Source organism: Chiroxiphia lanceolata, chromosome 5 (genome assembly GCF_009829145.1).
Source record: "Chiroxiphia lanceolata isolate bChiLan1 chromosome 5, bChiLan1.pri, whole genome shotgun sequence".
Lineage (NCBI taxonomy): Eukaryota > Metazoa > Chordata > Aves > Passeriformes > Pipridae > Chiroxiphia > Chiroxiphia lanceolata.
Window position 1 is genome coordinate 62965451 of NC_045641.1, and position 127522 is coordinate 63092972.

The 127522-nt window shown below is 46.6% G+C and overlaps 2 protein-coding genes across 3 annotated transcripts; one reads left to right on the plus strand and one right to left on the minus strand.

Annotated features, from left to right (window-relative positions):
- Nucleotides 1–208: 208 nt before the first annotated feature.
- Nucleotides 209–102603, plus strand: LOC116787410 (cat eye syndrome critical region protein 2). 2 transcript variants are annotated; one of them, XM_032688979.1, is made up of 19 exons: nt 209–399; nt 50221–50315; nt 70825–71008; nt 71765–71904; nt 72403–72507; nt 73119–73168; nt 75502–75671; nt 76403–76480; nt 81277–81433; nt 84816–84945; nt 85224–85261; nt 85360–85451; nt 85737–85863; nt 87267–87700; nt 88832–88960; nt 89058–89880; nt 91872–93279; nt 94122–94227; nt 94483–102603. In XM_032688979.1, the coding sequence occupies exons 1-19, from the start codon at nt 211–213 to the stop codon at nt 94486–94488; spliced, it is 4461 nt and encodes a 1486-aa protein (XP_032544870.1). In that variant the 5' UTR covers nt 209–210; the 3' UTR covers nt 94489–102603. The 2 variants fall into 2 exon arrangements, with proteins under 2 accessions (XP_032544870.1, XP_032544871.1); XM_032688980.1 differs by lacking the exons at nt 209–399; nt 50221–50315; nt 76403–76480 and having other exon boundaries at nt 70852–71008.
- Nucleotides 102604–115451: 12848 nt separating this feature from the next.
- ATP6V1E1 (ATPase H+ transporting V1 subunit E1) lies at nt 115452–127226 on the minus strand. The gene is made up of 9 exons (XM_032688794.1): nt 127100–127226; nt 123492–123557; nt 121908–122017; nt 121359–121425; nt 119455–119544; nt 118088–118156; nt 117599–117693; nt 116699–116786; nt 115452–116080 (listed from the first exon to the last, which is right to left on the minus strand). The coding sequence occupies exons 1-9, from the start codon at nt 127130–127132 to the stop codon at nt 116018–116020; spliced, it is 681 nt and encodes a 226-aa protein (XP_032544685.1). The 5' UTR covers nt 127133–127226; the 3' UTR covers nt 115452–116017.
- Nucleotides 127227–127522: the final 296 nt, after the last annotated feature.

A 127522-nucleotide genomic window follows, 5' to 3' on the forward strand; every position in this document is an offset into this window, starting at 1 on the left:
CAGCAGCAGCGCCCCCGCCGGCCCTGAGCCGCCCCGTGCGCGGGCGGCAGCGAGGGGGCAGCGCGGGGCCGCCGGGGGGCGGCCGCTGAGCGGCGTGTGGCGCCGGGGGGCGGGCGGAGCCGCAGCGCCGAGCGGCGGCACCGCCACACGCAGCCGCCCGCGGAGTGAGGGGAGGCAGCGACCGAGCGGGCTGGACGGCGGCCGCGGGAGATGTGCCCGGAGGAGGACGGCGGCTGCGGCGGCGGCGGCGGCGGCGGCGGCAGCGTAGCCGGCACCGGCGGCCCCGAGGCGGCGGCGGTGGCGCTGGACGAGCTCCGCTCCTGGTGGGAAGTCCCGGCCATCGCGCACTTTTGCTCGCTCTTCCGCACCGCCTTCCGCCTGCCCGACTTCGAGATCGAGGTGAGAATCCCCCGCGGGCGCCGCTCCCCGTCCCGCCGTGTCCGCGCCCCCGCCGCCCGGCGGGTCCCGCACGCCGCTCCCCGGTCCCGCCCGTGGGGCGGGGGGCGCTCCCGTGTCCCCGGCGAGCCGCTGGGTCCCGGCGCGGTGCAGCGCGGGGGTCTCCGCTCCGCTCCCGGCGGACCCGGCAACTTCCCCGTCGCTCCCGGGAGCGCCCGCAAACTTTCGGCGCGGCCGTCCCGGGGCAGGAGCCCTCCGGGTCCGGGGGCTGCGGGGCGCACGGCGGGGGCGGCCGCGGGCGGAGCGGGGCCGGGCCGCATTGTTCGGCCGGGCCGGTGTCCGCACACAAAGGTGGCGGGGGGACGGAGCCGGCCACGGGTCCCCCGTGCCCAAAATGGTGGCGGCGAGGGGCGGGTCCGGCCCGGTGACCCCCCACCTCTCCCGGGGGTACCGGCGGCTGTTGTTGGGGGATTCCCCGGCGCCGCTCCGCCCGTGCACGAGTCGGCCCCTTTTGTTGGGGGGAAGGGGGGGGTGTCGGTCCCCACCTGGCCGGTGCCGGCGCGGGGTGGGGGGCGCGGAGGGTCGCGCCGAGCTTTTCTCCCGCATCCCGGCGAGGCCGGAGGGCTCCGCGGGGCTCCGCTCATTGTGCGGCTCCGCGGAGCCTCCGGGGAAGCGGCGGTGCCTTCACCACCGCCCCTGTCCCCCACGGAGGGAACGGAACGCGCTCGGCTTTCGTGCCCTTCTCACCCGTTTTCCTCTGTAACTTTCCTGTGTGGGTCGGGGGTTTTTTTATTATTATTTGTTTATTTTATTTTGATTCTTATTTTCGTATGCGCGCAGTTAGCGTCCCGTAAATATTTTGTGCGCTGGCCACAAATGTTACAAGCAAAGTGTGTCCTGGTAGGAAATCTTTTGTGCTTGCTGTGAAAAGCTATTCTTGCCAGCGCGTTGGCAATAAACCGGGTGAATAACGTGGTGGCGTGTGTTTTTTAAAGACAGTAATTGCCCCGTGAATGCAAATTCCAAAGATGCTTAAAAGTTCTATGGGATGCGCGAAGCCCTAAAGAGCAAAACTCCTCGAGCAGGATGTGAATTTCTGAAGAGGGGGAATCCCTTATGCGGTACGAAATCTTGAAAGGGGATAAGGTCTCTCAATGATGCAACTTCTTGCGAAAGGGAACTCCCCTCCCCCTCCTATTGATGCCAAACCATTAAAGGGGGAGGCTCTCCGGGCCCAGCAGCGCAAAGTCTTGAAGGAACCTGAATTTACAATGATAAAAGGGCCAAGGCACTAGCCTTTCACCTTTGGAGGCAATTAGCATCTGGCTTGCTTCACAAATGAAGTAAATGTGGGCTCCCCTTTGGTTCCCGGAGCACGCTTAGGCTGGGGGAGTTAACATCATCACTCGGAACAAATTAACTTGCTTTTTTTGGGGGGATGCCCGGGAGGAGGAGGAGGAGGAGTGCGAGCGGGTTGGTGCCGGGGGTGTTGCAGAGCAGAAGCAGCACACCGAAAACGTCGCCAAAAAACTCCGTGCGCGTGGATGGCCTGCAGCGCTTGGCAGAAAGGGGTTTTAAAGAATGGCGTTTGTCCGAGGGACGGTGGAAATTGCGGTTAAAATCGGGATGCTGCGAGAGGACGGATGCGGCTGTCAGAACTCTGCATCTTCAGGCACGTGGAGTAAATCTCCTTCCCCGGCACAGTGTGAGCAGCCAGCACAAGCAGTTTTAAAAGTTGCTGTTCCTTGAAGCTCACCATCTTGTTACGTCTTGCCTGGTGTAGTTGTTCCAGTCTCATCACTGGTTTCAGGGCTATCTGAGAATGGATTTGCACAAAGAGCTTGCTCAGACTGTTCACAGTGTGAAGCCAGTGGCCAGCGATGGAACTTACACTTTTTTTTAAGAGTGCTGCTCTGATATTTTTTTTTTATTTGGCTGCATAAAGAAGGCTTCTCCCACGGTTTTGGACTTAATAATGCCAGTGCCCCTTCTGGCTGTCTCACTGCTACATCTGAGGTGTGCTTTGAGTTTCAGGGGTGTCTGAATAAAATGGAGGTGGCTGTTTTTCTAGGGGCTTGGGGAGACTCGAGGCACATATTCAGGGGAAATAAAACACTAGCCAACCATCAAAAATTGAAACTATGCTCATCTGCAAATGATATTTTCTTGCTATAGCTTTGGTTATTGTGGGGAGGTGTGCTTGTGGCTGAACACCAGCAGTCTGAGAAGTGAGTGCCTCTTCCCTCAAAAGTTACTGCCCCTCATGGGTAACCCGGGGGTGACTGCCCCAGTCCATTTGGATGCAGAATAAAACAGGTGCTCTGAGTGAATCTGTGTACGTGAAAGGAGAAATGGAGATCTTGGGCTCAGAGGGTTTCAGCTGGAGGATGGTCACGCTCGAAGTCCTCAAGCTTCAGAGCTGAAGTTTGTCCAACTCTGCCCAGTATCTCTGAGGGATGGCCTCACTCTGGATGCAGCTGGCTCTTCTTGGAGGACATTCTCTTCTTCCTAGGAGGTCTGAGTTCCTCTGAACTTAAATCCTGGTTGGTGGCTTTTTTTTCCATTTTTCTGCATCTCCAGTGGGGAGTTCGGTGCTAAACTCTTACAACATCATTATAAAAAGCAAAAGTTTTAGACAAGCCTTAATTCTGATTAAAACAAATATCCCTCTGATTTCAGCAGGCTGGTGAGGTTAAGGTTACCCTGCTACAGTCTCTGCAGTCCCCAAACCGGAAAGAAACTGATCTTCCGATGTGTTTGTGTTCTAATACGGCGTTCTGTTGGTTTGGGTTTGTTTGTTTGTTTTTTTAAAGGTGTAACTATTTTTTTTCTCCTTTCCCCACCCCCTTCTTTTTTTTCTTCTGGTGGGTCTGTCCATAGCTAGCTGAAAGGCTCTGTAACGATAGGCCATCTGGACCCATCCCTCCCATGCTGAGCAGATTTGCTGATGGTATTTGAGAAGTTTGGGGTCTTTGGTAGTACAGGGAGGCAGCGTGGAGCTCTTTTTCTTTTTTTCCCCCTCCCTTTCCAAATTCAAACCCTTCACCCTCTACTTATTGGCGCAGAAGAAAGTGAAGCTTCCAGATGCAGGGCTGCCGTCTGCAGCTGGATGGCAGAAACCTGGGAAGCAGATGTTTTGTTTTTTCTTTTTGCTGGACCATTGCATAGCCACGGACTACAGGGAAGGGGTGTCCAAAAAGAAAGCAGCGCATCCATCAGGCCGGACCCTGGGCATTGTTCGGGAGGGGGTGGGCACAGCTGGCCCTCATGCTGGCTCTGGCAGATGCAGGCGCCTGACGAGGCGCAGGGCTCCTCTTTTCAAATTTCTGCTGCAGCATCACCCAGCGATGGGCTCAGGAGGGGTTCAGCTACCGCCAGCAGGTCAAAAGTTCAGTGGGACAGGAGCGGGTGCTTCGGGACGTGTTCGGCTTCATGCCGTGTTTTTACATGGATCTGAGGATGCCAGAGAGCACTTCTGCCTTCTGGGGTGAGATTTTTTTTTTTTTTTTCCCCTCCTCCCCTTTTAAATGGCTGCCTTGTCAGCCATCTGCTGTACAGAACTTTCATGCCACTTCAGAAGTGGGGTTTTAGTTGTGTTGGCTTGGTTGCTGCGGTGCCTTTCTTGGTGGTTTGTAAAATCACATAATAACAAAATGGGTAAGGTTGCAAGGGACCACAGCAGGTCGTCTGATCCAACCTCCATGCATCAAAAAAATTCTGTATCAAATGTGTTTGTCCTTATCTGCTCTAGCAGCACTCAAGTGGGAGAAGGTGAGGCTGTGTGGATTATGTCATTTTTTTTCGGTAGCCATTGCCTTGATGGACAGAAGGGATGTTTTCCACAGTCAAGTTAGTGCAGGCGATGATAGGGAATGATTTGTTTCCCTCTTCAAGACTGGACTCTAATATGGGACACCTCTCATGACAAAGTGTCTCCTGGCCATGTGCCCTCCCCTCTGCAACTGAAATATCCTCCCGACAGCTGTAGGGATTGTTTGTATCAAAAATATTAGGAGAATATTTAACGTTTTCAACTGTATTTCAGCACAACTTGAAAACACTGGACAGGAGCCAGTGTGGCGTGGCCACCCAGCTCTTTGGCATGTGCTCTCAGGAGCTGTGGACTCAAACATTTAGGAACTTCTGTCTGGGTAGGTCGAGGGGAGGTGACTTTCCAGAATGTGCTTGAAAATAGTCAAAACATTGTTGTTAACTTAGTTTATTTGGAAAAGGGGGAAAAGCCACATTACACAGGGAAAACATAAATCTTTTCCTGTGGTTTTTAAAAGCGCCTTTGGGCAAATTGCCTCTGCTGTTAACTTCACTATGGCTTTAAGATGCTTTTCCTTGCCTCTTGCCCCTTCCTGGCACTTCGAGCTCTGGCTCTGCCTTTAGGTACATTCCTCCCACCCACAGGCAGGGCACTGCTGCTCTTGCCCACCTTTTTCCTCCTGTAGTGCGGTATCTGCCATGTCGGTTCTTGAACAGGCTCTTTCTGTCAGGAATATTATGTGGCTGTTAGAAACTGCTCCCTCGGGTCCCCCAGGAGGAGGAAGAGTGTGGGGAGAGAGAGAGAGAGAGAGAGAGGTGGAGAAGGAGAGAGCAAAGAACAGGCTTTCTTCTATCTGTGCAAACCAGATACAGCTTTAAAAGAAAAAAAAATCGATGTGTTAAACAGAGTGTTAGAATTTTAATACTTTGAAAAAATGTTTCCTAGTGAGGACAGGATGGCCAAATATGCTTTGACCTCCACTCTCCTGTCATGTTAGGTCCTGCCGAAAATTCTTAGTGGAGCCCCTTGCTCTGCCCTTCGGGTGTGTCCCATGTGATCTGTGACACCAAAATGGCACAACCTTCCTGTTCTGTCAGTGGTTTGTATGGGGTTAATTGCACAGACAGTGTGGTACAGTACCCATGTGTAATGTCTATTGGTGCCTCATCCTGTTCTGTGATAGTCGAGATGGTCAGGTAGTTTCTGATCAGAGGAATTTAGAATCTAATTAAGATCCATGCGACAAGTAGGTGGTGCAAGCTGATGAAAATGTTGGTGAATTCATGTAGGTCGGCTCTGCTCCTGTGGGGTAATTCTGAGTTGTTTAAATGCTTTTTCAGTAGAATAGTTCAGGCATTGGGATGTCCAGCCCTCTTGCCATTTTCCTGTTTGATGGTAGTCAACATTAAAATGGAAGGGAGTGGATAGTGACTGTCTTGAAACAACAGTGAACAATAGATCTGCTCGCTAAAACTTCACTCTCGTGTGATGCACCTTGCTCTAGGAAAAACAAATTGAGAAAAGGTACAGTAATTGGCAGTGCAGGGAGAGGTGCTTTGCAGAGAGTAGACAGGGTTGGAAAAAATTATTGGAATTCAAACATACTGAAAAAAAAGTGTTGGTCCCGTGGTGTGGAGAGACCTGTTTATGGACCGCTCTGTGAATTTGGCTTTTATACCAAATGCAATCACTCTGCAATGGCTCTGCTTCCCCTGGGCAGCATCAGCTTCATCAGAGTAGAGGCTGTGAGCTGGGTGTTTGTTGTCTGAAAATCAAGCTTAAAAACAAAGAAATCAGGGGAGTTAACACTGTTTTTATTGTTCTTTCTACCTGTCTCATCCACTGTTTGTTTTAGTTGCTTCGGTGCCCCATCCAGCTCTCCATGTCTGTTCCAGCACCAGTTCTTACTTGCCTGGTCTTCACTTTTGCTGCCTTAGTTATTCTGTTCATAATAGAATCATTAACACTCTACATGTCAGTGTTGGGCTCTAGAGTTCATTGAGATTAATGGAGGGGTGAGGCAGAGAGATACTTCTCAGAGCTGTTGTTTCAAGTGGTCTGCAAATTGGGAAGCATTGTATCAGTTTCCATTTCAAATGCAAGTCACATCTTTCCCAACTGTAGATCTTAAACTTTTAAACAAGTGTTTACATTTTACATAATGATACTCTAGTGTAATTGGATGCAAAGGGGGAAAAAAAAAAAGGAATAGGTAGTTCAGGAGGCTGATATATGAGTTAAAACGTTATCTTAAGCCTATGAAAAGAAACAAGAAGTGACTGCACGAAGCCGAGGGGTGTCTGAACAATGGATAAGGAAGGTTATTTTGACAGCAACATTTTGAATGGATCTGAGTTAGGTGACAGGGGAGTTGGGGTAAGACTGTAGCAGTCGAAGGCAGAAGAGAAAGAGGAATACGATAAGAATTTCAGGGATTTGGATGGAGCACATGGAGGTTGATGTTACAGATTTTGTGATGTTAGTATAAGCAATTCTTCTGCTAGCACAGCTGACACTGAAATTCATGCCTGGTGTTAACTGAAATGTTTGTGCACCCACAAGTTTAACCGTTTAATCTGAATGTATTTAGAAACAGATTTAAGATAATCATGTGCAAGTCTTTCCCCACTAGGAAAAAAATAATGTTTTGTGTAGGAGCTTAAATATGACTTCGCAGTTTGCTTTGTTTAAGAAGACCCGAGTACCACAAACCTGTGCCAATTCAATCAGACGATTTAAACTTCTGCATAGCGCATCTTAATTAGGACTCAGAAGTTTGTTACTTCAGGAATTTGCTGTAACCGAACTAGCTAGAAGTAACACCTTTTAAAGTGTTGCAGCTTTATGTGTAGACCTGCTTAACTGCGGTCTTTCTCTCCCGCGCATAATGCCGGCAGAGCTGTGCCATTCTGCCCCTGGCATCTGTTAAGTGCCTGCATGAAGGGTGAAGAATTAACTTTTGTAATGGCAATCGATGCTTTCATAGACTTCTTTCAGGCAAAAATCTCCTCAAGAAAAGGGCTATAGGTAGAAATGACAACAGCCAAAGAGTTAAAATTCCCGAATTAAAAGTTTATCATGTAAACCTTATCGTAGGTAGGTATGATTTTTTTTTTATTATTATTTTTTTCCCCCCCTCCTCGTTACCAGAAGCAACAGCATCTGCTGTGGTGGTGGGAACAATGCAGCCTAGTGATTCCTCCTTCCTTACAGTAGAGAATCCTGTTAAACACACAAGGCTGTGCCTCAGAGTGTATCCTTTCAGCAGGCTTGTTCCTTTTAATGGGTGCCCATTCCTGGGGTCTCCATTGTTTCACCAACAATAGCACTAGGGGCAGCTGATTTGGTTGACAGAAAATGCGTTAATTTAACAGATCTATTCCCTTTAGCCGGTCTCCTTCCTATTGTGCCCCAGTTCTCCCCCAGTTCCTGGGGAGGAGGGCCTCGAGAGCAGGGTCTGTTAGGTGGAAGGCTCCTGCAATTAGGAGGGGTTTGCAGCCTTTTGTGTGAGGAACAGAAAACAGCTGATGGGGAAAAGTGGTGCTAGTGCAGTTCGCTTACTGCCAGAACACTCATTTTTCTGCTTTTTGGGGGGGCTTTATAGACTGCCTTTACAAGAGGTGGGGGAATAACTCGACCCTGTGCTGATGGCAGTCAAGGTCTTTGCTCAGAGGTGGTCTTGCAGCCCAGTGTGGCAACTCCTTTCAGAGCTGGCTCAACTTCCTGACCAACTCTTTATATCCTGTAAATGCTTAGCTAAAACACGAGCTTTCCATTAAAAAAGTAAAGCTGCTGGTCTTATCCAGGGTAGGACTGCTGAGGGCTGGCTGGAGAAGGCAGTATATAAAGTTAATACCAAATTATTTGAAACACGAGGGGCATAATGGTCCTTAGGGACCCCTGCCCCGGGCCAGGCCACCAGTTTTGGGACTGGTCTTATTTAAAACATTGCAAGCTCTTCACCCTAGATGCACTTACACTGGTTCAGCTCCTCCCTATATTAATGTACCTTGATTCAGCAGTGGAGGGGGGTGTCTTTGTTGGTTTTTACATCAGTGTGGTCAAGCTGGCATGTTCAGCCTGGTGGGAAGGAGGGCACATGCGCTGCTGAGGGGGCAGTGAAACCCAAAGCTTTGCTCTTGGGGGCTGCCGGCTACCAGAAGCATCTTGGCTGCCAGAAAGAATATCTCGCTCCCTTTCAAGCCCTCGCCTCAGCCACGCTTCTGACTCTGTGGTTTGCCCCTTCCCTGGCACCATCCCAGCTGCTCCCTGGGTCCTGGCCGGGCTTTTGGAGCGGTTGTAGTTCCGTGGTGGGAGCGGGACCTCCTGCTCTTGATGGCTGCAAAGCTGCCAGGTCAATCCGCTTGTGGCTCTTGAAACTCTAGCCTTAGTTTAGTTCTGGTTGCTGGGGCTGGTGATGTAAAAGGAGCTCTGGAGGGTCTTTTTCCTCCTCGTTGGTAAAGCCATTAATTCTTTGGCTCTTTCTTTCCAGCTAAGCCTGCTGTAAAGGGGCTGGAGCTTTGTACGGCCGAAGGGTTGGAAGGCAGAGCTGGTATTCTCCTTTCTGGTGAGCCCTGTATGGTAGGGAGTTGTGTGGCAGCAAAAATACTTATATATCCATTACACAAGGCAAAGAGGGTTGTGGTTGGAGGCTTTTTTTTTTTCTTTGCTTGGGTTTTTTTGTTTGTTTTAGGAGGTAAAGGGTGAGAGTTCACTTAAAGAGCTTGACTCTTAATAGAGCTTGTCATTGTTGCTAATATAAAACAAATGATGAGCATGGGAGAGGAGTCAAAGGCTCCCTCTTCTGGTGTGCTGGGAAGGTTTAAATGCTGAAAAATAAGCGAGGAAAAAGACCCCTTCCGTGCTTTCCTGTGTTATTTTGAGACCTCACTTAGGCCTAACCCTTATTGGCCCACCACATAAGTTTCTTCATGTCCCCTGAATAAGTAGCATTAAGGAGTCTCTGTAACAGTGAAATGCATTTTCAAATGCAAACTACAAATGTACTTGCAGGTAGAAGTGGTTTCAGAAGGTTCCCCAACCTGAACATGGAAGATAGCAGCCCTGCCCATCCTTGCATCTGGCATTTCTCAGTGCTTCTCTTTGCTTCTCCTCTTTTCTGCATCCTCCCCTTGCAAAGATCATGTGGTGTCCATGCAGCTTCCAGGCCACATGTGTGCACTGGCATGTAAACATGTTTGGGATGATTGCAGGGGCCAAGTATGCTGAGCACTCTCTCTAAGAAAGCGTGTCCAAGGCTCCAGCACTCCTGTTGCTTTAGGTTGAGTCAGTCCAGAATTCAAAACTTATTGATGGTTGGTTGATGGAGAAATGCAAACAAGGGTTTTGTTGGGATTTTTAGATGGATTTTCCAAAAATCATTTTATAAAGTGCTGTACCTCTGAAATCGATAGGATTTCTGGGCACTAGAGAGGGGGCTTTTTTTTTTTTTCTTTCATATTATCTTATTTTTTCACTGGAGAGCTGGACATCACGTGGCCGTTTTCCCTGTGCTGTTAGTGTGGACTCATGAGCAGAGTCTGGTGGAAACCGAGGACATCAATTCTCGAGCCTCCTTCCAGTGGCAGCTCCTGCCACCGTCACGGATGGCAGTAAAACTGCTCACCCGGATTAAAAACCGCAACACTTTTTTTTCTTCAAAGTGAGCTATGTCTAACCAGAAGCAGTTCCCCCAGCCAGCTCCCTCCACAACCCCACAAAAGGGTTGTGCCGGCATGACTGAAGCAATGGCACAGGAATGGAAACAGGCAGTGGGGAGGGGAAGGGCTTTTTATAGCTGACACTTCTGGTGAAAGAAGCGCTTATCGCAGTGCAGCCCTGGGTAGCAGGTGGAGTGAGCCTGCACAGGTAACAAGAGGTCATGCAGCCATGAGGGCACCTGGGGAAGAACCCTTATCAGCCTCTCTAAAAGAGTTTTGGGCTGTATCAAGCCTTGCTATATTTTTTTTTTCCTTTTTTTTTTTTTTTAAAGTTAACATTCTGGTTAGAAAAAGTTTAAACCGAAGTTGGATGGTGAGCCTGTAAATTGTTCCTTTCAAAGTCAGTCCTGAACATGCAGTTGAAATCATGTTGAAACTTCACTGTAGCCGAAAGTCCTGCACAAAAGCAAAATAGCACAAAACCCTTCCTTAGAAATTCAGGCTTTTCTTTAAAAGCAAAACAAACCAAAAAGCGTCTCCTCCAGAAAGGTTTCCCTGAGGCTCTGGTCACCCAGCAATGCAGATATCTATCCATCAGGATTTGTTTGCCTGTGCTGAAGAGGCTGGAGCAGCTTGCCTTGTCGGACAGGGCAGCCATGTAGAATAAACAGGGAATAGCAGTCTCGGTTTCCTTTCTTTCAGCCCAATACAAGGTGCCGAGGCACTGAAGACTATTTTGCCCTTAAGATAATTGTGTGTTGGAGAGGATCAAAGGGCTTGAGGGGGTTTTTTTGGTTGAAAAGGGATTTTCTCCATGGACAGCTGCAGTAGTGCATTAGTAGTGCAATGGATTATCTTTCCATGATCTGTAGGATCTCAACCAGCTATCGAGGGGCCCCGCTGAAGGCTGCTGCTTGGGGGAGGCAGAGTGAAAGTCTCCTGTAACAGGGAGACCTGTAATGCCTGGGAGCTCGGACCACTTGACTCCCCCTGCCCCAGCAGGGCGGGTGGTGCTGGATATTCTTAGACTGCAGATAGTACTGGGAGCATGGGGAAAGGGAGCCCAGCTCTCAGTTATGACTAACTGCAGCTGATGCCCTGCATCCACCCTGCTCTCCGATGGAAGTGCTTATTAAGGAATGTGAGAAGCGAGCTGATTCCAGCTGCTGTGGCATCCCGTAAAGGGCAGTGTGTAATTTGGGAGGGTGTTGCGAGTCCCTTCGTGGAACAAACTACTCTCTGTAGTAAACATCTGACCTGCCCAATGCCCGGACTTTCTCATTTTGGGAAGTTTTGGATGATGGCTGATCTGCAAATAGCCATGGGATTGAGAGGATGTCCCTTCTCATGCCTGGATGTGTATCAGTATCCTTGCTCTGTGCTTTTCGGTGGGGGAAGGCGATGCATCTGGCCTGGCTGTAACAAGGGTGGCAAGAGGGGATGGGACAGGGCTTGGTGCTATCAAAGGTGGAGATCAGGTCACGCTGTGCCCCCCTGACACAGTTTCAGGGCCGGGGGATGAGGGGGCTGGAATGTGCAGGGCGGCAGAGCTGTCAAGGAATGCAGGTCCCCAGGTGGCCACTTCAGTCACTTGTGCTTAAGTTGGGCTCAAATTGCATCTGCGTGCTGGTTAATGAGTGTTGGGGCAGCTCTGCCCTGGCAGGTTCTCCTGTGTGCACATCCTTAGGTAGCAGGATGCCAGAAAGAGAGGGGTGACAATAGTATCTTGGGAGGCAATAAACTCAGCTCCTCAGCGTTTTTAGAATTTTCTGCTGACTTTAATCATGGAAGTTTTGTCACTTTTTGGCTGTTTTTATTTTCGTGACTAGTGAAGCACAAGCTGGGATGAACCCAGCTTTGAATTTCAGGGCTGAGTTTTTTTCGGGACAGGCAGTTGGAAAGAGTTGTCTTTTTTTGTAAGCAGGACTGGTTTCAGAATTAAAGGATGAACACGGACCGCCATATGATGTTGTGTTGTTTTTCCTTGGAGTACCAACTCCAGTTTATAATCATTGCCTAGTCCATAGCCAGTTGGCAGGAAGGCTGCTGTGAAGGGATTGATTATTAGTGGATGCTTCATTGTGCTCTCCAATCCTTTCTTGATCTAACCAGTTTCCTTCATTTGGAATGGCTGTAGTCAGCAGAGAGAAGAGAGAGAGATGTGTCTTCTCTCTCAGCAGCGCTGTTTCATGTTCATGGGATATACTCAGGAAAAAAAGGGTCAACAGAAAGTGTCAGCACTTGAGTGTTCTCATAGAAAGCCAGCTGGCTGGCTGGAGACTGCTCGCAATTTTTCTGTTTCCTCTTGTGATTCTCTCAGTATTTGTTTTCAGAGTGGTGACTTAAAACTTGTGCTGTTTGGTGTTGAGCATCCTGGAGGCTCTGCTCTCTTCCTGGGAAATGCACCAGCAGAGTGGAAACATCATCAGGAAGGAGAGCTAGCACTCAGAAATGTGAAGACACACTGGCAGCTGTGGCAACTGGAGCTGAGTTAGCATTTAAACTGGCAGTGAGGACACACAGAAGTACAGATGCAGCAGCACAGGCTGGAGCTTGGACAGCAACATCTGCCAGGCTCCTCGGATAGATGCTGGGATGGTTTGGTTGTGCTAAACCACATCCTGCTGCAGTTCCTCTGATAAACCTGGGCTAGCTAATTAAAAGTTAGCATGTGTGCAGCTATGCAAAATGCAACCGTGGTGCAGAGGAGTAGCTGGTGCTGCTGTGGGAGAAAGGGAGTTTGAGCTGGGTCTGAGCAGGAGCAGTTGTACAAGTAAGGGGCCAATGTAGGAGGTGGTGTGTCAGGCTTGGGCTGGGCTGCACATCCTGCCTTCCCTGCCTTGCTGGGCTGAGGCTGAACAGTAGCAGTTGGAAGGGGACAGCTGAGCTAAGACTTAAAAGGCAGAGGGGTAGGAGACTCCATGCCAGGTCTTGGAAGCATGATCTTAACCCTCTGCTTGTCTCCTCCTTTCCTCCCCCACTCCCAAAGCCCCTCTTGGGCTGTGTGGAAGTGTCCCAGTTCTTGCAGCTGTGTTAATTGTAATGGGTCATTTAGTCCTGAAATCCCTGTTTAAAAGGGGCAAGTCCTTGCCTCGTGTGACAGCTGCCGCCTTGCACTTTTCCCCAGGCTGGAAATAACTGCATATGACACAGGAGCAGAGCGTGGCATGGGGGAGGGAGGAGGGTTTCTGGCTTCCTCTTAGTGCTGTAATGGCTTTGCTGTGTGACTCTTCTCCCATGTGGACCATAGCAGAGCCATGCCTCACATATTTAGCAGATCTCTCAGTTGGCAGTGCCTGGGCGATGGGCTAATGGCCTGGTGCTCTCCAGACTCAGGTCGACTGGAGTCTTGCTGTGCATCTGAGAGGGACCAGAGAAGGGACAAGGGATGGTGGTGATGCAGGATGCTTATCTGAAGCATCAGGGAGCCTCTCTGGAACCAATGTGCCTGCCCATTTGGAAGGGGGAGCCTCTCTGTTATGTGCAGAGGCAGAGAGAAGGAGAGGGAAGGTGGGAAGATTTCTGCTCCCTGCTCCCATCCCCTCTTCAAAATCCAAAGCTCTGAGCCCATGGAAACCTGGCCAGCTTTTCCTTCTAGCTGAAGAGCTGTCTCCTGATTGGAATGACAGCTTTGAACTGGAAGACATTATTTCATTAGCGTGCTAATCAGATACAGAGATTACCTGATTGGCTACTTAATAATTAAATGAAGTTGCCTGTAATTCTTTGAGCACACACAGAACTAATTAAATTAACCCTTCACTGCCCTGCATGCCTGGGATGCACTTGTGTGAAATGGAGAGGGCAACTTCCCCAATGTGGGGACTGGGAGCAGAAGGGTGTGGTGGTCATGAAATATCTAGTGCTGAACTGCCAGAGTGCTCTAATCAAGAGCCTTACCAAGAGAGGAGAAGATGACATCCTGTTGTACCCTTCCAGTTTAGTTGGCATTTGGCACACCTGGTGTGTGTTCAGTGTGTCTGGCAATGCTCTATCAACAAATCTCCAAAAGGCCTAGAGAATGCACTGGGCTTATGGAAGTTGCTGCCAAGGCATGTGCTGTAAACCAGCCCGTGGTTTAGTATCACCTGGTGAAACGCTGAGTTTTAGTGAAGAGATACACTTGGCAGTTCCTGAGGAGAAACAGTCAAGCGGAGACCAGAAGATGTTCTCCTGTCTTTTTGAAGTATTATTCTTCCCCATCCCCACAGGCACACAGCCCCAGACAAGCCAGGTTGTTTCCATGCATTTGGCAGGATTCCACTACTTAAAACTTCTTGTTGACCACCTATTTCTCTCTTGTGCTGCAGTGTCTGCTCGAGGAACTGCATGTTGCACATGCTTACAGGGGTGTATTTCCTGTAGTTTGAGGAGGACACAGAAGTCATATCAGTGCCATAACTTTTATTATAGATTGGAAAAAAATGTAAAAAGAGTAATGAAGTTTCCTTGTGTTTTCCAGCCCCAGTGTTCTGCCCAAGCTTTCAGCTTCTGTAATGCTAGAGCTGTGGCAGTTTGAAATTTATAGTGAAAGGCTAATTTTTATACTGTGTGAGAATATTGTTTCCATGTTGAAGACACTCCGTGTTTGATCATTTCATTGCTAGGGTGAAGAGTCAGCATCTGTAATTTTTTTGTATCCATTTTTAGTACTAAGCACTGGGTTGAGGCAAAGGAAAGCTACCTTATAATAATCCAACTCTCTTCCCTTGCTGCTGCCACTGTCTCCTTCTAGACTTTGCCCATACATGTTAAAATGAAACTGTCAAATTAAGCACATTTCACTGTCATCCAAAGCTAAACTTGGCAGAGAAGAGCCCTTGGACCTTCTGGCCTAAGTTAACCACGGTTGGCTTCAGCTACCCCAGTAAGGAATTGCTGCGTTGTGCAGAACAGCTTTCCCCTTACCCCTGGCCCGTGTTACTGAATCTGTCCTCTTTTCCCCTGAAGATTGGTTGTAGCAGCAGTGCCCTTGGAGTCAGCAGAGGGATAAATATCTTGAGCCACTGCTTTGTCTTTAAAATCTGGCTTCCACATGACAGGCAGCCCGAAATGCCTTCAAAAACAGGTCAGGAGACTGAAGAAAACAGGGAGGATGGGAAACAAAAGGGCAGCTCTCAGGGTAATTAGATGGTTTCAGTGCTCCCTCTGGCAGGGAGCATTCGCTGGTGAGACACGACCCCCTGTGCTGACTCTCTACGGATGTGGGTATGCTGACAGGGTTTGAAGGAAGAGCAGAGGGCAGAGCCAGCGAGCCTTGGGATCGTGTGTCCCTATTGATCCCTCCAAGATTTAGCATCTCCACTTCCAAGGGAAGCCATCACACCTGCTCTCCCCACAAACTGACCTTTGTTGTCCTTCCTACACACCCCCAAGCCATCCTGCAGCAGAGCCATCCAGAGGGAGGTCTCTGGGAAGGTGCTTGCTCCTATTTTGTGAGCCAGTGGGCAGGCACAGGTCTTAAAAGTGTGGGCTTGGGGAAGGCAGGGAAAGTGTGTACAGCACACACAAGATCAAGCTGGAGCCCAGCTGCAGAGGGCAGTTAGGTATTAGTATTATTAATATTTGATGGTGTCCTGTTGTAAAAGGACAATAAGTGAAGCTAGCAGGTCTGTGTCAGGCCTGTTGCTGCAGTAAAAATTCGGAGATTTCTGAAACAAAGGATGTTCCAGCGTGTAGTGGAAGTGGCCATTTGAATGCATCTGACCGTAAAGATGCTGCCTGCCAGCAATTTTGATATCTGAGCTTGTGGGACTCACTCCTATGGGTAAAATCAGGCTCTGTCAGACAGAACCTGAATGCTGGAGTTTGGGTTTGGGGATGGAGTTGGGGGAGGCTTTTTACCTCTTCTGTCTTCCTCTTTGTTTTTGTTTATGGGTTTACAAAGTCAGATTAGCATTTCAGTGTTGGAGGCGAAAGCCCTTGGGCTGTGGTGGAAGGTGGCCTGATTTAGCCAGTTTGGGTTTACTGCTCCTTTCCCAGCAGCAATTCCCTTCCCTTCCCTTCCCTTCCCTTCCCTTCCCTTCCCTTCCCTTCCCTTCCCTTCCCTTCCCTTCCCTTCCCTTCCCTTCCCTTCCCTTCCCTTCCCTTCCCTTCCCTTCCCTTCCCTTCCCTTCCCTTCCCTTCCCTTCCCTTCCCTTCCCTTCCCTTCCCTTCCCTTCCCTTCCCTTCCCTTCCCTTCCCTTCCCTTCCCTTCCCTTCCCTTCCCTTCCCTTCCCTTCCCTTCCCCTCCCCAAACCTTCCCAAACCTTCCCTTCCCAAACCTTCCCAGCTCTAGTGAGGAGCAAAGCCTTGGGCTTTTCCCTGTTGGGAATGCGCCCAAGCTGCAGCTACCCCTTCAGTGAGTCTGAAGGTAGATGGGCAGTGTCACAGAGAAGGGTAATTAGCCTTCTTTTCAGGTAAGGATACCTTTTTTATTGTTTTCAATGGTAGCACAAATTCTGGGGCAATAAAAATAAAACAGCCTCAAACACCTCTCAGTCCAGAACCTGTCCACTTTTTCTGGTTGTAGCTGCTGGCCTAATAGGTGTTGCCTGTCAACAGGCTTGGCTTTTCTTTAGTTGTGGGAATCTCACATCCACGGTTCTGTTACTTTTTAGAAGGCAGTGTACTGAAGAAAAGAGAAGCCCATGCCCCTTTCCTCACCCTGTCAGGCTGTATTCAGTCACAGCAGTGTAATTTTAGGGCAAGTCCAGTGGGTTGAAGTCAGTGTACTGCAGACTTACGCTGCAATTGCACTAAGCAGTGTCTCATCCGAAACCAAAGTTTTCTCTTTGGGCTGTTCTGTGTTTGTTCACCAGACCTGACTGCTGCTCCATGCAGTATCCAATCCATATTCTGAATAGGGAATGTTATAGGAACAGGCTTATGTGCTCCTATAAGGCAAGACTCTTGTATGCGGTTCAGCACGCAAACTTACATTCACACAAGAAGCTTAAAGAGGAGGTAACTTAAACATAAGAACTTATTTGTGTTTATTGCTCCTTTATTCTGAAGAAAAGGTTAAGTTTTTCTTATAGATATTCCCCCAGTTTGTTTAAATTGTTAAAAATTGGCTTTTCACCCCCTGTTCGAAGAGGGCACTGTATTCTTTGTTGGAAGACTCTAAAAAATCTTCTCAGCTTGTAGCTGTTAACAAAAACTGGTTTGAGTCTGAGTAAAAACATATTTCTGTAGATTAGTTTCATCTTCTCGGCTGTCTCAAGTCAAATTCTGATTTTTTTTTTTTTATTCTGATATAGTATTTTATAACTGGTAGTACTTTGTGCTACCGCTCTCATTGCTAGGACACTGTGTGCACACCTTCATTCCTCCCTCCCCTTCACATTACTGTTTGCCTGCTGTCTGGGAGAGGAGTCGTTCAGGGTGCCAATATGTTAAGCTGTTGAGAGAATGGGGAGAGATGAGATGAAGGTATTGTTATGCTGGAAGGTGTTAATTGGTGCTATCAACCACTTGTTTGATTTCTAGACAATTACAGCAGTCCTTGAAGTTGTGTCTGAGCCAAACAAATGGCAGGAGCTCTGCAAGTTCCCCATCTTCTCTTTTTTTTGAGTGCTTATTTCCCCATTGCCGCTCGCAAAAATTGGCAGGGCTATCTATACACACGTGAGCCCAGAGGATGTGCCTGGATCTTGAGGAGTTAGGTGGGTGTACTGCAAAACAAAAGTTATCACATTGCATGTGAGCCCTGGCCCAGCCTGGTTTGGCAGAGGCAGGGTATGGGTAGGAGATGCTAAACTGTGTGGTTCTGAGTTCCTTAGAAGCAGAGGAACTAATGTACTTGGGTGACGTTTTCTTCTGTGATGTTTCCTGTTTAAGAGGCAGATGCTTGATATTATCTAGGGCAGTCCTCTTGTAGGACAATACCCAGATGCCAAATTGATCCCCTTATTTGTAGTCTGGGATTTCTGCCCAGAGAGAGGCCAAGTGAGAGTCTCCATTCCTCCCCCTGTAGGAGGGACAAGTTTCTGACCTGTGGCACCAGAAGAGTGGCTTGCTCCTCTGCAACCAAAGAGGAGGAATCCTCTCCACTACTGCCCTTTCTTCTATAGCTTGGAAGTAAGGAACCATCCTCATTTCCCTGATTTATTCTACTTTTTTTTCTGGATGCAATAAGAATTGGGATGGGGAGTAGCAGCTGCTGCAGCTTGGATTCATGATGGGTGGAGTATTGCCACATTGCTGTCCTACCCGGTGTCATGGGTTTGCTTGCTTCTTTTCCTGAATGTTCATGCTGTGCACCTGGTTTTGTGCTATGGCTTATGTGGAAAACAGAGTGAGAGAAGGCACCTGAACAGAGAGAAGTGTTGCTAAATGGTGGCTGAGACCTTGAGGGTGTTAATGACCTGTGGAGACCATTATGAGAGGAAAGTCAGTCAAGATTGATTTCAGAAAAGACTGATAAGGAAAGCCCAATACAGAATTACAAAAATATGTAGTCAGAATGAACCTCTGTTAAGTCTCTAGTCCAACCTCTTGGTTGGATTCAGGCTGTTACCAACAGTAGGTCAGGTTAACCATGGTCTGAAGAATGCATAATGCTTTTCTCTATTCTTTTCCGTTTTCAAATCCCCCCCCCCAAATAGAGCAGAATTGTCAGAAGAGTTGTTTTAGGAGAATGTTTAGCAAGGCATGGTCTAGAACTGTTACCTGAAGTTAAGCTTGGGCAAAAGGGGAACAGTTAGTTCTGAGGCAGGGATACACCTTTTGCTGGTGTTTTTTTGAAACTCCCTTCAAACTGTGACTTGGAGCCTTTTTTTCATTCTGTAAGGGAATAGCTTGAGGGATGATTGTTGCTTGTGCACTCATACCATCCTTCAGGAGTCATTATGCAGGCACTCCAAATGGGACCTGTGTGTAAGCACCATACAAAATAGCAGCTGTTGCCTTGAGAGAAATGCCTTAGGCCAGACAGGAAGATTATTATTTGTTTTATTATTGAGAACAGGTAGCCAAGAGTTCTGGCCTTTAGTCTTTTAATACATTGCTTGTTTGATCCACTCCTACATGCCCAAAATCTGTGTGACTATCTGGTCTCTGCATCCCTATCAGCACATTCTCAGGTGTGTCAGTGCATCTCTTTCTGGTGCTAAACTGAAGCAGGTCAGGCAGCTGATCTGGACAGTGGATTAAAAAAAATACAAAACACCTCAACTCCCATTCCCAGTTATTTTTTGCCTGGATTAGTTTTATGGGCTGGCTCACAGGGTGGCCTGGCAAGTACTTGTGCCAACCATACCGTGGTATTGAGTTGGAATAAGTGGTGAGAATGAGCAAAGGGGCAAGAATAATCTAGTGTTCAAAGTGGACTGTCATGTCAGACTGATCATGCAGGGGTTTATCACTGTCAGTGGAAAGAAATTGAACTTTGAGAGATGAGAGGAGTCTATTTTAGAATGACATGAATCACTCTGAAGGTGTTTCCCTCTTTTCTCCATGGATGATGAAGAGGAACTGAGTGCACGAGCTCAGACAAGATATCAGACTTAAACCTCACTTTGTGACTCTTATATTTTAATAATGAAAATATTGGCATGCCTGATTATTGTTCATAGTGCTTCACCTTCAGTGCTGTTATAAATATAGAAAATGTCACCAGCTAGAAGCAGAATCCCAAACCTCCTAACAGGGCAGCTGTGAGCAATAGCAATACCATGAAAATCCAGCTTCTCACAATCATGTAACTGGTTGAAGAGATAACTATTAGCTATGTGAGGGGAAAAAAAAGCACTTTTAACTGCTGCCCATTACCTTACCTTTGGGTAAGGCTGCCCACAAAATGGGGATGATCCTGCACACTTCTCAGAGTTTCTGCCTGCAGTGATGGCTTCAAAGACCAATATTGTCTGCTTGCCTGCTAATGGAATTTGTACTTCAGCTCAAGTGGTAGCAATGGTAGAGGAGGTGGCTGCTTCAAACCACTGCTGTGTCATGATAGTGAGGAGTTTATTGTACATTATTATTGGGGGGGGTTGTGTTGAAACTGATGCTAAATGATTACAAATTCGGTTACTTGACAGGAAACTATAGACTTACAGTCGTCTCTGCAACATTTAATTCAGCACCTTGTACCTGTAGATTGGTTTTAATTACAGGGTCATATTCTTTTTCCATGGTCTTGTTCTCTAGAACAGATGGTGTTGAGGGCATAAACCAAGGCTGTGCACTGAATGAAGCTGTTGGCTGTGTGGTTCTCACCTCATTTGCTAGAAAAGTTTGAAGGTGGGCAGGATATGAGAGGTGAAGACTGTCATAGGAAAAGAAAGGATGTCTGTTGGTTATGTGAGGGTGTAGTGCTGTATCTATCTAGCCAGTGGCAAGGTCCGTGGCTCTCCCCTCTTCTGCCCTAAGAGATCACAGCTCCTTTTCATCCACCAGTTCAACTTTGTGGGGCTGTGCTTATGAAGGGAAGAGGTGGAATGATCCAGGTTTGAGAAGCTAAATGTTAGAGGGTTTGTGTTTGTTTGTTTTTTTTATCTAAAATTGTTTTGTTTGGTTGGTTTACAATAGAGCCCTAAAATGAGTGGAAGAGGACTAGGAATAGAGAAATAACAATGGGTTTTGCCAACAAAAACATGCTGATGTCAAGTTGCGTGTTCAGTCTCAGCACTCACCTTTGTTGCAGAGACTCATGGCTTCCAGGTGAGTTGCTTATGCCTCATTTCTCACAAGAAACCTTCGTTTACCTGGCTGGGTGGCAGTGCTCTCTTCCAGAGCAGCTCAGGACATGTGCCTCTCCTCAACTGTGGCAACACAATGATTTACAAACTATGGGGAGCTGGAAAAGAGCATAATTAAGCCAAGGGAGACTGGCATGAGGTCCTAGATGACATCACAGACAGGCCCCACAAATTACTGCATTGGCTGAAGCACAGAAGGCAAAGGCTCCTTCACCCATTATTTGTGCTCCAGAGGTCTGGCTTGGGCCCTGGCTCTTTCCATGTGTCTTCATTCCCAGCAGCTGGACATCCAGATGATCCAGATAAGGGTGTGTTTTTCATTTGCTGTATTGGCCAGCTGAGGAACAGCCATGGGTGCTGGCCAGTACAGAGCCAAAATAGGGTGATGTGTTAAAAATGTCAGGGCTGAGTTTATGCTCAGTCCTGCTTCGTGGCATTTCTGGTTCAGACTGAAGCTGTCTTAACTGTATTGCTGAACTTCAGCCTTAGAAAGTGATGAAATGGAAATTGGTAATGGTGCTGCAGGGAAGAGCCAGCCTCTGCCACAAATGCCCTCGATGGCTTTGGTCAAGGCACCTTGCTCTCCGTTGCTTTCCCTGCCTCTGGGGTGTGTTGCTACCTACTCACCTTCTTGCAGACCTGGGAAAAATAGCAATTAAATCTCTGTTGTGTTTTAAATGCTGCCATAAAAACGCCAAGGACGAGGCTTGTGGGATCGTTTTTGGAAGTGGGGGGAATAATCTCAAATAGAGGTGCAGCAACCAGATGCTTAAATGGAGTGGCAAGTTTTGCTAGTGTTGGTCAATTTTTTCCCCCACCAATTTCTCATTTGTCAAGTCAGATTTAAAATCATTAATTTGTAAATAGATTGAGAAAAGAGTTAATGCTTATTGGATTGAGATCCTACGTGGAGGCCACCATAGAAAAAAGTCTGTGAAGCGATTAATAGCTTATTTGGTGGCCAGACTTGGAAGCAAAGTAGCAAATTAGACACAGGGATTCATAAAAAATAAGAAGGATAAAAATCAATATTGAACAGCTGTCTTTACTTCCTAGTCTCACACTCTCTTGTACTGAATGAAGTGTAATGGAGATGTATGTGATTACTCATTTTATAACTGTTATAAAGGGTTTGAATAATGGGACAGATCTCGGGTTGGTTTTACAATCCTAAATGTGACATTTCTCTCTTCACATGCTGTCACCTGAACCGTCATGGAGAGTCAACTGTCTGCATGGATTATGTGAAAGAAATAGTTACAAGTGAGGCTGTACAGCAGTGTAAAATCTGAAATACACCAGTTAACAACGAGCGAAGAGGGAAGTAAGGGTTTGGGTGTCCTCTTTTGGGTGAGGACAGGAGGGAACAGGGGGGAAAATGAGCTTTAAGGCTACTGGAATTGAAGGAAATGAGAATGGAGGGAATTGCCTGGATCAGCAATATGCAGAGTGCCATACTGGTTGTTGGTTTGAAGTGTTCTGGTATCAGATGGCTTTCTGACTGTGTGATTACTAGCAGACTCAAAATTGTAGGATATGCAGCTCTGACTCAGAAGACAGATGATTTTTCTGATAGAAATCTGTAAGACCTAACTTTTTCTTTTTAATAACGTAACTATTGTAGTCCCAACAGATCCGTGGTTGCAAAAATGCAAATTTCTGTATGTCTGATGAGGTTGCCTGTATGGAGTGGATGTTGTCAACAAGCTGGCTGGTGCTGCTGCTGCTCCAGTCTCTTCGGGGATAATAGAATCTGGGAACAATTAAGAGGCAGTGTAATCAGTTCCTGGGGGCAGGAGCGTACCCTCTTGCTTTTCAGCATTCCCTTGGCTGACTCATGAACTCTGTTGATTGACTTGGGAAGCAAATGAATCCAGCTCTCCTCTGCAAGGAAGAGTTATGGAGGCAAGGTGGTGAGAGGAATACATCAGATCTCAGGCAGCTCCTGCCCTCTGTGCTGTGAAATGTGTGGAATTTACAATGGCTACTTAGCTGCTAAGCAAGTAGGATTTTTTTTTTCCTTTAAGCTCTGTCTATCCTTTAAACTAAGAAATACAACCAGCTATAGCTAGGAAATGCTCATGTATAAGCACAGAGGACAGTCTTGGCAGCTTGCTGGAAAACAAACTGTAACTAACTGTAGTTGTCTAAAAATGTATCCAGCCTTGCAAGCACTTTGTATGGGCTTTGGTGATCAAAGGAAGTGGTGTGTTTGGACTCACATCTCCTTGGGCTATCCTCTGTTATTCGGCTATTCCCAAGCAGGTAACTAAGAACTTTGCTTTGGGGTGCAGGTAGACATCTTTGCTTTGGGGTACAGGTAGACATCCCTGCTTTAATGCACTCTGTATTTCCATGTTTCCTTCCACCCATGAATCCTAAGGGTGCTAGTGGCTGGTTAATGAGTGCAGGCAGGCAGGATCCCCAGAGCCAGGCAGCGTCCTGGTCTCACAGGTGAGGCACAGTGTGCTGCAGAGGGGTGAGGTGACGTGCCACAAGCTTGCTGCACGAGTGTGGGCAGTCTGCAATACAGACCGGATCATCTGTCCTCCAGTCCTACATGTGGGAAACACAAGAGCCCTTAAAGCATGAGAGTGTTCAAGACATTTCTTTTTTCTTTAGCGTTACTTAGTTCTTTTGCCAAACAGTCTCTTCTTTTTTTTTTCCTTTTATTTTAAATACTCTGTTTTGATGGCAGCGTGCTCTAGGTAGTTGCTCATCTCCCAGGCACGTGGAGCAGGGATAAAAGCTTGCAGTACACCAAAGTGCTTCCAAGGAAGAGATGGGCTGCACGAGCAGGACTTGCCCCTAACCAGATTTGGTTTCTGGTATCTTACATTCAAGAATGAGAAAAAGGCCAGTGGTAAAAAAAAAAAAAAAACCAAAACAAAACAAACCAGCTCCCAGAGGCAGAGTGTGCTGGTGACAGGAGAAGCTGCTGAGGGAAGGGAGAAGAGACCAGCACATGGAAAATAAGCTCCTGCTCCCTCAAAAACATGCATGCAGAATGATAGCGGGGTGGGTGTGGGGGCGTGTAAGCAAGTAACATCCCAGAAGCTGGAAGAATAAAATGAAAAGGCAGCAGGATCAGCCCGCAGATGAAAGGCAGCCCCTTTAACATTTGCTCCCGGACTCCGGCAACTCTCAGCAGTTGGCTGGAGACTAAGCTGGACGGTCCTGTGGAGCTCCAACAAAGGGACGAAACAAACCCCCGTCCCCCGGGGCCCCCCTCCCCGACAACGCGTGAAACAACTTGATAAATGATTGCTCTGTCAGGGGACGAGGGGATGGAGACGTCTGGGAGCACAGGGGGAATGTATCTAATTCAGGCGTGAGGGGAGCTCGGGGTGGGAGAGGGGAGCAGGCTGAGGGGCGGTGGGATGGGGCAGCAAAATTAGTAAGTGTGGGGAAGTGGGAAGGGGTGAGTGGCTCTCTGGAGAGGTTTCTGGGGAGCAGGCTGTCAGGGCTTGGGGGGCTCGGGTGAGCTCCCCCTACCCCCGGCTGTACTCTGCCTCCAGCCCCCATGCTCCCATTACCTCATTTACAGGGGATGGCAGGAAATACAAACCTCCCCCCGCCACTCCCAGCCCAGTCCAGTCCGGGCTGCTGATAGCATTGAGAGCTGCAGAAACAGGAGCCCATGCCCTGGCTCTATACAAGGGAACATTAATTACCCTAAAACAAAAACAAGAGGAGTTCACAGCTGGGGCCCAACACTTCAGATTCCCCCTCCCTTCATCCCTCCCTCCCTCTTTTCCCTGCTGCTCCTCCAGAGTATGTGCAGGCCAGCTATTTATACAGTCTGCCTTCCTAAATGGCTGATGCTGGGCCCAGAGCACCCTCAGTGCCCAACGCTCTGCCAGCGGGGTTTGCAGGGACAGCGCAGGCATCTTGCAGGCGGAGACGATCCAAGGGCTGGATCCATGCTGCGAGAGAAGCAGCATGCCACCACCAACAAACCAAAAAAAGACTGTGGAGTTTGTGAAAAGCCCTGGCAGCTGGAATAACGAGCGGTCCTGCACAGTCTGGAGGGCTGCTGACAGAAACTCGGACTTGGGCGGCTTATCTTGGCAAGGATGGGAGGGAGCATTGGGGAAACTATAGTGAGTTCTGCTGGAAGAAAATAGGAATTTGATGGCGGCGTCTTTTTCTTCCTCCCCCTCTGTGGGAATGGAGCAGAGAACTTAATTTAGAGCCCTCTCGAGCTGCTGGTTAATAGACGCTTGATTCAGGAGGCAGCTGCTGCCACTACTTACAAGGTGACCCAGAGCCCTGATCCAGCGTGTCCCAGGCCACTCTGTCATGAGCACCAGTTGCCAGGAATAGAGAGTGCGGCAACACGTATAAATAAATAAAATGGGTGCACTTCTATGTTCGGCTGATGAAGAGGAAGGGCCTGGCTCCAGGAGAACTAAATGCTGAGTTTTGTTGTATTGGTTGCTGTCACCCGTCCAAAAAGAAGTCGGCCCCAAGCCTCGCTCTTGGGGCACATCGGCAATAAATACTAACAAAAACAGGTAAAACGTGAGGAGGAGTGTTCTGAAACATGTGGAGGGCCAGCTGTCAGCTTTAAGTGTGTCTTCACAGGAGAATTTGATCTCCCCTGGATATTGCCCTTCCCCTTCTCCTCTGTACCCCTGCCCCAAGGCCTGTGATGAACTTAGCAAGTGCTTTGTCACAGGTAAGGTGCCTGCTGTGGTTGCATTCGTTTGGGCTGCTAACCCTCTGTGCATGACAGAGTAGAACACCTGAGTGCTCAAAGCCCTCTGGGACCTCCCTGAATTCATCTTTTGTCTTCAGAAAATTAACAAATCACCCCGCGGTTTGTCAGAAAGTAATTTTGCAACAGCTACAGTTATGGTGAGAGCTGTGAGAGGTACCTCCCTGGTAGTGCTGGTGTGAGCAGTCCCTGCAAGACCACTTGCACTCATTTTGGGTTAAGTGAAATGATGTTCAGCTCCGTTAAGCAGACCTATTTATAATGTAGAGTGGCCTGGTTCAAGCACTGCTGGAGATTAGGAGGACAGGAGATAGGGAATTAGTCAACCCTGTTAATGCTTTACCTAGCAGTGAGGAGGAACTGCGGACGGCTGTGCCTGCTCTTCTCTTGGTCATGCAGAGGCCCTCAGTGTTTTGGTTTGTTACAGGGATAGCTGTCAGCCCTGGTAACCCCTTGGACTTCACTTTTGGAAAGCAGCAGGCACGTTTTGCCAAAGTTGTCCTCTGTTAGAAAAACCCAACATATAGAAAGACTTTTTGGGCTATTTGGATTATGAAGAAAGGAGGTGAGACTAGAAAGAGGTTTCGTAGAATATTATCTCTACGCTCTTTCTGTACTTCAGTCTATTTCCTGTGAACCTGAAACAGTGGGAATAAATAGCCACTAAACACACAAAAAGTGATAGTATAAGCAAGGCAAAGAATGTGTGATCATTTGCACCGAGTTGCAGCACTTGAAGTTATTAAAGTGTAACACAGGATACTTTTTAGAATGCAAGACCCTTTCTTGCAGTCTAGCAGGGAACAAATCCTGTCTTGTAACAGTGGATTTTTGCAAGTGCATGTAGACAACCCATTTGTTGTGAGCTTACTGCAAGTTCCCAACTCATTTAGGACCATCATCCACCATCATCATGTAGCACTCCACCTTTTTCACCATCAGCCTTGTCTAGTACTTCTGCAGAAGGCCAGGGAGGGCAAATGAATACACTGGTTTCTTTTAAAGCTCCTGCAAAACATTGCCAGAGCTTGTAGTCTTACATAGTGATAGCTGGTTGGTGGTTTTGGGGGAGTTTTTTGGTCTTTTCGGTTTTTTAGGAAAGTAATTTCCTTCACAAAAGGGAAGTATTTTTTCATGCAAGACATAATTAAACTGGAATTCATTGCCACAGGATGTTGTGGATGCCAGAAGTCGAGATAGGTTCAAAAAGCAATTAAACAAATTCATGGAAGCGAAGTTCATCCAGGGCAATTAAGCACAAAGATACAATCTCTGGCACAGGAAGTCTTAAGCCACAGCTTGCTGGAAGCTGGTAGGGGGGAGCCTTATGCTGTGCTTGCGCCATTCTTACGCACACCCCAAGGATTTGCCTCTAGTCTTTGCTGCTGGTCTCTGTCTGGGGCAGGATATTGGGCTCCATGGGCCTTGGGCCCGACCCGGTCTGGCGGATATATCCATCTGCTGTGCTTTAGCCAAGATGTGAGGCATCCCAGTTTTGCTAAGGAAATGCTAACAGCATGTAGAGGTGTGTGTGATCCTTTGGAGTCCCTTTTCTGTGTCTCCTTTTTTTTTTTTTTTTTTTTCCTCCTTTTTGCAGGCAGAAAGCAGAATCAAGACCAGGTCTTCTGGTGGCACAGAGAGCTGGGCTCACAAGAGAGGGAGGGGGCAGTGGGCAAGGAAATGAAACCAGGCTGCTCAACCACTGTCCTGCTGGCACATGACATGGTCTGCAGAGCTCACGGTGTGGTGTTTGTGGATGAGCTCCAGACACTTCATGTGCTTCCAGAAAATTTGTCTGTGTGAGTCCTGTCTTCCAGTAACCTGCCCTCATCAGCCAACTGCTTTCTCTGGTATGCCCAAAACACAGTGCCTTTGAAAATGGACATAAAATGAGACTGCATGCTGATTAATAGCATGTAGATACACAGAGAAATTCTTCAGATGGAAGATAACTTGACTTTTAGCCTTTTCTTTAATTTTATGCTTCCTGAAGTTTCCTTTGTTTTAGAAATTTAAGTGAAGCACTGTTAATATGATGTTGTATTAAGTGCTGTCATTCAAGGGTGGTAACACATGATTGTAAGTTAGTTATTAGAAAACACCTGATTTATCTCAGTTGTGCCTCTTAATTTGTACTGAGAACTGTAAAAGCAATAATCAAAACCGCTCAGGTCCTCCCCCCCTACCCTGGGCAAGCCTGTAACTAAACTGCTCTGTAAGAGGATATGTATCAGGGTGCCACAGGAAACAGAAATAATTTCTGTCTCAAATTCACTGACAATTTGGAGAAAGAAATAGGCACTATATTAATTCATTGATGTAAAAAATACTAGTGAAGTACTACTCAAAAGTACAAGAGCCTAGAGAGCGATTAAAAGTGTGAATAAAGGAATTCACTTTGGAAGGTTTACACTGTCATGTCTGGACATAAATAATCTAAACCAGAGCTAGTTGGTGGGAACATGCTGGATGTGAGAACAAGTGTGCCATGTCTTGTCACTTTTAGCCAAAATCAGTATTTCTTATTTTACTTGAACCTTCAGTTCTTGAAGATACTTTTGAGAACATGATCCAAGTATATTCCCAGTTCAGGGAACCAAATTGCACCAAATTTATTATCCTTTTAAAAGCACTGTGAATCCAGTGGGTCATGTTTATTGTGGGCTGGACACCATGTTCTGTTGTTTTAGAGAGTAAGGCGGACCATTAGATCAAGAGAGGTTGCAAGAGTGTGATGTTTTCTTCTTAAATGTGATGTTTTCTTCTTAAATGTTGCCCCTGCCCTTTTGTGTAATCTTGTTTCTGAAGGGCTTAATAGGAGAAAGATTTTAAAAATTGTAGTGAGGTAACAGAGTATCAACCAGAATAACAGCGTGAGAACAATCCTACTGTAAAGAAAGATTGAAAGGCCCAAATATATTGGATGCTTACCTGTATCTATAGGACAGAGACAGCACGAGAGCAAGGAAATTGGATGATTGAAATAATAGAAGAAAGGAGAAGAAAATTGATTTAAGCACCAAGAGGGGTTCCTAGGCAGGAATAGGAAGCTCTGCTTTTGAAACACTTGCACTAGACAAATACGTTGTGTCTGGCAGGGAATATCCTCCCAATAGTTGAGGGTTGGGAATAGAGTTTCGTATGCCTTTTGTGTATCTGAATTTTATCCTCAATAAAGTGGATTGAAAAGCAGGGGATGATTAGTATCATGAATCAGTAGTGGGTTCATCTCAGTGACCAATATTGGGATTATGTGACAAATTAGGAGAGTGGGGACACTTCAGATGTGTATTCTTTTGGCACATTTGGGCTAAGTATTGAATAAGTGACTCAGGATTTACTGGAAAGTATAAAAAGTAATTAGATGGCAAATATACAGTGATTTTGCTGTGCGAATCAGTGGCTCTGGAGATTAGCCAGCTGCGGTCCTTGGGCAGCTTTTGATGGAGATGTTTTCCCTCACCAATGGGGAGAAAAGGTTGACATCTCATTAAACGCTGTTGTTTTTCTCCAGTGGTGGATGGCCATCAGGTTGGTAATCTCACACACACCTTTCTCTTTGCCTGCAGTGTCATGATGTGGGCCGTGTTATGTGACCTCCAGGGCAGATGTGCAGCCCTTCTCCCCTTCGGCATCACAACAACACCCACTCCGGGTTTTGTCTGTGCACTTTACGGTTCAGCAATGGCTATTCCACTTTTAAATCCTCACTCTAATCTGAACGGATAGGGAGGAAGGTGTTGGCAAGACTTGCAAATAAAAGCCTAATTGGTTTAGATGGAAGAGTTGGTGATAGTAACTGTAGAGCTGACATTGCCTCCCGCTACTCTGCAGAGAAAACGGAATGTTGTAAAGTTGAAAAGCTCTGTTTCTCAGCATTTTTTTCTGCTATTCCTGTAGTGACTTAAAGCATCTTTTCCTTGAATGCAACTCACACAATGAGGTTAAAATCATGTCTTCCCTGTTTCCTTCCTCTTTCATTTTGAGCTACTTTAACGTACAAACCATCCATCTTTTCACACTTAACCCTCTGAACAGGTTCTGGATGAGGCCACTGGCCCAGCTTCTTCTCGTTTCTTGTCTAAAGTTGTGCCTAATATTAGATGCCTTGGAAGAAAGAGTAAAATCCTGCAAAGACGAGTGGGAAGACTGCAGAATTCTCTTGACTCCAACTGCTGACACTGTTGATGTTTTGTGGTTTTTAATCTTATTAGGACTATTACTTCAATAAATACCTTGCAGAGAAGAGTTCTGTGGGTTGGTTTTGTCAGTATGGGTGCAGCAGTATTTTCTTTCATCACTTCTAAATCTATTGTCTTTTATTTAGTTGGACAACTCCTTGCTCCTGCCTTATTGTGAGAAAAAGAGGGTGGGAATGGAGAATAAGTGCATCCAGATGGCTTTCTCTGCCTGTTTTATGTTATGATATGCTTGGATTGTTTCACCTCTTACTTATTACCCCTTGAACGTAGCCCAGAAATTTGAAAATCATTAGAGTTCCTATTCAGCAAACTTTTTAATGGACTGTAGGCCATTCAAAGTCATGCTAACAAGGGTTCAATGAGTCTGAGTTTTGTAATGTGTGCATTTTGTAACTGAGTTCTTAGATGGGCATCTTTCTGGAGCTGTAAATTTACGTTAGTTCTTTCTGGACTTTTAAGTGTCTGATGTTTTGTTTTGTTACAAAGGCAAACGGATTGAACACAATGTTCGAGACAGAAATCGTGTTTTCCATGTTATTCTTTATCTCTCTCTAACACAAAGCTCCACATCTGGTTTGTGGTTTTGACTATGACTGGAAACTAAGCAGATGTTTTCCGTGCGCTGTCCAGGAGGGCACTTAGATCTTTCTCTGAATGGTTACAATTAATATGGAACCCATCCATGTCTACAATTAGTTCAAACTCTCCTTGCCAATTTGCATATCCTTGCACTTGTGTGCACTCACATTTATTTGCTATAACTTGAGTGGGTCCTTCAGATTTAGTTCTTGCTGGTTTTAACTAACTTATAGAGCAATATCATCAACAATTTTTTTTCCCCTGTTTCACATTGTGTATACCCCTTTCCAGATCATTTAATATATTAAATGTTGATCATAGTATCCACCCCTGGGACTTCCCCCATTAACCTTCCTGAAAACTGGCCATTTATCCATGCTGTTCGTTTTTTCTAAATTAGCTTTAATCTATTGACAGATGTTTACCTCTCACCCCATGACTAGTTTCCCTAATAGGCTGCGGTGATTAATATTACCAAAGGCTGTTTGGAAATTCAAATTAATTACAACTACCAATTTTTCCTTAACCACTGTCTTGACGCTCCTTATAGAAAATATGGAGGTGCCCGTTTTTCTTATGGAAATACCATGCTAATCTGTGCCTGCTGCCTGGCATTAATCTAAATTTCATAACTACCCAGTTGAGCCATTTTAGCAGGCACTAAACTAAGGTTTACAAGTGTCTGTAATTCCCAAGTTCACCGTTGCTTTTTATACACGAACCCGCGGTATCACCTGCCCTGCAGCTTTGCCACTTCCTATTTAATTTTAATGATCAAGCTGCCAGCAGAACGTGGAATACGCTGCTCAGCTCTTAACATTGTTTGAAACCCGGGCGAGTGCTACCTGGGCCAGTTTGTTTCCAATTTAAATTAATTTTATGTGACTCCAGGCATCAGTGGCAGGCTGCCCTGGGTTTTTACAGCGCCTGCTCTTGAACTGCTCGTTACCGGCGCCCGTCAAGGGCCCCCGCAGGGTTCTGCTCTCTGCAGCTCCCATGCCCTCCTGTACTCCTGTTTGGTGTAGCCAGCACAGCCTCTCCTTCTGGAGACAGGCTTTGAAAAGGTCCTCCAGCTATCTTGACAACCCCTTACCCTCAAACTTCTGGGACGCTTAACCATGTTCGTTAAAACTGGAATTTTTAGCTTTTCAATTTCAAACAAGGAATAGGACATCATTTAAATATGGTTTTAATGCTTTTTGCCTTTCGTGTTAGTTAAAGTTGGATTATCTCTGGATCTTGCTATGATCTGGAGATTTACAGCCAGCCGAACTCAGTCTTTACATTCAAGTAATTCTTTTCTTCTGTACATGTTTGAGCAATTTATGGCTTTAACGTACATCTGCATGAATTTGTTTTAATGTTTTAAGTTACAAAATCATAATTGTTTCTTCCTGTTTACAGACTAAACTGTTTGCTTATGACCTGTGTTAAAATGCTTTTGGTTAAAACACTGAATTAAAAAAAGCACTAAAACTTTTTAATTAGTTTGATGATGAAGTTTAGTGTTGAATTGTGTTAAATGAGGTGCTTTGCACCTAAAGCTGGAGTTAGCCAATTGTTCCAGGTGGTTTCTGATCTCTGGGTCCTCTGTGGCTCTATGAAGCCAACATTTCAGCATCTCACATAAAGGTTTTTATTCAGAAACTGGCAAAAGAAAGTAAGTTTTTGGCTTGCAGCTCAGTGCTCCCCTGAGCACTAAGGTTTGTGCCCAGGTTGTAGGTAGATGCTTGACAGCGGATGTGTCCTCCCATGTGCTGCATTGCCACAGGGGACTGCGAGATGGACAGAGAAAGGCTGATCCACCTGCAAAATAACCAGGCAAAGGAAACTCAGCTGGATGACCAGTTTAAGGATTAGAATGCCTAAAACCTCCCCGTAAGCCTGTCAGTGGTCATGCCTGGGGTTCTAAGAGAGCGGAAGGGGGGATACGGGTAGATGAGATGGGCACCAGCCTGGCAGTGTTGCTATAAAGTTACCCGTGAAATTTCATCCAGGATGAAGGGAATAAACAGAAACGAAGCGCGTACTCTTCGTCGCTTGCAGATGGGCTCCACACATGTCAAGGCTCAATTTATCCTATCAGTAAGGTCTATTCTGGGCTCCTCTGTGTTTTCTGCCAGTTCAGTCTGGGAGTCGTTTTACACCTCTTGGCAAATATTTGGTTTGGGTGTTTTTAAATATAATTTAAGTGATTGATTAAAAGTCAGAGGAAGTTTCAGCACTCTTTTTGGTTAGAGTAATTTCAGATTTACCATTAGATAAGTTTTAAAGGTATTTGTGTATCTTAAGTATTTAAGAGTATAGCTTCAGTGGATCCGAACAGCCTGTACCGCTGTTCATCTAGACCTTGTGCTGGTATTCCAAGTCAGAGCCTGTTTGTATCTCCTTTAGTGATACAGTTAATATTCAAATGATTTAAGATTTCTGTTCCTGATAGTAGAGGGGGAAAAAAATCAGGAGAAAGCATTGAAAATGTTAGGCTAAACGTTGTTTCTTTACTTCTGAGTACTCAAGTGCATCTTGGATGTAGACTGAGTTATTGCAGGACTTGGTACATTAGAGCAAATCATCCTGTTCATCTCCCTGCCTCGTAGTGTCATGCTGATTCCTTCCTATAGTTTGCAGCATTGTTCTTCAGAGGCATTGCAAACTTTTCAGCTCCTTAAGGCGCACTTCCTGCGCCTTATATTTTGACTGCCTTTGAAACCTCTTCCCTTCACACCTTACTGGGTTTAATTTCCCTGAGCTGACCTCCTGCCATGGAATTCTTTCCCCTGTCCCTGCCCCATCCCATCCCACGCTGCGTCTGGTCCCAGCAGCCCGTGAAACGTGGTCCTCGGCGTGCGAGCGCTTGGCGTTTGCTATCCTAACTGTGCTGCTTCAGACACCACGCTGCATCTCAGATGTTTCAGGAATTCAGCCTCACAGCTTTCCTGTGCATTAAGAAAATATTTTCTCAGTGTTACGGACCGACAAAGTGAAGTGCCCAACATCATGAAGGAAGTCTGTGGCACAGCTGGGAAATGAACTCTGATCTCCCCGTGTCTGTCCAGTACCTTAATTACGAGATCATCTCCACTGCCTCATCTCACATTCATCTCTTGAAGTTGAACCGAGCGTGTCAAACTGCATTTTTCATCTCTTTTCTCTTAACTCTGTTTATAGCTTGAGGCATTGGAGTGGAGTTTTTACATGTTGAGAGTTTTCTTCAATACTGTTCTTTTATCCCCTCTCTTTTTGCCTCCCTTCTTACATCCCAAGTCGTGTGAAATCAAGTCTCTATTCCCTTCTACATCTGAAGTGCAGTTTTCTGTATTCATGCACATACTTGCCATCAAAACTTTCATCTCTCTCCTCCGTTTAAATGCTGTAACAAGATTTTATTATTTTTTTTAGGACCCTCTCACACTTTCGCTCCCCTATGACATTCAGCTCTTGGCTACCAATGTGTTCTGCATTTGCCATCTAAATCACGTTCTTCCCTGTTCGAATTTTACTATCCCCAGCCTGATTCAGTGTGGAATACAAACCCTTTTCTGCCTTGTACACAAAAATGGATATACAGGGTTAGATCAAAGGTCCACTTAGCCCAGCATCCTGTCTCTTGTTGTAGAGTGGATACCCAGGGAAGAGCATCAGTTCGGGGCAGTCAAGCAATGATACTTCCCTAGTCTGTGCTGCCAGCCTCTGGCTCATTTGCAGCTCAGAAACTTCATTTTGTATTTAACAGCTATTGATAATTTTTTTTTTCTTCCCCCTTCTGTTAATTTGCCTTTCTTCTGTGAACCCATGTACTCTTGCCACATTCATAATATTCCAAGAGATATGGCTAAGAGACAGAATTATTTCTTCAGCAAGGAAGTGTCTCCTTTGTGGTTTTTTTATTCTGATAATTTCATTTGATGTCTGTCCATTCTTTTTTTCAGAAGGGGCTACAGACACTCCTTCGTTCTCCGTGCCTTTTCTGGTTTTGTAGTCTCTTATTGCTTTGCATGATTGTTTTTCCTGCAGAAGCTGTTTCATGCATTTTATCACTGTTGTCCTACTCCAGCTTTTCAGTTCTTCTGTGTCTTCTTTTTCTCCAAATGTGGGGTCCAGAACAGCATGTAGTGTTCAAGGTGTAGGTTCAGCCTACATTTGTGCAGAGGTTTAACGATGTTTTATGTTCCTTTCCTCAGCATGCCTACTAATATTATTCATTTTTGACAGCTTCCACTGTATTGCTCCTACTTTCAGGGTTCTGCACACTGCTGCCCAAGCTGCATCTCTGCTGAACATTTCCCTTGCACTTTTGCTTATAATCTGGACCCTGACAGTTCTCTTGCTTCACCCAAATTTTCTTTTTCCTCTTTCTTCTCTCTTTTTATGCTTCCACTATGTCTGTAAGGGCTTTCCTCCCCCAGTGCTCCTACCCACCTTGATCTCTAAATTTCTGCTGAAGAGTCATACTACAAAGCCCTTCAAAAGCATCTAATCTTTTTTTCCTCTTATCTAGTGTACCAGCACTGTCAGGCAACTTTCTATTATGCTGGAAATAAAAAATGCCTCTAAGATGTATGCCAAGCTCACAGAATGTAAATCCACATATGTATATCCAATCCACTCTTCTTTTTTTCTTCTTTTTTCTTCCTTCCTCTTCACCATCTGTCTTCTAATCTGGTTTCTGTGGGCATTAAGGTATAATTTTACACCAGTCTGGTTAATTCCAAGTTTAGTTCTAGTTTGTACTGTTCAAAACTGTCTCATGCTAATAGAGCTTAATCTGCTTGCACAGCATCGCAAGGAAAGCAGCTCTGATTTTAAGAAACAGTCCAGGAAAGTCTGAGGCCTCCTCTGTTCCTGTCTGGGAGCTTTTGGATAGAAATCACTCAGATTATCTGTGTAACTTCTGCCTAATAAGCCTGATGTTCCTTCTCTGTGTTGGACCACTGATGTGCAGATGTGCAGCCTGTTTGTCTTCCAGACACGTTGGATTGTACACAGACGGGCTCTGTGATCAGGGAACGCGCACGTGTGAGGTTGGAGACATACCAAGAGCATCGTGTTTGTTGCTTATGATGTACACTGGGTCAGCACGTAAGCATTTGTCCAGAGTTGTCCTGGGTTAGTGGTTCTGGCTGAATCTGCAAGAGAGGGATCTGCCATCAGGTGCCTTCCTGTGCAATTCCCAGCATTGCTGTGAGCTTTAACCACCACCAAGGTCTTATGGGGCTACTCTGTTTTTACAGCAGTATAACCCCTATTTGGTATATCACCATTACAGATTATTTAATTACCCTGACTCCCTCTCTCTCCCATTACAGTGTAGAGCCTCTTGCAGAAAGGGGTTGTTATGAGCTCTGAGCAGTTGAAAAGTTGGACATTGTGTTCAGTTGCTCCCATATGGACTTTGGACCGTGATCTGAGATGTGCATATACATCATTCTGCAGATGCAGTGATGAAGGATCAGTGTCCTCCTTCCCCTGTCCTCCACAACCACACAGTTAAGCTGCAAAGTGGTGTTGAAGGTCAGCAGCATTTCAGATCCCCCAGTTGTGGAGATGCTGAGGATGACTCTGTCCTTAAGGTTGCATCACTACGTTTACATGCAGAGATGTGATTCACAGAAAAGCCCAAATCTCTCTTCCTCTCATGTATCACTCCACATCATGTAGCAGTGGGTTGACATAAATCTGTTAGCTGAGCATTAAGTTCAATTAAACTAAATTAGAAATGGATTAATGCTGCAGTGGTCAGAGGTCTAGCCTGAGAGTTGTTGTGCTCGGTATTAGTTCCCTGCACTTGGTTTCCTGTGTGATCTTGGGCAGTCACTGAGCTTATCTGTGAGAAGCCCACATACATGGCTGTTGTGAGGTTAAATGCCATAAAGATGCATCAAGTCCTCTTGTGCATATGTTACTGGGCTTGTACAGGGCTTGAAGATAAAGTTAGCAAAGCCAGTCCCTCTTTGTCCACCCTTTCTGTGTCCCAAATGATCCCTATGGTGGAAAAAGCCCGCACTTAAAAGTTACAAATTTTACAAATATACTTGCACAGGCTGTACCTGAATAAATGTTGTCACACTTAAATGATTAGCTGCCGAATCTACTGTTGATGATGATATTGGCAGTGTGATCTGCTTCTGTAGTGAGTGTGGCTCAGAGCCATTCTGATGTTAAGAAAGGCACAGAAACAATCAGTAACCCCCGCTGCCAGGCAAAGGAAGGATGAGGGCTGGGGCAGACAAAAGCTTAATCTTTCTCTTTCTCTCTGTTTTTCTAAGAGTTTGAGCTAATCGCTGATAACCAACACTAAAACATCTGAATCATAAATCTGTTCAGCTGCTGTGTGACTCACAACAAACAGAGTATGAACTGTTTGTGCCTTAGCTATTCCCTTCCCTGCTGAGCTGTGCCTTGAGTTATCTCACATGTAACCCCCTCTCATAAGTCTTTGCAAGTTTAAAGCAAAATTCCCATAACACTTTTTACATTTAAGTCATTGGAGCACTCTTTCCGTGGTAGATCCCTTTCAGGATAACTTTAGGCAGAAGATGAAATCATGGCAAGCAAGGAAGTCAAAGACCAGGGATGCAGCCTACGCACTCATCCTTCTCCCTTCTCCCCCACTCACCGCCCCAGGAGCTGGGACTCCTGCTTCCCACTATTGTGAGAATTAATCCTCTAGTGCTCCTTGCTGCTTTACCTTCCACATAGCCAATAAGCACAGAGAGACTGAAAGATTGGATCTGTGTCCGAAGGAATGAGTAGCAATGGATCAAATTGCTCTCGCTCTTTTGCAAGCGCCATTAGGAAAATATAATCATTTGCTTTTAATTTGAAAAATAGTTAAGATATCTCAGTTTATATGAAAGTGGGTCTCAGGATTTTTGGATTTTTTTTCTTCGTTTTCAGATCAGTGGTCAGATAGGGAGGAGGGGGAAAGGAAATTCCTAGCTTTGGACCCCGGCTGGAAATCTATACAGAGGTAGTCCTGAATGCTGTTCCCTGATTGCTGGCTGTGGATGTGCTCCTGTGTTGACTGAGGCTGCCCACAGTAAAGGCATAGGTGGACTTTTTCAACACCAGCATTTATTTTGGAGGAAAAGGAAGTGTGACATTCCTTTGTTGTGGTTGGATAACTGTCTTCTGTGCAAGAAAGCCTGGAATGACCAAATTTTGTAGGCTGCTCAGAGAAGGATGTTATTTTTTTTATTTGCTTTTTCTTCTTCTGTTTTGACTGGGTAGAAATGATGTGGAGGTTATTGAGTTCAAACAACTTCCTGAGATTTCTGCGTGCTGGAAGGGAAGTTGGGAAACAGCCTTTGGAGTTCCTCTTGCTGAAGCTTTATTAGCAAGGCTGAGTTGCAGGAAATGTGCCAGCCAGCACCACGGTGGGACTGAGTTCTCTGGGAGTGACCGGGTCAAAGTCATCCGTGCTCATGGGCAAGTAGGTTTTTTGAACAGTAGCAGCATGTGAAGGCATCTATTAATTTGCAGGGGTGTGAAGAAAAGAGCTGTGCTCAACCTTGAAAGCTGTGAGTCTTTGAAATGTTGCAGTGCATAGCACAAGTAAGGCTCTCCATGCTCTCTTTTAAGGAGGTTTGGAAATCATGGGGTTGTTCTATGCTCAAAAATTTGGTACTCATTTTATTTAAAAATTTGAAGGACATTGCTATACAGAAACAAACATATGAAGGGTATGTAACTATGACAGTTTGGGAGGAATGGCAGGTACCTTTTGAGAGGAGACTGTAAGCCAGTATTGGTTTTCACAGTGGAGATGCTTGGGATGAATTTGTTCTTGGAAGGAAAGTAGTGATCCTTGTTCCCAGCGCTGAATTTTTTGTGTCATCTCACACTTCGGTACTTTTCTGTATTTTACATTTGAAATACTTGATTTTTCTTTTAATTGTTGTTGTTTTGTTGTCTTGAGGTTGTTTTTAACCTTCGTGCAGTGAAATCAGATCCTGCAGAGGAAAGCTGTTCATTGAGAGGTGCCTAGCCAGCAGTGTGACTTTTCCTAAACTTGAATTTTAATTCATTCCTCAGTTTTGCTCCTTTTGGGCTCCTCCTCTGGACAGAAATGCCAGACAGGATGAGACATTTCCTTCACTGCTGAAAAAAATGTAGTTGGTAATGTTGTAATTCAGGATTCTTGCCTGTATGAAGTGCCCGGTGCAGGTGTCCTTGCCTGGTATCTGTGGCACCTTCTGTTTGGAGAGCTTGAGCAAGCCTGCATATGGAATAGCCAGACATCATCTTCTGCTTGGAGGGGTCTGTGAAGAGTTAAGCTGGTTTTCGGTGTCTTACAAATATTAAGCCTCATGGGAGATTTAGGTATTTGTCTCTATGTTGTGCATATTGAGAAAGAACAGAGAATAGTCAAGTGGGTTGCCTGAAGTCAACCAGCCTGTCAGAGCTGGGAATAGGTTTCCTGGCTCCCAGTACTGTACTTTAAACCACAAGATTAGTCTTTTTTGAAAAGGATAATCTCTATGTTCAAAGAAGGCTTTATAAAGCTCCCATTAACCCCGGTGCCATACCTAGTGAGGAATCTAATTTATGTTCTGGCAAATGAAAGCAGTTTCGAAGACCTTAGTGCTGCAGGTCACTGTCAGACCTTCAAGGTTCGTTGCCACCAGTTTAATTTTTCTCCTGCTTGGATTTGACTCTGTTGTTTCTGAGAAAGGAGGAGCAAAATTGTGCTCCTGATGAAAGATTTTCAGAGACATCCAGTTGTGGATAACTGAGAACAAGGTCCATGCAAGGTTTTTTTTTGCTGTGCTTAGTTAATACACAGAATGTCTAATGTTCCCATTCCTTCCTTGAAAGAAAGAGATACCTTCTGGCAAAGCTCCTTTTTTTTTTTTTTTTTTTTGTTGCATTTTATCACTTAGTCAAGATCTGAAGATCTGAATTCCAGTAGCCAGTGACTGGAAATGTCCTTTCAAACTAAAATGTTGAACTTTAGAGTTTACCCCTGAGTCCTTGAGCTACCTTATCTGAACAGCAAAGGAAATTTTTTTCCAGTTTTCTTCTGTTATCAAGGTGGAACACAGCATCTGAAAGTTAGAGAAATAGCAGTACATTAACCTCAGCCTTGCTTTTACTCAAAGATTGCAAGTGTTTTACAGGGTTGGCTAAAAATTATCTAACTTTTGGGTGGGGGAGGAGGGAGAGACGGACAGAGATTTAGCTCTCATCACTGAATGCATGAAGTGAGAATAAAAGCCTGGGCTTTCCTGATCCCATGCTCTACTAATAACACTTTTACAAGCTGGTTATATAATTATCTGTTACCGTGAGCTTTTTTTCCCCCACTTCAGGCAGATCAGCTTTTTCATCCAACCAAAGCGTTTTGTGCGGATCTTTGGATAATCCAGTGTCATCAGTTCTGCACTGAATTGCAGAAACAAAACTGACTATTACAGTTTACAGGATGTAACAGACTTTGTTTTGTTGTTTTGGTTTTTTTGTTTGGTTTTGGTTTTGTTTTGTTGTTGTTGTTTTTAAATATAATGAAACAAGTCTGTGGGAGTTTTTTTCCTTCTTTTTCTTATTCTGGATGGCAGGAAAGAATTTAGGAGAAAAAGGTACTCCAACTATGTCTGTGGAATAAGTGTTACAGCAGTAGACCTGGTTTCCTCTGTGTCTGGGCAATAGTTTACTGCCCTTCTCTCAAATTACGATACTCTTTATGATATGTGTTTTAAGAGTGCAGTTAGCATTAACAGTTATGAACATCATAATAATAATTTGCCATTTCTGGCAGATATAACTATTATTGTGTAAATAGCCAGGTGTTTGTAGCAATCTGCAAATTTATTGGCTATAAAGACTACATTAAATTAAGCTAGAGAAAGAATTTCTGTATGGCGTGTGTTTTGAAGAAGATTTTCATCCCGTGCTCTGGAAGGAGAGCCACAAGCGCTCCGGCACCTTTTTTATGGAGCAGCCTTGCCAGATGTGGAGTAAAACGCGGAGTGTCTGTCTCCTAAGCACGCAAAGGGCTCCGTGTCGTTTCCCTTGGCAAACACACATGTGAGCCAAGCTCCTTCCAGATGGGAGTGGAGGTGGTGGTTCATGGCCACCTTGGGCTGGGGGGTGAAAGTCAAATTACTTGTAGTGTGTCACGAGAGGCAGCTCCTGAGATTTTATGCTTTACTCAGCCTCAGAACCCTGGGACTGCCAGCTTTTGGCTTTGTTATTTTGAGCAGATCCTTCTCCCCTCTGCCTTTCCCCAGCTGCGGGGAAGGGACTGGGAATTCCCATGGGGCTCCTGGCTGCTCCCAAGCTCAAGAGCAGTTGCCTGGGTCACCAGGCAACCCTGTTGGTTCCTGTTTGGGTTTTCACTAGGGCAGGTCCACATGTTCCACAGGACATCCGAACAAGTGCCGGATGGGAAGGTTGGTTCGGCAGCAGTCGCTGGAGTAGAGGCTCTGAGCCCCAATCAGGCGTTACAAGCTGAGGTGGGGAGGGCCTTTCCCACATCCAGTGAAGTACAGATTTTTTTGGAGTACAGATAGAGTGTGAGTAGCAAGAGATAACTTCTTGTATTTATTTTGACATAGGATCCCGCAGTGACGTGCATTAGGAAGCCAGGTCTGTGTAAGGAGCTCTGACTCGCATTACAACATTGGATTGGCTTGAAACACCACTTCCTATTTCAAGCCTGTCCCTTAGTGCATGTATATCTCATTAAGGTGGTAGCATCTGTGTTTCTTAATAATAAAAAAAATGTATAAAAGCCATTAATTTTTCTGTCAAAGTCTGTCTGGACTGTATAAGCTTGGAATAAGTTCAGAAAGTCTGATAAACAAGGGGATGCTTTTGGCTCTCCAGAGTAGTGCAGACACTTATCCAAAAGTACAAAAAGACCTTTTAGCTGTAGTTCTACAAACTCTTACGTTGTGGAATAGACGTGTGTTTTTAAAACTTATTCTTAGATTTGAGATTAAGCCTGTTGCAAACAGGCAGCTCATGCATCCAAGTGGCTGGCTGGCTGCTTCATCAGGGTTGAAACCAGTAGGCAGCTATTTCATACTTCTTCAAATCTTTCTCTGCTAAATCAGTAGAAGAAAGATGCTGGAACTTGGATTTCACCGTGGCCCTGCGGTGGAACTCACTCACCATCCATATTGGCCATGCACAGTGGTAGAAACACGAGGGGTACCTGTGTGTGGCTGCAGGCTCCCTCGGTGGCTTTTCTTTTGTCTGACCCGGAGTGAGGAGGAAGAGTTTTCAGTGCTGACAGCACTTTAAGGCCGATCTCCCCGCTGAGCCACCAGCCAGGGCTTGTTTGTGGTGGGTATGCTGTGGGCTGCGCTCCACATTCTGTGCAGCATCCAAGGGGAGGCAGAAGAATAGCTGGCTGTGGAGATCAGATTAAAGGGAAAAAGCAAGGCTTTGCAGCCTTTTTCTGTCTTGATGTATTTTACTGTTTCATCCTGCTTTTTAGGGGCAGGGGTGAGCAGGGACCTTTCTTCCCCCGTTCAGAAGCCAGGTTGTTTCTTTTTTTGTTTGAGGGGCAGAAGGGATGTGAGGGAATCACCTGACTCCTTAAGGGGTGATCTGGACTTTCCGTTTATTTTGAGGTTCATGAAAATAAGTTATTTCATGATTTGCTTATCAAGTGGCAGCTAATATCATCCTGGAGAGGGCGGGGGGCTGACAATGTAAATGCCGGAGGAGCACCACTCATTTCTGTTACAGGAGAAGTTTTGTGGGGAGAGTGCAAACCAGCTGCATAGCTTGGCTGACATGGTGCCTGAGGAGTGCGTGATGGCAGGGAGTAAATCCTCCGTGAGTTTTGGCCGATACATGAACCAGAAAAGTGGAGGTTGGCTTGGACAGACCTGTCGACTGTATCAAAAGCAGTAAAAAATCCCTTTAAAAAATTATTTCCCCAGTAAGTTTTGAAATGTTTGCAGAAACTTTAGCCAAGCAATCCATTCCAGATTTTGGCACTCATCCTTTCCCTTCCCCGTGCTCATGCTGAGCAGATGAGCGCAATGGGCAGACCTAAAATGAAGAGCATCTACAGTCTGATCTCATCCTCCCTCGCTGCCTTTGGCTGGAGAGGAGGAGGAGCTTTGAAATCGGATTATTACTTCGAGCCTCTTGGCTTTGGAGCTACAGACTGTTCCCCACGTTGCCAATGGGCTTAAAAGCTTAGCAGAACTCCCACTAGGTACCCAGGAAGCCTCTTACTGCAGGAGATGGTGACACGGCAGGATCAGCTGTTCTTTATTTATCGTGCAGCTGAATTGTCTGGGGAGGGACCATCGCAAACCCGCTGGTGTTGTTTCCAGAAACAACATCAAAAACAGGTAGAGCTGAGCTGATGCTGTTCCCCACCAACATGACTGTGTTCACCCAAGGTGTTATGTAAAACAGTTGAAAAAAAACCTGCTGGTAGTACTTAGCCATAAACAGGAATGCTAAATCCAGCATATGTGGAGAGAGAGAGTTTGGGGTTGTTTTGGTTTGGTTTTACAAGCAAGGTACTGCTGGTGTGAGACTGTGAGAGCTTAATCATATATAATCTCTACGATGCTGTGGGTTAGATTCAGAGTGGTGCCGACCTCTCTGCTCACCCCTTTCCTCACCCTGTCTTCCCAGAAAAAAAAACCCAAAAGCCTAAAACAGCACAATCTACAGGTAGTTTAACGATCTGAATCCGTCTGATACTCCATACAAGTGCAACTACTGGGAGAGGTCCTTTCTAGGAGATAATAAATGATACCTTTCTCAGGGTGAGGCAAACAGGATGCAATTCAAACAGACTGTGTTTCCTCTCACACTGTTGTGTTTGAAGGTTATTTTCAGCTAGAGGAGTTGAACTTGTGGCTTGGGCAGTAGTGGTCAGCCACTTGGTGTGAGGGGGGTGGGATTGGTTGGGGATTTTTTTAAGGGCACGACCCCAGTACTTTTCCAGTAAAGGCACAGACCACTGATTAGAAATTTAAGCACGCTGGTGTTAGGCTTGCTTTTCTTAATTGCCCTTCACAGGCCTCTTGGAAGTCTTCCATGGGATCTGGAAGAGGTCTGCAAACCACAGGCTGGAGACCATCAGTTCTGCTGAGCCTGAAATTTCATGTAAAGCCATGTCAGTGCCCAGTGCGACGCTTGCCCCTCCGCCAGCGTAACTGGCTTACAGTAAATGGTGTAGATTATCTGCTCTGAAGGAAGAGGGGATTATATTGAAAGGGAGAAATGATCCTTTGGAGGGAAATAGCACGATCTCCAAATGCTTTGGCTGCTAATAAAACTGCTGAAAAAGAAAGATGATTGCAGTGGCATCAAGTGTCAAGCCTTATGGCTTCTCTCTCAGCCTCACCACTGAGTGAAGCGTGCCCCTGGTGAGGATGCTCTGTTAGTTTCTCCATTTGTAAAATTGCTCTGCATGTGGGTGTGTGCCTCCCTTCCTTCACAGGTGCTACAGGGCTTTACTGAATGTTCTTTAAATGCTTTGATGCTCTGGGATGAAAGCTGCTCTAGGGGCGTAACGAACTAATATCTAACTATTAAACAGTAACTAATCACTTATTACTTCAGAGCTTCAGACACACCCAGTCCATCTGACCCTGTCCCCCATATTTTGCAGGGGGAAGAAGTGGAATGAGTAGCAGTTTTACATCTTTAAAATGCTGACAATGCATAAAAATCATAACAAATGTAGTTCTTGTCATAAACCGCTTGCACTGCAGGCAAGATGAGCTGGGAGGAGAGGAAAGCATTATTAGCACTGGTACATGGCTATGGGGCATGAGGGAATGGGTTGATCGGTCTGAAATCTCTTTTCAGTACAGTTTAGCCGCCCAGCGTGAGCTACTCGTATTTGTTTGTATTACACAGCAGTGAAAAATTCCAGTTGGAGGGCAAGCAGCTGTGTGCTGTGCAAATAGGAGAGGGTCCCTGTCCCAAGGGAGAGATCAGGCAGCAGGTTAACGTGGGTGGAAAACAAGAAGCCACAACTGTTCTGGCGAGTAGATAGAGAGCACAGTGGTCTCAGAGTTTTAAGCATCCTGACAGAGGCTAAAGGAGGACAAAATATGAGTATGCCTGTAAACCAAGCCTGGAAAATTCTATCCTGACCAAAATGTCCATTGGCATTGCAAAGAGTTTGCATTTTCGAACCTACTTAGACTGAACCAATGTTTGTTGCATCCCCTTTTGTAGCTGAAGGGAGCTGCTGGAGGAGAGGATGGCTGACGTTACCCGTTGCATTGCTGGCACCAGCAGAGAGCACGTGGGATTTGTTCTTTACAAACAGCCATAATGTGGAGGCAATACGACAAATTCTCCCTGGCTTTCTGTTTATGACCCATCTCCTTCATACAAAGCTGCCATCTCACACCTCTGCTCAGCCCTGGGGTAACATTGTGCTCCTGTTTACAGCATGCTTGAAGTAGCCTTCAAAGTCTGCTCTCAGAAAGTTCAGGGAGGTAGAGATCTCAGAAGGCAATGACAGACTTTAAGGGGGAACCTGAAGAAATGGAAAAAGAGAATACCTTTGCTGCTCCTGCTTTATCCCCCTACGCAAATGATAGTCCCCTTCTGACAGGATAGCTTTTCTCCCTCCTCATGTGTTTGCTCTTCATCCCTTGCCCTCACACACACACCAGACTGGAGGCTCAGAGAACAGCTGGGACCACTGCAGTGACGAGTGTTACCAAATCTCTTTGCCTCACACCCCAAAGCTATTGTAGAAGGCCAGCCTGGCTCCCTCTGAGTTCTTGGTCCCCAGAGGGTGAGGTGAAGATGATGATGTTTCTTTAAAGACAGCTGCTGACTTGCTCCCCACTGCCAGGAGCACGTTCAGCACTCACTTTCCTTGCAGTGGAAAGGCAGAGTGAAGAAGTTGGAAGTCCTTTTAGCTCAGGAAGCCATAAAGCCCTGGAGCATCACAGGGAGAGAGGGCAGTGTGCAGGCTCCTGCAGGACTGTGGGGAAGATGAGAGAGGTCTATCCAGCTGCAGACTTGGATAACAGGTAGTGTTTCCATCTAACTGCTTAAAATTAAGATAACATGGCTGGAAGACTCCATCAGGACCAGGAGTCATAACTTCTTTCTGGCTTTATGGCAGCCAGCTAAACCCACTGCTGTTCGTGCTCATAGAGACAGCCCTAGGAACAGCCCTAATGCCCTCCTGACTTGTCATGCAGAGCACAGCACTCTCAGTAGGTTTCATATTTTGAAAACTATTTGTATATGATGGCAGGAATCCCAAGCTGGAAGAATGTGGCACTGGGCTGCAGGCAGCATGCTGGCTGCTGGGTGGGGGCTTGTGTTTCTCAGGCATGCTAAGTAGGGGCTGAGCACACTAACAGACCAACAAACTGAGTTGTGGGGATTGGCAGAGGAACTGGCTCATGGTGTAGCTGGGTCCCATCCCTTCAGCTCCAAGTTCATGTCCAGTGGGACATTGCTTTTCATTGCAACGGCCTTCTGATGCTGCTTTGGGTGAATCGGTGGCTGGGTGTGTTCTGTGGCCAAAAGGAGGTTGCTATGCTTTGCTCTCTGGGATGTGTTGGGAGGAGCAGTGGCCCCTCCCCAAGTCTCTGCGTCCCCCTGAGACAGCTGGCTCCTTGGTGGGGAGGGCAGCAGGAGCTCCTCGCCAGGGACGGGGAGCACGCACGTTGACTTCACACTGACAGGGATAAATAGTGCTTTTTGGAAGCATTTCAGACCTGCAGTTGACTTCCCATCTTCCTGCCCGATCCTGGTACTCTTTGGCGTGGGTTTGCCAAACTTTTACCCAGGTACTTGTTGTCACTAATTATCTGTGAGGGGAAAAGAACGTTCTGACTCAACTCAGTCAGAAATTTCAGCGCATGGGCTGGGGTTGGCTCAGCACATCCGGGTGGTGGCTCTCCGTGATCTCCTAAAGCCTCTGCAAAAGCCCATTGAGTCACTAGGGAGCATTGCAATGGAAAGCTGATAACGGCAGCGGTATGGAAATAGAGCTGAAGGGATTGGGGTTTTTAAACTGATGGCTAACTTGGACAAGGCTTAGCAGTGCTTAAACTGGTTATGTCCATCAGATTCGGTTATAGATGATTCAGCTCCAGCACAGAGGAAGCCTTTAAATTGTAGTCCTGTACCTCAGCACATAGCCTGCTCACACTGGGGAGAAGCCTGTCTTCTGAAATGAAGGCCCCAAACTTCATGAGGCTGCCCCCTGAGCAGACAGCTTGCCAGGAGCTGGAAGCTGGATGACTGCTTTCCATAGTTCAAAAAGCCAGTGTGTGCAGCAGCCCCCCACCCCCATCACCTCTGCACTGGGTTAGTGACAGTAGTGTCACTGCTGTGGACTCATTTGTGAACTTTTATCCAGAAAGTTGGCTGTCTTTCCTCTCAAAAATCAGGGCAGATACCAAAAAGGCATATACTTTGGGGGGTGTGGGGATTGAGTCACCACATGTCCTGAAGCCACAGCACTTCTGTGCTGTCAAGGGCATGACTGAAGTAGTGATTGCCACAAAATGCAGGTGATGTTGGAGTTGAATCCATGCTCACAGCAGCTCTGGGGGAGCTGCATTTGTTTCAGACCCAGCCGGTGGGGTTAACCATACCTACCAGGGTGCCTGGTGTGGGGCAGGCAGCAGGCACGGGGCAGCGGGCCCTTCTGTTCCAGCCCACCCCTACCAGCTATTTTCCCAGGGAGTGGGGAGGGATAGGTTGGTGCCCTCTCACCCGCCCCAGCTAACCCTACACTGGGCCAGTGCTCCTCCTGGGAGAGGTGGTCACCCTTGCTCCCAGCCTTGCTCTGGCGGCTGCTTCTTCCCGACAGTCCTTGCCTGACTCAGGGGGGATTTAGTACCGGGCTGGGGGGAGGGAAAGACGTTAAACAGGCTTTTCCCTAATGAGGTGTGACGCCAGCTGGAGAGGGGGAGAATCCTGCTTTTCTCCTGTCTGTTGCTCTCTCCAGCTAGAGGAGGAGGAGATGTGTGTCCCCCCCTTCCTCTGCTGATTTGCTGCCTCTTCTGTTTCCTTTCTGTGCTGTCCCCAAAGCGTTTTGGCAAGGTTCAGATTTCTGTGCTCACAGCTCAGTGCTCAAAGAGAAAAGGGGAAAAACAAAAGGATTGGAGGCGTGGGGAGGATGGTGGTGGGGAGGAAGCCCAGCCGCTCGCCCTGGCCAGGCTGGAGGAGTGTGGAGATGGGTGACTGGGGCAGGGTTTGCCCTCAGGACCAGGGGTGGAGGTTTGGTGGCTGCTTTCTCCTGAGGGTACCTGGCATCACTTTGGCCTGCTCAGATGTGCCACTCAAGGACCGTGCTGCTTTGCTGGCTGTCCCTTGTTGGAGGGGAGGGCTGGAAAAACAAAGTTTATTCCTCCCCTTGCAAAACGCGGGCCAAAACATTAGGTGAAAACCTGAGAGGATGCTAACTCTTTGTTTGCGGTCCTGAGATTTTAAAATTTGCATCACATCTTCCTGGTGTCCCTGTCATTCCCACAGCACCCTAAATGTGTGGAGGAAGCCCAGGATTAGGTGTTTGGGGACAGGAAGCTGGAGAATCCAGTGGGATAGAAAATTGTGACATTCAGTTAAACAGGGCCAATGAACCCAGCCTGGAGAAATTGAAGTTCCTCTCACTGCTTTTAACCTGTCTCAAGCAGCGATAGAAAAAATGTAGGCAGAAACAGTACAGGACAACGTCAGTATCTTTTTTCCAAGACCAGTAATCATGGTTATACTTGGACTCTACCTTTACCATAAGCTGCTGGCAGTGGGTGTTCCTGTTGGTAGGGACCAGAGGACCAGGATGGGCTCCAGGCAGCACCCATGGCATTGGGGAGCGCAGTGGGGAGTCTTTCCACAGGGGTGCTGTGGATGCTTTCCTCACGCCTGCTAAGGATGGACCCTCATTACCCCCCATGCTATGCATGTGCTGATTAATCCTGGCTTGTGCCAGAGCCCTGTAACCCAGCGTGGCACCAGGACTGCACCCAGGCCCGTGTTGGTCTGTGTGCCCAGTGCCCCTGTCAGCCAGCAGCTGTGAGATCTCTCAGCAGCTGTGTCAGGTCCCCAAAATGGTGCTGCACCCGCTATGAAGACGAGGACAAAGAGCACCCATCTAGGAGAAAGGAAGCAGCAAGAGAGGGGGGAAACTACCCAGCCAGGTGTTTTAGTCCCTGCTCAGGAGACTGCACCTTGCCCAGTGCCCCAGGAATGTCCCCTGGCTCCTGGGATGACCCGCCAACTCAAAAAATGTAAAGGTCACTCCCGGGCCTGGAAAACAATGGCTGCAGATAGGGGCTATCTGAGCCAGTTGTGGCCACTGCTTAAGGAGTGTTAGTCAAACAGCAGGCTGAAAAGGCTCACGGGAAGCAGTTTAAATATTCCTTCATACAAAAGGCTGTCACATCCTAGCAGAGGCAGACTGCTGACTGACAGCTTTAATGCACAAGTGTAATGTGGATGAGGGAGAGGCTGAACCGAGCAGGGAGAACATCCTGGAGACTTACTTTCCCCTGCCCTTTATTCTGGGTTCTAATATGTCGTTTTTCACAAGTTGCAAGTTTACTGTGGTACTGTGGTAACACACCTGGGATATTTTAGCATATCACATACTTTAGGTCCTCCATTCTCCCCCCTCTCCTATGTATATTTATAGAAGGCAGATGTCCACTAAAGTATTTTACAAGTAAAGTAAGTCAACACCTCTAAAATACTAACCACTTACCAAGTGGTAAGTAGAGCCAGGGCCGGGAGCTGGACTCAATCCTTGCATGTCCCTTCCAGCTTGGGATATTCTATGATTCTAAGTGAATTTGCTCTGTAATTACTATTTATATAGTGTGATTACTATTTATGCAACAGTAACATCACTCTCTCCAAGGGATGGCAAGCAGCAACTGCAGTTTTTGTATTAACTTGTCATTAAGCATCTAGAGGCCAGAAGAGACATTCCTGGGACTTTCCCTGGCCCTGCGGCAGGGATGCTGCATCAGGCTTTGCCTGCCCACTGCCCTTTCCTTGCCTCCAGTTTCCACACATAATAGCTGTGTTTAGTACATTCTTCACGGGGCAGGTGTCAGGCTTCCGCTCCTGAAGCACTTCAGGTCTTGCACAAGAGGTAAATAAGGGCAGTGTTGATAATGAAAATATGCCATTAATACATTTCCAATAAAAAACTGCAAGCGGCGTTTAATCTGCAATCTGTTATCAATAATTTTATTACTGCAGTTACTGCGGTCTAATAAAAAAGCACTTTCTCTTCTTTATTGGGTAAGTGCCAAAACGTTTATCCTTTATTCTCTGGCCATTAACCTTTATTCCGTAGCCATTAGCTTAGCCATTTGTGTAACAGTCTGTTGAGTAACATTCAAGTAGAAATTTGTATTCAATCCATTATTTACTCTGAAACCCAAAAAGAATAGCTTCTTATGCCTATGTTGTTTATCCATATTAAATCTTGTTAAGTGCTGTATGCTACTGATGATAAGTCTTATAGAAAGTGGATTTTACTTACTGTGAATGACTTTCTGGCATACAAATAAAACTGTAATTAATCAGTTTCTGCATTGCATCTTGATTTGAACTCCATTGTTCTGAAATAAGCCACGATACTCTTCATCAAGAGTTGAGGCTTTGGGTCATGAGGTCTGACATCCCTCCATCCTTTCTTTCTCTCTTACTATGAAAAAAAGTAACCCTAAGAGAATTAAGTTAAAGAATCAAAATGCTTGCTTTTCTTTGAGCCATTTGCTTGCTAGCTTTCAGCCATTCCTGGCAATCCATCTGTAACTGCTGCTTCTCTGTGTAAGTGGCTTTTAGGGCCACGCTTTCTGAGCACACTTTTTAAATGAACTCACCAGTGTCAGTGAGTGGAAGCAAACCAGGAGAATGAAACTGTTGATTCCTGCCCATCAGCTGAACATGGGAGAAATCACGGCTTCCTTATTAGGCTGTAGTATCTGAAGCCCACTGAGCCCCATTTTTCTGCATCCAGACAAAAGCATTAGTCTTCTGGCTGGAGACTGACATTCAGTAAAAGCCTTTCAAGGTCTTCCCATAAACTCTTGCAATGAAGAGAGGTAGTAGAAGCAGTATTTTTAATGATGGGGAAGGTCAGCTTCCTTAGTGTGTACTCTACTGCTGTACACATATGTGAGGCTGCTCGGGTCTATCTGGTTCTGACGAGCTCGCAGTAAATTTTAAGGAATTAGTTTGATGATTGGTTGGTTTTTTTTTTCTCTCTCTCCTTTCTGCTCAATAGGAACTGGAAGCTGCTCTTCACAGGGATGATGTGGAGTTTATCAGTGACCTGATCGCCTGCCTTCTTCAAGGTTGTTACCAGCGCAGAGACATCACGTGAGTAACCCACTCTATGGCTTAAGCACTTTGCAAGGGGAGCTAATTAACACGGTCTCAGGGATGTTTCACAGCTTTAGAGTGATGACATGGCAGTGATCAGCAGCCACCAGCAATCAGGCCAGATGCTTCACCGAGTGGAAGGGAATTCCAGCTCTCTTGGGTTGAGTTGTAGGCTTTTAATTGTGCAGACCCGTTGAGCAAACTTCTTTGTTCAGATGCCATGCAACTGTGTTTGATGCTCAGTGCCTACAGTGAACACCCACAACTGCTGTTATACTCTGCACTATGCTTGGTCAAATTAGTGATATCACACTAAGTTTTTAAAATCATCACATATATTTTCGACATTTATATGTATTGCGTAGCATAAAACTCCTACTCTGCAGCCACCTCACTTGCATGGAAGATCCCATTGCTTTACATAGGGACAATTATGATTATTTTCTTAGAAATAAGAGAAATAGTGGAATGACTTCAGTTGCGGGGTGTTGGAAGATGATTTGGCATATTCTGTTGGAGTTTTGACATCCAGAGACACTTTGTTAGCGTCCACTAAAGTAGCCTCCCAAACTGAGACATCTGTAGAACATCGTTCTTTAGGGAATCGCCACTCACACAGCAAAATGCGCTCCCAGTGATAGGGAAGGTTTGTTGCAGTGTGTTTTATTTGTTCTTCTGTGAATCATGTAATAGCAAGGCATAATTGTGGAGATGAAGACAGTTTGGCAACACATGCAGTTGCTTTGAAGCAATCCTGCTCCCCAAGATCCCCCTGTTGTGGAGAGGCTTAGGGTGGTGCATAGGCACAACCATAGATGCTTGCATTGAAAGCTCTATTTCTAATTAACTGATAATGTTCAACAAAGATTATATAGTTAGGTAGGTGGCAAGTGTATATATATAAAAACAAAATTCTCTTGCATTTCCATGTTGACATTCAGCATCAGTGAATACCAGGACCTGAACCAGGCGTCTGTACTGCATTTATTGTCTCTGAATTAAACTGATGTGATGAGAAGATTGATTGTAAAGAGACTGCAGTCATGTATATCTTCTTCATCAAAATAGCCAGAGCAAAATAATCTGGCCTAGAAACATTCAACAAGTTTATTTCTTCTTACCAAAACCATCAGAAAGTAGTGGCTTAAGTGTTTCTACCCACCGTAACCAGCTCACCCTTGTGAGCAGTGGAAGATTTGTCCTTTATGAAATTCCTGAATTCCACATTGTGAGATTCTCTAAAACTCTCCAGATCTAAGACTGTCCACTTAGCAATTGCACTGTGTAATTGCCTCCCCTTTCACAAGTGTTTTAACTCACAGAATTCAGGAATGAGTCATGGGTGAGTCGCTGGGCAGTTGTCTGTCTGTCTGGGGAAGGTTACACGTGTACGTGATGGCTAAACAATGTTTAGTCAGCATTTTATGTAGGTCCCAGATTGTGCCTGTTTAGGTCCAGCTTTAATTTACTCTGAGATGCAAAATCTGCAAGGAGGCAATGCCATCTCAGAAGGAAGAGCTGTGGCTTTGTGCAGCCTGGTCAGGGTGCACAAGCAGCATGGGCAGGTACCTGTGTGGGTGTTGTTGTGTGTCTGTCCATGTACCAGAGGTGCCCAAGGAAACCGAGGAGTGTGAAGCCACATAGTGAAGTTGTGAGAACTTACACCTCCCCCAGACAGCTGTGCTAAGAAAAGCGTGAGGTGCCCAGAGGAGAAACCAGCTGCACCCTTTCTGCAGCACCTCCTGTAGAAGGGAACTACCTCGTGGGCAGGGGTATAATGAGAAAAGAGCACGACAGGAGTAGTGTGGTGGAAATGGCTGAAGGAGTAGATCAGGAAAATTGCCTGAAGCCACTGGGATGTTAGAGAGGTGAGCTCTGAAGGACTGCAGAGGAAGCAATGGGGGAGACTACCTGGAAACAGAGGGAAAGGTGCTGTATGCAGAGGCAAGTCATGAAGGAAGAAGCATTAAGATGTAGTCTAAATATTAAATCTGTAGATAAATGAGAATAAAAATGATGGCTTGGATACACTTCTCAAAAACAAACTTGACACACTGTTTCACACCTACAAACCAACTGCAGGATATTTATCCAAAAGCCTGAAATTCTCCTTCTTCCTTTTCACATTTATTTCCAACACCTTTAACCCCAGTTCAAGAGGCACTGGCCTTGTCTGATGCACAGCTTCCCTACTGTACCCTGTTTGTCCCCAGTTAGTGGTAAGGAGTTTAGCCTCTAATTGATTTTTGAGTACTCAGGGGACAATGCTGAGTACTGACAATACTCAGCAGAATTTGTGTGGGGTTTAAAGTTGGCTCTTCACGGTGGGCCAGGACTCCATACTTTTCTGTTGCAGGCAGGAGGCATCTGTGTTGTGTGGGAAAAATCAGCAGTTTCACAGATCATCACGGTGGCGTTATTGCAGCATCTCTCCAGTCATTTGTGCTCTGCATCCTCCTGCTGAGGCTGTGAGCTGTTAATATCCAGGCTGTAAAATTCACTCCCTGTTGCACCTCAGAGAGAAAGGCAGGAGCTTGTTCTCATCCTTGTTCTTGGGCTGGAGCACTGGGGCTCAAGCACAGGATGCTTCATATAACCTCATATAAAACATGGTTTGCCTACCTCTCCAAGGGGTTTTGAGGTTTAATTAGTTTTGTATTGTGTCTTACATCTTTGATGGCCAAAATGTTATCTGCCTATGCTTTCTCACAGTCTGTCTGGGAGCAGCTTGTAGTTCTTGTCACATCTGTTTTGATGGCGTGCAGAACTTGTGGCAGAGCTGGGCTGCCTGGCTTTAATCATGCATCATAGAGGGGTATAAAACTGTCACATACCTTTGCTAATTATAATGTGTTCTCAAGTAATTTTGGAAGTGACTGAGAGCCCTTCTAATGCACAGTTTAACATGCTCTAGTTTGATTTGCTTTTCATTCTTTGAAAAAAAAAAAGGTTAATACTTTTGTAGGGTTCTGTGTTCCTTGGTTTTGAAGTAGAGCAGCTTTGCCTTGGTTTTGATATTCTTTATGACAGCCTTTTTAAAAGAAAAAAAGAGGAATCACATACGAGAGAGAGACTGTTTTTTACCTTGCTTGATGGCTAAGGAGTGTTGAATGTCTGGTAACATAAGACTTTCTTTGAGTTATGGATATCTGTGTTTAACTACAGAGACTACTTAATGGGATGCTATGTGATCTTCTCCAAACTCTTATTTATCATAACCTATCATAGCTGTTAGGAACACTCCATTGACCTGGTTCTTGCCCTGTTAAGTCCTGTAGAAATACAGAACAAAAAAAACCAGTTGCCTGTATTTCTGACTTCTGGAATCTTTAGCAGTGACTCTCTAGCTGTCCTTGCCTGGCACTGGGTGCTTGGAGCACTTGGCCAGGACAGTTTCCCCATTGCTCTCCTCTTTTCACTCTGAGCCAAAATACTTCTGTGTCATGATCTGCAGCTTTTGTTGTTTTATAAATGCCCTTCATAGTTTCCACATACCATCTGTACCATCTAACTACTAGCATGCTATAGGCATGGTTTGGTTTGATGCCTCTGAGATTGCCCTTACCTTTTTCCTGCTTCTAGCTTTTTTGCACAGGTCTTAAAATCTCTCTGTTTACTTTTAATTGTTTCAAAATGCAAATACCTGGAAAGAAGAGAGGGAGAAAACTCTTATCAGATTTTGGGGGTTATAAAAAAAATAAATAAAAATTAAGCAGTTTGAAAAAGTCCTGGTGCTTGCTTCAGATTCTCTCTGATATAAATTGGGTAGCTGCATACTCCCCAGGGGCTGCTACTTTAATTCCAGCAGGAAATGCGATTTGATGACTTGTATGAAGACAGGAAGATCAGAGCTTCAGCTAACGGCAGCAGCCGCAGCAGGAGCCTTCTGCAGCTGTTTTTAAGTAAGAAGTGATGGTGTGACATGGATGTGTACACTCAACTAAAATATTCTAGAAAAGCTCCCGCTGTTCAGCATTTCTTTGGGTGAAGCTCATTCTTCACTGCTCTGTTATTGCACTTTTGCCATTTTTCTGATGTGGTGGCATAAAAAGTTTCAACGACTTTATCATATTTCTCATTGGGATGCATTTTGTATGTTGCTATTGTGCCTCAAAAAACATTTTAGTTGTTTTTGCCTATAACATTTTTTTATTTTTTCAACATAGACAAAGGCCAGAAAATGAGGAGGAAGAAAAATAATATCTCTGGATTTTTTTTTTCTATGCCCCTTGAGATTCTTTTCTTTTTTTTACACTCAGGAGGTTGGTCCATCACTGTAGCTGAAAACTCTGTAATTGACTTCTGTGGTAGAACAGACAGCATTTGCTTCCTTAGGAACCTCAATTATTGCTTTTCTTGTTATTTCTTTCCTAATGCATTGGAATTTTTTTCTTCCCAAGTGGATCATCAGTTTTACACCCCACCTTAAGCTCTTTCGGGATCTGTAAACTAGCCCTGGAGTCTTTGGCTTGTAGTTTGCACCTGGTTTATTCTAATATAGATAATAAGATGATATTCCTTAACTCCTCATCCCTTCCCTACAATTGTCTTAATTATTTCTTTCATATTCTTAGCGGTGGCATTGAGAAATACTCTCAGTATAGCATCTAAAGAGCTATATTTCCTACTTGTTGAATTGCCAATCAAGAGTACTGCCACTATTCTGCATATTTTCCAATGCTTGTTCTGTAATCACTTATTTGAGCTTTCATCAGAAAGAAATAGAAGTGATCTGAAATCATCTAACCCATTGAGGCACAATGCCCTTTTCTGAGGACCATGTTTAATAGCTTTGGGTATTTTGCTTCTTCCCTCTGCTTTGTCACTTTTTCCCTTCCTTGTCCTTTATTCTGAGTGGATTCTGCCTTTACAGGGTACTTTGGGGGTTACCCCAGCTCTCATGTTTTGGTAAGAGGGACCTCAATAAAACACTTAACACGTTGAAATCACCCTCTGCATGTGACTACATGAGCTGTGTCCTTCAAGAACTGCTGTATGTTGGTCTGGGCTAGGGGATAAAGTGGCGGGTCAACAGGAACAGCTGGCAAACCAGTGCCAGGTTTTCAGGCTCATGGATACCGTGGTGAACTGAGCTGTGGGAATAGCTAAGCCAAGGTACTAAGACAATCTGAATGAATTCAACACTTCAGTCCATGCCATAAGATGTGGGGCAGGCAGCCTGAACTCGGTCACAGCAGACCTGGTGCCCATCACATTTGGAAGGAGCTTTAACAGCCAGCTCTCGCAGTTGTGCCAGTGACCTTGATTATAACAACTGCTCCAATGGCCCAGCCACAAAGCACCTCACTAACTCAGAATCATATTCATGAATGCCAAGTGAATATCAACAAGATCAGCATTATTTACAGTCTGACTTTTAACAGGTGCTGCCTTGCATACATCACATATATTGGTGGATGGCCTCTGGAATCAACTCAGTATCATTGGCACAGCAGACACCATTAGGGGGCAAGGGAGATGAAGTGCCTACATTCCTCATCTTAAATCTAATTTTAATATTTATTATAATAATAGCCAAGCCATGCAAGGTGAGCCTTTTAAAGGGTAAAAAGTGAAAATGAGGCAGCTGGCAGGTGTTGGGAAAGGAAGGATGAGATTACAGCAGTAAAATAACACGGTCATTCAGAGATTAATGAGAAGCACAGTGGAATAAAATTACAGAGCTCAAGTATAACTAAAGCTAAGTAAATGTCTTTGATTCTCAGATGGATAAAATGAATCTTTAAAGAAGAGTTTGAAGAAAAGTTGGTAGCGTGTTCTGGAAGTGTTATTCCATAGATGTGGTGGAGAATAAGGGCTGAAAATGGTGGAAGAAAAAGAGGAAAAGCTGTTATTGTCAGGGCAGATGGATGAGAGACAAACAGATTGTATTGCTGGGGAGAGGGAGTTATGCAAAACATTGACAGGGAGGAATAGGTGGCTAAACTTCAAAGAGCAGTCAGTGAAGGGTCTTGGAGAGACTGCAGTGATGTCATCGTGCCAATGTCAGAGCATGAAATATGAAAGGGACAGCTGTATTTATGAGTTCTTGATGTTGCAAAGCAAGTACTCTGGAGAGGAGGAAGAAAGCAATTATGAAAAAAGAAACTGAGAAGGCAAGTGAAAATATCTTCTACTTTCAAGGGAGAAGACAAAGGATTATGGAGGGAGGGGAATGGGATGTGGAAATTCTCCTGATATGAAACCTTTGCCCTCACTTCTGAGACTTGCATTTCGAGACAGTGATGCTCCAAAACACTGGTGAAGATTTTTGCTCCAGCACAGCTAGTTTTGCACACCACTTCCCAGCACCCAGCCAAGTTCAGAAACCAATCTTTAGTCCAAGGGTTAATATTGGAGAAGTTCTGAAGTTTGGGGTTTTTGGAGCCTTTTAGCCTCAGTGGGCTCAGTGAACAGCTGGGATGGCTCCTGGCCAGCTGCTAGGCCACTGTAATAATTTGATGTGTCATTTCAGCCTCTGTTCTGAGTCACCTATGCTTTTACTTTTTCTCCCATTTCACCATCCATCTTCCTCAGTTTCTTTCTGGCTCAAACAGTGTAGTGGTTTAAACTTTAGAGAAAAGAAGATGAAAGACCTGTTTTGAAACAAATCCCAAAAGGGACTTCTTTAGGACCTATTTATCTGTAAAAACTTTGCTTTATCCAAGGTCTCCAGAAACTTGTAATGTGTGGGGCTGGTGCTAAGTAATGAATTTGCTAAGCTTATTTGCTTCAAGGCAACCCCACACTAGATATTTTGTGCCTCACAAGAGACTCTTTCCTCTGACATTAAGTGTATTTTTCTATGAGCAGCAAGGCACATAAGGGCTTGTTTCATATGGATTTGTACTATAATACACCATGTGTCCTATTTCCCCATCATCATCAAGACAATAACTCTAGCTTCTTCCCCACAGTGCTCATCATCACTGTAATACCCTAAGGTCCTCTCTACAGCCCCTGAACAATCAGAAGTGCTTATGCCACAGCAATACTGTTGTCTTTCCTTGTGGCTATGAATTGGGAGCATGCTTTCTGTTGATGGGCACTAGGAATGAACAATGCAGCATTAAGCTGGCTTCACTTGTTCTTCAAGGATCCAGGAATGAATAGTAAGTAATGATCCTCTTCCAGTCTGAATGCTGAGCACGGTAAGCCCCATTCCTATTTGCTCTTTCAGAATATGGGAGATGTATTTGGGTCTTTTGTAAGTTAATCAGCTGCAACTCCCAAGGGTTGATCTGCTTCTCTTCAGAAGGAGAGTCACCGTCAAATAACAGCAGTAGAAAAGAAAGAAGCATGTGGATTAAAATTGGCAAGCACATATCAAAGCCTGTTTAGATGCAGGTGAAGGTAATTGATGGATGAAATGAAACGAAATGCCATCACAGAGAAACCAAAGCCTTTGCTGTCCAATCACAAGGTGAAAGTTGGGCTCTAGATACATTCCTTTATTCATCCAGAAGACTGTGTTCGTCCCTCCTGAGGTAGAGACTGCTATGGCTTGATCTTCATTTCATCATGTCCAGAGTGGCTTCTTGTTGGGCATACACTGTGTGGTTGGTTGTCAAGCTCACACAGAATAGGACACTAAACTATTAAGAGTCAAAGTGGGCACATGAAGCAGCGTGTGGCAAGAGCAGGGAGTGCAGCAGCCATTCTCACACTTCATCTGTCTGTGTGACCATCATTGTCCCTCCCTGCACGTCCTTTCCAGGTCAGATCAGTAACCCAGCATGCTCGAACTGAAGACTCCCTTAGCAGAACCCTTCAAAGCAATATCCAGCTGTCTGCATCTTGCCAGGCCTTTCACCCCTCACCAGTGTCACCCAAATCCCCCCCCTCGGGAATGATAGAGATGGCTTCCCCCAAGGTACTTGTTCTCTCCTGAGCACTCACATCCTTCTCTCTCCTTTTTTTATTGTATCAAACAACCTGTAACTCCTTCTTGGGTTAGTTAATAAATAGTTCTGACCTTGGTGCTTTTTGTTTTCCTTTTTGATCCTTCAAGAGATTGCCTTTTGTTATTCAAAGCCGAAGGTGCTTGACACAGAAGCAATGCAGAAGCCCCCGGGCTTCAAACGCTGTCCTGGCTGTGGGATCGTTATGCCTATAAGTGATTCCCATCCTCAGTGTGATAAGCCTCCGGGAAGAAATTGGCAGAGAAGAATGCAGCACTCTGAATTCCTGAGGGGTGCTGGGAGGCATCCATCCATGTGGGGACTGGAGGAGATTCACCTACTGATCAGGGAGCAGCATTTCATGCCGCTAAGGGACCCTCCTGCCTTTGTCTGACTGACTTTTCTTTATAAGGCTGATAAAAATCGAATCGGGCCTCCTATCTATCTGCTGGGGGAAAGGTACCTTCCTTTGTTAAGTAACGCTCAGAAATGTCCGGGTCAGACGGTTTTGTTTCCAGGCCCAGGAATTGCTTCTTGAGCTCTAAAGCTGACCCTAGGAACTGGTGTGGATTTACTGCTCTGAGGAGAACCTAGGTTCTTTGCTTTTCTGTTGCATCCAAAAAGTGACATAATTTACTGATACCATTAAATCTGTCATAGAATCATAGAATCAGCCGGGTTGGAAAGGACCTCAAGTCCAACCCTTTATCCACTACTGCCGTGGTTACTAGACCATGGCACTAAGTGCCACATCCAGCCTGATGATGTGCCTGTAAAATCTCCAGTTTATCATCAGTGTTGCTTAATCTTCTCTTGGTGATCTTGTGCTTCACCAGAGGACCAGCTGTGCCCTGCAGGTCAGTGAGTTCTTCCTGCAGCTGGCTGTCCTATTCTGCACCAGTACCACCCACTCCAGTACCAATCATAATGACATCTCATCTCCATTATCTTCCCATCCTTTAGTACCAGTGTATCTCCAGTGCCTTCAGTACACAACCCAGTGTTGGCTCTGAGACTCAGGACCTCTCTTCTGCTTTCTGCCAGTCTGCCTTTGCCACTGGTCTCTGTTACTAATTTTCTGATTTTGAACATTACAGAATATTCTGCACTTCAGGATGTCAGGGGATTCTTGCCTCTTGATCTGAACATACTGTCAGGGAAAAATTCATGTTTCCAGCCTATCTGCAGTGATAGATCTCATTGGATGGGGAAGTGTTGAGCTCCAGCTCTCCTCAGCTCTCTCACCCTATTCACTAGCATGCCAGGGAATTCATTGCTTAATGAAAGCCATTTTCCCTGACCCTTCCCCAGATAAGATCAATGTCATCACATGGCAAGATATGACCTACACTTAGATATCTCCCTTTTATCTTCTTGCAGAATCACATACCAGCTTGACAGCAAAATTTCTTAGGCGTGATGGTAGGCATTTTCAGTTTTATTATTAATTTATCGTAGGTGGTAGGGTGAAATAACTTCTTTCCCTGGTCTTTTCTACCTCAGGCATAATATATGATGGCATCAATACAGGTACCATTTGCTGTACCTCCCTTTCTGGGTAAAGCTTTAGTAACTGATATTGCCTCTCTCTTGGGTTCCCTTGGCTCAACAGATTGATTCCTCAAGGAAGGAAAAGAGTGGCTGACCCTTTTGGGAACAGGCAGCTTGTCCCTTCTGTGACTGATGGACTGCTCAGTGCAACCCCCAGTAAAGAAGCAGAAGCCTCTTAGTGCTTGAGGGACACTCAGGTCTTCCCGTTCAGACAGGCAAGATTTCTGACAGAGCATCTTACAGGAGTTTTCTGGAGGTTCCTATATATTTCCAGATGCTCAGTATTTTACAATTTCAGCCATATCTCGATGAACCGAGGTCTCTATTTTTAAGCAAGAAGAGAAAAAGTAGCTGCAATATCATCTGCTTTCCTCTGTGCTGGAGCTGTGGTGCAAGTTTCAGTGAGATGGAAGGTAGGAAAATGCATGTCAGTAGCTGAGTATAGAGATGGTTTCCTCTTGGAGTTTAAACCTACCCTTGCTGATCTCATGGGCTGTACATCACACTGAATGCAGTAACCGCTTTGTTACTGCACCCTTTGCCTAAAGGTTTCAAAGTAATATCTTAAAGGTAAAATTGAATAAACTGAAGTACAGAGTACTTCAGATACAGAGTATCTGTGGGGGCAGCACCTTTGGCGTGAACCCTGAGTCAAAACCAACAATGCCCACAGAAAATAGCACAATCACTCTCTAATTTAGTGTATTTATGTAGATTAAATAAGGGAAAAGACAATTTTTGAAACTGTCTCAATTTATCTCTTTATTTGTATTCATTCAAGGTGAACAATCCTTTCTGTTCATTTACAGCTATATTAATTCGTATTTTCACAAATATACATAACAATACTGTTTGCTCAACATAGTGATGTTTCAGGATCTTTCAGCAGAGTGATTTTTCCCCCTTTTTAATCCAGTTATCCAACTCATTGATTTGTCATTACCAGTTTTCACTCAAATTGCAGCATCAGTAGTGGGGGAGGGAGTTCCTGCTTCTCTGTCCATACCACTACCCTAAACCCCCCTGCATGTATTGAGAGCACAAGTCATCCCTTCATGGAGATTGTGCAGAGACTCAGTGAGTTTGAAGGAAGGGTTGAGCCAGCATTGAAAGACAAATAAGCAGTCATTATGTTTTAAGTTTTATTTTAATCCCATGAATATTCTCTGAATCTCTCTGGGCAGTGTGTGCACTTTCCTGCTTATCCCCTTTGACCCCAGGACTTTCTCTTCCTTTAGTACCATATGCCTTCAGCTCTTGTTTGGGATATTTCTGGCTGCTCTGGTTTCATAGCTGCTCATATTCCTATTTCTTCCTTCCCATAATCAAATGAAAAAAACACACAAGCAGCCCTTGCTCCTACCTACAAATCAAATGCAGGCCCCTGCACCCAGCATGCATCTAGTTAACCATATGTGTCTTCCTCATCTTCCAGGAACTGCATATAATCCACCAGGCTTGGCAAATCCAAACCCTCTTTTCTCCAATGCTTTACGTCTTCACACCAATTGCTTTCTTTCCCTGGCTTACTTGGCCAAATAGGCTGCTGGTCTCTTGGGATGGGGAGATGGATGCTGGGCATCTGCTCACTTCTTCCTGCTATTGTGGTGGGGAGCGTGAGGGGGGAGCAACGGCGAGGCAGACAAGGGCAGTGAGGAGCAGTTGGGCATAGGTAAAAGAAGGACCATCAGTGCCTTCAGGCTGTGTTTCCTTCACCCAAAATTAATTTCACCTTCTCGTACAGAAGGAGAAGCAACAACATGCCTCTCTGTTGCCTCCCTGTACTTTGAGGTGTTGGAGGCAGGACCACAACATGGAACGCTTGTGGCCGCTCCTGCTGATCCCAGGGATGGTGATGAAAACAGAGCAGCCCTGGCTCACAGAAGGGTGCTTGGAGCCTCCTACAAGCAGGAATATGACAGAACAGTTCAAAGTAACAGGTATGTGTGATTTCTCTTGCCAGTGCTGCCTTTCTCTCACACAGCCCAATTAACAGGGGTCACAGAGCACTGATTAGTTGCCTTGGCATTTTGTGAACATAAAGCAGTGAAAAATCCAGGGTAAATGGGGGAAAGGAGATCAAATAGACACTTATCTCAGCTCTCCTGCCTGTCGCTGGCATTTGCCAGCCCAAGGAAAGCGCCTTTCCAGAAGAGACCAAGGCGGGACGGTGCTGTATCTGTGCCGGTATCTCTGCTGCTCTTCTGCCTTTTCTCAGCAAAATAACAAACAAGTCACCCCCAGCAGCTGTGTCATTTGTAGGGTTGTTGCTAGATAAGAGCCAAACCACTGGAGATGTGTGGACCAAAGGCAGCTGGGGAAGATCAGAGTGTGCCCTTTTGCCACGCTGGTGTCTGAGATGAGTTCGGTTCCTAAGGCTGGCGTCTCCTCTAGGAGGGGTGGACTCGCAGCCTCCTGTCCTTTGTGTGAGGGAAAAGGGGTGAAAGGCAGCACATATCAGTGAGGGGAGATAAAAGGACATCTCCATCTAGTTCAAGAGTTGCTGAGTGTGGCCTAGTAGTGCTAAGGAGCCCAAACTGGAAAATTCCTTGGTTGTTCAGCTTTATGGCTGTGGCTGGTGTGAGAAGTCTGGACAAGCAGACCTGGAACCTTCCTGAAAGGTGAGGAGCTGCAGTGACCTCGTGCCTTCCTCTTCTTCCTTCATGCTCCCCTTTTTTTGGGGTAACAAAGCAATGCTCCTACTTTAGCTGTCATACCCAGGTTAAGTGGCTGCACTTGCTTCTGTCAAGCCAGCACATGCTCCTGTGGTGTGATCCCTTATTAGACTAGACAGCCCACATCAGCTCTCCATTCTCTCTGCCTCCCCAGAGACACTGCCTCGCTCCATAGCTGTTCCTATTCTGCTTCTCTGTGGGATACAGCATATCTGCCAGCTCCCCTTCCAGCTTCCCCAGTTTTTATTGTATGGGAGATCACTCAAGGTAAGATGGAAGAAGACAAGGAGTAGGAATGTTCTTAGCTGCTGACAGCCATGGGTTTTCTTAGCTGATTTTTTTCTCTCTCCTAAACACAAGCATTATGGGAGTTCAGCTGGGAAGGCAGTGGATTCCACATCATCCAACCATGTAAATTAGATTTCCTTAGCAAGGTTGAGCAGCCCTTCTGCTGGAGAACCTCCTGTCCTAACTTTGTGTTATCATATTGGAGGAAACATCCAGAACCCTGTTGTTTTCTCTAAGCATCTCTTCAGCATATTCTTGGGAGTGGTCTGGACTCAGTGCCACATTTAAGTTCTGGAAGCAAGTTGTGGGGTGGACAAGAGAGAGGCAGGGAACTGGAGTTGCTAGAGTGCTGAAATTACTCTGCTGTCCTTTACTTTTGTGGAAGACTTCAGGTGTCTCTGTCATGGATGTGGAAACCTCCAACCACTCATGTTTCAGACTGTCAAATCCAGGAGTTAGACCAGACTATTTTAGGGAAGAGCTGCCTCTACTAAACATTAGCTAACCGGCTAATATTTTGTCCTTATGTTTTGAAATAAAACCATGGTTCTAACGTAGAAAGACTGTCTTTCCATGTTCAGCAATGGTGAAGACAAATGTCCTTGTGTGCAGAGCTCAGTGCAGTCGACCCACTCAATTCTTCGGGTGTCTTTCTCTTCCCCTTCACTGCCAATGACAGGTAAGCCACAGAATTACTGAGGTTTCAGCAAGGTCAAAAAACTAGTTCAAGTTTGCAGAGGAGGACAAAAGGCAGGCCTGTACATGCCTTGTGATGGCCTTGTGCTCCAGCAATCTCTGCTGTCTTTACGACTCTGAGAGGAGAAACTTCACTCTGGAGCTTTGATCAATGTAATTTGAATTTTATTTTTTTCCCCCCACTTTGTGGTCTCATTCAAGGTCCAGTAATGTCAGCTGTCCTGCTTTTGTTCATAGCCACTAGTAGGCCAGCAGGTTTTCTCCAGGCATGTTTCAAAAAAGACACTGAAAGGTGGGATGTGCCCAGGTGTTTCCTCCATCACAGGGGCTCTGCCAGGGTTGGATGTTGCTGAGGTCTGTCACAAGTGTGGTGCCCCCAGGAGTTGCTGCCTCCCTCTAGGCTGTTCCTGGGAATTTTTGAAGTCTGTCCCCATCAGTGGTACAACTAGTGGCACTGCTAGTTGAATTGGAAATGACATGTGGCTGTTAAAGCTTAAGGTCATGATTCCTGGATCTCCAGCTTCTCCACCATTTTACTCTGCCACGGTGAAGTGTTTTTTGCAGAGACCCTTCAGGGTGCTCATTGCCCTTGAGCCTCTGCCAGTTTGGCCACCCCGATGACAAGTTTGCCCATGGTCTGAGGAGGACATGCTTTCTGCTGGCTTGCATGCCTTCTGAGCAGGCTGCACACGGAGGGCTTGGGAGGATACCTTCCCAACCCTTTTCCTCCCCAAGAAGGATGGGGTAGCATCTTTTTCCCCCTGCATCATACTTAACTTAGTTTCTCAGTAGGGTAAACTGTTTGAAGGTGAAGTACCAGCTGGTCCATAAAGCTTCCTCCCCCACCTCAGATAAGAAAGCTCATTAATACAGTAAAAAAAAAAAAGTCTCCATTGTTACATGAGAGCTCAAGGTCAGGCTGGTAGTAGTAACTCATATTGCCTCTAAGGTCAGCCTAAGCTTTCTCTTTCTGACAAGCCACGATAGATTGATCATGAGGGTCCTTACATTATTTTTTTTCTTCTGAAATAGGCTTTGCTTCTCCTGACCCTCTTAATGATGTTTGACTGAGGTCATCCCAGCAAACCCTGAATCCTTCCCATTACCTTCCAGAGGGCTTGCCTTTGTGCCAAGGCATTGTATGCTTGTTAAGAATTAAGCCTTCCTGATCTCTGCTCTAGCAAAGGAGCTGTCTTCATTGGAGAGGCGAGAAATATCTTGAATGCCATCTGTCAGTTAATGCTCTCATTAACACCTGAGTGACTCTCAACACCAAGCTGATGTCTTTTTGCCAATTCAGAACTTAAAAGGTGCCAGCCCATAAGGTGAAATATCTTCAGTCCATAAAATTAACTGCATGATAAAACGTCTGTTCTGATAAGACCTTGATTTTTTGAGGTTCTTTCTTTTAACTAGAGAGATCACAGAGGCAAAGCCAGTTCTCTTGTGTGCTGTGAATTAGATGGAGAAGAAGACTTTCTTCATCTAGTGCTAAGAACTCCGAAAAGCAATGCTTGTGCTGGGTGGCTGGGGGCATCTGAGTCTTTTTTAGCTTTTAAAGCGTTTACCAGACATAAGTATCACCTCTATTATTTTTCTTTCTGGCTAACTGTCTAATAGGAACCGCAAGAGTAATTATATTCCTGTTTAAATGGTCCTTGAGGGAAAGGCTGAGCTCTCCCCGTCTTGTTTTCCATGTTCCTCCCACATACAACTCTTGGGTAGGAGGTGGAAGAGGTCTATTGTTGTTCCTGCTCTCCTGGTTTTGTCAGGGTTCTTGGTTTTAATCTGAAGAACAATATACTGTCTGGGATTAGATGCAGGTCAGGCTTGCCATTTTCCCAGCAGTTTTAGCTCAAGAGTGTTCCAGTATTTACTCTTCCGTTGCATTTTGTAAATTGAATGAAACAAGAGACCTAAAACACTGTCAACATGATAGATATTCTAGCTAGTGGTCCAGGCAATTATTTGGCATCTGAACTTTCAGAAGGCTTATTTTTGTGTGCCAGCAGTAGCTGAGCATCACTGGGAGATTTTTGTCTCCAGTATTTCCAACTCCTTACCCTAATGTTTCTCTCCAGTATTTACTCACACAGGACTGGGAGGTTTGGGAGGGGGTGGGGGGTTGGGTTTAGGGTGTTTTTTAGGGATGTGTATAGGGGGAGGGCTTGTAACAAAATTGGCAGCAATAGACCAGATAGGGCAGTGTGCTGGAGCAGTAATTCCATGCTCAGGCTATGGCATCCTGCCTGTGGGAAGTGCAGATTGACACGGGGACTCTCTTACTGAATCAGTGTTTGGTTTTGCTTTTGTTTGTTTGGCTTGATTTTGTTTACAGTTTTCCAGCCAAGACTTGATTTACTTTGGAGTCTTTAAAACTAAGAGCACGAGCGACTCTGCTTCCTTTGGGCATGAGGATAAAAAAAATAATCGTGTCTCTGTGTGTGTGTGTGTGTCTGTACACATAATTCCAGCCCCGAGGGTGCTGGGTTTGCTCAGAAGGAATTTCACGTTGGGTTTGCCCTACAGGGTGCCTGGGGGGCTGGGGTCTCTGGATGCAGCTGTTCCCTCCCAAGCCTGCACACCGGAAGCTCCGACCAAATTTTTCCATACATCCCATCAACTCTGTGAAATTTTCACCCTCTCTTCCAGAGGTCTCCAAAGGAGCCCCTCCGGGAAGCAGGGCATGCTGGCCAAGCTTGTTTTTGTGACAGCAGAGCATGACCCCACGCGTTAAAAGCCCAGGCAGTGGGAAGGGTGCCTCTCCTGCAAGCAGGGGAAAGCCACTGGGATCACCAGGCAGGGGGGGAGGAGTCCTCAGCTCCCCTCTCCTGGAGCTCAGAGAAACCTCCCTCTTTGGGAGGCAGCCGGGCAGCAGATGGCCGGGCTGCGGCGCTGAGCTGTCAGGGGGTGGTGTATCATTTCTCTGGCTGTTCTGGACGCTGATACCCATGTTGGAGAGCAGCCCCTCCTTCAACTTGCTCCATCTTCTTTATGCCCTGATTTTTTCGCAGCTGCTACTAAAGATCACAGGCAACTTGAGCTGCAGCCTTGCTGGTGCTCTTGTGGATTGTCTGACTCTGTTCCTCCTCTTTGACATGGATGTGCTAGGTCTTGTCCTTCCCTGTGCCCCATATTTCCTTTTGTATATGCACAGGTCTGCAACATGCGATTAAAACTTTCAACCACAGTTGCAATTCAGCTTTGACCTCCTTTCTAATCTTTGCAAAAAAAAGATGGGGATCTCTAGCAAAACAACCCTTTGGTTTCAGAACGCAGCCAGAGATGAGACTAAGAATTGCATTGGGCTCAGGAAAAATCATCTGCATCTGTGTGGGATGTATCACACAGATATGCAGGTACTATTCCAGCACTGCCCCACTACAGCTATCCAAATTGCTTTGCACATCGGGGGGCAACTGCAAAGTAAGGGATGTTTTGACAAGTGAGGGAAATTTTGTCACAGTTTTCTGGAATACTAATGGTGCTAGTGAAGTTGGGATGGAAGAAAGGGGTTGGAAGGATGAAGTTTTACAGTTGCAGAGTACTCTGAGGTACCTTTTCTAATCTGAGTTGATTTCTGTAATACTTTTTCCTTGGTTTAATGAGCTGTATGGAAGATGGTTATGCTGTACGTGAGGAAGTGGTTGACATGTGGTGACAGTCATGCCTGTGGTTTCACACTTTTTTGTAAATTGTTTCTAGAACTCCCAATTTACTCTCAGAAGAGGGATGGTTTTCCTTTGGATATGTGCCCCGAGACAGAATATGTCCATGTACCAGTTCAGCCTCCTTGGGAATGCTTCAGTCTGTAGAGAAAGGACATTGCTAACCTAACATTGCCTCCATTAGTTGAGTGTTTTTACAAGTCTCAGTAATGCTGAGAACCTCTGGAGAAGAGAAACATCTGTCTCAGTTGTCTCCCTCCTGCCTTTTTCCCACCTAAAAAAGGGTTTTCAGAGGTTCTCAGTTGCAGCAGAAACTCTGTAGGACTTGGCATACCTGCAAGTGTATTACTGTTCTATTAGTGAGCTTGAAAAAAAGGTATTTAACAGACTGTATCCAGGTCATTCCATTCCTGGACCCTGTCTCTCTGGTTCTTGGTTTTGAATTTTAATTCTGAATAGTTAGCACTGAGCATTTCTGCTCAGAAAACCCAAGGGCAGGGTTGTCACAGATTGCTCTGCTTCCTGCAGATTTTCTTCTCCAAATCCCTTTTCAAAGGGAAATGTAATAGAGACAGGGTGAGTGAAACTAACTGAAGGTGTGGCAGACAGGCTGAAGACGAGCACCCTACATTTATCTGGAGAAAAGAGGTCGATTCCCATTAAGAGGGAAAATATAAATTGGGCAAGATTGAGAGTGATTGGGAATGCCTTGAGACATCTGTTTCCCATCTCTGGTTCTCATTTCTATCCTTATTCAAAGCGACAAATGCACAGTAGCTGTCTTTGAAAATTGATGGGGGTAGGAACTCAAAAGTACTCTTAAGAACAGAGCTTGTAATGCATTGAACGCTGGGTGGATGGTGGAAATTTCTACTTTTAGCCACTTATGTGAAAGTCAAACTCAAACCAAATTGGTTAAGTCAACAGAGCCAGTCCCCAGGAGGAAAGAGAGCTACATAGGCAAAGATTTCAGATGATCTTCTGGAATTGAGGGGCTTCCTGGATCGGTTTTCTTTGAGAGCAGCCAAAATGATAGAGCAAGATGAGTGAACTCGTGCAAGCAGCAAAAGTATCTGTCTGATCCCATTTTTTTCATGCCTTTCTCCCTTTTTTCTAGGTAGAAAAAAAATTTAGCCAGAAAAAAATAGGAGCAGGTAAAAAACCCTGTTACTTTTGTGACTTCTTCCTGGCCAATCCTTGTCACTCACTAGTCATTCAGGATCCTAGGGAAACTGTTTTTTCAGGCAATTTTATTGGAAATAGCCAGAACCTCTATATCAGACTTGATGAAATTATCTTCTGCCTTGAGCTCTGACAGAGTGGAAGAACTGAACTTGGGGGACTGAAACTTGAATGTTCTCTGGGAGCTTACAGTCATTTCCCTTTTGCAACAGACTAAGCATCCAAATACAGTTGTTGCTTTCCTGCTTCCAGGAAGATATTCTCATCACTCTATTCTGAAAGCTAGTCAAAACTGTCTTCTTTTTTTTTTTTTTTTTTTAATCTAATGGCTTTGGTAAATATCTAACATTCAAGATGTGTGATCAAATAGCACTCTTAAAAAGTCTATAAAGGGAATCTATTATTGCACTCTTTGCCGAGTTGAAGTCCTTGCTGGAAGTTGGGTCTTGAGTTAAATGAGGAAGACACTGGGGATGCACAGCTGCTCCAGGTAGGTGTATGCTGCAGTGAATATTTCACTTGAAAAAGGATATTTGCTGTCATTTTTACCCTAAAATTACTACTTGAGGCAGCACATACATAATTTCATAAAATGTCAGTTGTCAGTTCTCCCTTTTTGACTGAACTTTGTCAGCATAGGGGGCTGTTTCAAGTTGCATTTGTGTGACTACTGGTATTAGTGGGAGTGAAACAATGATGCTTGGAAATACTGATGCTTTACTTGTGTCATGCAGAAAAGAGCAAACTCCAGGTTGCAGGGGGCACTAGATCCACGTACATTCAATCTGTTGTTAAATACAACCAGAGGGCTGGTGACAGTCATCAGGTGAGAGGACGTATCCCTGGGAGGTCAGCTTGCATTTGACGTCAGAAGGAAGCAGGCTGGTGAGGAGTGATCTGCAGGGTGGTAGCACCAACTTCTCTCTACTCAAGGAGGAAGGGAAACGCTGCCAGGTGGACATGGCTTGAGGCATCTGTTCCTTCGTTCTCGCAGTCACTGTCCAGTCATGCTCCTTACAGAGAAGTCCAGTCTTTACCAAATGTGTGAAGACCTCTGTCTAACAGCTAACTTCTTGTTGACTTTTAACCATCTTTCTTCAGTTGGATCACACTCCTCTATCTCTTTGTTTAAAAATAATAGCTTTTGTGGAAGTTAGCGATTTCTCAGGGAAATGCAATTCTGTGGTGCTGGCGTGGTTCCATTAATCATATAGAGTAATCTGCTTGTGCCAAAAACCTATCAAGTTGAGCTGCCTTTTTGAGAGCTGGTGGGAATGTGTACCCAGTGGTGTTCTTGCTGGCATATGGACTTCCCGTGTGTGCAAGAATGCTGGGGCATGGGGGGGTCCCCCTTTGCTGTGCTCAGGGTACAAAACTTGAGCAGGCTGAGCAAGCCTGGCAAGTCTCAGGACTCAAAGTGATATGGACAGACCTTCAGGAAGGTTTATATTTAGGGACACATGGACTCACCAGCCCTTTTTCATTCCCTGCCCTGAAATTTTCAGCATTCAGAATAAAGGCTTACATCTCTTTAAAATATGGACAGGAGCTCCTTTAGCCTTAAGCTCCATCAAGTCAGATGGGGACATTTACCCTCAATGACAGAGAAGGGTAAGAAATGTCTGCTTCCTTGAGTTATATGATGAACTGCTGGGAATGAAAGTGGGACTTCATGTGGCCCAGCTAGAAGATGAGAAAGATCGGTTTAGTAGCAATGTTTATGAAGAGCTTGAATGTTCAGCTTGATCATCTGGGAGACTACAGAGGACAGAGCCCTCTGGGTGGAGCCCTGTTTGGGACGTACACTCATGCTGGGGATGAGCCTCGTTGTGTGTCAGGGTCCAAGCCATGTGTGTTAACTGGGCTGTGCTGATGTCCTGCCAGAGGCACTGATGGAGGGAGGAACAGGCAGAAAGTGGCAGCGCCTTTGGGGATGGAGGGAGAGACGAGTATGGGCCACAACAGGAGTATGGGAAGCATAAATCAGCAAAGTGGGGAGGAGGTGATGAGCTATGGAAAGTTTCAGGGCACTGAACCAGGGCGTGGAAAACTACTTTAGAGGCAGAGGGGTAGAGCAGGGCTTGGCAATGACAGATGTGAGGGGCAAATGAAAAGCTGAAGAAGCAGGTTTAGGCATCAAATGGGGAGAGGTGGAAGGGGATCAGACCAATAACCTTTGTTGCATCCTATTTTAGCAAAAGGTGGATGTTGGTGCTAGCACAAGGCACTGTCCATTAGGATAGAAAGGGGATGAGGCCGAGTTACCTTAATGTTAAGCTCGTTCTTTCAGCTTAGAAGGAAATAACAGTAATGCAGAGCCCTGTAAGCTGACTGTGTATAGTGTGAAATCCCATGGTGTTGCAGTGAGGTTCCTGTGTTTTGGGAATATGGGTTACAGAGCTGTACCCAGCCATAGCTGTCGTGAGGCACCATTTTCCTTCAGGTGCTGTCTCTGTGTTATGTTTGTTCGAGTTGCTTGGTGCACCAGGTGTTTCTGGCATGGCAAACTACAGTAAGTGTGTGGGACTTTTTTTCCCTTGGTTAGATCCCAGACGTTTCACAGCTACCTGGAGGACATCATCAACTACCGCTGGGAGCTGGAGGAGGGGAAACCCAACCCCTTGCGGGAGTCCACCTTCCAGGAGCTGCCCCTGCGCACCCGGGTGGAGATCCTGCACCGCCTCTGCGACTACCGCCTCGATGCAGACGATGTCTTCGACCTCCTCAAGGTGCTTTGGGCAGCAGGGATGGGGGAAACAGGAAACAGTGTGGCTGTAGGAGCTGGGCCAGACCCATGAATTTTACTGGGAAGAGAGGGGTAGATGCTTTTCAATGTATTTTAAACCAGATAACCAGGTGGCGACACAGTGGATTGACGGTTCTCCATCTCCTCCTCTGCCTTGCAGAGGACCCAAGGCGAGTGCCCAAGGCTTGGGCCCTTGTGCTCTGTGGATGTATTCATAACATGAGAGTCGCCAAGCAAATTGGCTTCATTGGCTACTCTTCCTGAGAAGAGTGAATTTGGAGATGCTCCAATGGCAGGGCTGTGAGAGCTGAGACTGCCTTGCTGAGGGATGGTGTGAGATGAAAGGATGGGGCTGAAGTATACTGGGGGAGCTGGGGGAGGGTAGAGGCAGGGAGGGGGGGAGGGAGCTTCTCAGGGCTGTGCGTGACTGTCGCCAGCACTAATTAGACCTTCCCTGTCAGGAGCACCAGAGATGAAATGTTAAAACGAGAGAGGCCATTCAAATTAAAGATGCCAATCTAAATCCCTCCCTGGACAGAGAGCGAACAGTCGCCTTCCCCCTGGAGTAACATTTTCCCAGCTCGACCGGGAGGAGCAGCTGTACTGCTGCTGTGGCGTGGTGGGAGGGAAGGAGGGAGGGAGGGAGGTGTTTGCGGAGGGGTGTCATCATGTTTTGTGTGACAATTGTGGCCGCTTTTCAACTTGTCACCGTCTGGCGGGGGGCTCCCGGTGGGCGCAGGGCCTGGACGCCGACAGCCTCCGCGTGGAGCCGCTGGGCGAGGACAGCAGCGGGGCCCTGTACTGGTACTTCTATGGCACGCGGATGTACAAGGAGGACCCGGTGCAGGGGAAAACCAACGGAGAGCTGGCTCCAGACAGGTAACAACCCACACACATCCCCCCCCGCCATGTCTGGGTGCAGGGGGCGAGGGGGGCACAGCCAGCCCAGCTGGAGGGGGCTCCGCCTGACTGCTGTTGTGCCGGGGTGGGGGGGCCTGGGAGAGACCGGGGCAGTGTGGGGTGAGACTGGAGTTGCCAAGCAGACAGCGGAGCTGCCCTGCGCCGCGCATTGTGTCGGAGCCAGCCTGCAGCCTTTGTGGCACCAGGAGAGCCTGCTGTGGGAAAGATGCTGCCTGCCCCACTGCATTCCTGCCTGTCTGCCCCGCACCGTACCGTGCCGTGCCGGCGGCTCCCAGAGCAGGCTCCCAGCCAGTGGGAATCCCTCCTCTCCCCTCCCCATCTTGTTGCTGCTCTGATTTAATCCCTCCTTTGGTTGGGTTCCTAGCAGCTGTTCCAATTTCTGTGCCCTTCTCCCGTCCTGCCAGCCTCAGTTCCCTTGCTCAGCAGATATTTCATGGTGGTTTTGCCATTTTTCAGGGGATGTGGGGGGCAGACAAACACCCCAAATGTTCCTGGGAAAACAGGCAAGAGACGAGGGCGACCTCCAAAGCGGAAAAAACTACTGGAGGAAAATTTGCTGAGGTATGGAAGGGTTCTTCCTGCAACAGACTTAAAATACGTATGTTCCCAGAGGAAAGTATAATGTAGTTCTGGGGTTCCCCCAATAAGTATGTATATACCATGCAGCCACAATTTCAATGCATATCTGAAGCAAAGCAAGCTCAGACTTGGTGGATGCTTTGATCACTCTCCAAAGCAAATTCTGACTGAGCTGGAAGTTTGGTGAAACAGTGGGCATCACTCTTCCAACCACCTCACTTCAAATGCAGTTCCAGTGTGCAGTGCTAGAGGATTTGCTCCTGATAAGAACACTTTCACTGTGTAGCACTTGAAGCCAAAAATCCCAGCCACTTGAGTCAGTATAGATTTCGGGATGCTTACACAAGAACTGAAATACTGTACTTGCCAAACTTCAGCCTGCACCCTTCACTTTTAAAAACTTTATGAAGCTATGATAAATATATATGTGAAAATATATGTCAAACGTGTGTTCTGCAGGGTGTTTTTTTCATGGTTTTGCTGTGCATTGAATAATTGCTGTGTCCCCCATTCTTCTTAGAAGCAGCTGCATTTCACATGATGTGAAGTAATGTATTTATTGTATCACTTCTTCTCTTTCTTTTTTTTCGTAGGGAGAAGGCAGAAGAGAACTTGCTAATCCATGAGACTCAGATAAGAAATGGTAAAGAGATTTTGCGGCATCAGGGTTGATACCATCGGCTAACATGGTTCTTAAATTGTCAAAGCCCAGAGAGATGTCTGTAACAACCCAGCCTTTCTCAGGAAAGAGTCTTTCTGCTGGTGGTTGGGGCCAAGTTGGGAAGGAGGGGTTTGCAAGGATTACAGGCTGCCTTGCAGCTGGGAGCCTGGGCACATGTAGGCTTCCTATCTTATCATGAATGATTTTGGGAGGAAGAAACCTAACCTACTGGGATACACTAGACCTTGAGGGCTCACCTACAAAAATGGGTTGTGAATGGTCTTTCCTCTTCCAGGCATGAGGTAAACACATGGCCCTGTTGGTAGCTGGTGTGTTTTTTAGGGCTGGGAAGAGAGTGTGGTCAGTGATGCCAAGACAGAGAAGGAAGAACCTTTTTGATCCTCCTCACTTCTCCTTCCTGGTAGCCATTCAGTGGCTGAGCACAGTAAATGACATCTTGGGGGTACCTACCTAAGGGTTAACAAGGCAAGCAGAAAGAATCAGTTGGCAACACGATGTGAATGTGAGTTCAAGGGAGCTGGGACTCATTTGTCATACATGTGTATCCACTGGCTTCCACAAAACCCAGGGACTCGGCCTGCCTGTTCCCTCACAATAAAAGGCAAGGGTGGCATTGTCTTTCCCATGCCTCCTTCCCTTTGCCCTTTGTCTTCAGATTTCCTGGCGGCTGCTCCAGAGCTGGGCGGCAGAGCCAGAGCGGTGCGCGTGAGGCGCTGGGGGTTTTATCAGATCATTGTCTTCCAGCAAATTGTGTCACTTCAGCTGCAGAGTAATCTTCTGGTGGCACAAAGCAGTGCCTTAGTCCTGTTTGCTATTGAAATGAGTTCTCTGTAGGCAGCTGGCAAGGGAATAGGAAACAAGGGTACAGGGTTTGGGGGCAGCGTGCAGGTAAGCTCCCCCCTGCAGGTGGGCAGATGGCTGGTCCTTTGCCATCTCCGTTACTAGTCCCCAGAGCATTCACTTGAGCTGAAGCTGAGGGTGGGCTCAAGTCCAGGCTGGCCTGTGACCCGGAGCATGTGCTCACTCTGTACCACTGCCATGGCACCCAGGCTTCTGACAGAGGGCAGGTGGCTGGGGGGAGGCTGCAGCTTCTGGATCTTCCTAGGGCAACTTGACAGCTTGCATGCCAGAGGCACTTGCAGCTTAGATCCATAAAGGGCCCAGAATCAGGTTCAGAGAGAAAGCGGCTCTGTTTTTTTATCTCTATATATTTTTCGTTGTTAGTTTGCTTGAAAATGTGATGAGAAGGTGCATGACATCTGCCAGTGGCAGTGGTGGCCATTACTTTCTTTCCAGGAACCAGTGGTTAGCTCTAGAAAAGTCTAGAGGGAGCTGAGAACTCCCCAGCCTGAAGGTGTTTGATTCAAGACTCATCCCCCCCTTCTCCCAAGTGAAAAAAAAAGGGCCACAACCTTTTTTGCTTAGAGAGCATCCTGGGGCAAAAGCGTACAAGTTGCAACCCATGAGGCTTCCCTGCTCTGTGTAAACATTTGCGGAGCAGGAACCACATTCCCCCTCTCCAGGTGGGTGTTCCAACCACCATGAAAGAGAGCCCTTCCTTCACAATTAGTATTCAAATGTTTCACACAAGGTGGAACAGCTCAGAGTGTCTTGGTAGTTGGGACACGCTCAGAGCGGTGGGTGATCTGCTTCAGTCCCACTCTGGATCAAGCAGGGATGGGATGTGAACTTTTGGAACTTACCCCTCATCTGGCAGCCTGATGAACCCTGTCCTTCGCTTCCTCTTCTGTTCTTTCAAGTGCCTGTGAACAAAATGTTTCATTTGGGGAGAATGGGGGGATTTTTTCACTGCAGAAAAGGTTTGCAGTGCCTAAAAAAAAAAAAAGGGCTTATTTCAAATTACAGTATTTTTTGATGGGTTTATTCTGCTGCCAGACTAAATCAGATATTTGTATTTCCCCATGTCCTGCTCTGGCTGACAACCTCCATTACAAGAAGCAAATTAAATCCTTTTCTCTGGTCCATCATAACTGGAATGTAGGCTTGCTACAGGGATGTTGTACTACCTGTGTATTGCCATTTCCCATCATTATTTCTTCAACTTTGTGTTTCCTCTGAGTCTTGGCATCACTTTCAGTGTCACTAAGGGAGGTAGCAGTGCTTCTGGTGGATGAGGAGAGCTTTGGGTCTATAGCAAAGAGCACGTTTTTCATAACAGTGGCCATTAACAGTGTCTTTTGCTCTTCCTGAGCCCTGAGGAGAGAAGAGAAGGGATCAAGAAGAGGTGTTAGTCATAACTGCTGTGGAGATAACATCCTTTCATGTTTTTGAAGGGTCCCAAGGGCCTGGCCGTGGAACATGGTGGCTGCTGTGCCAGACGGAAGAGGAGTGGAGGCAGGTCACAGAGAGCTTCAGAGAGAGGACTTCCCTTAGAGAGCGGCAGCTCTACAAACTCTTGAGTGAAGACTTCCTGCCGGAGATCTGCAACATGATTGCACAGAAGGTGAGGAGACATGACATCCTGTTTACCTCCCTTTGACCGCTTCCAAGAGCATGGACGTTTGCTGAGTGAAGTTGCTGAACCCAAGCAGCCCGTCACCCCACCTCCAGCCTCCAAGTGTCATGGATGTGGGGGCTGTTCAGCTTGTGTGGGGGGGAAAGGCTCTCCCCCATGCTGTGGCAGGGCTAGAGTTGATGCTCGAGGATCTGGTTCATGGTTGCACGGCGGCGTTGGTAGGAAGGCTGAAGGGGTTACTGTCTTCAGCCGTGTTCTGTGTCCCTTTTCTCCTAACAGGGAATTCTCTGTGCTTTTGAACTGCTGCGATTTACAGCCTAGCTTTTCTATGCAAACTGCCTGTGATTCCACTTTTACTGCCCTTTCTCAGCTGGCTCTGCTGGAGGGGCACTGGCTGCTTTAGCTGTCCTAGCTAAGTCTGCTTGAGCTGGTTATGTCAGAGCCCTGAAACTCCGAGGGGTATTGTCCGTCAACTGAATGTTTTCAGGTGGGACAGATTTGGAAAGGGATCCTTCGGCTAGATGGCTTTGTAAAATGGGCTCTGCAGCCAGCGTGATGTTCTTGGATTGAGTTCAGTTTGCTTGTTTGCTACCCTTGTAAAGCTAATAGGGATTTCATGGTCACTTCTAGCCCCCAGAGTTTCTCCTGCCAGTGTCACCGATGTGCCCTAATTTCCTCCACTCTCTTTTTCCTTCCCTCAATTCTCAACCCTGTTTCAGGAGAAGCGTCTGCAGCGGACAGAGTTTTCTCCCAGGTGGATGTCTGACCATCAGCCCATCAAACCAATCAAGCAGGAGGTGAGGGGGGGTGCGAGGGGGAGGACGACGGAGGGAGGCGAGAGCAGATGCCTCCTGGGGGAAAAAATAAACCGCAGCATCGCTATTCAGTGGGAAGGAGTCGCTTGAAAGTGCTTGTGCTGAAAGAGAGATGGGTGGTAATGCCCGTCAAAGGCAGGCTGACACTCGGGGTTTCTATGGCGAGCAGGGAGGTGCTGCCCTCTGGATCGCAGAGGTAACCGGCCTCGCTGCAGACTCCGGTGCAGCTGCATATGGAAATCTGCGCTCAGTCTGGGGAATTCCACTTCAATGAGAGTGCTGGCACATTCGAGGCAGTTCAAAGAAAAGTTGAAGAAGGATGAGAGGGCTAGAAGAACCGGCTTACAAAGGGAAATGACAGAAATTCAGCCAAGGGGAAAACGTGAGGCTGCAAACACATGAGGATGTAGATAGTGCTGAGGGAGAGAAGAATGACTGATGCAGCATGCGGAGCTGAGCTAGGAGGGGGTCAGCTGGAAATGGAAGTCACAATGTAGGCAGCTTAAAGAAATGCTTATCAAACTGCAGCTATGTTGGCTGAAATGGCTCTTTCCGTGCCTCTTCACCCTCATCTCCTCCACCCCATCGGTGTAACAGCACTGCTGCTGCTGCTCCTTGCGGGTCTGTGCAGTGAACCAGACCCAGGAAAATGACTGGAGTTAAATATAACCTTTTTCTTTGGTCGGGGTTATTTTTAACATAGATCAGTTTTCTGATCCAGTTCACCACACAGCCCCTAACAGTCACGCCGGCACAGCCAGGCATGTGGTGCTGTGGAGATGGGGGGTCTTTGAACTGGCAACTGCTGCCCAAAGCAATCAGTCAGACAACTCAGGATTAGCTCTGGAGGAAAAGATTGTCTTGATTCTATCAGGTTGTGGCATAATCTCTCACCGCAGATGTAATCAAAACGTAGTTACCTGGTGTTTTGTCAGAGCCTGGGAAATAAAGCTGCAGGGAATATTCCACATGAGCCAGAGTCAGAGGTTCCCGCAAAACAAAGGAGAAAGTAGTTCCCTGCAATAAATATACTTACTTGGAACAGATAAATAAAAGGAAGGAAGAACCTCTCATCATGCTGCAGATAAAAGCCTGCCGAGAGGAAAATAAGACGCTAGTGATGGTCAGTTTGGGGCCAGAATTGCTCTCTGCAAAGCCCACCGTGCAGGAAGCACAGGGACACGTGTTTGTTCACAGGCAGCAGAAATCCCAGAGGAGGAGGGGAGTGGGAAACACATGGAGCCTGAATGATGCTAATCAGTACCGCAGGTGCTCCAGGTCTGCTGTGGCAGAGGGCTGTTAATTGCTGCCTGTGGGCCAGTGAAATGTTTCCAGAGAGCGGGGGGCCCTCCTGGCTCCTGGGGCACAGGGAGCCAGCCAGTGTGAGGGTGGTGATGCTCACAGCGCTCCCCAGCAGGATGTGGCAGTCATCCCTGCCACTGGGGAGCCAAGGAAAGTGCGAGCATGTCTAATATCTTGTTTGTCAAGTGAGAGTGGGCAGCAGGCGAGCCTGGGGGAGAAAACCTTGGCCGAGTGCAGGTGACCCCTTCCTCCTGGCTGCTGCTTCAGTCCAAGATGTAACTGCTTCATGGGCTCCTGATCCTGCAGGGGATTTCTCAACAGGTGGTTCAGATTAGCTCCTCATTAAGAGCCGCCTGAGCAGCACCCTCATTAGGATCACGCTGAGGAAACCTGAGCAGGAAAGGTTTGGCGGATGAGAGGCCAGGGTGTCCAGGGCACTCGCGCCTCCTGGCCTTCTGCCCCTGAAGTCTGATACCAACTGCCTGGAGAGCAAAGCAAACGGCAGGAGTTTGGGCAGGAGTTTGGCCCTTTCAAGTCTGGCAGGGCCAGGGGAAGGCAGCGATGTTGTGTCCTGGAGTGCTCTCTACCGGAGAGAAGGAGGCGGTGATGTTGTGGTAGCAGTGGTTTTTATCCTCCAAGTGAGGAGGAAGCTGGAGAAACGTCCTTTTGCCACCTGTGTGGTCAGGAAGGAAGTTTAACTTGAGTTTGGTTCTTGTTTTTATCATTCCAGTAGGCGTCGGCTTCCACCACATCTCATAGGAGTTTACTGGTTTGTGGTCGCGTATTTTTTTAACCCTGAGTTGAGTACACTCATCCCCAGTGGGCTTAAGGGGGACACCAGGCAGGGGGTCCCTCTGAAAATCAGGTTGTTTCTGTGTCTGAAGTGTCTCAAAGAGCCAGCATTGCTGCTGCCCTGCAAGTGCTGCAGGGAGCAGGTGCCGTTGTGGGTGTCTGCTGCAGCCCTTGGGGCTCACTACACTGCGTCTGTGGTTTCTGCTTTTCCCTTTTCTTCTTCTGCTTCCTACATCTAGTAGGATGACACCCTTCCTTTGCTTAAAATTGTCCCCTTGCTTTGTCGATGCCATATTTGTGGTGTGTTGACCTGGAACATGCTATGGATTCGATGCCATTACAGTGCAGGGTGCTGAATGCACCCTGCAGGCTTGGAAAGGTTCTGGTGGTGAGCACTGCAGCTTGGATGTCGTGTTTGTGTTTCCATAGGACATGAGTGGTGAAAGTGGTATGAATCCAGGGAAAGGGAAGGTCTCACCTGTGTACCAACAATCAGAGAAGCTGGTGTGTCATGCCAGGCTGGCTTAGATCTACTGGTTGGAGAGTTTAAAGGCTGATGGTCACATCCTCAATAAAATATCTTAGTGTACCAACTTCTGATGGCTGGTTCCTGCTCGCCTCTTCTAGTTGCTGCAGAGCCTGACTTCTTTGGTTCTTACTGCTATTTGAAGATTGATCAAGAAAGTTGGGGTAAACTGTTTGATGATGGTCGGGATCAGACCTGAAAGGAAATTGTTTGCAGTTTGTGAGTAGAAAATCGGATGGTAGAGCATTCAAGAAAGGGATATGAAAAGAATCAAAAGTGTAAATGTAAAACCCAATTCTGTAGGTTCTTGACCTCTTGTACTTGGCATAGCACTTTCAGTCCTGAGCATCCTGGCATTTGGATATTTGTCAGGGAGAAAAGGCCTGAGAGACAATTGGAGCTGTAAGGATTGCTTTCTAAGGAAACATTTAACCTAACTGCAGAAATGTGGGAGTTTTGCGTAAGTGTCTGAGGAAGCCCGTAAAGGTTGGAATGTGGCTGAAGAACAGAAGGATTTGTGCTCACCCAGAAGAGCCTAACTGGGAATAACTGGATGGAACGAGGAGTTGAGAAATGAACTTCAGGCTGAATGTGAGGAGAAGCTGGCTAAGCTAAGGCACATGGGCTCACAGAATGATTTTCCTAGGAAAGGGATGTACGAGTGAACAACTAACATTTGGCAAATATCTAAAAAGGAAAAGAAGATAGGCAGAGTTCTCATGGTGAGATGATGCTATAGGATTCACCTAAAAAGGTTGGTGGTTTTCTGCCCAGTCTGTCTCTAAATGCAGGATATGGTCCTAATTTTGTCAAGAGTCCCATCACCCTTTCTTTGACACTTCTCTATGACTGTTGGTGGTTGAAATATAATTCTCTTAAAATATTTTTGCTGCTGGAGATAGGGAGATAATTCACGATGCTCATCCACAGGGAGTTGGAGTGGGACTTTGTACAGCAGCTCAGGGCTGTGTAGAGGAAGGGGAGGCAGGGGGGGAATGAATGTACCCTGAAACCAGACAGCATTTCTAGGTGTTTATCAAAACAGCCCCAGGTTCCACTCCTAGGCAATGAAACAAGGACAAAACAGTAATCATGGGGCCAGAATTTTTTTTTTTCTGGGGATTAATAACGGGCCTGGAGAAGTTGATGATCTGAGCAGCAGCCAACGGACCCCAGCTGATTGCTAATCCTCAGGAAATGCCTTCTGCTTAAGTGGTGGTTGCTGGTTATTCCCTGAAAATGAAGTTGGAGCAAACTGTGTGTACACTGTTCTTTTCCGATTGATATTCCTTGCTGACAAGGCACATGTATCTTGGTCTTGCAGAAGTCAAAGGGGTGGGAGTGGCTGGTGGATGACTGATTCATTTGCCTTATCATTAATTTAGGCTAATAAAGATAATTCCACACTTCCATATACATATCTTGCACTTCATTGGGGAAATAGGAGCAGGCGATCCCTGGTTGGGAAGCCTGCAGTCTTAAGCAGGATCAAACACAGCCTTGGAGCCTGCTGGCAGTGGGGAGCTGAGGAAGTGGAGCAATAAAGAGCCAGGCATCCTGGAGTGAGAAAACTGGTTTTGGGACCCAGCAGGAAAACTGTCCAAATAAACAAACAAGACATAGTTCAGGGAAAATTAGCACACAGAAATTTTGAACAGGAAAGGAAAACATTCCAAATGATACCTCGATGCAGGGCTGCACCAGCCTATTCTCTTTTCCTATTGAAGTACGCTGTGTTTTATAGCAGAGCCAGGTTTGGCAACATAGTTCTTTCTGCTCACACTTCCCACTTGGAGCTCTGCTAGCTGGAAGAGGTAGAGGTGTTCTGTGGTGCTGTCAACAGCCTGAATCCTTTGCCCAGAAGGGAAGGGAAATACACACGGTGTGTCCCTGACAGAATGGCAGCTTGTCTAACCCATCACTTCTCCTTCCATTGTCCTTGTATCAGTAGGATTTCATTGCTTGACAAATAACTTTCCTTTACATGTTGCTTTTCATCTAGGAATTCATGCATACAAATCCATTTTTCCCCTTTTTTTTTTTTCCTCACAGCCATTCATTGTAGGTCTGCTTTAATATTTGCTCAAAGTAATCCTTCCTGTGCTCAGACTTGAATAAGCCAGTGTGTTACAGTTTTTGGTGCCCTGTTCTGTCACAGGTAAACCCGAATGTGCTGAGTTCCATGGAGAAGCAGAGGCGCAGGGAGGAAGAGGAGGAACGCCAGATCCTTATAGCAGTGCAGAAGAGGGAGCAGGAACAGCTGCTAAAGGAGGAGAGGAAGAGAGAGATGGAGGAAAAGGTCAAAGCAGTGGAAGGTAACGTGCAGACAAGTGTGAAGCAGAAGTAGAAGTTTTCAAAGCCAAGATTGAAATCTTGAATTAAGATCTGCCATTTACATCCCTCCCCTGCCAGACCTGCTAATGGGAATATCTTTTCTTGTACTTACCTGTGATAAATTAGTCTGACTGTAGCTTCTTTTCCTTTGCCTATCTCCCTTGGTGTTGGTGGCTGTTCTCTAGTACACCCTTTGACTCTGTTGTCTTCCTCAAATCATGCTTATTTTCTCCCTCAGCTATGCTTTTTTTCCTGCTATTCACGTTGTTTCTCAGTTCTCTTCCATCTCCCTACTTGCCTCCTTATGGATTTCCCTGTGTGCAGGATTAGCTGGATTTGCTCTTGCTAAATAGCATTTGGTTCTTTTGGCCCAGTCCATGATAAAAGAAGAATTCCCTTTGAGGAGAAAGGGAAGGGGACAACATAGGAGTAGCAAGAGTAACATTTTTTTCCTGGCCTTACCAATTGGAGAACTAAAGATGAAGGGACCAGGCTACCAGAGCACCAGAGGTGGCAACTTCACATGTTGGTTTGATTATTTATTTTTTTTTTTGGTTATGAATTAAATGCTGAGTTAAACCGTTCTGCAAGAAACAAATGTATTTAATGTGTTCAGTACATCAGCTCAAGGCACAGGCAGCAGGCATTCAGCTGTGGCATGTAGGCATGGGTGTCAGAGCAGGCTCACTTCTGACCACCTTCTCTCTGTCAGCTTCCCTTACGGGAAATCCTTGAGCTGCAGCTTCTGCCACAGTGACTGGCTGGGCTGTTGCAGTTCTAGGGAAAGGCTGAGCATCTTCAGAAAGCTGTGGTGGTAGTGTGTGGCAATATCAGTATCCTGAGTCCTTAAGGGGATAAAGAATCAGAAAAGGAAAAAAAGATTAGGTTCATGCAAACCTTGTAAACTTTCCAAGATGAAACAGTCTGCTACCAGATGTTTGGTAGCGTGCCAGATGTTATCTAAGAATAGGGTTTTTTACCTGCTTACCTTTCTAACCCTTAGAAAATCCAATTACTTCCTTGGCCTTCATATATTCCTGGTTGCCAGTCCTAGCTAATCCAGTGCTTTAAACTGAGACTCATCCAGCTTCCATATCTGCTGCAGATATCTGTTTCACCTTGGAAAATTGCGTATTCTCTGTGCTTTAATTCTTCATCTGTATAGACAAAATTAATTTTGAGGTTCCAGAAGAGCTGCAAAGATAAATGTAACATGGCTTTGCTTTGGGATAAGCCACTTCCTTTTCTGGGTAAATGCAATTACTACATCATCTGATTCAAAGACATCAGAACCACTCAAAGAAAATAGCATACATTCATAGCTTTTCTTGGCAGAGATGCTTTTCTTTTGGTTTAAACTCATCCCTAGTCCTAGGTCTTCTGTAGAGGAAGGATGTGAAATACAAAGTGAAATATCTGCTCTCTGATGAACTTAATCAGCACTTCACCTTCTTCTCAGTTTTGAACTGTATGGCTGTTTTTTAAAACACGTTCCTGTTTCCAGTCTGAGATTCCACTTCCCCCCACTCCAATGAACACCCCCAGGTAGCAAGTTTCCTGCTGGGCCCATCTGTAGTCTCCTGAATTTATGAGTTAAGACAGCTTTCTAGATTTCTACCACAACAGCAGGTTAGAGTTTCTCAGTTCTCCTTCAAGATGCTGCTTCGTCATAATCTCTCACAAACATGACTTTCTAGCTGGTTGAGGTACTTTTTAGGGCACTGTTTAGATTTTAAAGCTGCTGGGTAGGACTCGGCCAACAGTGTGAGAAAGAGCTCTGCCTGATATGTAACATGCTGTGTTAATCACTAGCTGTGGCAGAGGTTCCTGCCATTAATCCTGACTGAGATCCAGTCTGGTACCAGGGTAGCACTCCTCAATTCCTGTCAGTTTACCAAGTCACATCTTTGGCAGGCCTTGGAGGATTTCTAAAATCTACAAATCTACATCACCTTACCTCTTGGCTGCTGTTGCCATGAGGTTTTCCTTTTGCTGCCCAAATTATCGCTTCCTGTTTTCCTCAGCTTTCTCACTTATGCATCCATTGCAATGCTGTCTGAGTGATGCTAGTTTTAGGAGAGAAGCATGAAGTACTGAACTGTGCTTGGACAGACTCAGATAATCTCTGTTACCTGCAACTGGATGTTGGACTTATCATCATGAAATGTTATAATAGATGCTGTTACATTCTGTAGGACACCTTAGAACCAAGTCCTATACTCCCAACTTCAGTGCTGCCCAGAGTCTTCTAACAGGAAATTCAGGCTTTCTTTTACCAATGTTTGACATATCTGCCCAAGGATGTCCTTATAAATAACCACTTTGTAGCTATTCCTACATTTTTTGTGCCCTCAGCCGCTATCCCAAGTTTGTTTTTGACTGACAGAGTAAGACATTAAATTAATATTTTTCCACCAGAGCTGGTACTTCCTGAGTCTTTGACATTTTCCAAATATGAAGCTTCTGATAGAGGGTGTTAGCCAAGTCTCTCCCATCTTTCTTTCTCTCTGGGTGTTCCCTGATGTGGCCTGTTTTCAGGGGTCCTACTCCTGTGACATCTCTCCTTGAACACTACTTTCACAGAATTCTGCTCCTACGCAAGGTTGGTCCAACCACAGGTGTTTTGCAAGTCAAATGAATTCAGATTTCTTATAAGAGAAAGGAAATGAGGTTCATAAGAGCCCATAAACTTTCTATTATGAAGCAATCTGTTAGCCAGCTGTCTGGTTGCAAACCACAGGTTATATTACTAGAATTGCTTCTTCCTGTCTCTCACCTCTTTAAATCAAAGCTGTCCCAGTGGTCCTTCTGTGTGGCAGCTTGCTTGCTCTGGCTGCTGGCCATGAAGACCCACCTGAGCAACCTTCCCAAAGCTAGCCATGATCATGGAGGATATTAATGTCCCCAGTTACTCATTGCCACTCAGCTGGTAAAACTTCACCCTTTCCCCCTGCACTGCTCTTCATCCCCTTCAGTGCAAAACCAGCTGCCTTGAGTTTACCTACCTGAGCCAAAGCACCTAAAGGAAGGTAACAACAAGCCAGCTCTTTCCATAGTGCTGATCTATGCCTAGGTCTGGTTGAACTTCTCTCTCTGTACCACACCACTTCTGAAAGCTGCCTAGGGGAGCATCTGTGTCACGGCAATGCTTCAAAATCGGTGATGGTAAACCAAGGGAGGGTGAAGAGGTGTGTTGATGGTGCGCTGCATTCTCACCTCACCTGCTCCTGTGCTGTTGCTGCTTTTGCCAAAAGAGCAAGACCATCTCACTGGAGTCCTTGAGAGCTGCAGGACCTGCCTTCTTTTTCCCTGAAAGAAGTTGACAAGTAGTGCTGAATGTTTTTTCACCTCTTCCTACTGCAGAACGGGCCAGGAGGAGGAAACTTCGTGAAGAGCGGGCCTGGCTGCTGGCACAGGGAAAGGAGCTCCCTCCTGAGCTGTCCCACCTGGATCCCAGTTCCCCCTCCAGGGAAGAGCGAAGGACCAAGGATATGTGAGTACACAACTGGGCATTGCAGCACGTGAGTGCATTGAAGTAGTGAGTATGGCAAGGAGAGGAGTGTACCCATTCACAGGAGTGAGGAGGGAGAAGTGAGGGTAGAGAACAGTGAGGAGTAAGGTGGTAAACATCTGAATTTGGTCCACATGAGAGGAGTGTTTGTGATGAGGCCTATTTGTCAGCATTGTGACACTGTGCATGGATGGAAGGGAAGATGAAGTACAAGAGCATGTCCTCAGTCTGCATATTCACTGTGGTGCTTCTCATTGCAGCTTTGAACTGGATGATGAGTTCACAGCCATGTACAAAGGTTAGTCCTACCCCAGCTTTCCCCTTTGCATGACTTGCTCAAAGTGAAATCCTCCCCTGTGCGTGTGTAACCATTCACCTTTCTCTTGCTAACACCAGTTCTAGATGTGGTGAAGGCTCACAAGGACTCTTGGCCCTTCTTGGAGCCCGTTGATGAATCCTATGCTCCCAACTACTACCAGATCATTAAGGTATGGAAAGTGATCCAGCCATCTTGACTGATGCACTTTGTTGACCAGGAGGCAGTTTTTTGGAAGTCTTTTGATATTTTGTGGGCTGTATTACTCTCACCTCTCAAACTGCATGTCTCCAGTAGTCCTTTCTAGCCTTACAAGTCAAGGAAACCAAAGATGAGAGGCTTCCTCTCTGGACAGCATCCTCTGCTGCCCCATCCCCTCCCTGAGGAAGCTACAGCTCCAACTTTGTACGCCCCACTACGCCTGCTGTCACTGAAGGGAGGTGTGGTTGTATTTCAGGCCCCCATGGATATCTCTAGCATGGAGAAGAAGTTAAATGGAGGTCAGTACTGCACCAAGGAAGAATTTGTGGGTGATATGAAGACCATGTTCAGGAACTGCCTTAAGTACAATGGCGAAGGCAGTGGTAAGAGCAGTAAGATAATAAATTTGTCTATTTGCAGTGCTCGGTCAAAGCAAGCAGTGATCTCTTCCTCCTCACCAGTCCTTGATTTGTGCTTCTTCTCTTTCAGGATATTTTTGGGAGGCCAGATGAAAGAGTAGGAGCTTCTGAGTAATAAGGCCTGGGGTTTTAGTGAGGCTTTTAGCACAATTTGACCGTGCTGGAAGGGGCATGGGATACTAAGGACTGCCTTGTTGGTAGATGGTGACAGCAGAACATATAAAGAGAAGAAAGTCTTGTTTCTTTCTGAGCTCATTTCTTCGTGTGCTTGTGTGTGCCTGTGTGCCCCTTTTTCTTATAGTAACTAACACAGACTTTGAAAAGCATTGGAGTCTGGTTAGCTCCCAGTGTTTGAGTACTACAGTGAGGAGTGAACCAGGTTTGTAGTCCTTTGGATGGAAAATGTCAGGTTTAGGTTCCTGGTCTATTGAATGAACAACATGAGTCTGCAAATGGGAAATCCTGGGTTTAATTGCCATGCCAATTAAAAATTAAAACTCTGCATGTTACTTAGGTAAGAAATCAGTTCCCATATGGTGAGTCATCACTGCAGACTGTGTCTCACCAGCAACACCTTGAAAGGGATAACAGTTAGGAACTAATCAGCTTGTTGCTGTTGGCTGCAAGTAAAAGCATACCTGCACTGCCACTGACAGAGCTCTGTCCCCCAGGGAACTTCAGGGTTAGTTTAGTGGAAACAACTGGAAGGTCATTTGCTTCAAGGCCTTGTCATTAACACCTCTCACATGTCTTTTCCTTCCTACCCACTCAACAAAAAGTAGAAGCCCATCTCAGCAGGACTGTCCTGTGGAAATGATGCACTGGGGACTCTGGTGTTGGCAGTAGCTCTCATGTCAGGGCCAGCAAATGCTTTAGAAACTGTACCTGAATAAATGTGTTTGCTGATTTTCCTCTGTCTTGTAGCCTATAGCAGAGATTCGAATGAGTCCAAGAAAAGCCTCTGAACGTAATCAAATAGCCTTGCTGGAAGTTCACATTTCTTCTCCCACCACTTTGCTGGCTAACTGTGCACTGTGCAGGTCACACATCTCTGTAAGCAGAGGTGGTGCTCCTCTAATGTAATTCTTGGCACTACTCTGAAACAGAGTTAATGCTGACTCTGCAGACCGTGCCGCCAGTGGTACTTTGTCATGCCTATGTGCCTGTCCTCTGGTGGGGTTACTGAACAGATCTGTGTTGCTTATGGAAGTTTAGGAACCAAAGCCAACTAGTTAGAAACAAAAGTCTTTCTCAAAGAAACTTGGAGGAGGGGAGATGATTCATCTGATGGGGAAAGTCTGATGTTGCATAGTTGTTTCTCTCTATAAGGCTCCGTTCTTGATGTTTTTGGGGTTTTTCTACTGCAGAATATACCAAGATGGCTTACAACTTAGAGAGGTGTTTCCACCGAGCAATGATGAAGCACTTCCCTGGGGAAGATGGAGACACAGATGAAGAGTTTTGGATCAGAGAAGACGGGAGACGAGAGAAGAGGAGCCGGCGGACCGGCCGCTCCGGCACGGGCAGTGTTTGGACTCGGTCGCGAGACCCAGATGGGCCAGGCAAGAGACAGCAACGCCTGGAAAATGGAGGAAAACCTCCACCATATCGAGCTACTTCCAGGGCTCCTGCTTCTTCCTCTTCTTCCTCTTCCTCCTCCTTCTCCTCGTCCTCTGTAGAGGACCCAAGTGGCAACCCAATGCAGACCACTCGGGAGGTGGGCCCTTCCAACGGGCGAGGCTTCCCCCGTTCCCTGCAGTACGGCGGCATGCCCAGCCCTGTGCCACACCCCGGACAGATGGTAAGGACCAGCCTCCACTGTTCTGTGCCCATCAGACCTGTGGAGGGAGGGAGGAATTAAAGGAGAATGAAACTTTCTACTGTGAAATCCCTACTGCCTGGCAAGGACCTTTTCCCAGAGATAAAGGGTCAGGGCTATGGTTTCTCCAAGTGAAACTTTCCAGCACTTAGGTTTAAACTGGTACAATTTCAGTCTTTGCCACACTAGTTCAATCTCCTAACGTTTCCCATGGCCAGCATGTCCCTGTGTAGTCTTGCACCAGCCCTGGTTTCCCCAGTTCTCTTCTCTCCTTAGAAAGTTACCCCATTGTGCATGGGAAGCTATCACATTTCCTCTCTTAACCTCCAGTTTATGAAGCTGAAACAAGCTGGTCTTCTTTTGTCTCAATTGTTTACAGATGCCTGGTAACTTTGTGCCATCTGTGTACTACTGCACTTCGTGCCTTGAGTATTTATAAAAGCAGTAAACTAAATCAAACAAAGGCCACCCTGGACTGCAGCAGTGACCTATCTTTAGCCCAGCATTTCTTCTCTGAATACCACCTGTTCTGCCTCCCATCTGGGCTATTCCTCACACATCCTTCACTGCCTTTTCTGTTTTAACCACTGATGTCTTGTGGTATGGTGTATCAGCTGCACCTCTGAGATCCAGGCTATCCCTTGCCCTTTTAGCTGGAGATCAGACAAAATTTTTAGAGCCATTCTTATGATGCAGATAGTGGCAGGCAGTAGGGAGAGCTGGAGGCATCAAGTATTTTGAAGGAAGTCTAGCACATTCCCCCATTATTTTCCTGCTTCCATAGTCTTGTGGTTCACTCCACTTCTTGGAGCAAACCACTGCCCTCTCCAGTCTTCTTGCTCGCTCCCAAGTACTTGGGTGGTAAGTGAGCATATTGCAACCTAAAAGCAGAGGTGAGTGACTGGGGTGTGAGAGAGCGGCTTTGGTAAGGGAGCTGTGTCACCTCCTAGAAGGGAGTCTACAGGTTTTCCATGGTATCTCCAAAAAAGTCCATCTGCTCGTCCGTGTGGTACCTCCAGCCTTGGCTTCCCCCAGCCTGTAGTACTTCTGTTACTTTTTTGTGCTTCACACGCTGTTTTGTTTCTCCTCCCTGCACCCCTCCCCGTCCCCCAGAGACCAGCCGTGCCAGGAACGTTTGGTCCCTTGCGCGGGTCGGATCCCACGAAGCTGTACGGCTCTCCGCGAGTGCCTGAGCCCCATCCTGGAGACCCGGTCCAGCAGCACCAGCACTTTGCCATGCAGGTAAGGAACGCTGCAGCACCCCAGGACCCACAGGTGTGACAGCTCTCACTGAGACCCACCTCGTGTCTCTCTCTCTCTCTCCCTGCCTCCTCCGCAGCCGGCCGTGGGACTGAGCGAGCACCGTGGGCACCGGCTGGCCACTCCGGAGAAGCAGGCGTGCGCGGGACCCACCCACGTCTCCGGCCTCGGCCCCCGGCCGGGCACGCTGCAGCTGGGAAGGGTCAGCGGCCCCCCGCCCGACGCCGTCTACCCGCCAGCCCAGTTCCAGCAGGGCTTCCTCCCACCCAGGCACAACGGGCCCCCGGTGAGGCCGCCGGAGGGCTCAGAGGTCCCCCCGGGGCACATGTACCGGCCCTACAAGTACCTGAACCGCGCACACCCAGCCCTGTGGAATGGCAGCCACGGCCCTGCTGGCCAGGCTGCCATGGGGCCGGAGGAGAAGGCGCCCCTGGGGCCGGGGCCCTCGCTCCAGCCCCGTGCCCTGGGTCATATGATGGACCCCCGGGCCATGAGGCCGCCGCTGCCTCCCAGCCAGTGGACAGAGCAATCGAATTTCCTACCTCACGGGGTGCCTCCCTCAGGGTATATCCGACCGCCCGGGAAAGCCGCCGGCCAGAGGATGCCACAGCCACCGGCCGCTCTGTTTGGGGCACCGCCTCAGGTTCAGAGAGGGTGCCAGGGCGGGGACTCCATGATGGACAGCCCGGAGATGATCGCCATGCAGCAGCTCTCCTCCCGCGTGTGCCCGCCGGGAGTGCCTTACCACCCTCGCCAGCCGCCCCCGCCGCACCTCCCCGGACCCTTCCCCCAGCTGGCCCACGCTGCCTCCGCCGCCGGCGTGCAGCCCCCAAAACCTGTCGTGGGAAACGGGAGCTCGCAAGATCCAACCGGGCAGACCATGGAGATGGAGAGCAACCAAGGTAAACCCTCGAGTGCCCACTGGTATTGTTGACCTTCACTGCCTGCACCTCCCAGAAAATAATTCAAATTTTGATTAAATACTTGGAAGGGATGCAGCTTTTACGTGTCTTTTTATTTTTTTTAATATAAATTGGAATATGTTTTCTAATCCATCCATCACTTAGATTTTTCTAGGCTGTTTTGTTTCACTGTAGCCTGCCAGAAGTCCCCTCTGTCCCAGCTATACCTGCAAGTTACCAGTTTACCATGGGGTACAAATGCAAAGCATAGGCTGTGATGCTTCTAGAGCTCACTTGGAGTTAATATGAAAGTGGGATCTGCAGACAGTTAGGTAAGGAAAGGAGATGTTGTGTGAAACAGCTTACAAATATAAGGAGTATATATTAAATATACTCCTTTAAGTGTACATCAGTATGGCTTCTCCTCTGAAATGCACATCTGCCTTGTGAACTCTGAACATCACAAAATCTTCGCACAACAGGACTACCCAAAAGCCCCTGAGCAGCTGTATCAGTTCACATGGGATGGCAGTGTGTCATGTGTGCCCTCACAACCTTCCAGTTGAATTTCATCTGTTCTATCTAGTAAACTACAGATTAAAAAAAGAAAAAGAAACCCAACCTTAAAAATAAAACCTAAAGTAGAGATCAAAATAACGCAGAGATCAAAAAAAATTTTTTTTCATTAATTCTAGCTGGTAAACTAGAGATCAAAACCCTTGTATCTTTTATCAATCCCTTGTGTGCCTTGCACTAAGAGGAAACTCTTTCCTTGTGTGGCATTGCTTAAAAGTTATCATTATAATTTAACTTGCTGGATATAGAACAGAGACCAGGGAAGGACGTTGAGTGATTGCAGGACAGAGTACTCTCATCTTCAAACCACAGTTGGTTAAAATATGGCTGCGATCAGCTCTGCAGCATCTCGGTGTGTGGTGGCGCTTCTGCCCATGCTGTGGGCAAATGGCGTTTGTGGAGGGTAGGTTTAAATTTGATATTAGGAAGAAATTCTTTCCTGTGAGGGTGGTGAGGCACTGGCACAGGTTACCCAGAGAAGCTGTGGATGCCCCATCCCTGGAAGTGTTCAAGACCAGACTGAATGAGACTTTGAGCAACGTGGTCTGTTGGGAGGTGCCCCTGCCCATGGCAGGGGGGTTGGAACTAAATGGCCTCTAAGATCCCTTCCAACCCAAACCATTTTATGATTCTGTGACCAGAAGGGGCAAGGCAGCATCAAATCAAAGTGCTGTTACTCTGACTTCTTATCTTGCTGTCATGTGGACCCCACTGTGGTATTTCCCAACTCCGCCTCTCCTTTAGGCAGCCTCTGCACCCCCGTGTGTCAGACCAAACGCGCGTGCCATGTTACTCCAGTGGAGGTGTGACTTAGCAGTGGCTTGCAAACTGCAGAGCATCTGTGTCATGAGGGTTCAGCCCATGTGTGCCATCTTTCCAAGAGTGGTGCAACCTCCTGAGTAGTTTTAAAAAGATCTCTTTCACAAGGAGCAGTTACTAAAGGTCACCCAAATTTGAAAAAAAAAAAAATGCACTTCAGAATTGCTAAAAATCTCTGAAGGAAAAACTGTGTTATGGGTGTGGGAGGAAGGCTGCAGCCCCAGAGAAGAGCAGTTGTCCTGATGCCATGCTCCAACAGCCCTGTAGAGAGGTTTGTGTAGACGATAGGACATTGTAGGCTTTGGAGTACTGACAATGGAAGGACCTGCATGGCTTTAGAAAAACAGTCCTTTTTCTCTTCCTTTTGCATAAAAGTGGAATGCTTTCTACATCCAGATGTTAGGGACTTGTTTGGCAGAGCTGCCCAGCAACTTTGGGTCAGCAATCAAAGAGGTTTGGTAGACCTGGTTAACCTGGCAGGAATTACTCTTTGGCATGTGTGTTTTGGGTGAGCATGAGCAGGCATGTGTATGTGTTAGGCGGAGAGGGACCATTTCCAATTAGACCAGTGTGTGACTTTCTTCTCTCTCTTTCAGTGGAGACACCGGCAGGCATGGACGAGAAGGCTCAGTGCATCAGCATTCCCGACGGGGCCTATGCCAAACTCCTACCTCATCCCAAGCCCCCGCTGCCCATGGAGTGCACCAGGCGCGCCTTGCCCCCGGATGGGGAGGCAGATGGCTCTGGTGTGAAGGGCGAGCTGAAGGCAGGGCAGGGCAAAGGTGCATGGTCAGCAGAGAGCGGCTACACCAGCGACCCGGGCTGCGTGAGGGACCTGGTGCCCACCTCCGAAAGAGGGGGTCCCCTGCCTCAGAACGGGGCAGCGGGTGAGGGGCCAGCAGCTGGCACCGAGGGGAAGGGGCTGGCTGCCAACCTGCTGGAGAAGCCCCTCTGTGGTGGGGGCAAGACTCTGCCCGAAGCGACCGTGCCTTGCATGGGGCAGGGCACCGGCCTTCCTGGCGTGGATGCCGGCTCCATGGGGGCCACCCCCAACCAGTATCACCCTCTGTACATGCCCGGTCTGGAATACCCAAATTCGGCTGGGCGGTACCACATCAACCCAGGCCTGCAGGGTTTTGGCCCGGTGATGGGCGGGAAGCCACCTCCTCCTGCCTCCCACCCGCAGCATTTTCCTCCACGGGGTTTCCAGCCAAGCAGCGCCCACCCCGGCGTCTTCCCACGGTACCGGCCCCCCCAGGGAATGCCGTATCCTTACCAGCCACAGCCTCAACCTTCCTACCACCACTACCAGCGACCACCCTACTACGCCTGCCCACAGGGATATTCGGACTGGCAGAGGCCTCTCCACCCCCAGGCCAGCCCCAGCGGGCATCCCAGTGCCCACCCGCCCTTGGCCAGAGCCCCATTCCCAGAGCGGGGTTCCGCCGGCGGCCTGCAGGGCTGCGAGGCACTGAGCGCCGCCCTGGCCTCTCCCAACCGCATGGACGTAGCAAGTGCCAAAGAGGTTTCTCCAAGCGACGGGCAGGATCTGGGGCCTGAAGATGAGAAGTCCGAGGAGCCCCAGGAAAGACCAGAGAGTCCCAAAGAGTTTCTTGATTTGGACAACCACAATGCAGCCACGAAGAGGCAAAGCTCGGTGGCAGCGGGGGAGTTCCTCTACGGAGCACCCCCCCCACACCTGGGTGCAGGGATGGGGTTTGGCCCGTCGGCTTTCCCTCCCCATGGGGTAATGCTACAGACTGGCTCTCCTTATGGATCCCGGCATCCTACCAGTCACTTCCAGCCCAGGACGTATGGATCGCCCATGAACACCCACCCGTCTCACCATCCAGCCTCCAGCCAGGCCAACGGCCTCTCTCAGGAGGGCCCCCTGTACCGCTGCCGAGAAGAGAACATGGGTCACTTTCAGGCCTTGCTGATGGAGCAGAGAGGCAGTGGAGGTGGCATGGGGGGGCCACCCCAGGACTTGTATAGACCCTCGGGGTAAGACTGTGTTTTCTGCGAGAAGGCAAGGCGGGAGGGGGGTGTGATGCCTGGGTGGCAGTCGCTGTTGGATATCCTTGAAAGGATGTGGCTTGAAGTCAGAGGAAATGGCAAATGAAGTTGAAAGTCTGACAGGTGGCTCAGACCCTTGGAGTAAGAGCTCTCCTAAGATGGAGAGAGAGTCTCAATGCATCTCCTTAAAACAATCCTGGAGAGCCTGTTAGCCTGCCCCGTCCATCCCCACATCAGTACTTTGTTTCATCTAACAGTGTTTTGTTAATGTGTAATTCAGGGTTGTGCATCTCTTAGTCAAATGTACTCTTGCCATTTTCTTTGCAAGTGTTTTATTTCATCTTATAGTGGGGCAGAGTAGCTGACTAAATTGGAAGTTGGCCTCTTGTTATGAACTCCTTTAATGCTGCTTTCTTTTTCCCCTCCTCTTGATTCGCTCCTCCTCTCTGTGTCAGATTTCCCTCACAGAAAGTTGCTTCTCACTGAGACTGTGCATATCACATTTTTTTCCCAAGTGGAAAATTCTGCTACTCCAAAAATTGCCTGTTCAGTTTTTACTGTTCAATTGTTACTGTTTTATCCTCGTCACAGCATGACAGTCCTTCATTCTTCTAGTATTCAGGGAACTTGGATTACAGCTAAGCCTTTGGGGGGAGTAGCATGGATTAAGGGTTGTGTTTTGGGGGGAAACCAGACAGAGGAATACACAAGATTGCATGCTTGTATGCTAATGTTGTATGTATGCATTCAATGAAGTAGTTTGAACCAAGAGTAGGGATTTGCTCCTGATATTCATGTGCTAAAATTCTCTCCATTCAACCTGACTCCAGAATGCAAATGCATCAGGCTCAAGTTCCCTTCCCGAAGATGCCTACAGCAACAATGTCCCGGGAAGATTTGACATCACAAAAACCATCAGTGCTGCCTCTGGATCAAGTAAGGACTGCTAGAGAGAGCAGAGCTGAAATGCAAGTCTTTCTCTTCCCACTGGTTAAAGGAGTAAAGTGTTTGATTAGAGTGGGAGGAACTGGAGGAAGCTGGGAAATTAACTACTGCTATGCAAAGGAGTTGGGAATGTCTCTAAAGTCTTAGCTGACTGCAAAACATAACCTAGGGTTGCATGCAATCATGAGGTCACTCCTTTCTAAAGCTGCCAGTTAAAGCTTCCAACCCTTGTTCTTCCTCTTTCAGAGCTAGTCCGAGGAAGGAAGGACCTCATGAAGACGAAAGCCACACATGATTTGGACACCCAGGAGGAGGGGCAGGCCTTCCTCCCACCCTCCCCTCGCCCGAGCAGCATGTAGCTTCCTGGGTCTGTGGAACATGGTGCCGTGACGGCTTTTGTGTTGGAAACCCGGGGCGGTGCTGGGCCCCAGCCAGCCGAGCAGCTGGCTCCCCACCACAGGGCGAGCACCGCAAACTAGTGGCTTTCCGTGACCGGAGACTGCGTCTCATTCAGGGTTTGGGGGAATTTTCGGGTGGGGAGGGCGGGGGTGGGGGCGGAAACTTTCATTGACTGCTAAACTCAGGTATATTTTTCAGGGTGGAAGAGGACGATGATGAAATTTTACTTGTAGTATTAACGTGTGTGTTTTGGAGCTGGATCCAGTTTACAGAATTTAACCTGTTGCCTTTCTAAATAAATTTCTGTTGTTGGTGAATGTATTGTACATAATGGGGGAGGGGGTGGGCCCAGCTTGTAGTGGGCTTAGCACTGGAGGAATCGTTAACTGTTTACAATCATATCACACTGAAATCTTTCAGGATAGGGTGGGGGTTCGGGGGGACCAGGGAGAGGTGAGGGAATGTGTGATGGATGACTTGCTGTCCTCCTTCCTGTCCTCTGCAACCAAGACACGACCCGACGGTTGGTTGACTTAATAGCATGAATTGCTCAGGAGTATAACATGTCCTCCACTTTCTCTTGCCTTCTTCCTCCTTCCCTTCTCACCCCCATCTCCACCCCTCTGGATCCAGGGCCTGAGTGCACTTCCAGCTCCTGTCATCATGGGGGAACAAGGAAACCAGGACCAGGAACTGAAACCAGGGCAGGACACTCATGGCACTGTCCCTTCTGCTAGTACAGGACCTTTCTCCCTGCCTTTTTCTGATAGGAGAAACATGTGCTCTAGGAAACAGAAAATGGCATAACTGGTCATCTTAAGACTTATTTTGGTGAAACCTGCACAGCTGTGGGTGCAGCAGCACCCATCCAGTAGAACAAACTGAGCAAATCTGTACTGCCCTGCTGCTTGAGGAGAGGAGCCAAGTCCCCACCTTTGTTTCTCTGACCCTGGGCTATATTCACTTCTTAGCAGCAGCAAAGCAGAAAGTACCACAGGCTTCCTGACCACTCTTGCTTGCTGAGGAGGAGGAGCAAGAGGCTGCCTTGGGGGAATGGTAGGATTACTGCAGTGTGAGCTATTTGTTGGCCTGTGGAGTTGGTTTTGGCATTCGCAAGTTGCAGGTGAATTAGAAAGCACTGGTTCAAAGTCAGGTGTTAAGGTGGCACAGCTCAGGGGCTGGGGGACAGGAGGGCTGCATGCTCGAGTTGAGGTGGTTTTTTTGTCTTCATTGATGATGTAGCAGCAGGTCCTACAGGACTAGTGGCAGTTTCCCTGTGCACAGTCTGCAGGGGCTCTTCTCACCAGTACTGTACTGGGGAAGCTCTGTGTGCCAGCATCTTGACAACCACTGGTGTTCAAGGGAGTTCAGCAGGACTCCCATCTGCATTTATTCACATCTTAAAGCTAACAGGCACACACAGTTGGCTATTCTGGGGAGAGCTGGGGAGTTATTACTCTACAAGGCTGGGCAGCAAGACTTGCTGGGACCGTAACCTGAGTGGGCAGACAGCTGGTTGCACTGGGGTGGGGACAGTGGTGCAGTTTACAGGAGGATGTACCAGTGTGTCAGATAGAGTATGCTAGCAAGAGCACAAGTGGCAGCAGAAGGAAGACAGAGCAGCGTGCCCTTTAGTCTGTGGTACCAACATGGGGAGGGACTTTGTCTCCAGGTTTCTGGAGAATTTTTCTGGCTGCTTTCTTGTCTTGGATGGTGCCATCACCTGAATCTTTAGCTGGATTTAACATCTGTGACTGCACCACCTTTGTCCCACTTTGTGTAGATCTACCACATGCTGGCAAAGCTGTTCAAGCAAATGGCAAATAGCATCTGACTGAGTCATTACTCCTTCTGTCCTAAGCTTTTGGAAGCACACAAAGCCTAAAAGATGAGAAATTACCCTTTCCTGAAATAGAACATGGAAGGACTGCTGTGTTAGTGCCCTCTTACCAATGAGCCTCACTGCTCTGTTGCTGCAGTACTTTTGCCTCTGGTGAGCTGTGTAAGGCCAAGGCATTTTCCAAGCCTAACAGAAGTTAAAATTCATCTTACAGCTGTAGTTCTCACCCTCTGCTGCAGCCAGTCTGTGAACTGTAGCTGCTGGCTGCTTAGGCCAGTGAGTTGCCTGGGACAGCTGGCTCCTCTGCAAAGGAAGATGTCAGTGTAATGTGAATTACTTACAATATCTATCTATAGATGCCATTACATTAGAAAAAGGAAGATGATTTTTTGGTGTGGTTTTTCTTTTCAGTTGTGTTCATCTGTCAGGGAGCAGTTGTCACTGGTGGATTGATATAAACTGGAATAGATGATCCTGAAGGTTGTCCTTTGGCTGAGAAGTGGGTGACTGCTCTCCCCAGCCAAGAACATTATGCTATGGCTCTTCTGAATTTGTCCCGTATCTGAGGGTTTGCTGCTGGCTCTTCAGCTGGTAGTTGGTTTTCAGAGGTGCCCCAGCTGCTCCAAAGGCAGCTCTTGGTCCTTCACTGAAAGGAGATACTGAAGCAGTGGTGGGTATTTATAAAAAAACTGTGCAAGTAGAACTGCTCTTCAAGACAATAAACCTGGGGCAAACAAGAACACAGTTGCTTCTCCTTGTAAAATAATCTTGGGTTCACTGTACATTTAGAAACAGATAAATGGTAAAATATAACTTGTAGCAAAGTATTCAAAACTCTAGAAATGTGAATGTAGATCCTGCAAACAATCCCTGCCATACTTCAGCCTGTCCTCTGTATCACAGACAGTCACCCAAATATTTGAAGTGCCTTTCATTCAGCTCATTGTGAATGTTGTGGAACAGGAGGATTTTAGAAGCTGTAAAAAGTCCCCAAGCAAGCTGAAGCACACTTCAGCTGGAACTGGCACTGCAGACATGGTTCTGGTGGTCACAGTGTCTAGATGAGTACCAAGCCCAGGCCAAAACAGGGGCTGAACAAGAAAGGCAAGAATTGCTTGTGGTCTGCCTGGAGAGCACAGTGGAGTGTTAGACAGTGATAGATACCCCGAGGAACCTGTAGGGAGTGTGCAACAGGAAGATATTTTCCCTTACCTGACATAATGCAAGTCTGGGGGAAAGATTTGTCTTGCAGGTGGTAGACAAAAAAGAGTAGTGAAGCTGTCTCCTCCTGGGAGGGTTTCTAGGTAAATGGCTTTTGATGTAGTCAGTTATTCTTATTAAAGAGACTAACAAGCTGCTGTTGTGAGGACAGATGGTTTCTGTTAGAAAAGTACTAATATAGCATAGGGGGAACACTGGCTGGGCTACAAGGGATAGGGCTATCCTGAGGACAGGACATACTGAGATGGAGAGCTGGTTGTGGAACCTTAGCTCAGAATCTCCAGACTTTCAAATGCTTTCTTCGTAAGTGGGACTTTGGGGGTTTTCCTATTATAATGTCTAGGGAACCCCCCCCCCGAAATTAGAGCTCTATTTTGCTAGGCACAATCAGGAAATTACAGAAAACTGGCACCCCTCAGAGGGCACAAGGCTCTGAAGAGAGTGGTGGGGTGGAACACCAGTGGAAATGTACGGGGAGGAGCCGATAATATGAATTTTATAGTTTATGGTTTCCCAAGCCATACTGCACAGGGGTGCTTTGTAGATATTATGAAAGAGACAGGTTTGAGGGATTTAGGAGAGAGTAAAATGGCAGCTCTCTATGTACAGAGTGGTGTTTTTTGCCATGAGTTGGCATGCAGTGCAGGAGAAGTGCAGCTGCACTTTAAAATAACCTGGCTTTTGAGTGCCATGCTTGTGTCACTGTCTTAAATAATATTTTAACACAATAGAGAGAAATTCTAGTCACTGGTTGGAAGCCCTCTGTCTCACCCCCCAGCATTGTTGTAGCACAATATATTACCAGTTGGTCCTTTCTCAGAAAGCATCCTGAGCTGGTGACTTTGCAAAGTTTCCTGTAGCTATTACTTTTTCCATACAGAGGATGTATTTTGCTATAATTATGGATTTCATGTTAAACAAGACTATATAATACACAGAACAAAGATGATGTTGGCCATGCTGAAGCATGACAAAATTTTCCAGTGTTCTCAGAAGAGCTCTGTATGCCACTGGCTTTTTAGCATCTTGCTCTCCCCACTGCCTTGTCCTTTGTAAGTGGTGTGTGGTGTTCCCAAGCTCCCAAGATGTCAAGTTGCTTTTGCAAAGGCTGCTTTATAAACTGCCCCAGGGACTCTGAAGCTTTGGATGTCTTAGAGTAGGACAGGCCCAGGCAATTCAATGAAAAGGGCTGTCACTGAGGCTTCACAGTGACTTTTAGCTGTGTTTAGCAGAAGTTTGCAGTCTGTAAATTCCATGGTGTATCCCACCAAACCACTCAGTAGCAATCCAAGGCACCAGCCTGCAATGAAGAGGACAAAAGGGGAAAGTAAATTTGAGGCTTCAAGGCCCAACTGGTTGGATTTGTGACTTTTAAGTACATGGAGACACTTTTCTTGGAAGAGCTTCTGATTCTTTGTTGTCTGCCAAATGACTTTCCCATGCAGACTTTCCGAAGCAAATCGCCTGTGTATATTTTTGTAAGTGTGGTTTCTCGGGGTCTTGGAGAGCTATCAGCTTCTTGATGTCTTGTCTGAAAGCTAGTCACAGAGGCTGTCTTTCATTCCGCTGACTGAGGCAGCTCTCCTGAAGCTTCTCACCCCAACACTTCTCTATTTAAAATGAAAGTATAATTAGAAAACAACCTCCCTTTATTTCCTCCACTGATCTCTGTCAGGCTTTTGTGCATCTCTGTGTTCAGTTAGGGCTGTTTCTTTGTTCTTGATGGCTTTGTTCTGCTTTCTTTTTCCAAGAAGACTGTGTTGCTGTATGAACTGTGGAATTTCAGAGAAGGTGATGAACTGAGTGACAAAGAAGTGTCATCCCAAGGGGTGGCTTGGAGAAGAATAGCAGGGGAATTTGTGATGGTGTAGTTGCTCCTGGTTCCCCTCACTGCAGAGCAACCACACAACTGGGCCTGCACTTAATCAGGGCAACCCCTTAAAAAGTTTTTACTGCGGTGCATCGGTGGCAGAGAAGTTTGCTCTTGCAGAATTCCTGTTTTGCCTTGAGTCGGGTGCTGGCTGTTGGAGAGCAGGTGTGTGGGAGCCGTATCCTTTCCGTAAGGCTGAAATTGAGATAGCAGGCTGGGAAAGTGGGGTTGCAGCTGCAGGCCATGTGACAAGCTTTAAGAGCGTGTGCTCATTGTAGCCGAGAAAGCATCTCAAACGTTGACCTTCCAGCCTTTCCCCATCTGTACCTGTTTAACATACAGATGGGGGTGAGCACACTGGGGCTTGGCAGGACCCCTGCCGCCCATGCGGAAGGAAAACGCTTTTAACCGGCACATAATGAACTGCGCGCTCCGGTTTTCACTCTCTGCCTGCTGCCCACCTCCCACTCTGAAAAAGAGCTGGGGAGGGACCCACTTCCAGCTGTCCCCCCATAGGAGCTCCTGGGGATGACAAGAGCAAGGCTGAGTCCACCCCTAGGCAAGGAGGTTCAGGACAGAGGTTTTGTTTGAAACTAGATGGTAACATCCAAGCGTACCTTTGAAGCAGAGGTTGCAGCGAGCTGTGTGGTGCTGTTCCCTTTTTGGTGACTGTCCTGCCTCGGCTCACATGCAGGCTTTGAGAGACCACGGAGTGTTTTGTAGATTTAACACTGCTGGTCTGGCATTGGCTGAGGGCTCTTTTCCTTCATTTGCAGCAGTGGCCTAGATTTCTTTCGGCGAATGTCTTCCTCTTTTTGAAGCATGGATATCAAAGTAGACTGTGCATCCAGGAGAGAGCAAGGGCTATGTCCACCAGTAGAAGAGGAGACAAAGGATTAATTAGAGCTCAGGCTTAACTGGGATTTTTACTAACTCTAGCAAGCCCCTCTGTCCTTTGCCCCTTCTATTTGGAAATACTTGGCTCACTTAGCAGAAGGGCAGTAAGTGGAATACCTTCTAAATAAAAGTGGAACTGGCTCTGTGTGGGTAAAATTCCCTTGTTGTGAACAAAGTTGGACCAGACAGCCATAAAGGACTCCTTTGGGCATCAAATGATTAGGAGGCACACAGACACCTGGTGCCCTCAAACATTTTGGAGCATGGTAGAGGAGTGATCTCCCTTTCTGAAGCCAGCCGGGCAGCTACAGGAGCTCAGGCCTCAACTTCTAGTCTGAAAAGTCCTCTGATCCCCTTTTGTGTCATATGCCAACACTTCCCCTCTCCTTGCTTCCTAGCTTTCAAGTTTCTTTCCCTCTGCTCGCTTTGCTGCAGTCGGTTGCTGTCAAGTGCAGAGATGAAAGCTCACTGCCCACGCGAGCATAAGGGCAGAAGGTTCAACTTGCCAGCTGTCTCCTCTGCACAGGCATACAGACAGCAGGTGGGGAGAACACATTTACTCTCCTCATGAAATTAAGGTGTCCTCAGTGGCTCATGAGTGTTCTCTCATGTGCCCCTGGGGTTTGCCACCCTGGCACAGCGACGTCTGTCCCTCTGCCAGCACAAGGATTTGCTCCTGGTCCCTCTGCAGGGTTCCAGCACATGGTCCTGGCATGTCTGCTTCCAAGGGGTTTTAGATTAAAAATATATACTCTGTACAACTGTGAAAACTCTTGTCTCTCTTCCATGATCTATCAATGAACATTGCTGCCTGATCTTTTTCCAAGCAATAATAATGTGCAGCAGTGCAACTTTGATGTTCCCACGCTGTTTCACGGAGTGCATGGCTATGGAACACGCTGCCGGGCTTCACAGTTTCAGTGGGAAGCAAGGTGCTTTCTGTGGCCCTGCATTTTATCTGTGCCACATTCCTGCTTTCCCAAAGACTGGTGGGTTGATTTAGGTAGCCCTGAGAGAGCTCGTTGCTGCTTCTGTGTTTGGGAAGGCAGAAAGAGGAGGGAGCAAGTTGGTAAAGTTGAGCTTCATCCACAAAGCAGAGCACATGTAAGAGGGGGTTGCCTGTTGCTGCCATGGAGCAAGGGGTGGGTGGACCACTGATTTAATGCCTCTGGGGGAGGAGAGTGACCCACTGCTGGTTCACTTGGCATTGATGGGAGAGGCAGGAGAGCCAATGCCACTATGTCCATTCATTTTTCTGAAGTTGGGTAACATTGTTTTTTTGGGGTTTTTTTGTATTATTGTAAGTTTGTAAAGAATGTAATCTGTCTGTCGGGGGCACAAGGAGAAAACGGGGGCCTTTCTTTTTTTGGGTGAGGCTGTTCTTATGTTGCTGTGTTTTTTGTTGTTGGGCAGGGAGGGGTCTAAGAGGCCATGGGGCAAGCCTGGCCCTTGTCAACTGCTTGCAACTGTCCCAGGGCAATGGGAGGGTGAGCTGATGCTGCAGCAGAGACCTCCCACACCAAGCTGTGAAAACAACCTCTGCCTGTGTCCCTCTGTGGGGGAATCTGACCTGCATGGGGTTCTGCACTGGCACGCCTTGCTGGGGGTGGGATGTAACACTCAAGGACTGGTCTTGCTTGTCTTTGACTCAAGTAGAAACTGGGCTGGGCAGCTGCCCGTGCTGTTTATGGAAGGCTGGATTTAATAGCCTGAGTTTCTCAGTGCAAGAAGGAGTTCATGCTGGAGCTGCTCGCCCCAGCGCTTCTTTCCCCAGCAGGAGCTCAGGTGCTGCACCTCTCCCATCACCTGCTGCCCAGGAACCCTGGTTCTCACCCCTGCGTCCCTCCCCATCCTGTAGAGCACAGTGTCAGGGATCCTCTTCTCTCTCCTGCTGCTGCAAAGTTGTGTGAACTTTCCTGGTCAATACTGGAAAGGGGAATGCTATTTATTTTTATATTGTGTATATTTTGTCTTGGTCTGCTGATTACCTTTGTTCCCCAAGAGCGACAGTTACCTCAATAGTTAGTTTAATACTGTGTGTTGGGTAATTTTTTTAAAGAACTTTTTTAAAATCTTGATCCTTGGAGGTCTGTAGATTTTATTTCCATATAAATTGGTTATTTTGTATAAAGTACGTTCTTAAAATAGCAATCACCCTTGCCGTATGTGTGTTTTCTTGTCTCCTGGATGGTCTCCCTCTTCCTTTGTAAGGGGAAACGGAGGGGGGTGGGATGGTAACACAGAGGGCTTTTTTCAGAGACAAAGCCCTGGACTGCAGTCAGACACGGTTGTACCACCTGAAATCCATTTACAAGAGAGCACCTGGAAAGCTAATTGGGATCATTTCCCGTTCTGAAGCACAGCTGTCTGCCTATGAACAACCCAGTTGTGGAAATGCGATGGTGTCACTGCTTTCCCTCCGAAGTCCCTGCTGGGCTGTAGGTTTTCCTGCAGCCCAGGTGTGCTGGAAAGCCTGCCTCTCTCCCCAAAACACCACGTGGCTTTGGGGTGCAGGTAGTCTGGTCCCCAACACTTGTGTGAAGCCTCTGTGCTTTAAAAGCGGTGCCTGCCCTTGAGTAAAGCCCGTGGAGCGATGCTGCTGCGAAAGAGGAACTGGTGTAGCCTATGTGGTTCCCCTTTGTGCTGCTTTAATGCTGAGCAGCACAGGGTATGAGCCCCCCCCTCGGGGGCTGTTGGAGGAGTGGGAAGCCTTTCAAGCTCATGCACGGTGGTCCAAATCCATATTGGACCCAAAAGGTCACTTGCCATTTGCTGTTTATTAAATCTCTCATGTGAGATGGGGCAGGGGCTGCAGCCCTCCCAGCAGAGAGGTGTTTAAAGGCAACTTGGCTCTCTCTCACAGGGGTTTCGGCATCAAAACCAGGAACTGGCTGTACTGTTTTCGTGCTGGAAGGTGCCAGCTGTAGGTGCATGGAGGCAGCTTGCACTTGGCCCTTGCTCAGCTGGTCCCTGAATAAATAACTTGCTCAGTTCTGCTGATTCAGCAGCTTTGCATCAGGACAAAATCAAAGCAATGATCCTTAAAAGCTGGTGCCAGCAAAAGAGGGCATGGGGGGATGAGCAGCAGGAGGCTGGGGGTACGAAGGCTCCCGGGTGCACACTGCAGGCCCCTTCCCTTTCCTCTCCAGCTCCCTCTGTCTCCTCCAGGGCTGGTAACAGACACATCTCCTGCCAAAACAGCTTTACAGCTGCAGCCTGCTCACTCCATGGGCTCCATGTGCCCCTCCTGCCAGAGCCTCCCTGGGGCCGGGGCTGCTCCCAAGCCCAGCAAGCTCTCTCCCATGCTCTCAACACCAAAGCTGCCTCTGTAAAGTGATGCTCACGAAATGTTTCTCCCTGACAGGGGACCCCACACTTGCTGACTAAACCAGGGGCCTCATCCTGTCCTCACAGCTCCCCTTTGTGTGCCCTAAGCAGCAGAGTTCATCCCCTGAGGCTGTCAGCATTTTCCAAAGATAAGTGAGCTGCAGAGAGCTCAGACCCCAGGCAGGCTTTGCTGAAGTTGATGGATGATGCGTTTTTGGGGGATACCTAGTGGTGGGGGAAGAACCAGAGTGCCTTTGCACCCATCAATGGTTTGTTGTTTTCTAGTTGCCCAGACTAAATCCTCAGGGCATCCCTACCCCCGGGGCCTCACCTCCATGGCTGGGTCTGAGAGTGACTTATCCTTCCACATACTTGCATATTTTATGCAAGAAGCTCCCAGGAGCAAGAACAAGTGTGAGCACATTCCCATCCTGGGCACTGGGAGGAGCCTGAGATGTGATGACATCTTGAGTACCCCAAAACCACCAGCTGGGTGTCAGAGCTGCCTGCCCCTGCTGCCCAGGGCAGGCAGATGAAGCCAAACATCCCAGCTGGGCACTTCCCAGCATGGCTGCAGCTCCAGGCCCTGCAAAGGCTGTCTGAGGAACTTGGCTCCTTGTTCCTGGGGAGGATGAAGGGCTGCTCTCTGTCACATAACCCCCTTCCCCCTCTCCCCTCTGCAGGAGCCAGAGTTCGGGGTGACGAGAGCAAGCTGTCCAATTTAGGAAGGGGAGGAATTTGGTCGCCCTATCAGTCCCAGGAAGTGTTTGGGTCAGAGGGGATTGGCACGGGAAGATTTTTAATCCTGGGGCTAAGCCAGCACTGAGTGGAGTCAGCACTAATTGGAACCAGTCCTGGGGAAGGGGCAGCTTTTAGAGCTGCCTTGCAGTCCAGGCAAAGACAAAGCTTATCTGTGCTCTAGGAAATGCCACATCCTAACTTTGACGAGATGCTATCATGAGGGTAACAGGCCATGAGGGTAACAGGCAGCATCAGACTGAGCTACAAATCCCCCTATTTTTTTTACCTTTCTTTCTATTTTCTGCTGTCCACAATTCTTAATTCTTCTCCTCTTTCCTTGCCTCCATGGGTTGGCAAAGCTACCCCTACCCCCTTGCACAGAATGAGCTTTCCTGAGCTCATAGACTGAGGCTTTAAACTCTTGACTTTCCCTCTAGCCTCCTTCTCCCAGAGAGCTGGGATGCTTCCCAAACCCAGATTTTTTGTGCAGCCATTTCAAAGCAACTCAGTACTTCATGTAGGCTTGATTTGGGGATGGATTGGATGAACCAGTTTCAACAGGGACTTGTTTAGTGCCCAGTTTGGATGTGGAAATAAATGGCAGCCCTTCATATCCCCCACCCTGTTATGGGGTAGCCCCTGGGGAGAACTCAGACTCCAGGCAGGCTTTGCTAAATTTGATGGATGATGCATCTTTGGGGGTTACCTAGTGGTGGGGGAAGACCCAGAGTGCCAATGGTTTGTTGTTTTCTTTTTTTTTTTTTTTTTTGGAAGGGCAGGGTTGGCTTTATATATTTCCCAAAAAATAAAGAATCTTACAGGTAAAGTTCCCATCTTGAATTTTCCTATTAATCACCACACTTTAGCATGGGAGACATTACCTTGCACAGAAAGGCAGGACTAAGGCATTTGGGGTAGCTCAGGAAGACTCGGTTTTGGGCTGAAACAATTTCTAATGTTTGTTTATAAGTATTAGGAAAAATATATGCACTCATAAATTCGAAATTCTGATTTTTGTCCCACGTTGGGATGTAAAATGCAACTTCTCCAAGCAGCCGGGGGTCTTTGGAGGGGTGGGACCCTACTGTGTCTCCTCCAGCCCTCAAAGCTGCTGCAGTTTTTGTTTGGTGGAGAAATCATGGGCACAGGAAGGCAATGCCAAGCCATTTGCCTGGTGGGGCAGCTCACATCCCTGCCAGCTGGGAACAGACCTGAACCCCTTGCTCCCAGCCATAAGCTTGGTCTGAGGTGTAGCGTTGGTGCCTGCATATTTATACGCACACGTAATGAATGTTAGGGTCTCCCAGGCACTAACAGAAAAATGTAAACCTGTTCTGGACCCTAACAAGAGCCCTAAAGGCTGGTGCCCAGATGGGAACCCCCAAGGGCCCCGTATTTGCCCAGCAGCAAAGAGTCAAGAGTGGTATTTCTGGAGGAAGGGGAGGAGGTGGCCAGGGGCAGGGGCAGGGGCTTGCCATGGGCCCAGAGCAGCATTTCAGGGCTGCCCCCTCCTCCCTCTGTCGGCTCCCGGAGGCCACATGTTCCCTGGCCACTTTTTAAAATTCCTTTCCCAAAGAGGCTGCCGGGGTGGAGAGATCATAAAAAGTTCACCCCCTTGTCACGAGTGCACCCGTTCTTCCGGGGCCGGTGGGCAAAAGTTGTTTGCAATTTCCTCGGGCCGTGACCTTTGTTTTGACCGTGATGGAGGAAGATTACAATCCATCAAACCTCTGCCTGACCCACGCCGAGAATGGGGGAGAGGGCTGCCTTTGGCTGGCAAAGGAGGGAGTGCCTTTACAAGGGGCAGGGGACACAAGGACACTGCTCTGCCCCTCGGGTTTGGTCAAGAGGTAGGGGGGTTGCCAGCTGGCTCAGCTGGGAGCTCAGACTTCCTGATGTGGGATTCAGTGATGGAAACTTCACCGTGTGTGCCACACAATACGCTCCTGCCAGAGAGATTTGAGAGAGTTTGCTTTAATTGTTTTTTTCCCAAGAGGGATGCTGGATTGCGATTTGCTGCATCAGTAAAGTGGGGAAGAACGTCTTGCAGGGCTTGTGCCCAGAGCCAGCCCTGCAGACTGGCCAGCTGCATTAGGACCATTCCTCTAGCAGGAGCTTGGACAAAACAGGAGATGCAGATTTACTGCCTGCAAAGCCTCAGCCGCTAATGGTCCCTGGCTTTTCCAGGCTGCATGAGGTTTTGGAAGATCCCGCAGCGCTAAGTTTTGTTAGGAAAATCAGTGGCAAACTACAGCTATTCCCTGGGAAATGGCTGGCACCTGCCTCTCTACTGGAGTTCCCAGGGGGGGCAATTCAGCCCAGGAGCATGTGCTCCCCTGCAGCCCCATGTCCCCTTTGAAGACATACCTGCATCTGAGACGAATCTCCCCTGAGGAAATGCAGCCGGTGCATACCAGTCTACTCTGCCTCCCTTGGCTGCCTGCCCCTGTCTCTCCTCCCTCTGATCTCCACTTCCCTAGGGAAATGCATCCTACCACACTTCCCTGCTGTTAAATACAGATTCCCTTGGGAAGTTGCCCTGTCAGGAATCCCCCTTGATCAAACCTCTAGGTTTTGGGATCTGAGGGGAGGATTTTAAAGTTTCACCTGGCCCCTCATGTAACACCCAGCAAGGCCTTGCAACATCCAGACCTTCCTTTCCAGCCCAACCACTCGCATGGGAAACAGGGTAATTTTTTTTCCTAGGAATCACCTCTGTGCTTATTTCCAGGCACAGCATACCATGATATGGAGAAATGTGCTGCTTGTTTCTGTGTTTGATGAGGACCTGTTGAGCTCGGGGAGAGGGAGAGAAGGGAAAGACCTTTTACACCTCAAACTGAAAATCATGCTGCAGGAGGTGGCCCCTTGGACTAAGAGGCACAAGTCCCCCAGAAACTCTCTGGAAGACAAACCAGACCCCTTTGTAGGCACCATCCTCTGCCCCCATGTCAATCACTGTTACACTTGGTAGCCTGTGTGCCTGAATGCCCACAACACTTCCCTGCAATTCTCTTCTCCCCCTCTAATTTTCCCATCTGTATTTGGCTGCCGCCAAACCCAAACTTCTCCCTGTCTTTGTCTGTGCACACTTGAGTCAGCAGTGCTGGGGGCTCAACATCTTTGACGTCCCACCACGCGCTGACCAGTTGCGCAGGGACTTTGTACCCTGGGTGTTGACCCCAGGCCTGCTGGCATTTAGCATCTGTCACTGCCAGAACACTAAACACAGCCCTCCTTGTCACCCTGCCCAGCATCCCGTGCCTGCTCCAGAGGGCGTGTCACACTGTCTGGGCTCAGAGCACCCATTTTCAGGCCTCACTGAAATTAAAGCCCCAAAGGTCTTTCCCCAGGCTCTGCTTTAGCTGATCTCCCTCTGGCCCAGGCACTGTCCACGGAGTGGCCACAGCTCCCATGTGGCTCAGAGTGGTCTGGGGGCCGAGGCCCCTGGCACTGGTGGGTGTGGGAACAGTGAAGATGCAGGGTCGGACGCCGCTTGGCTCCACCAGCGCTGCCTTTTCTCCGGGGCTGGGGCTGCCTGACTGCTTTGAAGGAGAGGGCCCACGGAGCATGGGAAACAGGGAGCATCTTGCTTTGGGTTTTCATCCCCCTCTCCCAGTCCTGCATGTCTCTGGGCCTGCCCCATAGGCAGATATAGAGCGGATGCCCACGTACCAGATGTTCTGGGAGATCAAAGTTGCCGCTCGCTGCATCCTCCGCTCACGTGTGAGCACACACCCCCCTGCGCCTCCCAAAGGACTTGTAATGTATGCTCTCTATCTTCTGTCCAAGAGATTTTCCTTCCTTTCCTTTGTTTGCTTTCCAAACCCCCTCTCTCGTCTCTGGCAGCGCCAGCAGGGAAAGGCACCCTTTGCTCCCACTCACCACATCCAGCGGCAGAGGGAGTGAGCCTGGAGTGCCTCACAGGTTTTCCACCCTGCTTCCCTGCTCTGGGATTTGCTGCTTCTTGGGGTGGGAGGGAAAGGGACCTGTCACCCATGGGGTTCCTTGCAGTACCCCTGCACCTCCCACCCCACACGGCCGAGAGGTGCTGAGGGGTGTTACAGCTCCACGTGACGACCACGAGACCCTCTGGAGATGCCCACCCTTGCCCCCTGCAAATTTCTGCAGCCCTCTTATCCCCTCATAGTCCTGTGGGGGTTTCCAGCCTCTGGGGAAGCCCTGAGATCTCCCCATGGGTGCACTGGGGACAGAGTGTGATACAACACGTCTAGTACTGAGGTTACTACTACACTGACCAGCACAGAAAGCCTTTTGGGTACATCACATGTCTCCAAAGTGGGATGCATGCAGGAGAAAACATTGAGGTGCAGGAAGAAAATACAGTTTGTACTATCAATAACTAAAGGAATATTTATTTCATACTTATATAATCATAATTTTTTTTCTATGCTTTATAACACACAGTCAGTACAGTGGTACCTGCATATAATTTACAATTAAACATATATATTGAGGGTGTATGCCCCTAATGTATGTATTTACTTTTACCAGTGTGGGTGCACAACCAAAGGAGTTTGGAGCCTGCTGGCCTCAGTCACCAGCCAAAAGGTTAAAATCAAACCAAAGGGTGATGCCCAAATGCCAGCAACCCACTGAGCAGTGTGGACACTGCTATAGGGAGACAAAGCAGCTGAGCTTTGGAAAGCTCCAAGGATTTGTCTCTCTCCTCTTTTCCCTAAATGTTACATAATGAGGGGTCAGGCAGCTTATGGGGACCTCCAAAGCACATGCAAACCTCCCTCATGGGTGCTGCAGATGGGGAATTCCCATTTGGGATCACATAGAGGCGGGAAACGTGCTTTCCCCATCTTCCCACTGTGTCTCCACCTGAACTGGCAGGTAATTCATAAGTTAAGCAGGCTCTAGCCCAGCTCTTTTTGCAGAAAAGTCATGGGCTTTATTTTTTCCACCTGTATTTCAGAGAAATGCTGTGTCCACAGCACACAGTGTGTGCAGCACAGCCACCTCCAGCCCAGAGGACGAATCAGGTTGGTCTCCTGCCAGCTGCCAGGTTGGAAAAGCACATGCTGACCAGGAGTTATAGCTGCTGGGAGTGGCTACAGAAGGGTGAGTGACCTCACATGCTTCTTCCCAGCCCACTTTAGATGAAAGCAAAGCAGGAGCAGAGCTCTGGCACAGCCGTGCCCCTCCTGCCATCCCCCGCTGGCTCGGGCGATGGTGTTGCCTGGGGTGCCCAGCCTGTCCCTGCAGGGAGCGTGAGGGGCTCTGGCCTGATGCTCTGGCCCAGAGGATGGACACACCAGCCTGTTGCCAGCCCACCATGGCAGCAAGGCAAGAGCCATCTCCAGCCCAGCTATCCCACGGGCACACACAGCCAGAGATCTTCCAGCTGCTGTTGTGCGGAGCTGGTGCTCCTTGGAAAAGGGAAACACAAGATGCGAAAGGGACGGTTCTTACAGAGCAATAAAACCATTCAGATGCAGGGAGACATGGCAGCAATATACTAAATGGGGAACAGAAAAAAAGCCAGATGGTTGCTCCAATTTACTTTACAACTCCAGATGACTTCACAAGAGGTCACCTGGTGGAGCTGAGAGGCAAATGCTTCAGCTTGGATGAAAGCGAACAGCTCGTGCCTGCCAACGTAACGTGTATGAGGCTGAGGAACACCCTGCTGCAGAATGGCATTGCCATAGCTGGACTAATAACATTTTTAAGGATTTTTAATAGGTTAGCACCTTTAACCTTCATTGCAGCAGTAGTCACTGTTATGCTGGGATTAAAATTTCAAATGGCAGGATTTTAGAACCTGAGTGATGAACTGCTCATGCTCTTAGCCAAGAACGGTTCCCCCACAGTACGGAAGCGCTTCCTCCGTGTGGTTTATTGCCACAGGTGGGATGTGGATGTCCTTGATGTTAGCAATTCATGTGTTCCTAAAGTCCAGTGACTCTGCAGTGCTATCCCACAGAGCCCACCACGGCAGCAGGGATACTTGGCAAGTCAACCAGGCAGAAGGTGAGAGGAGCCTCCCAGTTCCTGCTGTCCCAGCCCTGGATAGTGATTGTTACCATCTTCCTTCAAAGTGTTCGGAGTTGAGAGCAGGAGGGTGGAACAACTGGCTGTGCTTGAACTGCTTTACACCACATGCATGTGGGAAAAATAATAATTTTTTAGAGAGATTAATGATTTTCTGAGTTGCTCAAGAGTTGCTTTGGGACTAACTTCTAGCATTTCACTGCTGATAGTGAGGCTCCCCTCTCATTCTGGAGCCCTCTGAGGGGAAGCACCAGCATTTCTCCAAAGGTGTTCCAAGAAGGTTTTGTCTGTGCTGGGTCCCCACTGAGGGTTGCTGTGACCACTTGGGTAAAAGTGGCCTTTGCTGGGAGAAAGGTTTTACAGTGGCACGGGAAAGGGTCCCAAGGGAGCCAGGTAGAAACTGTGCACATGTGGATGAAAGGAGAGTTTTGCAAAAGATCCCTCCAAATAGCAGGAGTACTTCAGTGTGTGCCCCTCTCCCTTATTTGTGTTCAGTTCACCAGCTGGGGCAAGCCAGGACAGCTGTTCCTTTCTCCTGTCCACTTCCAGCTGGATGTCAAGATGCTGCCTCTGTATTTGGTACCTGTTTGCCCACCCATTTGGCAGCCACAGAGAGCTGAACAGCCCCAAGGTTTGCAGTTGGTGCTGGGTTGGGGATGGGCAATCACTTGGTGTTCAGGCAGTGGATATGTGGGCCAGGGGTTGTCTGGAAAAAGGAGCTGCCTTCCTACAAACCCTCTTGGACACAGGAAGGGAAAGGGCCTTCAGAAATGCTGGGAGGGACCACCCTTGATAGTTTCCCTTTGCAGTCTCTCCCAACAGATCAGCCTTGAACTACCTAAAATAACATGATAGCCTTGATTTCCACAGCCCTTGATTTCCATCATGTAACAAGGGCTGGGAAATGGCATTTTTTGGTACATTGTCAGTATGATTTTTAACCTGAGAATGCTCCCATACAGATGTTTGTCTTGCTTTCTCTAAAGCAAAGCCAAAGAAGTGGTATGGGATGCTCTGAACGAGGTGCCTAGGAAGACAGATTTGGGGGTTCCCAGCCAGCTCTACTTTGGCTGAGAGCAGCAGGAACTTCCCAGCCCTGGAAGGGCCTTCTTGTCACGGCCTGTTCCCTGAAAACATGTTTGAGAGGCAGGATGAGGGCCCCCACCTGCCTCTCTGAGCTGCCTGTATCAAACAGCAAACCCAGCCAAATCACACTGCAGTCTGTCTGGGCTCTTGCTCAGGGCTAAAAACACCTTTTGCCAAGTTGCTTTACTGCAGTCTCAAGCCTTTGCTCTCCAGAATAGCAGCTCAGAGTTCACTTACCCAAAGAAACTTTTTTGCTTTGAGTTTTCCCCTGGGGTCCTTCACTTTTATTTCCAAATTTTTCTGCTCCTCCTTCACTGCTATTTCTTTGGAAATAAATAAATGGCTAATTTTCTCTTAACCTCCCTATTTCACACTCCTGTGGGTCTCTGGAGGCGGCCCCAGCCCTGCTGTACTGCATATGTTATTGGTCTGTGTAAGGTATTAGCCAACACTCTTCTATTCTCCAAGAGATGCATATTCTGCTTGCTCACATCAGCAGGGCATGCAACAAGCAAGGTGCCCTCCCCCTGCCAGCCTGCCTCTGGCTGCAGGATGGGATCTGTGGCCTCCCTGGACACTGAGCATCCCAAGGCCTGTAGCTGGCCTTTCCTGGCAGGCTTCACCCAAAAGTTGGATTTTCACTGCTAGTTTTTACAAAGCTTGCGGAAAGCATTGTCGTGCTTTTCTCCAAGACTGGAGGAAGAGAGCTGGGCACCTGAACAGCCTCCCTGCAGCACCTGGCCCTGTCACCAGCAGTGTTCTGGGGAGTAGCACTCACGCCCTGACAGCCAGCTTGGAGCTTCCCTCCAGGAGTTCTCTCTCTATCCACTGTCACTGGCTTAATAAAGGCATCAAGGCCTCAGTTCTCGGTACTTTCTGGTTGTTTTCTTCCAGTCTTTCTCTCTCCTTGACACTTGGGTGCACCTCCAGGAACCATTCATCCAGCACGTGTCTCTCTGATTAATGTTAATTCCTCTCGGCATGAAAACTTCGTGCTAAAAGCAGGGTTGTGACTCAGATGTGCAGTAACATTTTAAGTCCTCTGCTGATCACTTAGTGTCAAGTCCGCTCTTAAATTTTCCACTGCCAACTCTGCAGAGCAAGCACAGCATTATCCACTTCCCTAACTCCTTTTCCAGCTCTAGTCTTGCACTCACTGTTAATCTTGCCTCTACCATCACAATTTAATCCTTCTACCTGAACCCTGATTTAATTGCTTCCTTTGTTCCCTGTATTTGTATAGTTTCTTAATGTGCTGATCTGGCTTAGGGCTTGTATACTATACCCAACTGGAATATTATGCATGCTTATACAAAGATGAATAAAGATCAATATCCTCATTGATTTGCCCCTGGTCACCAGGTACATCAGTGAGAAAAAAATCGTGTATCCTGCCTCGTTGGCTTCATTCAGCAGTACAGTTCAACTCATGAAACAGTGCTGCAACAAGGCTCCAGCAGGAACTCCGAAATCCACCTGAAATGCTGCTTTTGTCTCACATTTTACATGTGAAAATCTGTGTACAAACACTGAAGAGAAGTCAGGATGAAGGCATAGCAGGGTTGCCAACTGCACTAGGTACACCTGGATGGGATATTTCATTTTTCTCTGCATCTCTAAGGCAATGAAACTTGGTAACAGCCCCTGTGACCTGGAATCAAGGAGAAGGATGTTCCAGGTGATGCAGACATTTTTTTGCAATCAAATTATCTCATGTGGTTGTCCCAAAATTAAAATTAATCCGTGCCTCCTTGTAACGCACTTGCAGGGAACTTGCCGTGAACAACCACAGTCAGACACTTAACCAGCTACTGTTTTGCTTTTCAAAAGTACACAAGAAATGGATTTATGAAGGTCTTGCCACCTTCATGAAAGAAACAGACCAAAGAATCTCCTTTTGTCACAGCCAAGCATCTTTATGCTATTGATATCAGAGAACATCTTCATAACTTCTTAAAGAATAGGTTTTTTTAGTGAATAAAACCTACCCGAAGATAACGTTGTAATATGTCCCACCACTGTGGAATGATGTACAACAAAGCAATCTGTTTCTCCTGTGTCCCAACCTTTAGCTTATTCTGCCCCTGACTTTACCCACATACAGTAACACCACGGCCTGCATCAGTTTTCCAAAGGAAACAGCAGCACTAGGACAACATAAAAGCTACACTTTCAAATTATGATGGCCAAATCTAAGCTGTTCACTTCCTTAGAGATAATCTTACCATCTCTTTGAAGTCTCTTCAGGGAGCACTGGAGCAAATATTCATAATGTACATCACCTACCAAAGACTACTAACCTCCTCGTCTCACCCCTCAATTTTTATTTCCATACACTGCACTCCATCTCAACATTTAATTTCTGTTCTTAAGCCCTGGTTGCAGAGCAAATAAGGACCCAAGTAATTTCAACTGCTTTTTCAAAGCACTGGCAGATAGCCTATTGATGAGCCATCTCCAGACAGGAAACAAATCTGCTTCAAAAAGTACTCTTTGAACCAAGAAACAACAGTTAAGCATGAATATGTGAGGATTTTCCTTTCCTGCAGGTGTGTCACAAAACCAGAGCCCAAAGCTTAGTCAGGAAGCTGGATCACTAACTGTTGCAAAGATTAAAGCTGTAACAGTTATCCAAAATCTAAAAAGGGTGGGACTTTAATCCAGATACACTTATTTCCCAGTCACAGAAACATGTATTAAAAAGCAAAGCACTAAAGGAATAAATGCCACAAACCATCTATGTGGGAAAACAAGAACTGGCACCTAAATGTGACAGTAAGGAGCAGTAAAACAAAAAAAAAAACCCCAACCTCGTTAAAGAATCTCATTTTCTAAGAGTAAATTTAAAGCATTTCTTATAGACATGTATTAAATAAATTTGAATTCAGGATTTTCTTAGCAGTCAATCTCCATTTGAGAGAAACGAGGCAGTAAAAGGCTCATCTAGCATTTAGAGCCCACTTCACATGAGGGCACACAACTCAGCTTGAGAAGAAAGGGCCTCAGGTTAAAAACACCACATAAAGCAGTGTTGCTGCAGCTTTCAAGTATTCTTCATGGCACAATGTAAAACTCCTACTATTCCTGATTCACTGCAACACTTAAGAGAAGATGATTTCAAAACACACTCAAGCAGTAATTCATCAGCTTCTTATTGCCACAAAAGAAGTTTCAGAATTGAGCACTAGGCAGAGAGTCAAGTATTCTGGCAGAGGCTTGTAATATGGAAAGTCACACCAAGAATTTTTCTGTCCTACACCATAAAATGTGGAGACAATACTGGTCACCACAGCAGAAGCAAAGAAGTAAATAGCAAAACTTAACAGATTTGGTAATTATTATAGCTATGCTACCGTTAATGAAATTAATAATTACTGTTACAATAGAGAGAACAGTTGCAACAGAGTCAGCTGCTGTCCCTCAGCTCCTGAAACTTAATTACTACAGGGTTATGGTTTGGATCTCCTGCACAGAAACGACAAACCTGTGACTGGAAATGGATTGCATCTGTTTTATCTGAGCAGCACAGTCGTGTTACTGTAGTTCCCTCTTGTGAAAGAAGACTGAGGGAGCAAAACTACTGACCCATTTTTCAGGGAGAATGACGTGCATCCTGGAGTCCTATTCAAAAGCCTTGCCTGCCATCCAACGCTATTCCAGCAAATAGCCTGACACCACTCCGTGCACTTGAGTTCTGGCTTCACAGAACAGTGAATACACACAGCTCATGTAGTAAGTCCTTACTCACACAATCCCACTCTTCAAAGGTTGCTGCCAATGCCCCAGAGAGAAGCAACAGGGAACTCCATATACACACACACTCATTTTTATTTTAATAAATAGAGTTTTACAGGCTCAGGCTTTTTATTTTAAATCACATATACAGAACAAGAAATGCCTGACCAAGTAACATGAATTAAACTACTGCCTTGGGAAGGAATACATGCCCTCTGTAACACTGAAGACCTCAATTGAAAAGGGATTTGCCAGCAGCAAATAAAAGCAAATTTGCCAGCACAGTGATTTACTTCACAGATCAGACAACTTGAAAGAGATGTGGCCAAAGCAAACAAAGTGACCCTAAATGGACCACTTATTTTTATAGTGTCACAACAATGTAAGGAAAGCCAAGAGCCCAAATGCCTCCATTTCCTAGTGCCACTTCTGGATGAATATGTATGTCTTCACATCCTTTGAGCAATACATTCTAACCACAAGTAGAGAGGCTAAGCACAGCAGGTATGCAAAATTATTCCATTGAAGAACAGATATTGGATGACACAGTAATGTTATATTTCAAGATTTCAAATTAGCAGATGCTTTTGCATCCCCTTCAGTATGGCAGTGGAACAGATCCCACCTTCTCTCATAGAGGTTTAGTCCAAAAACTTCCTGTTGGCATTAGCACCAAAGAGAGCCACTCTGATTTCTGGCATCATCTGTGGAGAAAGAGCACATCAGTTCCATGCAATGGGCAATACAGTTCCTGTATGTTCCTCCTGCAGGCACTGTGGGATAGCTAGGCTAGGCTTCAAAATTAACAAGTCAGTTCATTTGAGCTTTCTGAAGTCTTTATCTGATCACACATTGCCTGCTTCTCTCTAGACTGGAAGGACTGCCTGTACTGCAGCATAAGAAATAGATGCCAGAGCTAGTTTGGTGGTTGGTTTTTTTTTCTGCACTAGGATTTAATAGGTCTCAGCCAAAGTTTCTAGTCCCAAGCTTGCTTCAGTAATTCAAGTTAGCCTCAGAATTTCAGCATCCTGACTGCAGTGTAGTCATACCAAGTCTTTCAGTATCATAATTTATAGAGTTTTATGCTCCAGTTTAATTCAAAGCTTAATTCAAAAGGGATCATTCTGGGGAAAGCCATGTTTGTTGCAGACAAGCACAAACAGTAGGTAACTTAGTCCTTTCTATCAAAAACTAACTTCTTGTCATCCACGTTGAAATCTGATCCCATGCATTATTGTGACACATTGGAAACAGGAGGGTTTAATTACAAGACCAAACTAGTTAATTGTACTTTGTTCACCTCGGTTGTTAGAGAAACTCACCTGCTGGGCTACAAGGTCCAGTCGACTTTCCAGGGTATTGGAAACCTTAATTTTACCATCACCGTTGTAGATTTCAACACCTCCAGCACTAAAAAGTGACAAAAAAATAATAAAAAAAAAAATCTGTGAACTCCATGGGTCAGAGACAGAATGTGGCAGAGAAACTATCATAAACCAGCATTTATAAGCAAGTCAGATACACAGATTTTTATTTCTAAAAAACCAAACTTTCTGATCATGTGTTAACAGGAATCGGCACAAAGTGATCCAGTGAAGCAGCAGTGCAAAGCACCTTTGGAGTTATCACAGCCACGTGCAAGGGTCCTCATCAGCATGGTCTAAATCTTAAGTGGAGCTACGAAATTTGTCACTTCAAAACAGACTCTGTGTTACTAAGACAGCTACCAGATTTTGGAATTGAGGACGAGTGATAAAAGAATTGTTTGTTGGTCCATACTCAAAGATCACTATCAGAATACACAGCTTTGTGCCATGTTCTTTAGAGCCCTGCAGACAGAAGAGACATAAACCCCATCAAGTGATTATCCTGCAGCACCTTATGACTCAATTTGCATCATCTTGAGACAGAAAGCAACATCCATATCCTCTCTCTTAAAAAGACCAGTGGTTAAGTTTCTATGTGCTGTTATCCTCTACTACAGTACTGTGTGAATCAGGCTGGAGGGTGCACAAAACTTTTACTGACATTTTTGACTGAGACACTGCTTGTCTGGAGAAAACTGTGCCTGATTAACACGAAGAAGTGCCAAATTCCACAAGAACAGCAGCAGACACTGTGAGGATGTTCCATACTTAATTTTCTAGTGTTCTAGTACAAGCTGCGTCTTGAAAAGCTGCATTATGTTAGTGCTGTGTATAAAACACTCCCATTTTCCTTACATGTCTTCTGGCAGGAAGTTGTCTTGGTCAATGTGAACATCCACATCTCTTTTTATGGCATTTTTGTAGACAGGAATGCTCTTCTGTACCGCACTCTAGAAAGAAGATAAACCTCCAGTTGGCACTGACAAATGCTATTGCACCACTCAGGTTCGACCACTCAATTATTTGTAGTAATAAAATGAAGGGATTGAGGTCTCTTTTTTTTTTTTTAATTAAGCAAATGCATTTCAGTTTGGCTTTTGAGCCAAACCCAATTATTATTCTTAATGCCGTAGCAATGTATAAAGTTTCCAACGTAATATCCAACCAAGCAAATGATCCCCAACTTTGGAAGCACACTTGCTCTCTTGCATTGTATCTACAACAGAAGTGCAACAAGCAAAGCTTGTTTTCATGTCATGCAGAAGGAATCTGAGCAGCAAATATTGGCAGTCAGGTCTAGGCCTTTGTGAGCAGGACACTGTCAAACCATTCCAGGTGTCTTACCTTAACCATTGGGAGATCCGGCTTCCTGCACCGAACAACTAATCTGGGCTCAAGCAGCTGGTAGAATCCCTGCAGGGAACAACCACTTCAGGATCATACAGTCAACATTTTAACTGTCTTAGAATTATTTAACCCCGAGAAAGGAAAGAAGCTGATCAATTTGAAACCCAGAACCTGACGATATCAGCCTCTTTTATTTAGTTCTTCGCTCGCAAGTTCACCTCATGCAGACATTCTGTGAGGACAGCAACAATAACCTGGGAAAGAGCCCAAATATGGATGATGGGTTTGGAACTCAAGTGCAACTATACATGGAATCATAGGATTGTGTTGGCCAGTTAATGTTCATGTATACACAAGGAGCATTGCTGTCTATGTAGACTGAGGATGCAGCCAAGCTCTTGAAGACATGCAGTAGCTTCAGATGCCTGTTCTAATAACTCCTGTCTTGCAGCTCCTGTGGTAATATCTGAGACTAGAATAGATTAAAATAAGTTTAATTCCAGTTTGAAGAGATCTACAATGATCATCTAGTACAACTGTGAGTACAGATCTCTCACTGGATCAAATATAATGAGCCAAGACAAACGTGGCCAGTTCGCAAGAGCAGGACAGGTTTGTTTGATGTACAGCAATACCAGACCTGAGTGTGGCAAGGAAACCCCACTAAATTGGAGGCACAAGCTGGTAGGAGACACTGCTGAGAAAACTCAGCCATCCAGCTGTGACAGGAGAGCTCGTGGGTGGCTCCTGGGAGTTCACAGAAACAGGACCAACCCATACCAGGAGGCGGCACCAGTGCCCGCAGGACTGACCTGGTCAATGCCTGTTGGATTTTTGGCAGTTGATTTCTGGGGCTTGAGGACGTTCTTCTGGGTAAGCAAAGCTCTGATTTCTATTTCATATGCCTCTCACAGGCACATGCCATACTACAGTAAATTTGTCAAAGCCAGGGCTTCTTAAGTCTCAAACGCCCAAAGGACTTTAGAAGCGGATAACTACTCATTTCTGGTTTGGAGAAACAGCCTTTGTCAAAGGTGCATTTGATCCAACTAATTACTACAGGAGCTTAATGTGTGCAGCCTAAAATGTGCATGTTACAGTGTATGTGTGCACATCTGCAATTATTCCTACAATGGAACTGCTGCTTGGTATACCAGGTTCTACCCCTCAAAATAAGCTGCAACCTCTTCTGTTCAGAATCCAAGCCTGAAACATATTGAACTGACGTTTAAAACCCAAAGATCACCCAGCAACATTTGATCTAGACTCCAATACAACTGTAATTTCCAGTGGGTTATTTCTGACAAAAGAAACTTAGGGGGATAGGGCAGCAACGATCTGTGTTCTACAATTTAAATATTTACCTGTAGAACTAGTCCATCCAGCAGTGCCTGGTACCTGGCAGTATCCTTCACCACCTTGGCAAGTCTCTGCTTGGCCTCATTCAGCAAATCCTACATTCAGAAGAAATCAGATCAGCAGAGCCCATCTGTTTGGCATTTGGTTTCGTGCCTACCAACTTTCTGTACTTCTATTATAGCTATCACACCCTGCCAACACGTAAATGTACACTCCAGCTGGTGTTCATCCAAGCTAGACCTTCATCTCTGTGCATGGCACACTATCCTCTCCAAACACTTCCCTTCTTCCTGCCCTGATCTGAACTCATTAGAATCTGACAATAACTCCTTTCTCATGAAAAAGGGAGAGTTCAGTAGTAAAAGGATAGTACCTGCAGCATTAATTCAGACAGACTAAATAAATGTAAATAAATGCTTCATGTAAACTAATAAAGTTGTCCAAACAAATTTTTCAGCTTTATGGTCAAACAAAGAAATCTAATCTATCTTTCTAGCAAATAATATTCAGGTTAGGTATTTTTTAATTGCAAGCAAATGCAAGTCAAGATTTGAAAGAGAGAGCTTATTTTTTAATTTGAAGAAGTTGGTCTTGATTATCTTTATTTGACAAATCAATACTGGACGAGATTGAATTTTTAAGACATTTGAGTCACCTCAAACACAGCTCCTAGAACTGAACCATCATGATTACTTCAGATAAAGAAACCATGATTTGGTATAAACCCTTCCCTACTGTCCTGCCTCATGGCATTTAGAAGAAGAGTGTAGGGTAACACAATCAGTGTGAGGATATAACACTATCACAATTTAATGCCATGGTCAAACCTAGTTACACTGCCCTCCCTAGAGCAACACAGCATTTCTGGAACTGCTCATCTCTCTTCACGAAAGAAGCCAAAGATCTGATAAGGGAAGAAAGAGTGAGCAGCATGTGATTTTAAATGTCTTAAAACGAGGAAGAGTGTTTAGAATTACTCAGAAGCATGAGGTTGAGTCAGCAGATAAATGAGGAAGAGATTACCCAGCAGAGACTATCACAATAGAGTTAGCTCTTCAGCTACCCACCTTCCTCCTCCCTGTGAATACAATCTAAAGTCTGAAACTCGGTTTAAAGAGTCAATAAGCTGGCGATTTTCTTCTGCTAACTCCCCTTTTTCATGGTAGAATCAACTTGAACATTATCCTTTATCCATTAGCTTTTATTTTTGACTTCCACAGGTCTGTCAGCTTTTCCAACAGCTCAACAGCCCCACCTAGCAGAGCACGGAACACACGAACTGTCTCTAAGACAGGCGTGGGAACGCAGCACAATGAGAACACATTGCACGTGGTGTAAGACAAACACAGTAAGCCCGACCTAAGCCCAAACGTAGCCTGCTCTGATAAACGATCACTCACCCTGTAAGTCAAGACACAGACTGGTCACCTACTAGAACAAGAAGCAAAGCTTTTCATGTAATATGGGCCACTGAAGTAGACAGAAAAGCCCAGTTAATGGTGTTTTAAGCCTCCTTGCTTACACCATGCCAGCTTTAACACAGAAATGTTGCTCTGGGCAAAGAGAACCTCAAACTTCTACCAGCCGTGCAAGAGAGAGTTCCTGCTCTTTAAAGAAACAAGCTGTTGTGCAAATGACAGATACAACAGTGCCTGCAACGTTCCTGGGAACAGGAACAACTGTATTTTCCTAAAGGAGCACGTAATAGAAACAGTGAAAATAAGCTAAAGTAGATTAGCAAATCTGGACTAAATCCTTAATGCCTTTTAGGAGCAGCTTGGAAAGCCACTTTTGTATGTTGAAGCAAACGTCACTCACTCCCAAATCCTATTTTTCTCTAGAGAATGGTTACATTTCCTAACACACGGTAGAAATAGAGCCTCTGTGTATTTACTGGAGAGATACTCACTGCAATAAGGTCATCCCTTGCCTTGAGGACCTTCAGTCTTGCTTGATTCATCAGGTTGGACATCTGACTGCAAGTTGAATGATATACATGAATCAATCCATCAGCCTTTGACAGAAGAACTGCAACATTTAACTGTACACCTTAAATTTAAAGGTAACAATACTACAACATTTAATAATGAAGCCTGTTCACCTGTTTGAATCTGTTTCTGAACCTGCACAAATGATTAAAATGCAGAACTCTGTCCTTAAGTGAAGACCCACCCAAAATAAAACTGACATGATCATTTGTCCCAGGGTAACAGACCATGGTAGATTTCCAGAAATTAAGTACATAAAGAAACATGAAGGATCCTTTCATCACTCTTCCTAAAAGTTACACTATTGTAGCTCAGCTTTGACAATTTCTCCCCAGAAAAAAAACCTAGAAACTCAGAATTAAATATATCATTAGTTTGCCTGTTTGCCAGGGGAAAAGAATTTTGTATAAAATTAGCAATAAAATGAGAGGTCAGGCTTTGAAGTCAGCCATCTAACCTAAGCAACTTACATTTTCTTTTGCTGTTCTATTTGCTTCTCCTTCTTTTCATAATACTCCATGATTTTCAGCCTCTGTGTCTGAACAAGGCGACCCTTCTCAATGTTGAATTCTTCTTCTGCCTACAGTAAAAATTAAATAACTGAAGTGGAAATTGATTCCATGGGCTGAAAAAAACAGAATCAAAATGTAACAGCCATTCTTTCAGAGCACATTCACAGACAAGATAGGGTGATACAATTTATGGTTCCACATAAAATAAAACATTTCAACGCAGTCCTCAAGTCAGAGTGAGTACAGGATGTGTTCTGCTGAACTAGAACCTTGCTCACCAAGACAATGCTTATTTTATTAACTGACTGAGGCACGTTTCCTTGCAGCATGTATTTCTCAGGCACAAAATTACCAAATTTATGTATTATATACTGTTACATGAAACTCATTTTAGCTTCAGCTCTGATTTTTTTTTACAGAATTGGTCTCTTTTCTGGCTACAAAAGATTCTACCTAAAACAAGGTACCCAACCCTCAGTGTCCACAAACATTACTTTAAATAATTCTTACACAGGGAGAGTGACAGTATAGATGTTACTTTTGTGTAAAGCCTCGCCAGGCAGCAAGTGAAAACACATGGAAAACTTCCCTGTTTATACCTGAGAATCCAATCCCAACCTTTGACTTCTGTTTGCAGATCCTCAGGAATACCTGCTTTGGTGCTGATTAAATATTTGTGTGGATCTAAATGTTTAAGGGAGATTAAATATTACTAGTAATGCATATGCTGAGCCCAACACCAACAAGGTGTTTCTGTAGTGGTATAATGCAGATTGTTAGGGCTGTAAGGCACCATTAATCCTTCTTTAGTAAACATCTACACTCTGTCACCTGATTAATATTAAACTTGGTCTCTTGTGGCTTAATCTAAGTGAAGAATTCTGCAAGTAATTCAACACATGCCCTAAACATGAACTGATGGTTTAGTTCCCCAGGATCCTACTGAGTCACATCTAGAATTAAGACTGCAGCTGTCTACACGGTTTTAGGCACAGTTATGAACCTGGTTACAAACAAACTTTCACCAACATAATTCAACCAGTCTTTCATCTTTTACCGTTTTGGGACACGTATGAGTTCTTGTGCAATATTATAAGTAGTTATAATAAAACAATACCATAATTGTTAGCACAAACCTCAGCAGAATTAACAGTTATGAAGAGAACTCCTTCAATCCTCAGTGATATCCAGTTATGTACAGGAGGTGGGGAAAGTGTGTCACTTAATCCAATCCAGTCACATTATCACTCAGATCTCCTGATTGCTTAAAAAAAAGGAGTGAACTTCCACGTGGATAAATTTTTATCTGAGAACCACTAAGAAAACTTAGGCCAAAAAATACCTCCAACCTGTTTTCATCTGTCAAAAGCTAAGAAATGTGAACTTCACTTGGCACACCATTTTTTGCTAGGTAACAACTAAACACGAAATCAGCTGTAGCTTACAAAGGTGTTCTAGGCCTGCTCTGACTGCAACTATCAAAACAGGATGCCAGATGCAGTTTTCCTTTTGCACTTACTGACAGTGAACTTCCATTTTTACCTTTGCATCTATTTCTTCAGCCTTTTCATTGGCTTCCTGCTCAATGAAAGCCATCATATGCTTGATCTGTAAACAAGAGAGAGGAAAGAAAACATTTTGTGTAGGAAAGCACTTTGACTAGAGGAAGTAGGTATATATATTCCTCATTTGTACAGCAGGCTCCTCCATACCCATTTACTAATTCATATAATGTTGTTTGCAAACAAAATTAAATTGAGCATGCAGGCCAAAGAGTCAGTTCATCTTAGCACTGACTACAAGAAAATTATTTTTCCCAATAATTCTACATAATGGTGTTTCATTGGCTATCATTAGAAGAATGTTCTTCAGATATGCAACCATACAAAAAAACCCAACCCACCAAACCCAACCATACAAAAAAACCCCAACCAACCCAAAAGTAAACTTGTATAAATGTGAGGCTGGGTGTTTTTCATTCCTCACTAATGAGACCAACTTTTTGGCCTCTGGGGTTTAGTTAAAAAAAAAAATATTCAAAAATCCTCACACAGCAACATTAGTGTGTTTGTTATGACACTGACATGAAACAGAGAAGACTAACACAGATGGCATCTGAATGAACCTGGGCCTTCCACACTCAGTGACCAGTGAAGCAAAGCAAAGGGCTGCTGACCACTCTGGTCAGACCTGTACCACCAGAAGTTCCTTCAAACACCCGAGAAATCTTTCCTGAAAAGAAACCGTAATAAATTCTGTAAAGATCTACAGGGTCATCAAAAAATGCTGCTACAAAATGACTTTACAAAGTAGCTGCATGTCAGTTTAGAGGAGCTGAGGAAGGACACAGAGGCAGCAGTGCTAGCTGATCCAGACCACATCAAGCATATCACATGCTGCTTCAGAGCCTGGTATGCACCAATATATTCCACTTGGAGAACATTTCTGAAGCCACCTCAAAACACTATAAAGCACAGGTCCAGCATCTTAAAGACAAGGAAAGCAATTATACTGAGCTCTTCTTATCTATCACATGCCTTTCTGTGACCAGGCCTAGGGTCAGGATCCCATTGTGGGGCAAACCATAAGGACTCATGACCACACAAACTGCAGCTGGGAAGGGGTACATCCATTTCCAGGGGCAGATGGAGCAGACCACAAAAACCTATTGGCTTTTTGCTTGCACTTAGTGCTGAGACACGTTTTGCAGACAACCCACTCTGAGTAAACTCACACAAAAGATTCTACTAATAGAATCTCATGTTAAAATTTAATATTTTAAAGAGATTAGGAAGGTGCCAAGTTGAGCACTGAGCCAAGGTGCAGAACAGCACCATGCCTACAGAGATGAGAAAACAGAAGTGAACCAACAAGTGGAAGATTTTGAACACGTGCAGTGGAAGAAGTGAACAGTAATATCCACATCCTCAAATCAAATCAGCAATTTTTCTTCCAATTCCAGTTTGCAACACTTTAAAGTGTGTGTCTACCTACAGCATCAGTTTTCTATCCTGCACTTCAGAAAGGACAAGAGAGGCACATAAAGTAAGGAAATTATTTTGCTGAATAGCCTGTTGTTGAAGGAGAATAAGAACTTTTGTATAACAGCAGCAACCCTCACATTACTGAGTCACTTCCTCCAGCGTGGTTTGGTTTCTGAATTTTGGAAAAGTACTTCTAACAAACAATTCTGAGTGTTCAAGAAACATCTTCTGCATACAGAAGAGGAACAAGATGGAAGTAAGCTAATGTGGAACTCACTTCCCCTGGTATGGCAAGACTGAACAGTGTCACTTCCTTCAAATGCTGCTGCACTGAAATCATTTTTTGCTTTTTACAGACATGAAAAGAGGTCCACAGTGAGATCTTCACATCTATAAATAGGATTAGTTTTAATAACACTAACAAAACATGTATTTTGAAATGAGAGATTAATTTTAAAGTATTATTTCCTGCAGAAAGGAAGAGAGGGTTTGCCTATCAGCAGTATTGTGATTATCCTTTCCATAGGAAGTTCTAGATGTTAGACTGGCTGTAGCTAGAAGTAACTAAATGGAACAATCTATTAAACACCTTTGACAGAATAGAGCAAACAAATCTATCAACGGGAAAAATCCTTAATTAGAGATGAATTTCAAAGTGAAAATTATTGAAAGAGTCATGGCGAGTAGGTAAGAGGGCCAGTTGGCAAGTTCTTGCCAGATTTATACACATTCAGGACTGCCATATCATCAGCATTCTCCTTTCCAGTCAACAGGATCATCCAAGGCTCAGGAGTGTAGAGCAGTGACAGGAAAGTTGTAGATGTGAAATGCTGTGAGAATGTCATGTTCAGTACATCACCAGAGCCTGAACTAACCTTTGAAGCTCAGGTCCATCATGGCTGAGCAAGACCACCCCTAAATCCAGATTCATTTTTATTCTCTTCATGGAAGAGGCGGGAAAAAAACAAACAAGCTTTGTGGATAAAATGCAATGTTACAACTCTCCTTTAGGAGGAAGGCAACCCGTTGATTTTACTTTCAATGCGGTGCTTCCTTGCCAAGAGACCATGTTTACTGAATGAGAAAGTGAGACACAAAGTACTTGTGATGCAAAGGACAAAGGGAACTTGCCTGATCTGCTCATCACCTGTAGGAAGCTCCACAGACCAGTGCTGACTGGATCCGTGCAGCCTTTAACACGGCACACCATTTCCGACCCAGCTGAAAGCAGCTTTTTTGGGCAGGGGCAGTGTTTACTGTCAACAGGGACAGGCTGTCCTGCCCTGGGAGGAGGTGTCTACAGTCAGACTTACTGCAGGGCCGTAAGTTTCCATTTCAAGCCAAGCCCAGGCTGCCCCACTCTGCTTAGATGTGACAAAGGCATTCAAGAACACCACACATCCCACCCAAAGGCTGAGGTACGGCCAAGTGGATGTAGCACAGCTACGAGCAAAAGAGAGATGGAAAGTCCTTAGAGAATCGTAGAATGGAGATTGGAAAAGACCTTTGAGATCACTCAGCCCAACCATGAACCCAGGACTACTCCTGTAACCCCTAAACCACTAAACCATTAAAATGTGTCACCCAGGTGCCTCTTGAGCACCTTCAGGGATGGTGACTCCACCACCTCTCTGGGCAACCTATTCCAATGCCTGACCACCCTAATGTCAGTGTAGAGTCGTGACGGCCGATAAAGATACAAGGAGTCAGTTATGGGCAGGAAAGAAACGAAATTTTTTTCTTCTAATATCTTCTGAATCTCCCCTGTCTCAGCTTAAGGCCATTTCCTCCAGTCCTCTCGCTGCAGAAGAGATCGGCCCCGGCCTCTAAACATCTACCGCAGCATCTAAAAAGCCGGTACTTGTCTAGGGCCGTGTGTTTATGCGCCTTGAAGTGCAGCCAAACCCCGCAGACAGCAAACAGCCTGCTCATGAACCCTTTCCTTATAACCCGGCACAAAACGTCACCAAAACGCTTCACGGAATAAACCACTTTGCTCAGAGACTTCTTCCCCCCTTCCTCCTTTCCCAGGGGAGCGCCCGGTTCCCCCCCCGCAGAGCAGGACACACGATTTCACACCCCCAAAGCCCGAACCAGCCGCCGCCGCCGCGGGGGCCGGGGCCGCTCCTGCCCGCGGTCCCCACGGCTGAGGTCCCGCGGGCCTACCTGCTTCTGCACGTCGGCATCGCTGAGCGCCATGGTGGCGGTGTCTGCGGCAGTGACAGTGGCGGTGACAGTGACGGTGTCCGAGGACGCGCCCGGTGCCGTCGGTGCCCGGAGCGGAATCACATCCGGGTCGGGTCAGGCGGCCGCGAGCCCCGCCCACCCCCCTCCCGCCGGCCAATAGCGACCCGCGCTCCGCGTGACGTCACACCGCCGTGCATGGCGGGGCGGGTCCCGCCGGGGCCGCTCCTGGGTGGGCTCTGGGATGGTTTGGAATGGTTTGGAATGGTTTGGAACGGCTCGGAGTGGCTCCACGGAAGGAGGCTCCGCGCCCTCCCCCGGCAGCCTGTGCCAGGGCTCTGCCGCCCGCCACGTAAAGAGGTTCTTCCTCGTGTTGAGGTGGAAACTTCCTGTGTTTTAAGTTTG

Bases quoted from the DNA above. Each gene is read 5' to 3' on its own strand.
- LOC116787410 (XM_032688979.1), top strand. From the start codon at position 211: ATGTGCCCGGAGGAGGACGGCGGCTGCGGCGGCGGCGGCGGCGGCGGC. The intron at 84,946-85,223 runs GTGAGTACACAA...TTCTCATTGCAG, and splicing joins GAGCGAAGGACCAAGGATAT to CTTTGAACTGGATGATGAGT. The intron at 88,961-89,057 runs GTAAGGAACGCT...CCTCCTCCGCAG, and splicing joins ACCAGCACTTTGCCATGCAG to CCGGCCGTGGGACTGAGCGA.
- ATP6V1E1 (XM_032688794.1), bottom strand. From the start codon at position 127,132: ATGGCGCTCAGCGATGCCGACGTGCAGAAGCAG. The intron at 123,558-127,099 runs GTAGGCCCGCGG...TCTTGTTTACAG, and splicing joins ATGCCGACGTGCAGAAGCAG to ATCAAGCATATGATGGCTTT. The intron at 121,426-121,907 runs GTAAGTTGCTTA...TTCAACTTGCAG, and splicing joins ATAGAACAGCAAAAGAAAAT to TCAGATGTCCAACCTGATGA.